The sequence below is a fragment of the Lampetra planeri genome, chromosome 16, assembly GCF_965212315.1.
Source record: "Lampetra planeri chromosome 16, kcLamPlan1.2.h2, whole genome shotgun sequence".
NCBI lineage: Eukaryota > Metazoa > Chordata > Hyperoartia > Petromyzontiformes > Petromyzontidae > Lampetra > Lampetra planeri.
This window is the reverse complement of record NC_136122.1, coordinates 11,660,565-11,794,529: the sequence shown is the minus strand read 5'-3', so window position 1 is coordinate 11,794,529 and position 133,965 is coordinate 11,660,565. Positions and strand designations below refer to the sequence as shown.

The 133,965-nt window shown below is 47.3% G+C and overlaps 4 protein-coding genes across 4 annotated transcripts; 1 reads left to right on the top strand and 3 right to left on the bottom strand.

The window, feature by feature from the left end:
* Nucleotides 1–13,673: 13,673 nt before the first annotated feature.
* On the bottom strand, nt 13,674–46,986 carry LOC144723057 (lysoplasmalogenase TMEM86B-like). Its single transcript, XM_078601599.1, has 3 exons — nt 46,763–46,986; nt 24,276–24,462; nt 13,674–15,079 (listed from the first exon to the last, which is right to left on the bottom strand). The coding sequence occupies exons 1-3, from the start codon at nt 46,778–46,780 to the stop codon at nt 14,607–14,609; spliced, it is 678 nt and encodes a 225-aa protein (XP_078457725.1). The 5' UTR covers nt 46,781–46,986; the 3' UTR covers nt 13,674–14,606.
* A 10,553-nt stretch (nt 46,987–57,539) lies between these two features.
* LOC144723056 (dispanin subfamily A member 2b-like) lies at nt 57,540–66,627 on the bottom strand. Its single transcript, XM_078601598.1, has 2 exons — nt 66,242–66,627; nt 57,540–58,830 (listed from the first exon to the last, which is right to left on the bottom strand). The coding sequence occupies exons 1-2, from the start codon at nt 66,470–66,472 to the stop codon at nt 58,642–58,644; spliced, it is 420 nt and encodes a 139-aa protein (XP_078457724.1). The 5' UTR covers nt 66,473–66,627; the 3' UTR covers nt 57,540–58,641.
* Nucleotides 66,628–91,812: 25,185 nt separating this feature from the next.
* On the bottom strand, nt 91,813–101,067 carry LOC144723055 (uncharacterized). Its single transcript, XM_078601597.1, has 2 exons — nt 100,554–101,067; nt 91,813–95,798 (listed from the first exon to the last, which is right to left on the bottom strand). The coding sequence occupies exons 1-2, from the start codon at nt 100,836–100,838 to the stop codon at nt 95,577–95,579; spliced, it is 507 nt and encodes a 168-aa protein (XP_078457723.1). The 5' UTR covers nt 100,839–101,067; the 3' UTR covers nt 91,813–95,576.
* Nucleotides 101,068–125,370: 24,303 nt separating this feature from the next.
* LOC144723054 (troponin I, slow skeletal muscle-like) lies at nt 125,371–133,167 on the top strand. The gene is made up of 6 exons (XM_078601596.1): nt 125,371–125,509; nt 126,365–126,496; nt 127,302–127,391; nt 128,386–128,562; nt 129,263–129,354; nt 131,647–133,167. Exons 1-6 carry the CDS (start codon nt 125,501–125,503, stop codon nt 131,648–131,650), a joined length of 504 nt encoding a protein of 167 aa, XP_078457722.1. The 5' UTR covers nt 125,371–125,500; the 3' UTR covers nt 131,651–133,167.
* Nucleotides 133,168–133,965: the final 798 nt, after the last annotated feature.

The window sequence follows — 133,965 nt, the reverse complement described above, 5'->3', positions numbered from 1 at the left end:
TTCCAGGATCTATTGTTATCTGAGACAACGTTCTGATGCTGTGGTGTTCATTGTGTGGGTGTTTCCGAATTATAACAAATGCTGTATCTGTGTTTTCTCACCAGTTTTACCTGTTACAATCAATAAATGACGATCGGAGTTGGACGGTCATCCTGGCTCCGAGGGTTTATTGAACACATGGTTATCTACTCGACTAGCGGTGCAACGCAGCGCACAGCGAGGCCGAGATAGTAAAAAGATTCACTTCTTAAAGCTCCCAAGAAGTCCTGCAGCCAGCTCTGCAGCCAGCTCTGCAGCCAGCTCTGCAGTCAACTCTGCAGCCAGCTCTGCAGCCAGCCCTGCAGCCAGCCCTGCAGTCAACTCTGCAGTCAACTCTGCAGCCAGCTCTGCAGCCAGCCCTGCAGCCAGCCCTGCAGTCAACTCTGCAGCCAGCTCTACAGCCAGCCCTGCAGCCAGCCCTGCAGCCAGCCCTGCAGCCAGCCCTGCAGCCAGCTCTGCAGCCAGCCCTGCAGCCAGCTCTGCAGCCAGCCCTGCAGCCAGCTCTGCAGCCAGCCCTGCAGTCAACTCTGCAGCCAGCTCTGCAGCCAGCCCTGCAGTCAGCCTGCAACAAGCAAGGAGCTCTGCAACGAGTCTACATTAAAATCGTGCTGCAAACATCGCAGCATGGAAAGCCACAGTTCAGTAGGGAGAGATGCTGAAGAAGGTGAACCAAGCAATCCAGGATCTCCCATCCTGCCTCAAGAGGACCAAGGGAGTTCAAGGCCCCAGAGGGAGGTCAGGTTGACGCAACGGGCCTTGGAAAGTTATGAGGCTGAGAAACAGGACCTGGATGCCAGGATACAACGGGCATGGGACCGGGTCGAAGCAGATTTATCTGAAGCTTCAAACGCCTCAGACACAGTGGTCTCAATTCAGCGGGCCATCCAGCGAGTGAAGGTGAGCAGCTCAAGCTACAAGCTCCTGGCAAATAAATACATATCCCTCCTGACGAAGATGAAAACGGATGAGGGCATTGAGGGAGTGCGCACGCAAGAGCACTTCCTCGATCTGCTCGATGATAATGTGCAGGCAGTGATACAAGATGCAATGGACCGTGTGGATGGCTTAAGAGAGACAGGATCTCAGCACTCCGTCTCATCCAGGTCCACCACAAGATCTAAAGCCTCAGCACACTCAAAGACATCATCTACTAGTATGGCAGCAGCTCAGGCACGCGCAGCAGCAGAAGCAGCAAACGCCCGTATTGCCTACATGGCTGAAGAGGAAGCCATGCTAATTGAAAAGGCTCGCATACAAGAAGAAGAGAGTACATTAGCAGCCACTGCCGCACGGAAGAAAGCAGAGCTTGAAGAGCAAGAGCGTATATTAGTGGCTACTGCCACACGGAAGAAAATTGAGCTGGATGCTAAGTTAAGCACCCTACAACTCTAAAGGGAAGCAGCTGCTGCAAGGGCCCAGGCAGAGGTGCTCGAAGCAGCAGCCAACATGGATAAGGAAGAGAATTGGAGTGAGTTTGGCACTCAGATACCTGTCAAGGACTGTGATCAACTCACCAGAAAAAATATTTTGGACTGGTCTGAACAATGCATCAATGCTCCTCCACCAAACCATACTGAACAAAGGGTGGACGTTCAGGCATTGCCATCTCCACTCCGAATGAACATGAATGCTGACTACGGGAATGGTGGAAATGCATATCCTGCCCTGAGAGTTAGTCGCCGACTCAGCGTCGCGCATATGGGGTCAGACGTGGATGCACCAAGTCAGACCCACATTCCAGACAGTCACATAAGGGGATCCAACCAACGTGATCGAAACCCTTTGGGCCCACAGTCCAACGCCATCGCAAATGACGGCATGCTAGGCAATACAGCCAATAATGCCGCCTCACAAGCGCCAGTATGGACACACCCTGGATCAGCAGGACTAGGAGACTTTGCTAGGTACCTGGCTCACCGCAAACTAATCAACACAGGACTCGTTAAGTTTGACCACTCTGAGAACTATCGAGCCTGGAGATCTACCTTCAGGAATGCAATCCGAAATGCAGACATCTCTGCAAGTGAAGAACTCGACCTGTTGGTGAAATGGTTAGGAAATGAATCTGCAGAGTACGCAAAGAGGATCCGGTCAGCAAACATTGACGACCCCGCCTCAAGCCTGCATGCGGTGTGGGAGAGGCTCGAGGAGTGCTATGGTAGCCCAGAAACCATTGAGAAGGCTCTCTTCAAGAAGTTGCAGAACTTTCCAAAAATCTCTGGTCGAGACAATAAAAGGTTACGAGAGCTTGGAGATCTTTTGATGGAGCTTGAATCAGCCCAGGCTGATCCCTACTTACCAGGTCTCATTTTCTTGAATACCTACCATGGCGTGAACCCCATCGTAGAAAAATTGCCATTTGACGTGCAGGAAAAATGGAGAACAGCGGGTTCAAGATGCAAGTCAGAGCATCAGGTTGCATTCCCCCCATTCTCTTTTTTCTCAAAGTTTATCCGCAACCTGGCTAAGACTAGAAATGACCCGAGTTTCATGTTTGGCACCACGGAGATTTCCTGTCCAGATCTCCCAAAAATGGAAAGGACAACGGCGAAACGAGGAACAGCGAGAGTGCCAATTTCCGTACACAAGACTGAGGTCTCTCCTGCGACATTCGCAAACTCCGTCCAGGCAACCACCACAAAGAAAAAGATAGAGGATCCAGAGAAGCAATGCCCATTGCATGATGAACCTCACTCCCTCCAGAAATGCCGTGAGTTCAGGAGGAAGCCATTGGAAGAGCGGAAGAACATGCTGAAAGAATTTGGAGTGTGCTTCAAATGCTGTGCTTCTAATAACCACCTTGCAAGGAATTGCAAGGCAGATATCAAGTGCGAGGAATGTGGCAGCGACAAACACGCAACTGCTCTGCACACATTTTACTCGAAACCCAGTAGCACTAAGGCTTCCGATCCCGAAGCAGAGCACGGCGGGGAGCAAGGCGAGACCGCCGCACTCACTTCGTCAATCACAACCAAATGCACAGAAGTCTGTGGAGAAGGCTTCAAAGGAAGATCTTGCTCAAAGATATGCCTCGTCCGAGTCTATCGCAAAGGACATCCTGAAAGGGCAGTAAGAATGTACGCCATAATGGACGACCAGAGCAACAGGTCTTTGGCAAGGTCAGAGTTCTTTGATCAGCTAAGTGTAGGTGGGAATTCCTTTCCATACACGCTCAGAACATGCTCAGGACTGATGGAGACAGCGGGAAGAAGAGCGAGCGGCCTCATGGTGGAAACCATAGATAGCACCATGAAGCTAGCCCTTCCTATGGTGACAGAGTGCAACGAGATATCGGACGACAGGAGTGAGATTCCCACGCCCGAAGTTGCACGTCACCACCCACACCTGAAACCCATAGCAGAGTTCATCCCGCCATTGGATCACGCGGCACAGATTTTACTTCTGCTCGGCAGGGACATGCTGAGAGTCCACAAGGTTCGTAACCAACGCAATGGACCTCACGACGCTCCCTATGCCCAGAGACTCGACCTAGGATGGGTCATCGTAGGTGACGTTTGTCTGAAGGGAATACACAAACCAGACCACATTAGCACATTCAGAACGAGTGTGCTCACGAATGGGCGCACGTCGCTCTTCAAACCATGCCCCAACCACTTCACACTGAAAGAGGAACTCGGCGAGAGAAGTCAAGCCTGTACCGTGCAGACTTACGAAGAAACCACCATGACTTCGCTTGTGCATCCACCGCCTTCGTTGGAGTTTGTTCCTCCACGTTTCTCCAAGCCAGTCCTGACTGACGGGAAGAAGACTAAGGTGAAGCCGCTGCTCGTCGCTCTGCTGGTGGTTGTGGCGGTGGTCGCTGTGACCGTGGCCTCTCCGTTCCTCGACTCGGAGCTATCGTCCGAGTGGGAATTCTGGAAGGAGTTCCACGGCAAGGCTCCACAACCGGACCATACCATCCCAAGGCTTGAGCTGTGTGGAGCGGTTCTTGCTACAGAGGTGGCGGAACTGATCTTAGACGAATTTGACGTCAAAATGGACGCGGTCAAGTTCTACACGGACAGTAAGGTCGTACTAGGCTACATAAACAACCAAACCAGAAGGTTCTACACCTACATCAGCAACCGGGTGGAGCACATCAGGAGATCGACGCAGCCGGAGCAATGGAATTACGTTCCAACTGACCAGAATCCAGCAGATCTCGCAACTAGGTCCGTCCCTGCATCTCTGCTGAATCAAACCATCTGGTTGACGGGTCCAGCGTTCCTGTTACGACGTGACGTTGGCCCATGTACTACCAAGGAGACCTTTGGACTCTTAGAGCCCGAGTCCGACAAGGAGATTCGTCCTCTAGTGACAACTTTCGTAACAAATGTGCGACCAAGAAGTCCACTGAGTCCACACCATTTTGAACATTTCTCGAAATGGACGACGCTCGTGCGAGCAATAGCACATTTAACGCATATCGCAGACTGCTTCCATCGCCTGATGAGAGGCACCACTGGTAGCTGCAATGGATGGCATTACTGCACAGTGCCACGCACTGAATACGAGCTTTCCAGAGCAAGGAAATCAATCTTCCGCTGTGTGCAACAGGCAGCTTATGCAAGTGAGATCAAGGCCATTAACAAGGGAGAAGACCTTCCTAGGGTCAGCACCCTCAGGAAGCTAAACCCCGGGATGGACAAAGACGACTTGCTCAGGATCGGTGGTCGGCTAGGGAATGCAAAATTAGATGAGAATGAACGAAACCCCCTCATAATCCCAAGCCAGAGCCACATCGCAATCTTACTCGTGCGCCACTACCACGAGAAGGTCAAGCACCAAGGTCGGCACTTCACAGAAGGAGCAATCCGATCTGCTGGGCTGTGGATCGTTGGAGCAAAGAGGTGCATCGCCAGCACAATCCACAAGTGTATCCGGTGTCGCAAGCTATGTGGAAAACAGGAAGAACAGAAAATGGCAGACCTCCCAGCCGATCGACTCAGTGTGGAACCTCCCTTCACCTCTGTAGGGATTGACGTGTTCGGACCGTGGACAGTCATCTCCCGCCGCACCAGAGGAGGGCTCGCGAACAGCAAACGTTGGGCAGTGCTGTTCACCTGTATGAGTACACGAGCAGGACACATCGAAGTCATCGAGTCCATGGACTCTTCGAGCTTTATAAATGCACTCCGGAGGTTCTTCGCCATCAGAGGGCCAGCCAAGCAACTCCGTTCTGATTGTGGAACCAATTTCATAGGAGCATGTAAAGAGCTTAAGATCAATACGGAGAATGTCGAAGATTATTCTGTCAGGAAATACCTTAGTGGCCAAGGCTGCACATGGATCTTCAATCCTCCCCACTCTTCGCACATGGGTGGAGCCTGGGAACGCATGATCGGGATTGCTCGACGCATTCTCGACTCCATGCTATGTGATGTCGGGTCCACACGGCTCTCTCACGAGGTCTTGACCACTCTCATGGCCGAGGTCTCAGCCATAATTAACTCAAGACCCCTGATCCCCGTCTCAACCGACCCGGAGTCACCATTCATCTTGACTCCTGCTACACTTCTTACCCAGAAGACAGATGTGCTCACAGCACCTACCGAGGAGGCCAGCACTGCAGACCTCTACAGGTGTCAATGGAGACAAGTGCAGAGCTTCACGAACACGTTCTGGCGTCGCTGGAAAAACGAGTACCTTACGACACTCCAAGTGCGCAACAAGTGGCAGTCTAATAGACCAGACATCCAAGAAGGCGACCTCGTCCTACTGAAGGACAACCAAGCCAAACGGAATGAGTGGCCAATGGGCCGCATCCTCAAGTCGATTCCAAGTGCCGATGGAAAAGTTCGCGAGGTCGAGGTTATGATTGCGAAGCAAGGTGTCGCAAGAACTTTCATCAGGCCCATAGTCGAGATAGTACTACTTCTCTCTCGCAAAGATATGGACAAATAAGTCGACCCGTTGAAGTTGTTATACACTTGTTTATGAGATAAGAAATAAATGGTGGTATCTCCTAGATACCAGACGGGGAGTGTCTTGCCTCACGGCAGATGGGGAGCGTACGTTCACAGTAAGTTCCTGTTTTTATATGCTAATGTTGGTCACGTGACCAGGAAGTGACGATGTTAGATTTCCACTGTACCACGCGGGCGTCGGCCATTACACAGATAAGTCAAGATGGCGGCACGCATCGCATCTCAGTGAGACCACAGCCGCACTTGTCCATTGTGGGAGCTTAAGAAGCATTATCTGTAAGTTGTTTATATTCCTATAATATTGGAAATGCTGTTGTAATGTTGGAATGACCGTTATAGCAATGTAAATGCCTTTATGGTGCCGTTAAGCTGTTGTAGTAAATACGTGGCCTAGTTAGTAACGAAGCCTGTGACTTTCCTTATTGTGGATGTTACTTGTGATTTAGTAGGTCGAGCCAGACTTGTGCCTATGTTGCGATCCTGAGAGTGATGACGAAGTATCTCATCCACAGTTTAGTGTTAAGTGTAATGCTGTACATTTGGGGTGCAGTGGGATGAATACACTATGTGCCTGTATGCAACGCACCAGCTTGTGCCTTTGTCTAGTTGTTCAGGGGTAATATGGGGGCCTGGTCCTTCCAGGATCTATTGTTATCTGAGACAACGTTCTGATGCTGTGGTGTTCATTGTGTGGGTGTTTCCGAATTATAACAGATGCTGTATCTGTGTTTTCTCACCAGTTTTACCTGTTACAATCAATAAATGACGATCGGAGTTGGACGGTCATCCTGGCTCCGAGGGTTTATTGAACACATGGTTATCTACTCGACTAGCGGTGCAACGCAGCGCACAGCGAGGCCGAGATAGATGATAAGCCACTTCGATGGCCTTACCATGCGTGGCCAAGTCGCCTCTGAAAAAGAGCTCACAACTCGGTGTCCTTTACCTGGTAAAATAAAAATAATCTAGTTTAGTTTATTCCTTGCCCGATTGCTCGTTCCAACCAACCACGCTACTTCACCGCTTACTGCTACATTCATTATCCGACCGCCTGTCGCCGGAATTGAACCGTGAATCGGCGGCTGATCTCCGGTCGCTCTCGAAATGTTCCCGCATTGTTGTTCGCAGTTTCTCAGGTGGGTCCGCTGGGACACAGTAACCAGAGTCGGAGTGAGCGGGGTTCATTGTTATCGGTAATCAGCGTCACCCGGTTCATCCGTGACCTGTTCGGAGTGGCGTCGGTTGGCATCGCCCGTGCACGTGTGAGTGAGCTGCCCAGCACAGCTCCGGGCGATTCGTCCAGATTTCGCCGGGCCCTTGGAGCGGCCGCTGCGTACACAACTGACGCTGCTGGGAGGGCGTTGTCGATATGAATGGATGATGGTGGCCACTTCACGAAGGACGAAGACAAAAACAAATCCTCCCCCCCCCGCGTAGCTTTAACAGACTTGTCGAGGCAAGCGCTATCAAGGCCCGCTGCTACTATGAATCCCCAAGCATGACACACGAGGGGTGTTGGTGGCTAGTGGGGAGCGGTGGTGCAGCGGTTAGCACGCTGCGCTACGAACCCAGCGACCTGGATTCCATTCTCGCTCACAGTCAACACTAGTGACGATTATCTGAACCGGTCCTGGGCCTCTCCTCTAGGTCGACGCAGCCTCAAATGACGCCTGGCTGCGACATGTAAACATGGCCACTAGGGAGACAAAGGTGGTCGGGCGTGGTGTTGGCCACACACCCATGTGCTGTGCCAGCCTTCAAAGGTGCTCGCTAACAGCACTTGTCCCCATAGTCTGTTAAGGCTATACGGGGGATCTTTGTTTTTGCCTTTGTGGGTGGCCAGCACCCCGCTGTTGTCCCCCCAGTGCTGATGTATTGCACACCGCATCACGTGTGCACTAATTTAAGGCAGAGTCGACCTATGGTGAAATATATTTATTGGTCGGGAGCAGGAATCGAACTTCAGGAAAGCCGCCGCCAAGTTCGCCACGCAGTGCGCTAACCACTGCTCCACCCACCGCTCACCCACTGCAACCACGTACGACAAACTCACACATATCCACAACGTTTCACTATTACAGTACTTTGAAAAAAGATTATCTACGATAATAGGGTTTTCCCCTTTTTTCTGGCAAAAAAACAGCTGTGTTAGGATGTTAAGACACCATACTGAAACCTTTTTACCAGAAATCATGTCTGCATTAACCACAATGCTTGTGGTCAGAATGCAAACAAAAAACACACTCTGATAAGTAATGCATTGCCCTTGAAACTGATTGGTCCACACCAGGGACAGCTTTCTTTTGACCCTCGTCTCAACGGTGTTAGACCAGAGGACACTAAAAGGGCAATGCATTAATTATCAGAGTATGTTTTTTGTTTGCATTCTGACCACAAGCATTGTGGTTAATGCAGACATTATACTTTATAAAAAAAGGTTTCAGTTTGGTGTCTTAACATCTTAACACAGCTGTATTTTGCTAGAAAAAATGGAAAAACCTATTATCATATTTTTGTACTGGCAAAGGAGGTCCCATGATGAAGATTATCTACGTCACATTGGGGAAATGCGTACACAAAATACAAATATCCCCCTGAAAGTCTTAACAGACTGTTGGGGCAAGTGCTGTTAGCGAGCACCTATGAAAGCCGACACGGCCACACGAGAGGATGGGGTAGCCAGCACCACGCCCGACCGCCTTTATCTTTCTCGTGGCGATGTTTTTACATACCGTACCAACTACTCATTTGAGGCTGAGTCGACCTATGGACGGCCTAGGGCCGGTTAAGATAATTAATCGTCACTCTGTGTTGGTGGCCGTGAGCGAGAATCAAACTCTGGTCGCCGGGGTTGCAGCGCAGAGCGCTATCGTGGAGGAATCCGATGAGCTATGAAGCTCTTTTCAACAGACGTCCAGCTTACAACTACCGCTCCCCACACTTGCGTACAACGACAGCCGCTATTCGCCACTAAGTGGCGGTGACGTCACCACGGCGCTTGTGCCAGGCGATGTGCACGTTGAGGCCACGTGAAGTGTCGAACGCCCGCTGGCAGGAGGTCACGGGGCAGACCCAGCAGGTGCCATGGATCCACCTCCTGAGATGACTGGCCGATGCACCACCTGTGCCCCCTACTGTGCCAACTTGCTGTGCTTTAGCCACCCGGCGCTCCGCTCGTTGTTGTGAGCGTCGCTCCTCTGCCCTCCGTTGTTGCTGGAGGGCGACTGCCTCTAACTGCCCAGTAGCGTCCTTCACGAGCCTCCCCACACTTGTGCGTGCACACTCACACCAACAACGCATTGCTCAGGGCGGCTGGTGCCCATGCTGTCCGTGGATACGATGAGTAGTAGGAGTAAGCAGCATTTGCCACACGAGGTGGTAACTGTTAACCACCCACCCACCCCTGGCCCACGGGATGGAGTCCCCGTATCCCCGGACACGCGTTGCTCGAGATGAAGAATTCGGGGCGCCCTTTCATAACAGCGCTGGAACGCGAGCGATGGAGCGAGCGATGGAGCGAGCGAGCGCCCGCACGGACGGGCGGGCGGGCATTCGAGCGCATTTAATGAGCGTGGCGTGAAAGTTTTGTATTAAAACTCATTTGCAGGGATTAACATTGCAGTTGGGATTTAGGTTTGCGAAGCGCTTACTGTGCGTATCTTTACGAGAGTCGAGCTTAGTTCAACTTGGGGGGGGCGGGGGGGGCTAGGGGTGTTTGTCGGGTTTTTAAAATTCTGTTTGCTCATCGTGATCCCGTCATAGGAACGTGGAATTTCCACCACGCTCGTTTTGAGCCAGAATGAACTTTGATTTTGTGTGTACAGATATAAAAAGTAACTATGTGTGGAGTGGAGAGGCAGGTGACTTGGTTAACGCACTGCGCTAATTAACTTGGAGACGTGATTTCGATTCCCGGCCACGACTATCATCAGTGGCGTAGCGAGTGATATCCGAACCGGTCCTGGGTCCCCTCCCCTTCATGAAGAAGAGATTTTTGTTTGTAATCGAAGTCGTCCTCGTGGAACGGCGCAGGACCAACAGCCTTACCACACAAACCTGATAGGCTTGCCACCCGTCCTGGTTTTCCCAGGAACATCCTCCTGTTGAGGTATGCCTCCTGTAAAACCCGTAAGTCCTCCCGGGACGTTAAAGGGCGCCACGGTGGCTAGGAGATGTTAACTATCTCGCTTGGGTATACAGGAGGTCATGGGTTCTCCCCATGGTTGCGTGTATTTTTCTCCGGGTCCTCCGGTTTTCACCCTCCACATTTATAAACATGTGTTTAGAATATGTGGCTGCTATAAATGTACACATAATAAGCCACTTCATTGAAATACATTTTGTGGCAAGGTCGCTTCTGAAATAGAACTATATAGCTGAGTGGGCCTTACCTGGTAAAATAAAAAATAGTTTAATTTTAATTTATTTCAAAGTCCTGCGATGTTTTATTTATCAGCTCTGTAAGAAACTGATAAATACACCACTCAGAAGATGTTTTTTTATTTAACATGCAGATTTCAACTCTTGTGACGTCAGATATTCTTCCTCTCATTGTGTTCCCGTTTTTGTACCTGAGGTGGCAATAGCCCTCGTGTCGCTACGGAAGCTATCTCTGTTGTGTATTGGCTCAAGCGTGCCTGGCTGCTGATGAGACACTGAATATCGAAGCCGGTACATAGTTTTGCTTGTGTGAAACCATTTGCTGCCGAAATTATGTATTCCCTTCTTAGAAGACCGTGTAGCTCGTCGAATGTAAAAAAAAACACTTGAATTATTGTTTTGCCATGAGGATAAACAGATATGTGACGGAGGCGTAATTGTCCGCCCATCGGGTATTTGTTCGTGTGTTGGGTTGTGTGTTTGTGCGAACACAGACCCCCTCGATGGATGAATGGATTCGTGATCCCTCTGCGAGGCCAACAACGCAACGTGACCCCTGGGCTGGAGCACACGGGGTGACACAACCCCCGGGCTTAGCGTGAAATCCCCGTGGCGCGCAGCTTCACATGGAGAGTTGGCAACGCACCCGTGGCCAAACGCACCCGTGGCCAAGCCCGATTAAATAAAACACAGAGGCAGACACAAAAGACAAAGATCCCCCGTGTAGCCTTAACAAGCTGTTGGGGCAAGTGCTGTCAGTGAGCACCTATGAAGGCCGGCACTGTGGCACACGAGGGGGTGGGTGGCCAACACTACGCCCAGCCGCCTTTGTCTCTCTAGTGGTGATGTGTACACATCGCACCGAGGGGAGGCCCAGGACCGGTTCAGATAATCGTCAATGGTGTTGGCCGTGAGCGGGAATCGAACTTGAGTGGCCGGTTTCGTAGCGCGGCGCGCTAACTCCCGCATGAATCGTGTACATACAAAGACAAATACCTTCCGTGTAGCTTACACAGGTTGTCGGGGCAAGTGTTATTAGCGAGCACCTATTAAGGCCGGCACAGCACTTGGGTAGTGGCCAGACCCATGCACGGCCACGTGTCTCCTCAGTTTCTGATGTTTTACCCACCGTATGTATACCAACACACGCAAGAACATACCATCACACACATCATATACTTTCCCCGAAAATGTATAGTCCAATGTTTGAGAGAGAAAACACACGTATCATATGTAAAATTGTTCCATACCAAACATGTTCAATCATATGAAGTAATAGAGCGATTCATTTCCTCACAACATGCTCACTTATTCAATTACGTGAGTTACAAATTACTTATTAATTTAAACATAGTGCAATTAATTGGGCTGAAGCACCGACCCACTCAGTTGGTAAGTTTACGCAATTACCTCCCTCGCAATGCCATTTTTTAATTCCATTACGCAATCTACTCTGCCGTCATTTCCACTTTGGCAACCGTTAAAGATGTATTGCTCTCATAATGGAACCTTCACTAAGCAGTGATCTATGGCCCATCGGAATTTTTCAGGAATTTGAAACATAATTTACCTCAGCATATTGGGCCATCTCTTAAATAAAAATTGCACGCATCACTTTGCCATCATTATTTTTCTTCCTCTGTAACTTGTGATTTAGTATCCAAAAATAGATTTACCTTCAGCAGTTTGTTTCGAAATCAACTTGAAATATATTTTCCAGAAAATCTAAAATTAAATGATAGAATTTGATAAAGAGATACACTGATTATTAAAAATTCTGGATATATTTTCTAGGAACGACCATTGCCTCTAATGGTGCCTATTATATATTATTTACTTTAAGGCCACAGTGCTATTGACGAATGTTTAGAGTTTCCCATGATTTGTATTTGTGTACCACTGCCAAGGCAATATCACCAATAAATTTGTTTTCAAATTCTGTTTGTTGGTGGGAACTTGTCACCAAAATGGCGGCAAGTGATCACAAAGATGGCCGACAGTGAGATCCAAGATGGCGGCAAGTGATCACCAAGATGGCCGATGGCTAGATCAAAGATGGCGGCAAGTGATCACCAGGATGACCGACAGTGAGATCCAAGATTGCGACAGATGATCACCAAGATTTCCGACGGTGAGATCCAAGATGGCGGCAAGTGATCACCAAGATGGCCGATGGTTAGATTAAAGATGGCGACAAGTGATCACCAAGATGGCTGACGGTGAGATCCAAGATGGCGGGCACTTTGTGAAAATAAATCTAATTCATGGGCAGCAACAGCAGGGGTCTATAGATTCACCTCCTGGTGATCCGATTCTTTGTTTCAATTAAGGAACTTAATTCAATAAAATATTATTTTTGTTTTGTTTTCCATGTAATTTGTATTGTCTATTTTTGTTAATCTCGTTTGTAGAATATTTTAAAACATTACGTAGAAAAGTAAAATTCACTTTGTAATCCATAATACAGGTTTTTTTGGGTTAGATCGCGTAAATATATAAATGTCGTTAAATCCGCCACCACCCGACACAGCCAATTATTAAAGTTTGTCACATAAAAAGAAACCTAGTCCAGCACACCGGTGTGCTAGAGTCAAGCCACAACATTTACAATCTGAGTACGACCTTTCGCCAGTAATTACAACTAGCGTCATCAGGCGACAGCCAGATTTGTGGAGAAGTCGACCAGTTTCGTTCCTTTAATAGCGGCGTAATAACCCAAAACACCTGTATTATTGATGATATTTGTCGCGAAAACCTACGTGTTAAACTTCACTTTGCACTATTAACGTGAGCATACCATTTGCATTTAATGTGCATGACATGTAAATCACACTTATAAATCGATACTCGATTAAAACCGATGCAATGTTCCACGAGAGGTAAACAGCACAGAGCTCGCTGTAGCCAACTTCATCGCTGGCTCCATTCCACTGCATGCGATTGTAAACTTCAAGAGTAAAAATAAAAGTGAAATGACAGAGGTGGCCCGGTGGTTAAGGGCTCAAAGATGCTGTGTTGGTACTGATGAGCTCTTGGGTTCGAATACGGATTCAGCCGCTAGTGATGGAACCGGGTTCTCAAGTGCCTTGATTTGATACTCAGCCTGATCACCAAAGGAATGCACGGAGTGCCATCATGTTGACATTTCTTATCTTGTATAGATTTAGAGAGCGCCTTCGTCCAAGGCGCTTTACAATCGTTATAAAATTGTAACTAAGATGACAGCGGTTAAAAAAGAGTGTAGGTTTGTTATTTCAAGTGGTGGTGTCGTTATGGTGACAGGACAGGTGGCAGTGGTTAAGATGGGGTTGGGGTAGTGATAGGTGTTGGGGTAATGATAATAGGGGTAGTGATAGGGTTACTGATAGGGGTAGGGGAAGTGACAGGGGTAGTGATCGTAGCTGGCGGGGTTGGTGCAAGGGAGAGTAGCAGGAACAGGATAGTCAATGCAGAAGAGATGGGGGTTGTTTTCAGCGAGGCATGGAAGCAAATGATTGAGGACGATTGCTCTGCGTGTTGCAGTGGGAGATGGTTCCTGTGAAGGGGAGCAAGAAGGGAGGAGAGACGTGACTCGGCGCAGGGTGGCAAGCAAGTTAGAGAGAGGGTCGGTCGATATTGGGAGCTTAGAGGACGGCATGGGACAGTATAGTTAAGAAATTAGAGAAGCAAAATAATATGGGGCAAGACACAGAGCTAGGGTTGTGTTTTTCGGCACGGGTTTTCATTTGAATCCGAGCGAGCCAGCTCTGCCGAGAGTGAGCTTGCGAGACGACAGCGGGGAGGGAGTGATGGGGGTGAGAACGAGCGGCATGGCTAACGAGCGTGCTCACGGTACAACCATTCCTCGCACCGGAGCTGATGTCAATCACGCTACGCCGCTGGGATGAACCTTACCTTCCTCCTACTGAGAACCCTTTCCCTACCCTCGCCTCCCACCTTTCCTTCATCCCTCTCAATTGGACTGACCATCGCTAGATTTTTAGTTTGTTTAAGGAGGTCACACTGTTGGGCTTGTCAACTTGTCCTGGTTTTTCGCAGGATCGCGCCTCCTGTAAGCGATCATTTTTTTCTGGGGAAATCTCTGAAATCTGCCCGGGACATTTTGGCAAATCAATACAAGTCCCGTTTTTTTGTCAGTTACGCGTGGGTTATCCTTTCTCATTCTCGTGGCACGTGACATTTTCTGTTGTTATTGCTGTTGCCGTATCCCAGAGGTGGCAACCCTATTGGGGGGGGGGGGGGGGGGTCCCACACGGACTCTTACGGCAGCTTCCATTGCTTGCCGGTCAACGACTCGCGCTTGACCGACAGCGCGATCAGCTGCTGCGCCGCGTAGTAAGTCGCGTGCGTGACCAAGGCCGCGTGGGGCACCGCGAAGCGAAACCGGTTCGTGGCCAGCGTCAGATCCGACGCCACGAAAAGCGCCGCGCCCAAAGCGCCGCTCAGCTCGCAGGCCCCCCAGCCGGGCCCCCCGAAAAGCCGAGCCAATGCCCGCCACGCCATGGTGAAGATGAGCAAGCTGTACGCCAAGATGGCCGGCGCGAGCACGGCGTCGTCGCTCACGCCCGGGTAGAGGAAGGCGAAGGCGGCGAGGGCGCAGGAGAGCAGCACGAGGCCCAGGACGAGGTGGTCGCCGCGCAGACCGAACGCTTTGATGTAGCAGCAGTGGGCCAGGCCGAACGCCACCACTCCGTGCAGGAAGTAGGTGTCCTTGTAGAAGAGGCACACGTCACCTGCGGGAGCGCAAGGCAAAGTGCGGCGAACGTGGACACAGCGATTAGATTTTCTCCCACGTGCTCGTCCGATTGTGACGTCGTAGAACCGAGAAAGGGCATCAAGAGCTGTGCAGCGCAACGGTCGAAACACGGCGGAGTGGATGCAACGGTTCATTTTCTTCACGATCATGATGATCATCATCAGCCATGGTCTATCCACTGCTGGACGGAGGCCTCCCCAAGCCGCCACCATCTCTCAAGGACTCGCGATACGACAATCCGCCTGGCACCTGCACACGAGCCGGATGTCATCGCTCCATCTCGGCGGTGCTTGCCGCCTCCTTCGCCTGCCACTCAACCACTGCCAACGGCCCCTTCCTGCGACGGGTCCAGCCCAAGCGCGCAAAACAGGCAAAACGTCTCTCTAATTCGCGTGTCTTCGCTTATCCCAAGTGTCCCTGCTCCTCTATCTCAGCGTAATTTAAATCTGGACCCCTCTCCATTTCTCCATGCACACTTTTCATATTTCCCATATGAACCCCCACGCATGAATTCGATGTTTCTTATCCGTTAGTCAGGGCCGGCAAATCCACTCCGCTGCGCCGACATCTGTCATGCAGAGATTGTGCCGACCTCGCCCTCTACCGGTGCGTGGCGCCTGCTGCAGCCAACACGCAGAATGCTGTTTCCTAGGTTGCAATTTACGCAGGAGGATTAAAATGCCACACTGGAGGTGAGCTCACGGGCTCGTTGTGGCCACGTATCGAGAGCCGAGCCAGTACCAGTAGTAGCAGCTAGAATGTCAGTCCGCGCGACCCGCCACGCTCCGTGTTTTCGAGCATACCAATGTACTCCCAATTCAAACTCTGTACAAATCAACTCGTCCCACGCTGCACGCGCCCGATGATTGTTCCGCGTGATACAGGCAGCGTTAATTGCTTATTTCCGTCACGTGGGACGTGATAAACAATCATCGGGTGATTCTAGATTTGAAGCTTTCGTGACTGCAAGGATTCATACTCTTAGGTTTTTTCGGTAAAGTCAAGTAGGTGAAAAATATAATTAAAATTAATAAAAGTAATAATAGAAATAAAATAAAATAATAAATCACGACGTTTCGGGCGCAACACAAGCGTCCGTCATCAGGTGGGACAACCACAGCAAGGAAACAAATGCTGAAGTGTTTCCTTGCTGTGGTTGTCCCACCTGATGACGGACACTTGTGTTGCGCCCGAAACGTCGTGATTTATTATTAAATTTAATTTCTATTGTTACTTTTATTAATTTGTATTTTATTTTTTACCCACGTGACTTTTCCGAAAAAACCTAAGAGTATAATCATCGGGTGCTAGCGGCGCGGAAGGTTTTAATTTGTATTTGAATTGGGAGTAAAATTGGTAAACGCAAAAAGAGGGAGGGTGGTGGTTCGCGCCGCCTGGCGCTTTGAACGCTTCGCCTAAGATCCGGGGTGCTAACAGCGTATCTGTCATGATTTTGAATGCATATTGGCCAGATCCGGAGCCGCATGCGGCTCTTCAATGCATGCTTCGTGTCGTTATTCGCATGCATTGCGGCTCTTCAAATATTGAATTTGTTTGACTCAATTCGAAAAAATGGCTCTTCGAGTTATTTTTGTTGCCGACACCTGGGCTGTTCGATATGAGCTCAGTGCAGGTCGCCCTTGCAAAATAAGTAAATGTGTCTCGATAGGTTTGTATCATCTGATTTCAATGATTTTTTTAAATTAACAATGCCAGAATTACCAAGCGACCGGACAGGACAAGTCTCATTTTGAATGGTGACTTGTGTCAGCAAAATCACAAAAGCAAAACAAAACTTAAAAAAAGATCAAGTATATTAATGCAGCAGGGGGGGGGGGGGGATCAACACAGAAGAGGGCCCTATAACGGTCTTGGGTTTTTTGTTGGGGGACCCACGATATTAAATAATGGGGGGCCCACGATACTAAATAATGGGGGGCACACAAGGCATTCTGCACGGGGCTTCCATCGTCAACCACGGGACACTGCCGGTGGCTCGGAGATGTGAACTACCTCGCCTGGTGCACAGGAGGCCCTGGGATCAACCCCGACGCCTCCTCCCCGTGGTCACGTGACATTTTCTCCGGATCCTCCAGGTTTTCCCTCCACATTGAGAATCAACATCTCACGGTTAGAGTCTTTGCCTCGCGATAAGCTACTTCGTTGAGCCATCATTTGTAACGAGGTCACTTTTGAAAATGACCTTAATAGCTCAGTGGGCCTTACCTGGTCAAATAGCAAATTAGTTTTTGTTTAAACAGACTCCATAAAACATGTTTTTGGGTGAGATCGCGTAAATATAAATGTGTCATTAAACCCGCCACCAGCCGGCGCAACCAATTAGTACGGTGTGTCACGTAAATAGAACATGCCAAATCCGAGTAATCAGATTGTAAATGTTGTGGATATGCTGTCCAACACAGCGGTGTGCTGGACTAGGAACGAATTGACAATGTTCTGTTTACGTGACAAACCTTACTAATTGGCGGGTTTAACGACGCATTTATATTTACGTGATCTAAGGGGCCGTCCATAAATGACGTCACGCGATTTTGTACGATTTTTAACCCCCCACCCCTCGTCATACGGCGTCACAAAAGTCAGATCCCCCCCTCAAATATGACGTCACAAAGCTCTGCCCACCCCCCCCCCCCCAAATAAAACATGCTTCGAATTGCTTTAAACTATTGTCATTGCAGTACGTATTTAATGTGGCGCTGCACTCTGATGTTGTCGGAGAAAACATTTATTAAAAAGTCTATTTAATTAAGTAGAACGTGTTGTCTATATTTATTTAAAGTTGCGCATTTTGATGTGACGTCACATTTCTCACCCCCCCCCCTCGTCACACATCGTCACAAATGTCTGACCCACCCCCCCCCCCTAGGTGCGTGACGTCATTTATGGACGGCCCCTAACCCAAAAAAAAACCTTTAAATAGCCTGGCTTGCCTATTTGAGGTTGAAGAGAGAGAGAGCAGACGGCCACTCTGTGGTGCCGCGGTCAGGCCAGAGGAGGGAGCTGTGGGCGCAGTTTGACGGCACCAGACTTAACAGTTTGTCTCTACATTTGTTTAATCGCCACGGTTGGGTGGTCCAGCGCACGAAAATAACACGATGTATAACTGCGTTCGGCCATTTGTCAATCCACTGCTCGGTGTTAGCCTCCCCACGCCGTGTGTGTCGTGAGGGTTGTTTGACCATACTTCCCCCATGCGAATATTTAGACACCACTGAGTCGACCTATGGGAGGCCTAGGACTGATATGAGCTCTGGCCGATATACTAACTGAGACATCTCGTGTCTCTCCACACGCACGCGTCTCTGTGTTGCCGTACGTGTATGTATGTATGTCAGCGCTTTAACAGCACTTGCCCCAAATAGCCTGTGTAGGCTTCGGGGGATATGTTTTTGTATCCGTGTGTAAGTGTGTGTGGTCTGGATAAGCAGATGTAGTCGGTGATGAAGATTTACAACCAACTCCTGCCACTGATTCTGTGTCGAGAAAATAATGTATGTGGCCCAAGTCCCCACGGATTCTGCGGACTTAAATGATTAGCATCCCATTGTCCTTAGTGAGCGACTGACGCTGTGGGTGGTCGCTGGGTCGGGGTCAGGGTTAGGGTTCAGGTTCCTCTTCGTTCCAAAAGAAAAATAACTCACATCATGTACGTATGTATGTTGAACTTCTTTCGCGCCGTACGTAGTCAACCGTGCTCATCGGAGGAAGGGCCGTACATATTGGCCGAGTGACCAATTTACAAGGTATATCCAGGGCTTAATTGCTCACTAACTTGTCGGCTGGAGGAGGTGACTAGTAGCCACAGCCAGAGCGAGGGGCATACTGGATGTGGTGTGTCGGGAGCAGAAATATTTTCTGGGTCACTTGCCAGGACAGACGAACCTAAAATTAAGCCCCTGGGTATGACCCGAAATTACTTAAAGACAACGGCCATTAACACCGAAGCAGCATCAATTCTTACTGGAACAAACATATCTTATGAGAAATGAGAAAATTAATAATAATTGGAAAGCAGTAAGAGCCAGTGTATGTATGTAGAACTTCTTTCGCATCGTACATAGCCAACCGTGCTAGTCGGAGGTGTGGGCGGAAGGCCAACAAACTAAACACAAAAAGCTAATTAAAGCAATGTTTTTTTTATAATACAGTAATCACATTCTGCTTAAATGGACGCCTTGTTTTGCCTCGCTCCCTGTGCGAATGCAGCAAATGGTGATCTGCAAAGAAGTCAGCCTAACTCAAGAGGCGTTTTTTTTGATCTGGGTAAAATGAATGTCGAAATCGAATCACCATCCATTACATCTCCCTTTCTGGTTTCATCTTAACCAACTCACCCCAAGTTAGCGGCAGTAATGTGAGAGGAGAAGGGAGTGGGGGAGGAGATAATAAAAAAATGGCAAAAAGCCCTCCGAGTGGATATTTGGAGGGGAGTGGAAATCTGTCGAGATTTCCATGCGCTCACAAATGGACGTGTGATACATCACATTTAAGCCTGCCCGAGTTGGTTTGGGGATATATTTCAAGACGATATTCGTTATCACCGCCCTTATTAACGCATTACATTCTACATTCGAGATGTCGGACTTTTCCGTCGTGCAATGGCCAGGACACGATGTACAGTACTTGTAATCCAGAGGTCGCAGATTCGAGTCGATTTCCCGGCACAGCAGATTCTACAATGCGGGGAAGTTTTATAAATCCACCCCTCTATTGCTGGCTGTAAACATGGTGAGATTTGTCACGCCCAAAGATCGCGCGGTGCTTGATAGTTTAAGCCGAATAAAACTCTACACATTCGTCAATAGCACTGACATTAAGAGAAAGCATATACAGTATAACCAGCGATGTTGAGGTCAACGAGCCTTCTTTCTAGCACATGAACATACGTCGAAGAGATATACTTAATAAGGGCCGGAGACTAGCTTAACACCATGGGGCCTGATGAGAATCCTATTTTTAAAAATAATTGATGACAAGTTTTTAATTGGCTATAATAGTAGTAGCTATTGCCTACCGTGTACAAGTTAAATTTAGATTACAATCTAATCTGGATTGTATTCTAACTTTAACTTTTATATTCTAACTTTGACTGTAAATGAGTTTTTAACAATTATTAAATATTGCTTGCAGAGTGCATTGTGGGAACGTTTGTTGTTGTGGGTGCAATCCTGGGCCCAATTAACCACCATTTTACTAAAATGAAATGAATGAAATTGCCTGCCATGCATTTCCGAGGCAGATATACAACGTCGAGTATAACTATGAAAGTAAAATAAATAAAATAATACTCCAACCTGGTTTAAGGTTTGTCTCAGACTGAATAATTAAGTTTTGTTTTCAGTGAAGGTGAGGCATTAATTCAGTCCTGCCTGAATGGTATTCAGGTTGAATAATTATAGACGGTGTTCTGTCCTTTTTCTGGCTTAATTTCCACCAGAGATCAAGGCAAGGGCATGCACCGACATGTCTCTAAAATTAGCTGACAGAAGATGTTCGGTATTTTTTAAAGCTGAAATCACGAGGCCCATTAGTTGGACTTGACAGCGGTTTGCTACCACCCTAAATGTCTACTTCTACTCCCCCCCCTGCAAAGAAAAAAACATTGAATTCACTTCCTTTCCCACAACCATCCCACCACCACCATCTTCCACACCCACTAACAACACCACCACCAGCATCCTGACCACCCGCTCCTCGACACCCACCACATACCACCGCCACTGCGACCACCAGAACTTTGCACACCCACCACACGTGGGGCTTTATTGTAGCAGCCAAGTAATATAAACTAAAACGCGTGTTCATTCTAAATGTGGCGAAAAATCCAACCGAAACACCACGGAGAAAAAGAGAGAAAACACGCGGATTCTAGATATACAGCGGGCATCGTCAGGGTCCGGGATCGAAACCCACGACCTCCTGCATAGCAGGCGAGGGAGATAACATCTCGCCAAATTAAATGGCGTCGATACACGTGTCAGGAAAGAGGGGGTACCCATGCGAGAAACTCACGTGTGCGGGGGGGTGGGGGCAGCGGGCAACACTCCATCCCACACAGATGGAACAGGTGGAGATTAGTCCACATTTTGCTGTACCACCTTCTCCTGGCACGCCAGGCTTCGGGACTTTGAAGCCCACTGGAAAGGGGTTTAACAACATTTGCTCCATGCAGTCTCAGAGGAGCTGTTGCAGTTTCTCAATTGTCTATTATTACTAAATATTTTGCTTGTTGCTGCTGCTTCTGATTATGATAGTTATGATATAAACATGAGTGCTCCTCCGGTCGCAATCATAACATGAGCTGGTTGTTTGCGTTTCTAACATCCCGGAGTGACTCATACAGTACACGAGAATAAGAGAGGGCCTCATCAAGAAGGCTGTTTAAAACGTGAGTATTCTGGTAAACATAAAAGGCAAGGATGCGAGATATGTCCAGTTTAAATGATTAAACATCCGAATTGAAGGATGACTAATTCAGTAGGCTTGATGGTGCACGCTTGTGATCCATCCACATAGGGACCTGGACACAGGGACACGGGGACACTAGACAGTATTATTGGCCTATCAAGACGAGCGCGACTGCCTCTCTCCTGGCTAAACGGTGGCAGCCCTCGGGTTGAACCTCCTTAGTATCTGAATAGGAGACTCCCCGGGAAAATTAAGAGAGTTTTAGGCTTGGACTGATTGATGCACGTGGGAATGCGGTGCAGAAATAGATTCTTGAATCAATCTGTTCAGACATTTGAAAGTGTTTTTGCCATCGCATGCGTGCCGGGTATGTATGGGAACTCTTCTTTGTCACGCACGAAGCCGGTCAGTCCCTTTCAAGATGCCCCCAAGATGAACTGGATGAGGCAGTGATGACACCGACTGATAAGCCAGCGCAACACGTGACAAAGACGGTAGAAAGCAGGCACAAGAGTGGAGAGAAGCAGAGTGTTTATCTATCCTGGAGGAATTCGATGAGCCCTGAAGCTATTTTTCACAGATGTCCCAGTAGGGGTGGGTCGGAAAGTGAGATCTGATAGCTGAGGCATCCGTGGCACCAGTGTTCAAGTTGTCAATTTCCAGCAGAGGGATGACTAAAAAGGTTTTTACTCACCCACACTGATCATCGTGGTGAAGTATGGTGAAGATTATCCCGATGGCCAACAAGTATGTGAGGTGAACTTCGTCCAATGATCGATTGACAAGTGACTGAAAATAACGATACAGTAACTGCTACAGGTGAAAGCGCAATGAATGTAATCACATCGGCGGCTGAATGCCTGACAAAGTTATTGTAATTCTATTCAGAATTGATATGGCCTGATTAGCAAGAGTACAAAAAAAGAAGAGCTGAACACATAACCGGTGATCTTGCCCGAATTTATTATATGAATTTAGAAGTCCAGTACTGTAATGATGATAATGCATTTCACCTTCAGAAAGCTCGCTAAGTCTCAAGACCCTTTGACAGGAGGGTTCTGCCACATTGGGATGTTTGGCCAATCCCAATTACGAGAATGTGTCTTCTTGTGGGAGAACCCCTCCCCCCCCGCCCCGCCAACGTATAACAGCGGGTAACACTTTAGCTCCGCACAGATAGATTCAAGAATCCACCCGGCCACCTCGCAGTCAGCCCCAACACTACAGCGCCTGCTATTCTACAGCAGTCCTACCATTCAAGTACTCAACTAAACTTTCTATTTTTTATTTTACCAGGTAAGGCCCACTGAGCTATATAAAACTATTTTTTACAAACGACATGCCCACCACAAAAGTGGCTAAGCACCGGGGGGCCCTGAAGAAAATACATGCAGCCACGGGGAGAAATACACCACAAACCCCAAATATACACGCTTTGGGGTTGGGATCGAACCCATGAACTCCTCTATACCGGGCGAGGGTAGTTAACATCTCGCCACCGCGGCGCCCTAAAGTATTGTACTAACCAGGCTCGACCCTGGTTTTATAATCACCCCCCCACCTACCCGTGGATTCCAAGTGAAAGAGCACTCCTCAGGAGGTAAAAATAACATAACAATTAAAATCTCCGGAATTTGTTCCCATCAAATCTGACCCTGAGTCGTATCCCCCTGACTGCTTCGGCTAAAAGACAGATGATGGTTTGTTCAATAAAGGGCAGTACTATTATTATTATGACATTGCCTGCATTCCTGATGTGTGGGCGCGACGCTTGGTATACAGGCGGTCATGGGTTCAATCCAGACCATGCCTGCTGTATATGTGGAGTTTGCATGTCTCTCTCCGCGTGGTCGCGTGGATTTTTCTCTGAGTCCTCTGGTTTTTCCCTCCACATTGAGAATCAACGTCATGCGTTTTTTGGCTGCGACGTTGAGCTATCATTTGTGGCCAGGTCGTTTCTGAAAAAGAGCTATGTAGCTCAGTGGGCCTTACCTGGTAAAGTAAAAATAGTTTAGTTTAGACTTAGCAGAACCACATCATTGCGTTAGCCCCCTGTTGTGTTATCATATACGTACATGTTTTAAAATGAATGACCATTCAATGTACTCCCCTTTGATGAGGATGGACTTATTGAATTGTCACCGTTGAATTTCAACGAGTATACGTTTTTTTCCCCCAAAAGTACGTGAGCAAGCACGGTGTTTTCGCAAGCCGATGGAATTCGTTTGTAAAACATAGGTCTGGGCAAATGGGTTCTATATAGAACGTGTGGGCAGATTTATAAGCGAGTAGGCAGGCTGGCATATAGGTGAATAAGTAGGCAGATATTTGGGTAGGCCAATGGGTATACACATATGTGTGTAGAAGAGTAGGCATGTAGAAAGGTTGACGGGCAGGTAGACATACAGGCAGTTTTATAGGTATCAGATAGATAGGTCAGTAGGTATATTAAAAGCTATGTATGTGGGTCAGTAGGTAGATGAATATGCAGGCTGGCAGACAGGTATGCAGATAGACAGGTGGGTATGACAGGCGGCTGGGTATTTCAAAGTTAAAAGCGAAAGTTACAAATTTATCACGCACGCAATTTCCTTAGATCACTTAGAGGCTCGGGAAACCCACAGACGAGCGGGAAGCGAGCCAGAACCGGCACCAACAATTGCTCAAGGTGGGTGGGGCAGGTGTGTGGGTAGGTCAGTAGGTAGATGGACGGGGGGGTGGGGGCGTGTGGGCGTCTCGCTGACCCACGACGGAGGCGGCGAGTCCGAGGGCGACGCAGCGTCCCCCCGCGGGGCCCCCGCGTTGCCGGGCGAAGGGGATGAGCGCCAGCACGGGGAGACACTTGAGCAGGCAGCGCCACGCCACCAGGGGATCGTCCGGGAAGCCCCAGCCGAAGCGGACGACCAGGGACACGACGCAGGCGATCAGCCACTGACGGAACACAAACACACAAACACACAAAGACAAAGATCCCCCGTGTAGCCTTAAAGGACCGTTGGGGCAAATGCCGTGAGCGAGCACCTATGAAGGCTGGCACGGCACACAAGGTGGGGGGGGGTCGCCAGCACCACGCCCGGTCGCGTTTGTCTCCCGAGTGGCGGTGTTAACACACCGCACCAGGTAGGAATTTGAGGCTGGGTCGACCTAGCGGAGGTCCAGGACCAGTTCAGATAATCGTCACTGGTGTTGCCCATGAGCGGGAATCGAACTCAGGTGGCTGGATTTGTAGCGCAGCGGGCTAACCGCTACACTACCGCTCCCCACACATACACGCACGCACGCGTGCACACACACACATATACACACACACGCGCGTGCACACACACACACATATACACACACACACCAAGCGGTGCGCGTGCACGTGAGGAAAAGCAGCGCTTCCACGAGATTTTCGAGCCGTTGCCCACGTGGTGTCAAGAATTGTTGAATGTTTGTATTTGTTGTTTGCCACTGTTCGCTCTGCGTTGCTTGGAAGATTGTTGGGGAACTCCTCGCGCGACTGACGGGAGCTCTTCATCAGTCACTGCACGTGCGTTGATAATATTTCACAACATACGTAGCCAACCGTGCTAATCGGAGGTGTGGGGGAAGGACAACAAACTAATCACTAAAAGCAGTTTTAAGAAATTAGTTTTCAATCTAGATTTAAACGTGCATAGCTCCAGTGGCTTCCTCATGTCGGAAGGAAGATCGTTCCAGACGGCCGCAGAAGCATGCATCCGAAAGCGCGCGATGCGATTACAATCTTCGTCCTTCACTTTATGAAGAAGCTCGACACGCAGTACCAACCGGAACACATGGGATGTTTCATTTCTTAGTCACGTCAAGTCAATTATCTTTTTCTGTAATTTTGGCACGGTTCTGCCACTAAAAGCACCATCACTTCAATACACAACATAACAGTAGAAAATTCTAAGCAATGAGAATATAATATTGTTTACAAACCATCTACAGTTTTTTTTAAATATCAAAACATAAAAGCGAGTTGTGGCTGTGAGTTAGTTGTTGTCAATACATTTGTGTATACTTATTTCTTTTAGTGACTTGCCTACCTTTCCTATAATTTGCACTCTGGACATCTGTGAAAAGAGCTTCATAGCTCATCGGATTTTTTAACATTGTGACTCATCGCGGTCAATCTCCCCCCTCCCTGGGCCCCCCACCCGCCATCTGCACCCCCACAACCATCAATAGTTCCTGAATAAGGCTGTTGTCGTCCCTATCTCTGAGGTCACCATGAAAATACATTTCAGTAAATGTGACCAACTGACCAGCAGCAGTGACCCCAGGGATGAACAACTGTGGACCGGTTTCATTCTCATTAGGACTCATCAGCACAGAATAATCACCAGTGCTCACTGCTGCAAAGTCTAAACTAAACTTTTTTTTTACCAGGGAAGGCCCACTGAGCTATATAGCTTTTTTTCAGAAGCGACCTGGCCATAAATGATAGCTCAACGAAGTGGTTTAGCACGTGGCCATTCATAGCAGCCACAGGCACTAAACGCGTGGAGGGAGGAACAGGAGGACCCGAAGAAAAATCCACGCGCTCACGGGGAGAGAGACATGCAAACTCAAAATATTCAGGCGCCAGGATTGGGATTGACCCCACAACCTGCATACCAGGCGAGGTAGTTAACATCTGGCCACCATGGCGCCTCTGGAAGACAAGCATCGGAGCATCACATCTACTGTGCAATGTTGTGATGCAGTTCAATGCAGAACAATAGTGCGCTGGTGAGGTCGGCCAAAAGAGACGTCGGTCAACGTGGGGGAAAGCTCAATGGAGGGACAAATAAATTGTACCCCACTTTGAGAAAGCATCGCTGTGACAACACACATGGAAAAATACAACAAAGGTGGAGTTGCCAAATTGTTAGATTTTGGAGGACAGAAGTGAACGCTACTAGTGAACGAGATACGAGTAATAGCCAGAGGTGTGGACTCGAGTCATGTGACTTGGACTCGAGTCAGACTCGAGTCATGAATTTGATGACTTGCGACTCGACTTGGACTTGCATAACAATGACTTTGTCCCACCTATGAGATGTGGACTCGAGTCATGTGACTTGGACTCGAGTCAGACTCGAGTCATGAATTTGATGACTTGCGACTCGACTTGGACTTGCATAACAATGACTTTGTCCCACCTCTGGTAATAGCCATACCCCTAAATCGCCAACCATGCACTAAAAATACTCTGGACTCTCACCACACTACCCAACCAAACACGAACCCGACCTTTAAACGTATCAGTCCAACAGACCCCGGTACTAAACTCTAACCCTAATCCTAACCACTGCCCAACACTAGCCCTACCCGTAATCATAACTAAGCCTAACAAAACTAGCCAACAGCACACCAGTACGTACTAGCCTCTGCCCTAACGACAGAGGCTAGTGAATTTCCCTACCTTCTGACTCTCTGTAGGCCTTATCCGTGTGGCATGTCACCCAGCCCAACTTTCATTGTTTGCTTATCCTCGGCTTGGGTTTTTTTTTTACCAGGGCCTACAATTTGAAGTGATGTTTTGTGGAGCTCTTATTGAGAGAAAAAAGCCACGTGGGAAAAGAGGGAAAACACGAGAGTTGGAAAGTTGTGTTGAAACAGTCGGGACTTGACCAACTGTTTGCTATTGCCACTGGGTCAACAAAGCAGGGTTTTTTTTATCACCATGTGTTACCCAAGGTCAATTTAACATCCCCTTTGCGGACGAAATACGTCCTTCTCATATGTCTCTGTAAGTAACAAATATATTGCTAGTGGGTGGGTGTTTTTTTTACACGTTTTTTATTTCCTTCCCAGCAGCAGTGGTTCGATAACAAACACACTCTGGACCGATTTCCAAATTCAGTGCCTCATGAGAATCGTCAGGCCGGGTTGTTATAAAGCACTGCTGGTGAATGTGAACTAGCGTGTCATAGGGCAAGGTCCCTCAATCTCTCTCTTATTAATGGGTCGTTACTAAACTAAATGGGAAACTTTCAAATACGTAACGCAATATAATCCGCAGTAGCGTTGCAGAGCATGATGACGGTATTATGTTGCGTGCAGTATACAATTGAAAGTCCACACGAGGCGGTCTTTGGCTTAAGGGATTGATTGAAAATGCCAAAGATCACCCGTGTAGCCTTAACAGACTTGAGGGGCAAGTGCTGTTTAGCGAATACCTATGAAAGCCGACACGGCACACGAAGGGGTGGGTGGCCAGCACCTCCCCAATGGCGATGTTTACACTGCACCAGGTACTCATTTGAGGCTGAGTCGACCCAGGAGGCCACTGACGTGAACCTGGGCCGGGAATCTAACTCGGGTCGCTTGGTCAGCAGCGCAGTGCGGTAACCACTGCATCAATCATCTCACGGCACACACCCACACACCCCTGGCGATCCACACAGACTATCGGGCAACTGCATGCGACATGCACATTTCACCCATAATGCAGGTTTTCTGGGTTTGATCGCGTAAATATAAATGTGTCGTTAAACCCGCCACCACCCGACACAGCAAATTCGTAAGGTTTCTCACGTAAACAGAACGTGCCAATTCGTTACTAGTACAGCACACTGGTGTGTTGGAGAGCAAATCCACAACATTTACAATCTGGGTACGACGTTTTGCCAATTATTACAATCTGGCTGTGGCCTGATGATGCTGATTGTAATTACTGGCAAAACGTCGTACCCAGATTGTAAATGTTGTGTCACGTCCGACGTTTCACTCGACGTGACACGGGGTGGGTTGGGGAGGTTCACACGGGAATTTGATATTTTCGCGAGAACTCCAGGAGCTGTTTGGGAAGCTTCTTTAATTCTCGAACTCGGCTCCTGGAGAAGTCACCAGCACGTGGAGCGAAACGGTCAGGCCTCATTAGAGAGCATGGCTCGGTTAAACCCGAACACACATCGCTAGTGCTCGCTCTACAGGCACAGAGGAGAAAACTGTGGCACATTAGGAATTGATCACTCTTTTAATTATATCCTTGTGCAGCAAGGGAGTAAAGTGTGGTTCTGTGAAGGTCCTGATGTGCTGTGCAGTGCATCAATGCATGTGTGTACAGCAGCATGTGATGACTGAGTTGGGCCTGAAGGTGGCTGGCAGGGTTAATGAATAACCGCACGTGTAAACCAGCCACGTGGTTAATGGCGTCTCGGAAGAATTGCTGCGTGTAACACGCGCTGTTGCATTTTACAGAGTGACGGTGCGGTTCTTCACAAGATTGATATTAACTACAATAAATAAATGTGCTTGCCCTCGATTTGGAGCACCTGCCCACGTCCTTCATTTCGAGTGTGCAACAAAACACTACACTGTGGTACAGGGCAATATTATAAACACACCTAAACCATTTTTTTTATTTTACCAGGTAAGGCCCACTGAGCTATGTAGCTCTTTTGTCAGAAGCAACGTGGCCATCACAAATAATAGCCCAACGAAGCGGCTTGTCACGTGGAAATGGATAGCAGCCAAATACTCTAAACGCACGTTGACTCTAAATGTGGAGAGAGAGAGAGAGATCACGCAAACTACAAATATAAAGCAGGCATCAGGGTCGGGATCGAACTCACGACCTCATGTATACTAGGCAAGGTAGTTAACATCTCGCCACCGTGACCCCTCCATTAATTAATGCAGCGTTGTATAAACTGTGGCACTCATACAGTACAAGCAATGGGAGGAAAGAATGTAAGAGAGAGAGAGCGCTTTTTGCTGACGGTTGATGGAGGGACGCATTCCACCCCTGATTACGAACACGTGTCTCCGAGACATCCGGAGGGGTCACGACTTTCACAAACACAACACCCACCAGCATTTGGTTGAAGCGAGCCTTACTTTACCGATGAGACACACTTAAATGTTGCAACTGGTCCAGAGTATGTTTTGCTTGCGTTGAACCAATAATGCTGGCCGAAAAACTTCTACTCCCCAGAAGGCCGTGATGGCCGATGGGATGTGAAAATAAAAAATGCTCTTCTTTTTTTGCGTGGAGAGGAGGGATATTGTTTGCGTATTTTTTGTTTCTCACAAACCAGTGGCTCGCTGAACCTCTGGCGATAATGTGTACATGTACAGCGCTTGTATTCATCCACTACTGGATGAGGGCCTCCCCATGCCGTGCGGATAGTGGGGGGTTATTCGACTGTACAGCAACTCCACCACGCTCCGAGTGTATGGGTCGGAGAGCTGGAATTGTAAGCAATTCAAAGAGCTGTTGTCATTTGAGCAACCTTGTGTGAGACGGATGTTAAGAGGTTTTTTTTGTTGTTGTGGCAAGACAGGATATAGGCAATGCGTGAGACCGAAAGGGGACGTGGCATATGACGAGTGTTGTAGATACCGTCAGTCTAGAAAGGTTGCGGTGAGAATTGCACAAGCGTAGGATAGATTAAGACCGGTTTCCTGAGGACAGCCATTGGACTGGTCTGCACAAGCCTCCCAAGCAAGGGGAAGACGTCAGCCAAGTTAGTGCGATGCTCGTCGAGTGTTAAGGCAGATCTTGGACGTCCCATGTCGACTGTGCTCGCAGCGGCTGCAGCTGTGGGTTCTGGCAGAAAGTCGAAAGCGTCAAAGACTTTGGCCATAACACGCAACTTGATAAACACATCTTCTTGGTTCTTTCGGTAAAGTCACGTAGAAGGGAAGTAATAAAATAATAAAAATAAAACATAATAAAATGAAATAATTCTCACGACGTTTCGGCTACAACGCAAGCAGCCGTCTTCAGGTGAAGAATGAGACACTACCAAGCTAGGAGCTTATATATAAACTGGGTTGGAGGTGGAAGAGCGCCTTAACAAAAATAATGTGCATATGAAGAGGAATTTAGCATATTCATGGAAAAATGCGTAGGAGGTGGGCGGGGGGGAGTTTCAAAGTCATATTATGCCCATGCATTATGCAGGATCAACAGCACCAAGGGGGGGTGTTAATCAGAATTGCCTTCACAAGTGCTGCTGTATGGGTAAGCCAGCTGGACTTTAACAAAGCAACGAGGAAATAACCCCATGGGTTTTTGATGTAGTTGTATGCAGAAAATGGTATTAAGATCATATAAGGATAGGGCAGGCAATTTGCAAGTTGATAACATAATGCGGGAGAAAAGCGTTGAAAATTTTATGGCAAACGAGGTTATAATGGGAAGGTGCAGAGTGGACGAGGGCAGGTTATGATGGGTCAACCTAAAGCCAGATACGGGGGGAGATGAGATTGAAAAAGCAGACCTTAACGGCCAGATGTCAACTTTGCAACAAATGTAAGCTCAAGCAGAAGGAAGGCATGGTGATGTGTTGTGCCATTAACGTCTTGACAGCGTGTGCATGTGTAAAATATAAAAGAAGTTCACTTATTTGTAACCCTTCATCTTAACTTGTTCATAGCCATTCTGTGGCAATTATTTTATCCTCAAGATACCAAGTTTCAGGGAGGCTCGATCGAGACACAAGGTGAGTTGGCACCATCTCCCGCCCCCCGCCCCCCCAAGGCGAAACATAGCATATAAAAATGAATGTTTAAAAAAACTTTATTTTTATGATAGAATATAGTATTGTCATCAGTATGACATAAGTATACCAAGTTTGCAGTCGATACCATATTGGGAAGTGCAAATTGAGTTACAAGATTTGAGGATACTACAACAACAACAACAGACAGAGTTAAATAAAAGCGTGTAATAAAAAAAATCATCATGCCCTGAGCCTGCCCTGCCGGTAAATGATGAGCACATTCGGAGATTGTGAGTGCGTCCCTTGGGTTGTGTTAGAAGCCAAATGTGGGTGACTTAGTTGGCTTTTCATGGTTTGAGGATTGCGAAGCATTTGACACCACCACCGCATGTGTCCACACAAGTGTTTGCTGTTTCGGAAAATTCAGACGTGAAAATACAAAGACAAAGATCCCTCCCGTGTAGCCTTAGGCTGTAGGAGCAAAGTGCCGTTAGCGAGCACCTATGAAGGCCGGCACGGCACACGAGGGGGTAGGTGGCCAGCACTATGCCCGGCTGCCTTTGTCTCCCCAGTAGCGATGTCGCCACACCGCACCAGGTACTGATTTGAGGCTGAATCGACCTAGGGGGGAGGCGCAGGACCAGTTCAGATAATCTCCACTGGTGTTGACCGTGAGCGGGAATCGAACTCGGGTGACCGGGTTCGTAGCGCAGTGCTCTAACCAGCATCGCTACCAACCCCCACCGCCACGGCTTCTGGCAAACTACACACACACACGCACAGCAACACACACATATGCATACCACACATTCCCGACACAGAAGTGCATTTCGTAAATAAGTTGTGCGCAATATGTTGTTGAAAAATTGCGCCCACACACGCGAGCATAGATTAACTGATGCAATTGTGGAGATTACATTAACCTCACGACTCGTTGCATTACACGGGGGCACACGCAACGCAGATTTGCAGGCCATCTGAAAAATGTCACACCCACGCACGAAAACACTTTGCAAATACATTTCAGTTGATATCCCTCGGGTCTATCCGGAACAATTCCTTCTGTTTCACCTCCTGTGCTGCTGCTACTTTGGAAATAATACAAGAGCGCACAGAGAATCGTTTTATACGACGAAACGCCAATTATAATGCACGATAAGAAATGCTGCCACGGTGTAATGGTTTCCACGCTGGACTTTCAACCAAGAGATTGTGCCGGGTTTTATTCGATATCCTGGCGTGGCAGGTAAACAATGGGAATGTATTTTTACGATGACCCCCTCCCCCCCAAATCCCTCTGCCCCCGCCGTTAACAGCATCTGCCCACTCAGCAGTATAGATGGGAACACCACCGTTAGTTGCTCGGCAGGTCACGTGTGGTAGGGTAAAGTGTGGGTACGTCAACGTCCTACAACACGTCTGGCTAGCATGGAAGAGTAGGCCAAGCACCTTCTAAAGGGGGCTGTCTGTGCCTCCCTCTAGTGCAGTGCCTTCTGTCAGCATGGCATGAAGCCAGATGGTGATGAGACTGTAAAGGGAACGCGTCGACAATGTACCAAGTAGAAGGCCACAGCCTATATTGTAGTGGTTGGTGGTGATAATACTTGAATGTCAGGTGTCAGCTCTGACAATGCTAGAGCAAGGCCCACGGGGTCACTGGCGGTCCCCTAGTGGCCCTTAGTACGGCCCCTGATGTCCGAACCCCGACAATACACAGAGAGTGAAAACAACCCCATCGTGCTGTCAAACCCAATGGTTTGAAATGTGTGGCGGCCATCACACTGGTGATGGCATATAGGCCAAAGTGGCCACCCTCTTAAAATTAGTGAAGAACACTGCCAGATTTAGCAACACACAAATATGTACATTGCATGTACAAGAGCTCTCACTCAGCCTGATGCAGACCACACTATCAAAACAACTGCACGTGTGGCCATTTTGTCGTTTTGGCTCACCAAACCAAAAAACCACGATAATTGTGAACAAGCAACAGGCAGCAGTGCAATAAATACAAAACTGTAAACCAGTTTATACCCTAAATTTCGATCTAAAGCTTTCGTGACTGCAGGGATTCATCTTCTTGGTTCTTTCGGTAAAGTCACGTAGAAGGGAAGTAATAGAATAATAAAAATAAAACATAATAAAATAATTCTCACGACGTTTCGGCCACAACGCAAGCAGCCGTCTTCAGGTGGAGAACAGGTCTGTCAAGTAGACAGAGTCTGAATGGCACGTTCCAGGCTTGGAGCGACTATTTATGCTGGGATGGAGGGGCATAAATAGTCGCTCCAAGCCTGGAGCGTGCCATTCAGACTCTGTCTACTTGACAGACCTGTTCTCCACCTGAAGACGGCTGCTTGCGTTGTGGCCGAAACGTCGTGAGAATTATTTTATTATGTTTTATTTTTATTATTTTATTATTTCCCTTCTACGTGACTTTACCGAAAGAACCAAGAAGACAGTTTATACCATTATTAGGGCTTATCAGTTCAGTAATCAATGTTTTCTGTTGCTGCATGCCTATGGGATCCTCATAATGCATGGAAAGGAATGTAACCTTTGACCCTATATGGATCCATTTTGCATTTTCATAATGGCAACAAAAGCCATCCCAACAGAAAAAAATGTCGTGCGTTATTAATTCTATTTGTTTTTCAGCCCGCACTAATTACATATTTTATTTGCGATTAGATGTTTTTTCTCATCACTTTTACGGAATTCAATCGTTTGCGGAATCAAGCAGAACGCTTATAGTGTTGTGGTATTAACCACATTTAAGGAAGTCGGACGTTTAAATTATTAAAATAAAAATGCAGTACATTTGGTATTCGCGCTTATCGTATGCAGTGCAAGATGGCGATAAGAAATTCCAGCCACGTTGCTCAGCGGGCATAGTGAGCGGCGATGGGAAAGTTGCGAGTTCAAATCCTCGGTCGGTTGTTTGGTTAACTCGTCCCATCATCATCCTTCTGGGGGTAGGGGGGGGGGGTCGCTAAAATGAGCAGCACTTTGTGGGGAAGTCAACAGTGTTTGTCTTGTGGATAGACTCGTCCCCACAATATGAATGCGGAATTCCTGCCACTGACTCGGGGCTGTAAATTGGAAGTGAGCATTGCCTCGATGCCACGAGGCCACACTACATTTTAACGTCGCCCTCATTACACACAAAGTGCTTGCCACAAATCAACCACGAGAGCTCGCTGGTGATCTCGTCAAGGAACTTAAACCAGCAGTACGCGAACTTTGGTCATCCGCGCAGGGGCTTTTGGCTGGCCATTGTACAAAGACGGTTCACTGCATTGCGTGCTTCTGGATGCGCTTCTGCGGCCGTCTGAAACGCTTTAACCTTCTGATATTCGGAAGCAGCTGGAGTTATGCACTTTTAAAAAAATATATATATATTCTCATTATTTATAATTTTCTACTGTTATGTTGTGTATTGAAGTGATGGCGCTTTTAGTGGCAGAATCGTGCCAACATTGAAGGAAAATATAATTGACGTGACTAAGAAAGGAAACATCCTATGTTTTCCGGTTGGTACTGCGTGTCGAGCTTCTTCATAAAGTGAAGGACGAAGTTCTAGATTTGAAGCTTTCGTGACTGCAAGGATTCATATTCTTGGGTTTTTTTCGGTAAAGTCACGTAGGTAAAAAATAAAAAAATTGTTTTTATAAAAGTAAAATAAAAATCACGACGTTTCGGAGGCAACACAAGCTTCCGTCTTCAGGTAAAACCAGGTGGATCCTGAAGACGGAACGGAAGCCTGTGTTGCCTCCGAAACGTCGTAAAAAATTTAAACTAAAATTAATAAAAGTAAAATAAAAATCACGACGTTTCGGAGGCAACACAAGCTTCCGTCTTCAGGTTCCACCTGGTTCCACCTAGTTTAAATTTTTTACCTACGTGACTTTACCGAAAAAAACCAAAAATATGAATGACGAAGATTGTTATCGCATCGCGCACTTTCGGATGCGTGCTTCTGCCGTCGTCTGGAACGATCTTCCTTCCGATACAAAACAAAGGAAGCCACTGGAGTTATGCACGTTTAAACCTAAGTTGAAAACGACTTTATTTAGAACTGCTTTTTGTGATTAGTTATTGTTTTATCCTTCCCCAGCACCTCCGTTGAGCGTGGTTGGTCACGTATGGTGCGAAAAAAGTTCAAAATACATACACGATCATTTGAGCAGGAAATCACTTAGACTATTTTCGGAAAAGATTTTCGAATCGGACTATGCTGGCCAGAGGCGTGACTCGTAGAGTAATGGTCAACTCGTCCGGTGGCCGCAATCATCGGCATTGACCACAGTGATGAATTGACCTCAGCCATTCTCTGCTGCTTGTTCCCGTCTCTCAATCAAAGGCCATTTAGAAACTCATCACAAGGAGCTGCTGTGGCTCGCGATGGCAGAGAAGAAGTCCTTTGCAGATTCAAAACAAAGACAGCCTTCACCTCACGCTCCCCCGATCGGGTACAGCACTGAGGATCGCATCTCAGTTCAAACTCACAGCCCACGCACGCCATTTATGGACGGCCCCTGATTCATACCAAATGCACTCTAATTTGCGTGCGTGTGGAGCGGTGGCGCAGTGGTTAGCGCGCGCAACGCGATGCACCCATCTACGTTGAACTTCTTTCGCACACCGCACGTAGCCGACCGTGCTAATCGCGAGTTTAAGAACCTTGGGCACGGCTAACATCGGTGGACAGAAAATATCCGAACCAGACCCAGTTCCCTTCCCCGCCAGCCGGACTTGTCCAACCCGGACTGACCAACGCGCATGAGGGTCGCACACATCCCGTCGAACAAAGGAAACGTTCGTCCAGCGGTAGATTTGACACATGCGCATTAATTTGCACAAATTACACCGGCATGTGCTTTTGCCAGCATGGGTGTCACTCAAAGCACGCATCGCTCTCCGTGCGTTTTTTGTTGTTGTTATTTTCAACTCTGAACGTTTCAGCGCTTTTTTATTTCGCTGTTCCATTCATGTGCGCCGAGTGCCCGGTGCCTCTGATACACATACCTCGTTGCGGGGCCACGTAATATAAATGGGGGGTTGTGGGGGGGGTTCGGTGGGCAAAGATTTCCAACAGCGCTCCACCCTGCTCTCGTTTCGGCTCGCTATTTCATGGATTCTACTGTGTTTGATTTCGATCGATTTGTGGATCCTGCGCATGACGCCGCGAGATGCCGAGCGAGAGCACGCATGCTCGTCGACGCCCCCATGCAAACACACGTGCTGCTTGTATGCGGTACTCTGTTTGCTACTTACATGAAATCCCATCGCTGGACGCGCACTCTGAGGTCAACGTACATACCTAATGCACTCGTCAACATCATCGTTAGCCGTGAGCTATCCACTGCTGGATGAAAGCCTCTCAAAGGCGCATCCATTTTTTCTCGGTCTCGCGATGCAGCAATCTTGCCCCAACCACGTGATCTAATTTAATCGTTCCGTCTCCGCGCAGGGCCACTCGCACAAGCGTCGGCTCCTTCGGCTGCCCGCTCTGCTGTCAGTCCCGACGACCGAGAATCACCCCTTACCGCGACGTGCCCTGTCCAAGCCCACTTACTATTCTTGAATATGGCCAATATGAATATGGCCAATACTACAACAACGACCGCCGCTCGTCACTCAGTGGCGGTGACGGCACCACGACGCTCGTGCCAGGCTAGGTGCACTTCGAGGCCGTGTGAAGGGTCGAGGGCTCGCTAGCAGGAGACCACGGAACAGAGCCGGGTGTTACGGGTTGACTGAGATGACTGCCAGATGCACCAGCTGGGCTCCCCACTATGCCAACTTGTTGCGTTTTAGCCACCCACGCTCAAGGCGTTGTTGTGAGCGTCACTCCTCCGTTGTTGCTGGAGAGTGACTACCTCCAACTGGCCAGTAGCGTCCTTCACGAGCCTCCTCCACAAAGAGGCCAATATTGACACCGCTGTTACCAATCATCAACTATAATCAGCTCCACGCCCTTCTGTACCATATCAGTCCATCTCTTCTCGAGCCCGTACCGCGTCTGTAAAGCATCCTGTGTCCGGCCAAAAAGCCGCTGCTTGGGCATACAGTGGCTGGGCATGCGGGCTACCAGAGGTGTGGACTCGAGTCATGTGACTTGGACTCGAGTCAGACTCGAGTCATGAATTTGATGACTTGCGACTCGACTTGGACTTGCATAACAATGACTTTGTCCCACCTATGAGATGTGGACTCGAGTCATGTGACTTGGACTCGAGTCAGACTCGAGTCATGAATTTGATGACTTGCGACTCGACTTGGACTTGCATAACAATGACTTTGTCCCACCTCTGCGGGCTACATAACCTAGCCAAGCTACCTACCTACACATACACAAACCTTACCAGCCTTGTTACTAACACTTCCTTATACATCACAGAGTTGCTGACCAGTGGTGCAGTGGCGAGTGCACTGCGCTATGAATTCAGTGACCTGAGTTGAATTCTCGGTCACGGCTAACATAAGTGGTGAGTGATAACTGAACGAGTCCTGGACGGGCTCCCTTCACCAAAACGGTGAAACCACGGGTTTGAACCCGGACCAGATTCAACTCTGATCGTCACATCTGTCGGAGTCACGAGATTTTAACTGTCGCGCCTAGTATACAGGAGGCCATGGGTTCAATCCTGACCCTGACGCCTGCTGTATATTTGCAGTTTGCATGTTCTCTCCGTGATCGTGTGGATTTTTATCTGGGTCCTCCGGGTTTTTTCCTCCACATTTAAAAACACGCATTTAGATTATTTGACCGCGATAAATCCTCACATGATGAGCCACTTCGTTGAGCTATCATTTGTGGCCAGGTCGCTTCCGAAAAAGAGTTACATTGCTCAGTGGGCCTTACCTGGTAAAATAAAAACAATTGTTCATTGATTAAATAGAGTATTAGTTACTAACGCTGCAAACTTGGTGAGATGCCAACAGCTGTTGTGTTTTTTTGCTTTCTTCTAAAGACAGACTGACAGCGGTCATAGGAATGTAGAATTTACGACATTGGCTCAGGATTGTGGAATTTCCCCCAACGGAGAGGAGTGGCCACGCCAACGTTTTTTCTGAGCAAGTGGAAGCTGTGTGCGGTCCTCGGCAGGAAATATAAGCAAGAAGAAGGCACAGTGGAGGCACAGGGATGGGTGGGGGTCAACATTGGAATGCACTCGCACGTGTATAGGACCTTGAGCCACGGGGGTCGGTGGGTACCACTTAGGGTGGAAAATACCACCAGCGTCCACCATTGGGCAGAGTCCATCATGAACAGCGCGCGACGCTCGCACTGCGTATCCGCTTGAACACTGTGCCATCGGTCCAACCGAACAAAAACATCAATCGCCAGAAATATTTATTTATAGATGTATGCACTTAGAAAATGAACCCGGCCTGGGCCTCCCATTCACGGTTACGCGCCCTTCCAGCGCCGCAAATCACGGTCACGTAACGCCCATGGCGGGGGAGGCGGACTGGGGGGCTTCATTCGCCCAGCAGTGGATTGACAATGCGGTTTGTGTGCGTACAAACGCACATGCGTGGGCTGTAATGCAGCACTGCAGAGGCAGGGTGGATCTCACACACAATGGGGCGATCCGGTTTCCTCTCATGTTGAAACGATCATGAATTGACTGATAACGACTTAATACAGAGCGGACTTCAAATACCGTGAAGCGCATTTCCAAGGTGACATTATCATTGCGATTGTTCACGTTGTATGCGTGCTCTTAAGCAATGTATCGTATATGTCTTGGCATGACACAATCCGTCTCTAAATAGCGCGCCCACAAACCTTCCGCTCCGGGAAATCCAACCCCGTTTCCTTCCAAAGGAAATGTAGTTATTATTGATATTATTATTCCATGCATGTGCAGAACATTAAGAAGGCTGATGCAATTGATTTGACACAGCGCACTCCGCGAAATAGATTCACTCACAGTGAGTGCTCCATTAGGCATGCGGCCTGGGGCCCCACTGATCGATACATAGCGGGAGGGGGTGGGTGAGTCGTTTAAGAAGCAGGGGTTTGGGTTTGGGCAGTTGTTCGCTTTGTCTCTCACATTACGCTTCGTGGGTGCATATAAATAATTAATTGTTTATCTTAATTGTAAACTACTGAAAATTCATAAAAGGTGTCCAGTTTGGGGGGGGGGGGGGTGCTTGCCCCCCCGTGCCTCCCCTCGACTCCCAGACTGCGCCCATGACATTGGCTCTTGCTGGCTGGTACTTGAGATGCGAATGTGGAGATGCGTCCCCAGTACGCTTCCTGAGAACGACGGCAAAAGCATTGTTGAGGCGAACGCCCCTTTCCGTTTGCCCTGGCCCCACCGTATCTTGGGAACAGTCGATTGGCACCGCGCGTTGCGAGGCAAAGCCGCGGTGTCGCTGTCCATCGTAAAAAAAAACGCTCGCTCAAATACTCAGAATATGTATTTGATACTGGAGGAATCCCATGAGATGTAAGCGCTTTTTTTCCAGACGTTAAGTAGGAGCGGGTCACCGCGTTGCTACAACAAACGATGCAAAAATACGATATGAGTGCAACGTATGGGAAAGGTAAACAAATCACTTCAACACGTTTCTACAAGTAAAACTAAAAAAATTCTACCTACGTGACTTTACCGAAAGACCCAAAGAGTATGGATTCCGGCAGTCACGAAAGCTTCAAATCAAGATTGAAGTAAAACTAAACTGATTTATTTGATCTTATCAGGTAAAGCCCACTGAGCTATTAGCTTCTTTTCCAGAATCGATTTGGCCACAAAATGATAGCTCAACGAAGTGGCTTATCAGCCTGCCAATAGCCGCACGTGCCCTGTACATCTCAGTGTACTGGACTAATGACTCGCGCTTCCTGACGTTCTCATGACGATGCGAGCTCTCCAGATGTCTTCACGCCGCGAGCTGTTCGGCACCATTTCCGACGTTTCTCTCCACGTGTTCGGAGCTACCGTCGGGAATTCAATTGCTCCCCAAAAGAAGTTCCCAAAGATGCTCACACAGCACGTGGAGCAAAAACGTCGGACCTAATTGCAGACCACCACGCTGTGTAGCTCCAGGTAACAACTGCACAGACCTATGTAGTGAACTTCATCATTCCATTGGAACCTCATTTGCCAGTAAAAAATATGATAATTGGTTGTATGCACTGTCCTTGAAGTTGATTGGTCCACCCAAGACAGCTTTCCTTAGAGCCTAGTCTCACATGGGTTGAACCAGATGACGCCAAAAGGCGCACAACTCAAAGACAATGCACCATCAGAGTATGAGAGCTCGGGGTAAGCATTTACACCATTGGAATCTCATTTTCCAGTAAAAAATAGGATAATTTTTTTTTACCCTTCTATCTGGCAACAAAACTGACACCTTTTTTTACAAGGAGTCATGTTTGCATAGACCACAATACCTGCAGTCATAATGCAAACAAAAAACATAACTCTGATAATGTATGCACTGTCCTTGAAGTTGATTGGTCCACACCCGAGACAGCTTTCCTTAGAGCCTAGTCTCACATGGTGTTGGACCAGATGACGCCAAAATGTGTACAACTCAAGGAAAACTTCATCATTGCCATCAGCAATGGTTCATCAACTGCTGGATGAAGGTCTCCCCCAAGCTGTCGCCATCCCTCGTGGCTTTGTGACGCAACAGCTCCGTCGCGCTCCCGCACGTGCGCGGATCTCATCGCTGTTGGCTCGCCGTCGAACAAAGGCGGCGGTCACCGCGTCGCGTGGCGCATTCAGGCGCTCTCCTGGGGCCGTCTGGAACGCTCTTCCTTCCGATATTAGGAAGCCACTGAAGCTATGCACTTTTAAATCATCTCGATTGCAAACGCATTGCTTAAGAACTGCGTTTTGTGTTCAGTTTGTTGTCCTTCCCCCGTACCTCCGATAAGCATGGTTGGCTACGTACGGTGCGAAAGAAGTTCAACATACATACATTTGATGTCACCAAGCGGTGTGTGTTATTTAATTCACGTGTGCCTTTCAGTCTCTCGGTGTGACTCCCAGTACGTACCTAACGATACACGGATGCACAATGAACACTGCCTCGAAGTTGGCCCGCATCAACTCAAGAGATGCGTGCGGTGCATTGTGAAGCATCCTGCTCAAGCCCGCTCGCATTCATTGGAACGTTTGCGACCGTCCCGAGGAAGGCATGAGTCATTTCGAGGAAGTGCCAACTTGTTGACATAAAATACGAAACAACGATTGCCGGTCGTTGTGTAGAATATAAGTAACAATAAACAATACACACCCCGTTCCATATCTGTCTGCCCACAAAGACAAATTGAATTATTTTACACAACGGCCTTCTAGCAGGGCATCATTTCAGCAGCATTGGTTCGATACGAGCAAACTGTGGGCTGGTTTCAACACCCACCGATGTCTCATTGGTCGAATCAGCACTTGCTTAAACCGATGCTGGCGAACTGTCAGACGTGCTATGAAGAAGGACAATTGCCAAAAAACATCACCGATTTTATCTTTATATATCCATTCAAAGGCGGTGTTATTGACGAATGGGTTGGGTTTATTTGCGTAAATTGTGTAGCAACGCCCATGCAGTACAGCTTAACCAAAACAATTTGGCAGATGTTGCGGGCAGGCAGCCGCTCTGTTCGCCATGGGTCCTAATTCGACGCAACAGCAGAAAATGGAATCTTCTGCAACGGAGTAGCAGGGGGCGGGGGGGCTCTTTTCACCCTCTCCTCGTATTTGTAATGAAGGCAGAGAGGAAGAGAGGCTGGAGGTGGAAGCGTGGTGGGTGGGGGGTGGGTGGGGGGATAAACACGCGAAGCAAATCGTGGATCAGGAAATGGGGGAGGGGAGGGTACTGCCACGTACTTTGTTTGGGGAGTTGCACTCTGCCTTCTCTCTTTCGCGTGACATTTAAAGTGCAGTTTAAACAACGCGTGGGCTTTCCGCGACCAATATTGTTCGTGATAAAAAAAAATACTAAAATCCTGGCAAATCGCCTGATGAAGGCTCGTTGTTGTCGTCGTCACCGGCGAAGCGTCACACTACTGTAAATGTTGCGGGTATACTCTCCAACACACGGGTGTGCGCAAGTCGAAACTAAATGTCACGTTTTGTTTACGTGGCAAACCTCACCAATTGGCTGTGTCGGATGGTGATGGGTTAACGGTTTATCTAACCCCCCCCCCCCCCCAAAAAAAAAACCTTTATGATTTCAAAGTGCAATTGGCACAACTGCTGCATGTCGAGTCTGGTGATCGAGAATCGTGTGTATATAATGGACAGTGCTCGATTATGAGATGAACAGATATGCATTCATTTCGCCACGTTCACCAAAGCACCGCTCAATCATTTCCCTTCACAGCGGCGGCGTTGTACGCGGACCGTGACGTTGAGCGGCTCATTTATCTTCCTCACGAAGAAGCATCTCCCAGCTCGTGATGCGAAACGTCGGACATCGTGCCGAACAAACGCGCGGTACAACAACAAAAAAAGAAAACACACCAGAGAGAGAGCTAGGGGGGAGGAAGGGAATGATGATGATGATGATTGCTGCTAGGGAATGGGCAGATCGCAACGACCTCTGACCTTCCAACACAAAGACATTCCTGTCCAGAGTGAGCAACGATGTGCAGCACGTGCACACAAAGATCCCCCTTGTAGCCTCAACAGACTGTAGGGGCAAGTGCTGTTAGCGAGCACCTATGGAAGCCGGGACGGTACACGAGGGGGTGGGTGGCCCCAGCACCACGCCCGACCGCCTTTGTCTCCCCAGTGGCGAAGTTTGCACACCGCACCAGGTACTCATTTGAGGCTGAGTCGACCTAGGGGAGAGGCCCAGGACCAGTTCAGACAATCGTCACTGGTGTTGGCCGTGAGCGGGAATCGAGCCCTGGTCGCCGGGTTCATAGCGCAGCGCGCTGACCGCCACACTACACACACCACACACACTACACCACACACACTACACACGCCACACACACACACTACACACACCACACACACCAACAACAACAACACAACAACCGCCATTCGCCACTAAGTGGCGGTGACGTCACCACGACACACACTACACACACCACACACACTCGCACACACTAACAGCTGGGTTCACATTCCGGCGAAACTGGCCAAGCAGTCGCCCTGGCGTTTGGCACTCAGGCTTGTGGGGATGGGTGAGCGAAACGATGCATCCAGTGCACACGCAGAGGCCTCGTTGTCAACGCGTTGCTGGATGAGGGCCTCCCCGCGGCGTGTGCGATGTGGGAGGCTTTGCGGTTTGTTGTTTGGATCGTTGGTTGCTGATCTCTCTGGATCCCGGCGGGGTATGCATCACAACTATCAGAGCAAAAATAACTTACGAGATGAAAGAGAAGAAAACATCCGGCAACGTATGTACGGATGTATGCGCGTAGCCAACCGTGCTGATGGGAGGTGCGAAACGAGACGAGAGATGAAATGGCCAGTCCTATTGACTACCCACCGCACTGTGACCCACATCTGCCACTTGGTCAAACAGTCCCCTACACACACCGTCTCAAAACATTTTTTTTCCACTGCACAGATGAGCCGCGACCATGCTGAGCCGGCCTGGCACAGCTCAGGAAACACCAAATTGCTTATTTCTTTTTCCACTGTAGAACCTGGGCCGTGACGCTGACGTCACACGCACGTATGCACATTGCACTTCTCTCGCGTGTAGATGGCACGGCGACTCTGTGTCCTCACTCTACTAAACGGCGTTACACGCATTGCACGTTTCATTAGACCTTCCCCTGGCCCTGTTCGCCGCAGTGGCGAGACGTTAACTGCCTCGCCTGGTGTGTCGCAGGTTCGATCCCGACCTTGATGCCACATCGCCAGAATGTGAATCTGTGGACGGTTGCAAAGTCGAACATGACCGGTTGTCATATGTGCACGCATTTGCGGCAAAGGGGGTTTTTGCCACCTGGTTTGCTTCTTTTATACCATGCTTTTATTTCCTTAAATCGACAGGGAAGTTTGTGGTTGGAGCACTTCTCTATGGAACTGTGGGTTTGTATGAAGTGCTGTTGCACGAGTTTCGCAGTCTTACTTCTTTCGTATGACTGTTCATGTAGATGCAGAGCATCAACTAGAATTTCACACCGAGGTTGGTCAAGCCAGTTAACCTTGTCGTCAGGAGCAGCGGAGTTGTATCGCTGTGATGTCCCCTTCGTACTTGTGGATTGGGGCATTGCGTCGTTGGACGTTGTACGGTCTGTTTTGGATAACCACAGTTGCACACTGCTTGAGAGTTTTTATTTTAACATTTATGCATCAGGTATCCGCATCTGCTGCCATGTTTTTGTGCAGCGGATGCGATTTAGGGTGGACCGCGAAGCGTCGTGACAGTAGATTCGAGGCAGCATAACAGCGTCAAACAACGGGAAAATGATCTGAACACTGGGTCAACATGGCCACATTTAGCCTTGTAGTCAAATTCCAACGCGGGGAGAGATACGTGGCACCGATAAGCAGAACACTGGCTGCCAAGCCACACAGCTAGAATGTAGCCCACGTCGGTGCAATTTAACGAGTAGGTTTTGTCATCAGTGAGGTTTTTTTTCTCTTCCACGATGGGCTGCGTGTTGAGCTTTTATTCTTTCTGGGCTTTCGCTACTGCGGGCTCATCGTCAATTTCCACTTGTGAAGGTGCCCACAGCAGCGTGCGGCAGCCCAACTCCGAAAAACCCACACGTGGACTGGCCCAATATCGTTTCGCTTGCTGACTTGCGACCAACAGATTCGTTTATTGATTTAATATACAGTAATGGGGAACGTTGTCCCGTGGCAAACAACAATGTCCATCATAAAAATGTATAGGATTAAAAAAAGAGCTATCACATCTGAAGCTTATTATAAATTGCATTGGGTTTTTTTTGTTAAACGAGCACTGCCCGCGGAATTTGCGTGGGATACACGGCCGGGGGTGGAGGGTGGATGGGACGGACCTCCCTTGCAGACCCACAGCTTAGGTGAAGCATGCGGGGTGGCAGCATTTAGGCTACTTGGTAAATACTATATATATACCCAACGTAACCGGTTCCTTTACTTAAGCACCTCACAATTTTCAAGCTGTCATGAAGAAAGTACAACACCCGGTTAAATGAACAACCTTAACTTTAAGCCTGGACACTACCTTTGTGCAAAGGGCAGAGATAGCGTCAAGCAAACACGGTTGTTTACTGTGCATGCGTGTGGCACGCTCTTTGTCGCGACGCTTAATTATTTATATACCCTTTGGTTCTTTCGGTAAAGTCACGTAGGTAAAAATAAATAATAAATACATGCATTCCCACCTGATGACGGACGCTTGTTTTGCGCCAGAAACGTCGTGATTTATTTTCTTTTATTTGATACCTACGTGTCTTTACCGAAAGAACCAAAGAGTATGGATTCCTGCAGTCACGAAAGCTTCAAATGAAGATATTTTCCCTTCGATTTAATTTTTGACAAAATCTGATTTGTTGATGCTTAGTTTCCAAGTATTAGTTTCCAAGTATTAGTTTCCAAGGGCTTTCCATCCCGTCCTCGTTACTCGACCAACTCACGACTCGAGTTTACACGTCACGTGGCTTACACTCAGGTCACGATTGCCAGAGGCAATGTATAGTGTGATTGCTTTCCGCATAACCTATTTACTATACTCAGGGTATATACTAAACTAAAACTATTGTTTCCAGGTAAGGCACACTGAGCTATCTAGCTCTTTATCAGAAGCGACATGGCCACAAATGATAGCTTAACGAAGTGGCTTATCACGTGAAAATGTCTAGCAGTAGTCAAATACCCGAAACGCCTGTCCATTCTAAATGTGGACGGGAAAAACCTGGAGGACCTGAAGAAAAATCCACGCGACCACGGGGAAAGAGACATGCAAACTCCAAATATGCAACAGACGTCAAAGTCGGGATCTAACCCACAACCTCCTCCATACCAGGCGAGGTATTTGACATTTCGCCACCGTGGACTGAATAACCACCCTCCCTCCCTCCTCGCCCAGACTCACACGCCTATCGGGATACAATTGCAGCGATTTACTATCCTAGTTACGTAAAAACATATATTCGGTTCTCATTTGAACTTTGTGGAGAGGTCACGCATTGTAGATCCATCAAATCCAGCCTATAGGGAACGAACCATTGATTATCACACGTACCAGTCGATGTATATGCATAGTCGTGAAACTTAACGGATTTAAATTGAAGCGTATTTTTACCCAAACCCTTACTATGTACAAACTTACAACTACACCGTGAACGTGTAAGAATATGCCACTTTATTATTGATCCTGCAGGGTTCAAATATAAAATCGCAGCGCGGGTTAACAGCACCGGCCAGTGGGAAGTCAAGAGTATACCTAGCCCCGTCATGGTAACGTGGATCGTGAACCAGTTATTGTTGCTGTGTACTTTGAGGTCACGTGAACTCGTAGGCAAGAACGAACACTCAATCCAAGCGCACTGACGGAGAACACCAACCTACTTGCTCTCCTGCCTTGCACGGAGAACTCCCCGTTTCTCGCACGCGTCAAAAACACACACACCCAGAACTCCTCTGTGAGCCGACGGTTCATCATCATCATTAGCCATGGTTAATAATCCACTGCTGGATGAAGGCCCCTCCAAGCCGCTGGCATCTCCGCGATTCAACGGTCCACCACGCGCCTACACACGGACTGAATTGTAATCGCTCCATCTCCGCGGGTGAACGCTTCGCGTGTGAAACACACATACAGCTATGAGACCCGCGTTTACTACACAGTACACGTATACTCACCTGCCACCCGTCCATCATCACTTGAACTGGCGTGAAGAAGAGCAGGAGGGAGAGAAGATTTGAGACTAGTTGAGCATAGAGGAATGGCAACCTCCTCTTGCCTGTTTATCCTGATGCCTGGGGTACAACTAAAAAAACACCTTGCTTGTACCATGGACTCAAGTCCGATAGTTCGGGAACAGAGTACACCCCATGCTGGCGTTTTGAAAAGCAATATAAAGCTCTGGCCTTAGTAGGTGATGGGTCATCAGTGCAGTCGAATTGCCCTTACAAGGAAAGGGGGGAGGCTTCTGTGCTTTGACGAAAACGATTAAAAACCTCGAGAAAGCCGTCATGAAAGGAGAGACAGAAAAGCCACCGTCGTTAAGCAGCTACGATTGCATGCAATTGTACTGTCCCTTGTAGAATCTAATTACATAGTGCACAGCCTAACATGTGTATGCGGTATATTTCCGTAATATCATTTATTTTTTTAAAGGGAAAACGTTGCTGATGGCTATCAGAGAAATTGAAACCGGTTCGCTGTTTGCCTATTTGTAAAACAATAATGGTGGGCAACATTTATCTGGAAAGTCCAAAGGCAGACTGACTAAATATTACATGAACCATATTCTTAGGTTTTTTCGGTAAAGTCACGTAGGTAAAGAATTAAAATTAATAAAAGTAAAATAAAATAAGTAAATGATACAGCAAGCGTGCTGTGACGGTTCCACCTGAAAACGGAAGCTTGTGTTGCCTCCGAAACGTCGTGATTTTTTTTTTTACTTTTATTAATTTAAATTTAATTTTTTTACCTACGTGACTTTACCGAAAAAACCTAGGAATATGAATCCTTGCAGTCACGAAAGCTTCAAATCTAGAATTACATGAACCATATTTTATGTGTGTGCAACCATGGAACACCGTTGGCCCCACGTTCCATGCTGGGGACAGGCGTATGCTGTCAACGCAAGAGCAGTTAGCGAGCACCTATTAAGGCCTGCTCGACGCACGAGTGGGTACCAGGTGGCCAACACACTCCACTACCCCTTGATGCGATATTTTACACCATGCACCAGATACTTTAAGGCTGAGTCGACCTAGGGGGGAGCGAGGCTCCCATCACGTCCGACATCATCTGGAGGAAACCCATGCAGATCAAAATCCCCGAGTTACGTGAATCGGAGCTCAGGGGTATTTCTTGGTGTGAGGTATTAGTGTTCACCCAACGTGCAGGACAACGCTAAGACATGTCAGAGGTATCGGCAGATGTCTGTCAGATGTCACACACACACACCGCAGATGTCACACACACCATAGACGCCACACACACACACCTCAAATGTCACTCACACCGAAGATGTCACACACACACCGTAGACGTCACACACACACACACCGTAGAAATCGCTTAAGGTACGGCAGCCACGAAGGTGTCGTGTTTCATGTCACCCACCAAAGGAAACAATTCTAGCGACGATCGCGTTTCCCAAAAAAGTGCAATTGAATATTCAGAACGGATGATATGTCAGATCTTACGATGATATCGTGGCATTGTCACATCTTACGGTGAAATGATAGCGTCGTCACATATTACGATGGTATCCTAGCGTTGTTATACTCGCAAGCGGCCTTTTGCACTAGCAAAACCGTCGAGGCTCGTGAGACACGCGGACTGCTCAACGTTGTTGGTTCAATTTGTGAGTGGCCCTCTCAGCCTATGTCACTGGGCGCCTTGTAAGGCTCAGGATTTATCGTGCGCCCCGTGCCTGAGCGTGTATTTTGGGACTACTATTTGCAGTGTCGCACATATACGTCCTATAGAGGAAAACAAACTTACATACCTCGGCGGGGGAGTTTAAAAATACGCACAGGGTTTTTTGGACTCTTTGCAACCTCACTCTATATTTACCTCTAAAACAAACGCACATATATTTGTCCACACCACTGTGGCCTGAACGTTTGAAATATTTAACGGGCGGCGTTTCAGACAATTGGCCTTTGCTTCATAGTGTACAATGGCCGAAATTAACAAACACTCACCAACCCCAAGCCAATGTGCAGCATAACGGTTATTCAAAAAGCGATCAAGGTCTCCGATTGGCGGCGAGAGGCCTCCACAGGGATTGGTCGTGCGGCAGGCTTGTGAGGTGATTGGAGGAGAAAAAAACGTTTTTTTAAAGAGAATTGGGCGGGAAAACTCCATTGGCTACGGTTGGGATCCGTTAGAGCAGGGATGGGGAACCTTTTTTCTGCCAAGGGCCATTTGGATATTTATAACATCATTCGCGGGCCATAAAAAATTATCAACTTAAAAATTTTGCCTGTTATATTTGGTCAAACATTTAATTAACTCACCCCTAATGTGATGGCTGGAACTGCTTTTCTTTGGCGAGGCGTGTGATGTTAGCTGGTATTGATAATGTTGCTACTCGCAACTGCTTTTCCAGGTTTGCTCTTAGATTTATTGAATTTCGAGTCCCGCCTGCGGTTGCCTTGGCAGGGCCACACCAAATGATTTCGCGGGCCTTATACGGGCCGCGGGCCGGACGTTCCCCACCCCTGCGTTAGAGGGAGAAGGACGGGGATTGTCTAAGGGGGGGAAAGAGTGAGGGAGCATTCGAGAAAGGGGGGGGGGTAAAATGATATAAAAGGGCAGAGTACAAGAGAAGGGGATGTTAAAGGGAAGGAACAAGCTTCAAGACCGAGCACGAAGCCCGGACCTAGTATTGTTACTGACCATAATATAGGTTTTTTTGTTGACTTAGACCGCGTAAATATATAAATTTGTTGTTAAAACCCGCCAGCACCCGATATAGCTAATTAGTAAGGTTCGTCACGTAAACAGAACATGGCCAATTCATTACTAGTGTAGTGTAATAGCACCGGCTGGTGACCAACAGCGGCAACTGCGGTGTACAAACAGTACACACGGCAGTGAGCATATACACGGGTGTGTTGGCAGGGCGGAAGAACTGGGGAAGGGTCATAGAGGGGCCCATCTGGAAGCCCCTGGAACCTGCCAGTGGGTCCGAGAAGGGAGGCGTGGCCAGGGCAGAGCCAGGCCACGCTGCTAGGATAAAAGGGGCCGAGAGCGGGGAGCTCGAGGCTGCCGTTGTGGGAATTGGATCGTCTCGTCATAGATGTCGTCTCGTCGCCATCGTCGTTGCAGTCTTCGCTCGACGTCGCGCTGCTAGATGGCCTGTCAACTGTCTTGGTCAGCGCCGCCGATGCTAGACGGCGAGTGTTGTGCCAAAGGCTAGCGAGTACGGAGTGTGTGCAGGCGAGATCGTGTGTGTTAATAAAAGAAGGTGCCTCTAAAACATCGTCTCCGAAGTCAGTGCACTACACTAGTACAGCACACCGGTCGTGTGTTGGAGAGCAAAGCCATAACATTTACAATCTGAGTACGACGTTTCGCCAGTAATTACAACTCGCTTCATTATGCGACTGCCAGTTTTGTGGCTGTCGTCTTGCGAAACGTCGTACTCAGATTGTAAATGTTGTGGCTTTGCTCTCCAAAACACCGGTGTGCTGTACTAGTAACGAATTTGCATGTTATGTTTACGTGACAAACCTTACCGATTGTCTGTGTCGGTGGTGGCCGGTTTAGCGACACATTTATATATTTATGCGATCTAACCCAAAAAACTTGTATTATGGATGATATTGGTCGCGAAAGCTCCTAGTAGTTCGTCGTTCATGTCGTTTCAATAGCACTCTGTAGATATACTCTTAGCATTGCTTGTCATCTATTTATTTTTTATTTTAACCACAACAACTCAAATTAGTATTTGGAGTTACGTATCGTATAAGATTGTGTTGGACCAGGCAGCACCCACGCCTTTTGGGAGAGGGTTCCTGTCTTTTAAACCAGGGGTCCCCAACCCCCGGGCCGAAGATCGGTACCGGTCCGTGGCCTGTTAGGAACCGGGCCGCACAGCACGAGGTGAGTGGTGAGTCCGCGTGTGGCCCGCCCATTATTGTATTTACCACTTCCGTCCGCGTTTCTTTCCCGCACTGCGCACTTGTCACAGTTGTGGTAAGCCCACAAGCTGCTAACCCCTAGCCAAAATCAGTCAAAAACAAACGTCGCTGGAGAGCTTCTTTGAAAATGGGGAAAAACCCAATGATGAACTCCCCCCCCCCCCGCCAGTCCGTGAAAAAATTGTCTTCCACGAAACCGGTCCCTGGTGCCAAAAATGCTGGGGAGTGCTATTCTAAACGTCCGGCAGTTCAGCAGCATTGCTTGAAGCAGGCATGACTCCGCTGATGAGACGCTATGTATCGAAACCGGTGCACACGTTGCAACCCGGTCAATGCTGCTGAAAGTATCACCCCCGGAGAGGGCCGTGGGGACAATGGCTTTGCGTTAAGAATGCGGGAGAGAAGACACCTGGAGGAGAGGGATTGTCTCCTTCATGGACTGCCGCACCTCTGACTTTTGTGAGCGACTCGCTACACGAATTCTGTGCTCGTTATAAATCGGACGTACTTATTATTGAATTAAATTCTTTAGAGCAGGGGTGGGAAACCTTTTTCTGCCAAGGGCCATTTGGATATTTATATAACATCATTCGCGGGCCATACAAAATTATCAACTTAAAAATTAGCCTGTTATATTTGGTCAAACATTTAATTAACTCACCCCTAATACGATGGCTGGAACTGCGTCTCTTTGGTGAGGCGTGTGATGTTAGCTGGTATTGATGATGTTGCTACTCGCAACTGCTTTTCCAGGTTTGCTCCGAGATTTATTTAATTTCGAGTCCCGCCTGCGGTTGCCTTGGCAGGGCCAGACCCAATGATTTCGCGGGCCTTATACGGCCCGCGGGCCGGACGTTCCCCATCCCTGCTTTACAGTCTCCACAATGACGCTCATGATTATTTGGAGTCACCCTATAGGGAGGGACTTGGCATATATGCTGAAAATAATACTTCATAATCACATCTGCCTAGCTTTCTGTAACAAAAAAAATCAGATACGCCGACAATGGATGGACAAAAGCTGCACATGTGCAGAACATTACAAAGCGGCTGAACTTCTCATTGGGGGGGAGGTGGGGGGAGGGGCCGCACCATCTTCCTCTGCGGGCCTCTCAATGAGGTTTGAGAATCCATTCGCGTGCAGAGCTGCGACTGTTATCCCCTCGTGAAGGTGAGAGGTTCGCGCCCTCGCGGATTTCCTCACGCACACTTTGTTTCGTGTGACCGTGGAATTAGCCAAACACTCCGCATGTGGCGGGTCCCTCCTGAACAAAAGCAAAAAAAACCGAGCTTGCGATTAATGTTGGGGCTTTCCTGAATGTATAGAGGGCCCTTAAGTAGTAGTATTTATGAACTGTACATTGCAACAGCACTCACAAGTTCGCTTGGCGGCAGAGTGTATGCAGTGGCATTCCTCGGTTATCAGAATGTCCTAAATACATTTGACGTGACGCTCTTCACTGACACTTAACCGTCTAAGTTTGGCAATATCAGTGGCATAAAAACACACACACAGCTATTAAGATGACATCATGGTCAAGCTCCTTGTTTGCTATGGAACAGTGAACTCGAGATGTGCGAAGTTGAACTTAGCTTTCCTAGGATTCGAGTTAAAGTCGGTCAACGCACCTCCATATTGCTCTCCTATCGCTACTACCACAGTTATTCCCTCACGCCCCCCCCCTTGGGCCCCCCACTCCTCTTATCCGCACTCTGGCGTGGGGGGGGGGGGCTAATCCACTGCTGGATGAACGGTATGCCCACATCTTTCGTGTCTTGGGGTTACATTTCTATCGTTTCACGCCGCTGGTCAGTACAGGTGCGGGACCGTGAAAGTAGAGTACAATAAAGGATTGTTCTGCACTGCCCTCTGCTACACACACACAATGTAGCCCCACTGCCTATAGCACCTGTTCTGAATAGTCTTCACCCATCCCAGCACCATTCTGGCTCAACTCTGCTTAGGATTGCGGGCCACTTGGTCCTTCGGCTCTTACGCAATAAACACGAAAACAACAGAAACGGTTATTCCATTTGTGTCGAGTTAAAAATTTCGTTCATGGAAAAAAAGATTGAATATATGTAAGTTATTTAATCATTTATCGCAATCTCTCCAGAAAAGAGCAATGTTTTTTTCTATTACTAAAGATTATCTGGTTATTATTTTCCAAAAAAAATTAGGACAAGTATTAACTGATTAAAAAAAATAAAAGAATGAAAATTATCTTAACCCATTACAGTTTAATCCAAAGCTACCAAAGTATAAAAAAAAATCCATTTTTTTGTTAATCGCTCAAATAATAAACACCCCAAGAAAAAAAAATCTGAATCCCTGGTGTATAGATTTGCGCAAGACGGTTCACCAGTGGCGCAAGCTGCAAGGTGTGCAGCGGGGAAGGAAATGGGTCCAGTGGGCCCCATTGCATTCCTCGCCCCAGGCCCCATGCCAACTTGGTTCCGCAAGTACTACCCTGCCCACATCGCCATCCTGTTTCCCACTTCGGTCTGCGGCAGTGCACCAAAATGCTTTGTTGTGCTGTACTATGCTTTCACAGCCACGCTCCCTGCCATCACCGACCCACGCTGATGAGCGTGGGGACGTATGGTCAAACCCCCAGTGTTGCAAAAGCACTCATCCAGCAGTGGATTAAAAAAAAGAGCTCGCCCGTGTACGTAACGACGAAGATCTCCATGCTAATCTTAATTTTAGAACTTTCGTGACTGCAGGAATTATTATTTGTTTCTTTCGGTTAAGTCACGTCTAAAGATAAAATAATAAATTAAATTAAATAATAGAATACGACGTTTCGATTGCAACACAAGCAATCATCATCAGGAATAATGAAATAGCGACATAAAATCTAACCAGAAAACTATAGACAGACATATTAGCAGACAGATATCACCAAGATACATAGCGAGAGCAACACAGGTAACAGAGAGGGGTGATCGTCTCTGTGTGGTGGCCTTAAATAGACAGAGGGGGGGGCGGAGGCAGAGAGAGGGAGGAGGGTTAGAGAAAAAATTAGCATATCAATGAGTGGTCAACAGACGTGGTGCTGCGAATGCGATGGCACGGCAAGCAAGCCTGAAAATCAGGAGAAGGACACACTAAAATTAAATAACCTAGTAAAATATCGAAATGTAATGTAATACAACACAGAGGGTCGGTCAACACACAATTAACGCATAGCCTGGTTGATTACGTATTTCAAAGATTGCTAAGTTAGAATTTAAGTGTGAACAATCTAAAGAGAGGACACAGGCAGAGAAAACAAGTCGCCAGAGAGAGAGAAAAAAAGATAAGCTTAAAACTTCCCCGTAGAAGTGGTTCAATCTTAATTTAATTGTGTGTTGACCGACCCTCTGTGTTAATTGTGCGTTAATTGTGTGTTGACCGACCCTCTGTGTTGTATTACATTACATTTCGATATTTTACTAGGTTATTTAATTTTAGTGTGTCCTTCTCCTGATTTTCAGGCTTGCTTTGCCGTGCCATCGCATTCGCAGCACCACGTCTGTTGACCACTCATTGATATGCTAATTTTTTCTCTAACCCTCCTCCCTCTCTCTGCCTCCGCCCCCCCCTCTGTCTATTTAAGGCCACCACACAGAGACGATCACCCCTCTCTGTTACCTGTGTTGCTCTCGCTATGTATCTTGGTGATATCTGTCTGCTAATATGTCTGTCTATAGTTTTCTGGTTAGATTTTATGTCGCTATTTCATTATACCTGATGATGATTGCTTGTGTTGCAATCGAAACGTCGTATTCTATTATTTAATTTAATTTATTATTTTATCTTTAGACGTGACTTAACCGAAAGAAACAAATAATAATAATGATCTCCATGCTGTGCTCGAACCGTTTCAACTTGGTTAAATAACAAGGCCTGAAGGCTTTCATTTAATGGGAGCCGTTTTGTGGCTCGCATTTACCCTTATAATGAGTCTTCCCAGCCAGTGGTGTATGGGCCCTGGGGAAAGTAATACAATGAAGCACCCTATCCAATTCACCCCCTCTGTTTTTCGTGTCCCAGTGCAGCCCCACCCCTCTCTGACAGTGTGGGGCGTCTGTGCAGTTGCATCGCCTGCACACTCAAAAGCTACGCCCACCGCTCTCAGGCACCGCTGCAGCACAGGGCGGCTTCAAATGTTCAATTCTTCTGCCGTGATGCTTAAACTCACACCGTGTTTACAACTCATCGTTAGGACGGGTCAGAGTGGGTGGGGGGGTGCTCAGTAACTGAAATGCATCTGGTAGAAGTTATGGGGCCACAACCGTTTCCTGTGCAAACACTATTAATGCCCTCCCAGCTCACACAATGATTTCCAAATGTAAAGAATTTCAAACCTCCCAGACCCCCTTCGCAGATGCACTGAATATGTGAAGCTCACACAAAGAATGCATAAGAAAAGAAAACGGCTCAAACTAAAAAAAACACAGAGGCAAATGCATTCCAAGCTATGTATCTATTGGTATCAATGTTATTACAAATCCATATGTAGGGTACAACATTCACACATATATGTCGAAATATATTCCGCGTCAACAGGCCACGTTTTACACTGCTCACGTAGTAGCGATTGGCAAGGCGTGGCCAAAGCGTGGATTGTGAGTCACACATGTAGCTCGCGAGCGGATCCTGCAGCGCGTGGCTCGGCAGAGGCACAAAGCAAATTTTAGTGGCGGTCAATAAAAATTGAATTTCAGCAGAAGAAAAACAACAGCCCTGCAGACGCGGGAGCGGTCTGGAGCACTTGCCCACCCCCCCCCCAGAATGTAGAAACGCCACGATTGTCTGGCACGACCGACCGGTCGCGTGACAACCGCGTGTTATGCGGCTCTCGACCACGAGAAAAACGTTGGCATGCGTCTCGTAGGATCGGGCAGAGTTTGGCCCATACCTCGTGCAGGCGATGCATTCCCGAGAAAAAAAATAAAGGCTGCAGGCATCGTTGGTTGTTGTTTATATATGTGGCAGGCTCATTTGGAGAACAGAGGACCGCGGGCGGTGAAAGGCGCGCGATAATTCCTTTTGCCGCGTCTTTGAAGTTTAACGACGTCGAGACCTACAGAAGTGACCGCGGAGGATGCTTGGAATATCTTGTAAAGGGTGGGGTAGGCGACTTAGAAAGCTGAGACTACGTGGCGAGACGTGATCCCCGATTGTTATCGGGCGGAGTCTGCGCTGGGTGGAACGCGTGGCCAGCGCGGAGGCGCTGCAGGTTACCGAGATGGGCGTTGGGTGGAGTGGCACGCGCAGAAGTCCTCAATCAAGACGGGAAACCTGACGCCAGCGATGATGAGACTGTAAAAGTGGTCCTTGATGGACGTATCGACGGTGTCACAGGGGATGACCTCAAAAAGCGGATGGTGCTGGTGATCGGATTGCATAAGGGAAGACGTTGGAAGCTGCCGACGTTGTAACTAATGGATCTGGCAGAAGGAATCAACGGCGAGGTATGGGAGGCATCACAAGGCATTGTGGGTTATGGTCACCTGTAAGTGCTGCCTTTTACGCGTCAAGCAGCGTGCAAGCCTGCCAGAATGAGTGGATGGATATGTGAGGGTCACAAAAATAATGAACAATTCCCTTTTATTTGGTGCTGGGGGTAACTTAAGTCTTAGGTAACCCCCTTAAGAGATACTTGTGAGAACCGAGGACGTTGACCAAGAGACCATCAACTTTTATCAGACTGGACAATATGTTCACGCGTTAAAGTCTCACAGCACCGGCAAGTGAAAAGTCCAGCAAAATTAAAACCCACCCCCTCCTCCCCCCCGTACTTAATTATAAATTCCCTTTATGTTTAAAAATCCTTCAAACAATTGAGGCTTGTACATTATGTTTTGCTTTTGACACACTTGCCCAGTGCTAAGTTCACGAACTCCTTTCATCCGCGGTCATCTTATCCGCAGCAAGCCTGCCCGTGTCTGCACACATTTCCCCCCCCCCCCACCAATACTTGTGGCAATCTTCTTCCTAATGATCCGCGATAAGCCGCTTCTCCTCCGCACACTCGCGCAGCCAGGGATTGAGGATCGTAATGGTCAATTGTAGGCGACAAATACGCACGGCGAAATACTTCACGACCGGTCGCGGAGCAGAACCGATACTCGCGGGTCTGTCTCTACTGTAGCGCAGCTGCTCACAACGGATTGCAGGGACGTCCACAGATGAGCGATTCAGTTGCATGCTACTGGATCGCTGAGTCTAGATTTGAAGCTTTCGTGACTGCAAGGAATCATCTTCTTAGGTTTTTTCGGTAAAGTCACGTAGAAAGCTGTATCAATCACTTGATACAGCTAATCTGGCTGTGACGGTCCCACCTGATGACGGAGACTTGTGTTGCCTCCGAAACGTCGTGATTTTTGTTTTTATTTTATTTTACTTTCTACGTGACTTTACCGAAAAAACCTAAGAAGATGGATCGCTGAGGTTTGGCTCCAGGCTCGAGGAGATGTATCGAAATATTGTAAACAGTCCTGTATGTTAATAGCTACTAAGGCTTTGGATAACAAAATGCTTCACCCTCCCTCTCTCAGCATTATATGTGCGACCTGCTGAATAACAATGCATACAATAAGCAAGAAGATAACGTTTAGCGAATGTTATAATTTCATTCGACACTTAAACATAAAGACTCGAGGTCATCTGGACAAAACCATAATTATATTTGCTGTAAAATTGTTTTTACGATCTTGCAGTATGCAATTAGTACGTGAAAATATAAGCCCATTGTGCCAACTGCATATGTAATCAAAGTGAGTTAAACACAAATATACACGATTAAAAAGAGAGACGAAACCAAATACATGATTTTTTATAAAAACAGAATGGCTGTATACCGCATATACTTCCCGTCGATAAGAGTCGGTGCAGGTGTGGTTCTAATAACAATGCCGCCTGTACGCTTGCTTTGGTTTGCGAAAGGCACAGGTCACATCGGTCTTAGAAACAGTGTGGCCTAAGCAGTTTACCATGCAAACACCGAGCCTAAAAAGCTTTAGACACACAATTGGATAACAAAAAGCATTCCAAAGCCCTATTTTACCCCAAGAGAATATGAAGCTCACACACTACCACACTACATTTGTGTTTTTTTGCAGGTAGCGCTGTATAGCTTTCCCATGTGTTACCTGGTTGTGTTGTGGTGTTTCATTTCGTGAGAGGCTCCCAGCACACAGCGCGAAACGTAGGACGTCACGGCAAACGGCGGGCAGTACAACCCGAAAGCACATTGTCGAAAAGCTATACGTACGCACACTAACACATACAACTACACCGCCAACCCAGCGAACCCCCCCCACCCACCTGCAATCTTCCCACCGGCTCTTATCACAAGATACAAATCTACAATGCATGTAACGAAAAGTGGTGTCATGTGTGTCCCTGCGTCTCCGTACACGTGTTGCGTGTGTCTGTGTGTGCGTAGAGGATCATGGAAAAGCTCGCTGTGAACACCAATGGTTAGATTAACATTCTGATGGCATGCCCGAAAAGCCATCGTGTTTACAGTACGACCCATTTTTGATGATAGACACCAACGGGATGTTTTTTTCCCATGAAAAAAATATTCACCAATATGAAATCAGGGCCCCTACAGTAACAAAAGAACTACAAGTGAATAGGCCAAACGTGGATAATGGTGGGCATGCGAGGACACGGTGGGTTTATCGATCTATCGCGCCAAGTCCCATACCAACCGTTCAACGCCACAGGTTGGAAACACATCATTATGGGAGCAATGCTTATCCACAAGCTTACTGTTAATTTAAAACAAACGACTAAACCAGCCCTTAGCACTTGACCTAACCATGAACCTAACTCCATGTCTGGCGTTTAACCCGAGTGCCTTAAATTATTTTTGGTGTTGACAGCGTGCCTCTCCTGTGTGTATGTCCCGCTCTCAGCCGTTAATGGAGTCCTGATCTCTGTGAACCTGCTGCGAAAGGTGGATGAACATCCTCGCATAGATGCCTATTATTGTGATGGTCAAAATGATCCCTAGGATGAGGCAGATGATGTTGAAGATCTTGGCCTTTCTTCCGTATTCGGTGGCTCCCTGCAGGTCGTTCAGATATTTCCGGTCCCGTGACTGCAGGCCGGAGAAGACACGCACACAATTGGAAAAATGCATTAAATATCAAGGAACATTCATAAGACTACTAAGCAAGCTTTCATGGAGGTGGCAGTGTAGCTCTTAATTCATTAAACTCCCAGCATGTGTCGGAAAAACGCAGCAGAGCTGCTGAACAGGGCATTTAGAAAGAACTTTGTGAGTGCAATTGCGAGGAAGCACTACAAATCATTTGGCTATATTTTCATTTAGACAAAAATGTTTTTATTCCCATCCAATTGTGGGTGAAAACTGGCCAAAAATACACATACCTGTCAACCCCTTATCAGTGCCTCCCTTATGACAGACCAATTTAGACCTTATTGATCACCCCGTGCCCTTATAAACCTCAACGTTCATCCTACAAAATCCCATCACAAGGGAGAAGCACAAATAGACAAAAAGTGCCTGTATTGAAGCGGCCGTATGCCATATGGACCTGAAAATTATATTTCCCTGTACAAGAATACAGGTAAACCGTATGGGTTGACAGGTATGAATACAGCACCGTTGCCATTTACTCTATTGTTAGTAATACAGGGCGATACGTTTATTGATATCCCATCGATTTCTAATTACCCACTTAGAGGCCGCACCTAGGGGGGGGGGGGGGGTCAGACATTTGTGACGATGTGTGACGAGGGGGGAGGGGGTTGAGAAATGTAACGTCACATCCAAATGCGCAACTTTAAATAAATGTAGACAACACGTTCTACTTAATAAAATAGACTTTAAAAAAATGTTTTCTCCTACAACATCAGAGTGCAGCGCCACATTAAATACGCACTTCAATAACAATAGTTTAAAGCTATTTGAAGCATGTTTTATATTTTTTTTGGGGGGGGGGCAGAGCTTTGTGACGTCATATTTGAGGGGGGGTCTGACTTTGTGTGGCGCCATGTAACGAGGGGGGGGGGGTCAAAAATCGTCCAAAATTGCATGACGTCATTTATGGACGGCCCCTTACCTGAATATTGTGAAAGTGATGGCTCCATATCTTACAGAAGACTTAACACATTCAATAGGTGTATTGAGATTGGCAGGAGATGTATAGACGATTTAAAAAAGTTAGCTATAAATAATGTTCCCCCATTATTTTCATGCGGCAGTGGTAACAGGGATCCATGTCCCTGGAGCCATCGGTAAGTCGTCGCTCAAAATTATAACAAAAGAGACAGACGTTTACCAAAACATGAAACGGGACCCCAAGATGTTTGTAATGTGCAATTTGAAAAACATGCATCTCATTGCGCAAACCCCCAGAATGCTTTGCAGATTTACCTTGTTCTCCGGATTATGACACACTTTCCATCTTGTGTTTTTCATTTTTAAAATGTGGTCGTCCATCTTACTCTCTGGAGCTTCTTACAATCTGGAGAATGTGGTAGGCTTCTGTGGCATGGACCAGTGAGTAACGTTCTAGTCACGTCAAACATTAACCACTAATGGTGGCAAGGGAAAGGTCAACAACTGCTAAGCCCCGCATTTGGCTTATGAAAATAGTTGTATATGGGACTTTCTCGACAGCGTTTATTCATGTGCCCTGGAAATTGAGGTCTGGATGCTAGGAAGTGAAGTGAAGCTGCACTCTCACGTCACTCATCTCACTCTTCTGCCTTCAATATCTGGAACTCCCAACAGCCATCTGTGCTGTGGACTCCGTGCCCTCAAGCTTGATTAAGGGCAGACTGATTGCTCAGTGGGCAATTTCTGGCCATCATCTTGATATGCGGTCGTATGGAAATTAAATTAATATTGTGTGTCGTATGCCCAGAGGATGCGAGAAGCTCTCACATGTTCATTCTCAACGGAGGATTTCTACGCAATTCTGACTGTCGCCTGATGAGGCTGGTTGTATATTACCGGCGAAACATTGTACATTTTTTGCGTTTACTTTACAACACACCGGCAGTGTGCTGAACTAGTAGCTAATTGACAATGTTCTGTTTACGTGACAAATTTGACTAATTGGCTGTGTCGTGTGGTGGCAGGTTTAACGACACATTTATATTTACACAGATATAACCCAAAAAAACCTATATTGGTCACGAACGCCTACGTGTCAAACGGGTACACTTCTCCTACGCGCACGACAAAATCAATGCCATTAGGAAACCCGGTTTGCAATCAAGGTACAGTGATTGATTTTGATTTTGAAATGGGTTCAAATTAAATTTCCCTTTACGGGAGTGTGAGGGAGTGGAAGCAATGATGCTGGAGAGGGAGTTTAAGTTGGTGGCCATCGCAAGGCTGTGTAGAGAATGCGCACGTAAACAGCGATGTTATTTTAGGGATGTTATTTTCACATGCAGAGCATGCTAGGATTCTCTATTCTAGGGTCAAAATCTACACCGACAGCCAGGGGACATCTTTCTCCTTTCCTTCCTTAGGGAGGCTTCCCTACAGTGTCTTGAAATGTAGTTGCATTTATATACTATATATAAAAAAAGCCTTCAGCCAGCAACGGATTTATCATGGCTACTGATAAATTTAATTTGTATTGTTGTTCTGCTGTTGAATAAAATAATCTTGTGCATAACCGTCAGCATTGTCTCTCCACTGCTGGATGAAACCCTCCCCATACCATCACCATTCCTCATGGTCCAGTACTGCGACCATCTCGCCCCTTTGTGTTCATGGCGGTCATCCTTTTGGATGTTTTTGCATGTATAGCGTAACAATTCTAAACATAATTCTTATAATTATAAAGATGAAGCCGACGCATCGTTCGTTTTAAGATTTGTCCAAGGCTGGGGAAAACAAAAGCCTATGCCTGCACGATTAATAGTGGAACATTAAGCATGATGTTCATGAAAATGAATCTGCCATACATTTGTCATTCTACTCTGCTGCCCCCACAATCTGGAACTCTTCCCCCTAAGCCATCCGTGATGTCGACCCCCTGCTCCGGTTGAACAAAAACACCTGTATGAATTCTTAGAAATTATATGACAGTCCAGTGGTGTCGTGGTAAAACAGTGCAATGTGTAAACGGCAGAGCACATTCTCCACATATTAAAATGGGATTCAGTCCACTTACCTGTTTTTTTTGCGAATACATTTCTGAAACGGTGTTTGTTCACGTATTTTTCATTTATTTATTGCAGGCAAACATAATGTGGTGGGGTTTTTTTGTAATGGATTGTGGGTGAAATGACCGATTCCCGCAACGATTCCATAACCTGTCGTGATTCAGGGTCACAGTCTGATTCAACAATCTTTTATTTATTTTATTTAAAGCTTTCGTGGCTGCAGGGATTCATATTCTTGTTTTTTTCGGTAAAGTCTCGTAGAAGGGAAATAATAAAAAATGTAAAACAATATAATTCTCACGACGTTTCGACTGCAACACAAGCAATCATCATCAGGTGTGAAATCCACAGCAAGAAAATTTGAATTTGTTTTTTACATTGCGATGAATGGTATAGTGAGGAATCCAACTCGGGTTTGCTGCGTTTATGGATCAGTGCACTAACCACTGTACCACCGCTCCTCCTCATCCACATGCGATGAATGCAGGCAACGTGTTTGGCCAGTCAACAAAGACAGGCTCTGTTTTCGCGAGCTCCATACCACATGTCTTGGGCTTGCCAAGTGAGCAGACTTAAGTTGCCTGGGCATCGCGTGCAATTCAAAGATACTCTTGCTGATGAGACTTGTAAAATATAAATTGGCCCAGTATGCCTGCTTAAATATATGCTGTCGTTAATCATCGGTGCATGCGGTCACATCAGCTGATCAAATAAAATGCGGAGACAAAAATATGGTAAGGTGTGTAAGTAAGCTTATTTGGTTGCATACATTAGTCCATGACGTTATTGTGCAAGAATAAAATGTCAAATATGTAAATTTGAACAAACCGATGATAAAAAGATGGGTTTTTTCTGGCCATTTATGAATAATATTATTGTTGGAATTAGGCCATTTAAATCGGCCCCCCCCATAGTGCACGTGGGTAATCCACACACTATAAGTTTCCAGAGGCAGACTTTGCAACAGTGAGCATTGGTGACTATATAATACTGTGCCCAAGAGTCCAAATGATGATGAAACTGACCCATAGTTGTCTATCACTGTTGCTCTCAATCAGTCGGTCACATTACTCAAGTATATTTAGACTGGGATCAAATATGAGCACAATGCAATGCGCTGAACGAGTTTGCACAATGCCCGAGGCCGTTCTGATGTTTGCCTATTCTTTACCTTGTGTTTTTTCCAGCCTGCACTATTATTTGGTTAGGAAGTGTACCCAATTATTTACATATTTGACCAGAGGGCACAAGGTAACGTGCTCGGTCAACAGTTAAGATGTTATTTGTTCATGTTTTTGTTGCGGTTGCACCCGAGTCAAGAGCCACATGGCTCACAGGGCTATACCTAATAAATTAAACTGAAAAAAACTGAAACAGTTGTGACTCCAAAGGCCATTGATACTTAAATAAATAAATAATAAAAACAAACAATGCAGTCTAATTTGTGAAGACTGCGTTGGCAGTGGTGCAACAAGCACAAATACAATCACTTCCATCCTCTGATAAAATATAAAATTGGTGACGTTTCATGACCCTTCTTCATAGCACATTATATATTTGTTTTTAAAGGCAGTGTTATTGACAAATGTTGTTCCATTTTATAGCCTGCAAAGCCGTAGGGATTTACGTCTGTGGAAGACGACACTGAAAGCAATATCAGACAATGTGCATTTTGATGGCTTTTTTTAATTCACACACATTTGGCCAAACATCTCCCTCCCGTTGGTTTAACGCAGTGAATTGGCTTAAACATAATTGGGGTCGCTTTCCCACTGGAATCTTTCACCCCTATTTACTCAGAAAGATCTATTTCCTTTCATCGAGATTTTGAGGTCTCGGTTGTCTTTTTTATCTCAAGTGCGGTCAGATTTTGAGTGAAAAGCTAATCTTGAAAGTGGAGTTTTGTGAGCCATATCGCAGCTTCGGGTGTGGTTTTGGTGCGAAACTCCAGGCTTCCTGTGGGGTATTCGCTTCGTAAGTAGTTTGTGATATGAAAAAATTATAGGCTTTACCCTTTCTGGCAAATAATACCTATTATTACTTTTTCATACTTTGATCCTGGCAAATAGGTCCCAGTTTATGATGAATTATATATTGTTTGGTCAACTGGTGTCTCTCAACTGTTTTCAATAGGTGTTCGTGCATTTAGGCTTAGCGTTCACGACACATTTAAAATGATAAAACATCTAAAACGAAAAGCAAATTTTAAATCCAAGTCGGCAAAATTTAGCCCACTTATAGAAATATTTCTCCCGTATTTACAAATTTCGCCTATTTGCATTTGCGAGGAAAATGTATCCTGTTGCCAGTTGCATAGAACACCTCAAGTGATAAGAATCGTCCCCCACCCCCTTAAAAATTACACCGAATTAATAAACACGAGCCCAGAGGAATCGACCCGAAACGTGTTTTATGCAACTGACCCCCGGTTTAACAAATGGGGGCTACACCGCTACACGGTCTCAGTGAGGTGTAACCGCTCGTCTTGTACAACTATGAACTCCCCACAAAACACGTTTTATTTGCATTTTGTTTTAAAAACCCATCGAGTATTCGTGTAAAACCGTTTTAAGATCGTAACCCCCCCCCCCTCGGCAAATGTTTAACCCGGTAAGGTAAAAAAAGGGATAGGGGTGGTGGTCAATGTTCTAAAATGTCCACAAGTTTCTCAAAATGGCGGCTCCAGCTTAGCAACCACGGGGAGAGGAGGGCGATGAAGACGAAGGGGGGGGGTGTTGGAAACCCCGAGCAATTACCCACAGCAGCAGCTCGCTAGGGGGGAAGGGGGTGATAACTCTTGGCCATTCCGAGGCAACATCTTGCAAACTCTTTTGAGTCACTCTCTCACTCTCTTGCACACAGATCACACCCCACCACCCCACCCGTGTATTCCGTAACAAACTGTTGGGGGGCATTGCTGTTTGCGAGCAGCTACTCACTCACACACGCACACGGACCCAGACACACACACATACAGAGACAAAGATCCTGAACAGACTGTTGGGACCAGTGCTGTTAGCGCGCACCTACTCACTCACATACAGACACACACACTGACCCGCACTCCACACACACACATACACAAAGACGAAGTTCCCCCACCCCCCTGTAGCCTTAACACACTTTTGGGGCAAGTGCTGTTAGCGGGCACCTATGAAGGCCGCTAAGGCACATGTGGGGCTTTGGCGGCCAGCAACCACGCCCGGCCGCCTTTGTCTCCCCGAGTGGCGATGATTACGCATCGCACCAGATACTCATTTGAGGCCGAGTCGACCTAGGGGAGGTCCCGTTCAGATATTTGTCAATGGTGATGGCCTTGAAGGGGAATCGAACTCGGGCCGCCGGGGTTCGTTGGGCAGTGCGCTAACCGCTGCGCCACCGCTCCCCACACACAATCCATCAATCCTCCTTGACACTCGCATGCAGCTAACTCACCCTTACTGACTTTGCAACTACTTTACTTACAGGTGGGGCAATTGGGGTTCAATTTCATGTCATTCTTTTCGAGTCAACGTGAATATTTCAAATGAGGTGGTCCAAAAATAGATACGCCTGGAGCGCTTCACACATATTTCTCTATAGTCTTGTTGGGGTGTACTTGTGTTTTGAACATTACAGTGTTTTAGAGTGAGATTACTCTCTCGAAGATGAGTGCAAATGTTATCATACGCAAGACGCGCGTCAAAGAAATTATGTAATGCGAGTGAATTGTTGGGAACATTGTCTGTTTAAAGTTTTAAGATATAAATAACTGGCGATTGCGGTTAAAAAGATTATTTAACATTCGTGTGGCTTAATATGATAGAGGAAGTCTGTTTTCATAGAACCTTGCAAAGTCAAGTGTTTGACCACAGCGATTTAACACCCACGGTCAGTGGAGGCCACACTGCATATTTCTGTCGGACAATGTAAGATGCCTTTGAAAAATATTATTAAAATCAAGGCCCTACACTCGAAAACATGCACACTCCTACAACGAGCTATCGGCAACCCGCACGGCTCTTTTAAGGAACGCTTTGTGGCGTTATTTATCAGGGAAACTCGCCTCCACCGTTCTCCTATTTCACATCGCATCGCGGCTCTTGAAACAGAGATTTGTTCGAAAAAAAAATGCCTCTTCTTTCTATTTTGGTTGCCTAACCGGCGGTTCCCAACCTCTCGGGGATTCCACGATTACCAAATCACGCAGGGTTTGGGAACCACTGCTCTGGACAAGCCCCATTTCGGAGAATCCCTCCACTTGGTGAGGGCAACACTTGAGACGCCCTCCCCCCGCTCACCTCGACTCCACGGTGACATGTAGCAATCATGCAACGTGTACCTGGGGGAAGGGGGGGACAACAACAAAAAACACCGACCTTGACGGAGAAGATGGTGGCCACCAGACCCATGCAGCACACGTTGAAGTAGATCAAGTTGAAGAGTGACCAGGCGAAGAAATCTCGGATGCCAGCAGCCGGCGAACGGTCTCCTTGGGGCACCAAGATCACCTGCGGCTGAGAGAGAGGTGGAGCCCCGTACCCGGGCTCGCCCCCCTTGCGATAGTCGGCGCGCGTGCCGTCGTCCATGAGTGGATACGAGTTGTCCATTGATCTGAAGAGAAGGTCGACTGAACGTGTGAGAGCCTCGGCGAAGTCTGTGTGTCTAGCAGCAGCAGGAGCAGTCGTCTCAAGCGGTCTCTCAATGCAGCACAGGGAGGCGTAGTGTGATGAATTTAAAGGAGGTCCTCTTGTAAGAATTGCGTAATGGTGGGGGTGGGGGATGAGGGGGCTTTAAATGCTCATGTTGCACCGCCCACTGCTCACGACCATCCTCCCACCCCGCGTTCACCACCAAACACATTCCCTCATCCCCTCCTCCCCCTGTAAAACCGATCCCTTCCACCATGCTGGGTAATCACCATCATTAGCAACGAAAGCTGCACGCCCTTCTTAAGCATCCTTCCCGCAGCCCCTGAAATCTTCCTTCGGAGTCAGCATGCAGAAAGCAAAGATCTCCCGCATAGCCTTGCACAGGCTGTTGCGGCAAGTGCTGTTAGCGAGCACCTATTAATGCTGGCACGGGACACGACAGTAGTGGAGGAATCCGATGAGCTGTAAAGGGGCCATCCATAAATGACGTCACGCGATTTTGGACGATTTTTAACCCCCCACCCCTCGTCACACGGCGTCACAAAAAGTCAGAACCCCCCTCAAATATGACGTCACAAAGCTCTGCCCCCCCCCCAAAAAAATAAAACATGCTTCAAATCGCTTTAAACTATTTTCATTCTAGTGCGTATTTAATGTGGCGCTGCACTCTGATGTGGTAGTAGAAAACAAACCCTAAGAAGAAGAAAACATGTATTAAAAAGTGTATTTAATTAAGTAGAACGTGTTGTCTGTATTTAATTAAAGTTGCGCATTTTTATGTGACGTCACATTTCTCACCCCCCCCCCCCTCGTCACACATCGTCACAAATGTCTGACCCCCCCCCCCCGCAGGTGCGTGACGTCATTTATGGACGGCCCCAAAGTTATTTTTCACAGAACGTTACAAAAACAAACAATACAAAAAATGTTGCTGGATGACCAGCAACCACGCTCGCAGCCTTTATCGGCCCAGTGACAATGTTTACACATCGCAAATCCTGAGTCAACCTACACGTAGCACCACATACCTCCCTTAGCCCACAACTTTTTCTGCCCAAACTCAAATAGCCCAGCCTCTTGTAGCCTTCAGAGTCTATTTACCATCACCACCCACACCCTACGCACCCCAACGAATCCCCTCTGACACTCCCAATCCACTAAACTATGCTTATGTAATGGGTTCCGGAGACACTTTCAGAGGCAACTTCTTTATTACAACACACCACTCCAACAGTACTAATACAGCCTAAGGACACAGCCTACTTCTAGGGTGCCTGACACTGTCTACGCTCTCGCTCTCGGGTCCTCCATTTATGATTACCCTAGGGCAGGCTACCTGACCCGACCCAGCCAAGGTGCGGGTCTCAACTCTGGCTTCCTCGGACCTCGCCCTTACAAGGCCGAAGGGCCGGGAGTCCCAGAGTCCCACCACTGGCCCGCACAATTGTGAATATACGAGGCTTGGTACAGCATCCTATATCTGCCTCACTGGGGACTGAGGTCTCGGCAGATGTGTGACAAGGTCAAATATGCAAACGGAAATAGGTTCAAAAACTGAATATTCAGATCCTAAGTACGTTTCCAGCTCATCAGGCAAAACGTTGGATGTCAATGTTGTTTCCAGCATTGTGTACATTCTATAACCCATGTGTTCCTCCACCTGCTTAGCAGTGTTAATAAAAGCATACACCTTCCCATACTTCGTGGCACACTTTTCAGCTTTAGTTTCATTTTAAATTTAAAGTGTCCATATTTGCAGTGCAAATGTCATGGCAAGTAGACAATAGTCGTGGGTCTCACTTTTAATTATAACCGACGACTTTTTGCTGTGATCGATTATTCGGATCCCTTTAAAAATGGCGGCTTCCTGCCTACCGAAGGCGGGAAACCCCTAGAAGCCACGTGCCATGTGTACGTATATATATTAAACTTCTTTCGTACCGTACGTAGCCAACCGTGCTAATTGGAGGTGCGGGGGAAGGACAACAAACTGAACACAAAAAGCAGTTCTAAAGAAATTTTGTTTTCAATCGAGATGATTTAAAAGTGAATAGCTCCAGTGGCTTCCTAATATCGGAAGGAAGAGCGTTCCAGACGGCCGCAGAAGCGCATCTGAAAGCGTACGATGCAGTGCACCTCTTTGTTCCATGGCTAGACAAAATCAACAAAAGTTTCCTTCCAATTATATTTGAGGTTATCCGAGGTTAATCAATTGCTTAAATAATGGGATTTCCCAGGAGTTTAGCTTAACAAGTTAGGTAGATATGTCGTTTTACTCCGTAAAGGTGTGTACATTCAAAGAGATGGTTTTCGTAAATGTATGTTGAACTTATTTCGCACCGTACGTAGCCAACCTTGCTTATCGGATATGTTGTGAAGGACAACAAACTAAACACAAAAAGGAGGCAATCATCATCATCAGCTATGATCAATACGCTGCTGGATGAAGGCCTCCGCACAAGCAGTCACCGTCCCTCATTGTCGTGTAACAATACACCCAGCACCTGCACATGCGACTATTTCATCGTCGTCTTGGAAGCTAATCGCCTACACCAGAGGCAGCATTCTTTATTGTCTTGTCTCACCACCAGTGTTAGGCCAGAGAACCTCAACATTTGAACAGCACAAAGACAATGCGCGTATCAGAGCACTTACACCTCGAGTCGAACAGTTCTATCAATGGGACCTTTTTACTTGTATCGAAAATTATTTTGAAAAAAAATAAGAATTGGTTTCACATTTTCTGGTAATAAAACCGGTATAAAGATGTTTTGCCACAATTGTGTGTGGTTCATGCCTTCCAAAAGGAAACGACAGCATTTGGTATCTGAATATCTTCACACCTGATTGATTTCCAGAAAGGGTAAAACCCAGTTTTCCCCCCGTAATTTTTCCATGAATACATTCGCCTAATCACGTCGCCGCAACACCTGCCACAGAAGCTGGCACGCTTATCTAGAGGATCCCGCACACGTCCCACGTACTATTCCTTCCCACGTACGCACGCGCCAAGATATATAAAAGCCCCCTACCGCTCACGCACTCGTCAAACGCTTGCTTCCCAAGAGCTGCAACGATGGACAACAAATTTGACGTGGTGCCCATGAGCGACGTAGACCCCAGGCATGCGGCGAGGTCCATGGGACAAGGATACACGGCTGTGACTTTAATGCCCACCACGCCGGCCGTCTCGCCACAGCCCCATGCTGCACATGCGGTCAAGGACCACATTTCCTGGTCTCTCTTCAACTTTCTCTACTGCAACGCTTTTTGCATCGGCTTTGCTGCTCTCAGATATTCCATCAAGGTGGGTAATTATATTAAAGTGTAAGTGTGTGCATGGTGTGATTTGGTGGTGGTTCGATTCCCGCTCACCACCAATAACAGTGGCGAATATTTGGAGCGGTCCGACAAAGACAATTAATAAGGTTTGTCACGGAAATAGAACATGCCAATTCGTTACTAGTAGAGCAAAGCCACAACATTTACAATCTGAGTGCGACGTTTTGCCAGACGACAGCCACAAATGTGGCTGTCACCTGATGAAGCTAGTTGTAATTACTGGCGAAATGTCGTACTCAGATTGTAAATGTTGTGGCTTGGCTCTCCAAAACAGCGGTGTGCTGTACCAGTAACAGATTGGCATGTTCTGTTTACGTGACAAACCTTACTAATTGGTTGTGTCGGGCGGTAGCGGGTTTAACGACACGTTTATATATGTACGCGATCTAACCCCCAAAAACACCTGTATTATGGATGATATTGGTCGCGCAAGCCTACATGTAAAACTAATCATAGGTGTCAGAGCGAGGCGCTTGCCACGCGGCTTAAGAAGAATTTGGGCTGTCCTTTTTACGTTTGACACAAAGTGTGACTACTTGTCGCCCTTCAGTCCCGAGACTGCAAGAACGTCAATGATCTACACGGGGCCAAGATGCACGGAGAGCGAGCCAAGAACTACAACATCATCGCTCTGACGATTTGCATCATTGGCACCATAGCCTATTTGGTGCTATATTTTCTGAAAATTATATACCTCGATGGTTCTCTTCAAACCAATGCTAATTTCAAAAACTAATGCTATTTCAAAGTACTAATTGCATTGAAATACATCTATTAATCTATTTTGGCTAATATTGGTTCGTAACAATACACGTGTAAGCGTGGACAAAAGAAAATCGTACATGTTTGCTTGTAATAGGTTGCAGTTACTAGAGGCACTACTGTTCATCAGAATGTAAATACAGGACATGTCATGGCCAATGGGGCTAGCAAAGTTTATTCACGATTCTATGATTTTGTCCGTTTCATTTGTATAGTTTAATTTCGCTCCATTGGGCCCAATAAATCATTTTTACATGAGGATAAAAAAATTCGATTGTCACGGAGCAAGATGTGATTGATGTATTGTGCATGTAAACAGCCGATTGCGATCGTTTAATTTATGTATTTTGAACCGACTCTAGGTGCAACAATTCCCGTTAGCCGTCCGCCACTATATTGGGCGCTTTTTACAAACGAAGATTGTAGCAGCGTCTATCGGCTGGGGGTGGAACACATGAACCTGTTACCGTACCTTGCAACATATACGGAAAAAAATCGATTCTAACTGTCGTATGCTTCGTTTGTTTCATTTAAGACTGGATATAAATTGATCAATTGATGCAACGTTACACCCCTGCTTATTAAATATCATCCTGCGGCTTCTTCCCTACCTGCACATCCAAACCCTAGCACACCCGCTTCTCCATCCGAAGTGTTTCACCTACACGCAGCTTAAATAAAATAAAGGGATTGCCCTTCTTGACATCACCCAGTTGACATCGACTCTTATCTGTGTTATGCAAACATTTGGAAAGGCCAAAGCGAAGCGGTTGTCACGTTTAGAAATCGTAAATGATGCCCCTTTTTAGAATTGCCTGATCCAAAACCCAACCTCCGGCACCTTCGAATGGAAAGGAAGGAGCATTAAATATCTGAGACCCACCATCCAGACCGACTTTACACAACTTTATTCAGTAAATTTCCACACATTACCGTAATAAACCGAATCAAACGATTGAATTATATATTTGGGCCAGCAGAGTGAACCGGTGAAGGCGATCATCCTCCCTAGATTCCTGGTTATCTTTTAGCATTTTGACTCAGGAAATTCCATCACGTTGCTTCGAAATATTGATTTCCAACATATCCTCTTTCATATGGGGAAATGACTCTCCAAACATTTAAGATCAAATTGTCATCATGTCCAAAGCCATGAATGCCACTAAGAATATGCCTTATACCATTTCCATTACCTTAGATAGCAGCGAGTTGCACCCTCTTGGATTTACATCGATATGCTGTGTTAGAAGGCATTATATCAGGGGGTCAGAAACCAAAATAACAAGCAATTTTTTTGAAAATCTGTAAAAAAAAATCATTAAAATTGCAAGAGCTGCAAAGCGTGTGGATAACATCTCGAAGCAGTCCTTAAAGAGCCGCATGTTACCGATCCCTGTACTAGACCGACACACTTGTTACACCGACTCAGAAGGATTGACCTTGAAGAAATGGTACGCTTTGGAAGCCTCCACTTGGACTCTCTAGAGGACCTTCTAGATGCACTCTCAAAAAAGACTTCTCACCAACAACGAAATCTTTGTTCCCCCTCAATGTCTTATAAGCTCACGATCAGGCAAAGGCTGACAATGGACACTTCTATCTCTCTCAGATGCGTACACCCCCCGACGAATAGAGAAGGTTATGGTGGAGGAGGGGGGGGGGGCTTATTGACTACGTTGGAGGCCTCGTTCACAATGCACAGTTTGTGGCTGCTACTCCTGTCCCCCGACCCGTTGTTATTTTTAACGTTCCCGTGATGGTTGTTGTCTTATTTGCTCAATCGAGTTCGCTTCACCTCGCACTCATCTCCTTTACAACCCGTTCATTACCTCCCCCTTGTGTTTGGTGCAATATGCCTGTTTATATTGTTCATTTGTGTACTTTACACTTTTTTTGCTTCTACATTTGTTCAGATGTTTCTTGTTCCTTTATACGTATCACTTTGATGTTATTCTTGTTCTGAGCTGATGCACCACGGATCTCCCTTGAAAACTAGCTTGGTAACTGGCCACACTGGATTTTGCACGTAAAAAAGATGCATGTAATTTAATTGATGCAAACACGCACAAAGCGAGATAAATGCCACTCTTTAGACTTTCAAGATTTTTGGTCATGCCAAAAAGGTCCAAACATGGCATGAGGACATAACACCAACTTCTTAAGGATTCATTAGACACATCCTGCTCCCTTTGGTCCATATGGGCCTTTTAGGCATCCGCCCTCCATCAATATATGTATGTTGAACTTCTTTTGCCACCGTATGTAGCCAACCAAAAAGCAGTTCTAAACAGATGGGTTAAATGTCACTTTGACCATGACTGTATGGCTTTAAGTACAACACACATGCGTGACCTTTGGTCAACATTTTGTTCGATTCAAAGGTGGTGACCCGAGCTGCTGTTGGGTTCAAAAGAAAGCAAAACAAATCTGACCAATTCAGGAGAAAAAAATGGCCGCCATATTGTTTTTTTTTTCATCCACCGTTCAAAGCGGCCTTGGATTTGTGCTGTTCTGGGTTAGGGGCTTTCCATGCAACAGCATCATTCCAGGTTGCGGTTGGAACAGCTGGGCTGCAGCCAGTCCCGGTGGTCCGGAGATTGCAGATGGGTTGTCCAAGTACAGTCCAGAATATACCGAAGGACAAGATGGCATCGATGGCGACATACCCTTGTCTCGCTTGCAAGAAGAACGTTGGCAGACATTGTTTGTAAGGCATTCCAAGAATTCGTCACAGTCCAAGTATCCAGGTGAAAATGTACAGATGCGATATTGTATCTCAAATCTACAATTTTAGTGGGAAATGTAACTCAAATTGTACATTTATTGTGCGATTTTTATTTTTTACAATTGAGATGTTTAAAAACATTGTTTTTTGTTTGAAAAGAAACGCTTTTAAAACTATATACTGGTTATATCCACTAAGGCTACCACAGACCAATTGAGGCCCTAGTGGAGACTTCACGAGTAATAAAGAAAAAAGAGCTTACTTGCAGCACTACGTATAGGAGTTTAGTTTCAATAGGCAATGAAAATGTGTCCCTTTTGCTCCATAAATATGTATGTATATGTAAGACTGTGTATCGGAATGATTGATTCTATAGGATGGTTTTCATCAATGAAACAGTGTGAAGCATTTCCATCAAAATGTGCTTATTGAGCCGAGCATCATTAGCCGTGATCAATGCACAGCTAGATAGATGAAGGCCTCCAAAAATCGTCACCATCCCCTTGTAGTCCTGCAATGCAATAATCTGCTAAGCAATTGTCCACCTGCTTATGGTTATCATTGTAGATTTCCGGGGTGGACTTCCTTTGAATCGATTGCATGCACAAAAAAGGATAACTCACATAAGCTTATGTGGCACATTGGGAATGGACCACTCTTTTAATGATTTCCTCGTGCAGCAATTGAGTAAAGTGTGGTTTTGTGAAGGTCCCATATGTGCTGTGCGGTCCATCAATGCACGTGTTCGCCAGCATGCGATACTGAGTCGGACCTGTAGGTGGCTGGCAGGGTTATTGAGTAACCTGACCTGTACACCAGTCATGTGGTTAATGGCGACTCGGTTGAGAATTGCTGTGTGTGACACACGTGCCGTTGCATTTTACAGATTATTACAAAAAATGTTGCCCTCGATTTGGAGCACCTGACCACATCCTCCAAATCGAGTATGCAACACTTAGGGACCGTCCATAAATGACGTCACGCGATTTTGGACGATTTTTTACCCCCCACCCCTTCGTCCCACGGCGTCACAAAAAGTCAGACCCCCCTCAAATATGTCGTCACAAAGCTCTGCCCCCCCAAATGAAACATGCTTCAAATCGCTTTAAACTATTGTCATTGTAGTGCGTATTTAATGTGGCGCTGCACTCTGATGTTGTTGGAGAAAACATTTATTAAAAAGTATATTTAATTAAGTAGAACGTGTTGTCTATATTGATTTAAAGTTGCGCATTTTGATGTGACGTCATATTTCTCAACCCCCCCCCCCCCTCGTCACACATCGTCACAAATGTCTGACTCCCCCCCCCCCCAGGTGCGTGACTTTATTTATGGACGGCCCCTTAGATGCTTATCTACAGTGCCTTGAGTGCAAATCGCCTTTTGTATTTGCACGCACGCATGCACCTATATAAAAGCCCTATCGGGTCACTCATCAAACGCTTGCCTCCCAAGAGCTGCACGATGGACAACAGAACTGAGGTGGTGCCCATGAGCGGCGTAGACCCCAGGTATGCGGCGGGGTCCATGGGACAAGAATACACGGCTCTGAATTTTATGCCCACGCCGGTCGTCTCACCACAGCCCCCGGCTGCACAGGGGGTCAAGGACCACCTCATCTGGTCTATCTTCAATTTGTTTCACTTCAACATCTGTTGCCTGGGCTTTGTTGCCCTCATCTATTCCATCAAGGTACGTATATATATATCAAGATGTTAAACGCGCGTGTTGGCATTGCAGTGCAGTGTGAATCTGAAAATGTATATTTGAATTGGTCTTGGTATCCAATCCCTTCCCTGCCAAGCTTGGCAAAGCATGGTCAAACATCGGATCATTGGAGGGGCACGTGCAACTGACCCCCCCCCCCCCACTGGCTCCGCCAGTGCACATGACCAGCGGTCCTCAACCAACATAACAAGAATATGCGTTTGTTTTAATTCGGTAAAAGAGAATGCAATGCTTCAAGAGCTACAATACGAGTGAACACGAGACGGTGGGGGTCTCCTTAGTAAATAAAGCCACGAAGCAGTCCTTGAAGAGCCGCATGCGGCTCCGAATCCGGGTTTGCAGACTCCTGCCCATGGTAAATCGGACTTCCATGGTTAACTGGACTTCCATGGTAAATCGAACTTTAATGGTAAACTGGACTTCCATGGTGAATCGAACTTTAATGGTAAACTGGACTTCCACGGCAAACTCGACTCCCATGGTAAACTGGACTTCCATGGTAAACTGGACTTCCATGGTCAGAGGGTCGGCAACCAAAATAACAAGAATAGCCATTTTTTTCGAATTCGGTAAAAAAAATACCTCAATATTTATAGGACCGCAATGCAGTCTGCATGCGGCTCTGGAGCCACAGGTTGCCAACCCCTCCACAGGACCGACAAGGCGTGGGGTGGGGGGGGGACAGCTTCGTCTGGCAGTGAGAATTGGCAAAGGGGCCGAACATTAAAATTTTATTATTTTCCCACATTCATTGTGTGTTGAGGTGTAATGGTTTGGGCACAAAACTTGTCATCCAGCAGGCGTTCTTTTGATCTTCTGGTACGGCAGTAGAAAAATATAACGGTTATGAAACTCGCAGTATCGGTGGCGAGATGTCAACTACCTCATCTGGTACACAGGAAGTCGTGGGTTCGATCCTGACCCTGACGACGCCTGTATATTTGGAGGTTGCGTATTCTCCCCATGGTCGCGTGGCATTTCCTCCGGATCCTTCGGGTTTTCCCTCCATATTTTAGAATCGACATGCAGCAAGAAGATTTGGCTGCTATAAATTTGCACCTGATAAGCCACTTCGTTGAGCTATCATTTGTGATCGCGGGATCGCTTCTGAAAAATAACTACATAGCTCAGTCGGGGACCTTACTTGGTAACATGAAAAAAATTGTAATTTTTTTAAGTATCAATGGGTGCACCACAGTAAAGCAGCAAGTCGAGTGTGGCGACTAATTTGGGTGCGCTCACATATTCCAAGACATATAGCCAGCGTAGAATCAACCAATGCTAGTTGAGCGGCTCTCCCTCTAGCGCTCTCACTCTCATTGCAGTCCCTTTCGCCCAGCCGCAGCGTTGAGCAAGCAACTGCAGGGCTACACATTTGCCTTTGCGGGTACCTTTTGACGCAAATGTCACTGCTGTTGTATTTCAGGCGCGAGATCGCAAGAACGTGAACGATCTACAAGGGGCCAAGGACCACGGAGAGATGGCCAAATTATTCAACATGATTGCCACGGGGTTGATCATCTTACTAATCATCATCTCAATCATTTTTATGTCCATTCTAATACACAATTCGACATCTTATTACAGTTCATACAGATATGGCTAAAATGACCAATTGCATAAAATTACATCAGTAAATCTATTTGGGCTAATATTGATTCCTAAAATTACATGCGTGAGAATAGATCAAATAAATTGACATATCTGTGGGACCATTTTGCTAGTATGAAAATAATTTTTAAAAATAATAACAGATTTTACCCTTTCTGTCAAACAAAACAGGTGTTAAGATGTTCAAACACCAATTAGATACCGTTTTCAAGGCATCAAGTCTACATTAACCACACACACTGTTTGGTGTTTAATTGCCAGAAAGGGTAAAAACATATTCTTATTTTGTTCATCAGAATGTCACGAAAGTTCTAAAATTAAGATTGAACCACTTCTACGGGGAAGTTTTAAGCTTATCTTTTTTCTCTCTCTCTGGCGACTTGTTTTCTCTGCCTGTGTCCTCTTTAGAATGTTCACACTTAAATTCTAACTTAGCAATCTTTGAAATACGTAATCAACCAGGCTATGCGTTAATTGTGTGTTGACCGACCCTCTGTGTTGTATTACATTACATTTCGATATTTTACTAGGTTATTTAATTTTAGTGTGTCTTTCTCCTGATTTTCAGGCTTGCTTGCCGTGTCATCGTACTTGCAGCACCACGTTTTGTTGACCACTCATTGATATGCTAATTTTTTCTCTAACCCCCCTCCCTCTCTCTGCCTCCGCCCCCCCCTCTGTCTATTTAAGGCCACCCCACAGAGACGATCACCCCTCTCTGTTACCTGTGTTGCTCTCGCTATGTATGTATCTTGGTGATATCTGTCTGCTAATATGTCTGTCTATAGTTTTCTGGTTAGATATTATGTCGCTATTTCATTATACCTGATGATGATTGCTTGTGTTGCAATCGAAACGTCGTATTCTATCATTTAATTTAATTTATTATTTTATCTTTAGACGTGACTTAACCGAAAGAACCAAATAATAAGAATGTCACGTGTTCGCTTGTAATGGGTTGCAACCACGAGAGGTGCTACTGACAATGGTAATGGAATCGTTCCGCCATGTTGAATGACAGTGCACGTTATGGAAGGTAGTAATTCTGTTCACGGATCGATTGTTTTTCTGTCTCGTTCAGTGCAATTTTTGCTTGCTCCATTGGCCCAAATGAATCATGTTTACCTGATCGTTAAACGGTTTTTGTTGTTGTGGTTGTCGCGGGCAAAGATGTGATATGTCCTGAGCGTACAAGCCGACTAATTGTTTCACCAATTGCCTCCACTAGCACCCTCCACCTTTATTATGGCTTTGTGTTTTTTTGTTTTTACAAAATGTAACAGCCTCTCGTGGTTGTGCCAATTGAACCCATTTCGTTACTCTACTTGCAACATATAAGAACATTATTCAGACGCACGTTTCGATGCCTGTAATGTTTAGTTTAAGACTGGCTATACATTGATTAATCGACGCAATATTATGCCTTTGCTATTAAATATCACCCTGTGGCTTCTTCCCCAACCGCACCTCCACCCTCACACACACTCGCTTCTCCATGCAAAGTGTTTCATCAAAACACAGCTTAATAAAATAAAGGTTTTGCCCTGCTTGAAATCAACCAATTGGTCCCGACTCTTCTCTGTGTTGTGCAAACTTTTAGAACCCAGTCACCTAACTCATTCAAATATTCAAATCGAAAAATATGGGAATTAAATACCTGAGATGCAACTTTAAACAACTTTATTCAATACATGTCCCCAGCTGTAATGGGACAAGATAAAACTAATGTTGGAACTCACTATCAATATCTTTGGCCAGCAGAGTACACTTGGTCGAGATGAAAATCCTACCTAGATCCCTTGTATCTCTTCCATGTCGTAACTCTGGAAATTCTGCTTCTGAAAAAGAGCCAAAAAGCTCAGTGGGCCTTACCTGGTAAAATAAAACAAGTTTAAGTATCAATGGGTGCACCATAGTCCAGCAGCTAGTCGAGTGTGGTGGGGACTAATTTGGGTAACCCCAAATATACCAAGACATGGCCAGTGTAGATCGTAGCTGGGAACTGCTATACTTGTGTATTTATGGTCATTTGGAAGTCGTGCACCCTCATAATTTCCTCCTCTGGACACGCGTTTAGTGAAAATATCAATAAGATAGAAAATACAAGGGGTTTGGTTCTCCGAATTCATGCAAAATAACAATTAATGATAGCAACATTTTAAATAAATTAAATCGTCAAGTGAAGGGTCAATGACCAGGGTTTTCAATAAGATGTAGTCGGAATAGTTTGGTCATTTAAATCGCAAAATATTTCTACAAGAGGGACCTGCACTGGGATATTTGGTCAATTCCATTTGACCAGGTGTTCTGCTTCATATGGGAGTAAACCGGAGTTTATATACCAGTGCAGCAACACATTATTTGTGCAATAGACGAGTTGACTTCTCATGGAACACAACTACTGCATTGTCAAATACTGCAGATTATATCGCCATCATTTTCAAAATGTGTTTCACCACACACCCTGGGCATGACGCAAAATGGTTTTCCAGAAATCGAGTATGTGGTCCGCAATAATTTTTTTAAATGTGGCCTGAAATTGCGTGCTAAAGCTATATATTTTGGTGTTTCCTTATAATACGTATATACATTTTTACTTCATAAAAATACTTTCTTCACAAGTCAACTCAAAGTGATGTACTGTATATAAAAATAAAAAAAAGCAATTGAAGATGATATAGATTTTGTAAAGCCAGTTTTTGAACAATTGAGTTTTAAGATGACACTTTAAATCATCCAGAAAATCGGAGTCCCTAACTTTCAATGGGAAGGGCTCTTCATAACCTAGGGGCACAGCAGCAGAAGGCCCTGTCACCTACAGTTCGCAATCTGGTCGTGGGGACAGGCAAAAGACCAACATCAGTGGACGGAAGATTTGGATCAAGTGTATATTCAGATACTAGGCTAATTAACTCGCGAGAAAGCAAGCATTTCGAGGCATTGAAGGTAAGTACTTTAGCAATGCAGAACAATACTCAGGCAATGTTAAGGATTCCAGAACAGGGGTTAATATGACCACCAGAACGAGATCCAGTGAAACCCTGGCAGCTGAGCTACAAGTGGAGTTCACTCAACGTAAGTCTGTGATAAATACTCTAATCATTGTACATTTACAATCTCTATCGCTTAAACGCTCGTGCCGTTAGAAAATGATGTAATTTTGTCAGCTCAACTACTATAATTAGGAATATGTTTTACAAATCTAATGGGTAAATTGTTTGTATCTTTTTACTTTCATGATTATATCGTGATCATTATTGCTTTTTTTATTTTCCTTTTTTAAGTCGACCTGTAATGATAATTCCGTGATGATATTGAGACAAAAAGACAGACTATACACAGCGCAACACGGAGGAGGCTTTCGCGACCAATATTATTCATACTATTTACGCAATCTAACCAAAAAAACCTATATTATAGACGAAACATCACAATCATCTTTAATATTGCAACTTACAATATATACAGTAGCATTGCTCTATAATCTTGGATTGTGGTTACCTTTTAGCAGTGCGGCAGTTATTTTGAAAACCGTGGCCGCAGCGCATGTGTTGTTGTGCGTGGTTAATGGAAAAAGTTTGGTGCCAACCACAATGATTACGGTTCTCAAACATGTGCATAAACAGCGCAGTTATACAAATCGATTAAAAAAGTTAAACGTTACCATCTGCTGATGGTTTCATCAGTCTCATTTCTTGTAAATCGAGCAAAGATAATAATTGCAATTCCCGATTTTTAGGTTACTATGAAAATTCGGCTCATCAACATTATTTCGGATTCATTCGAAAGTATGTCACCTAAAATAACCTCACAAATAACGACGTTTCGGGCACAATACAAGCGTCCATCATCAGGTGGGAAAGCTTGTGTTGCGCCCGAAACATCGTAATTTATTTCATTTTATACCTACGTGACTTTACCGAAAGAACCAGAGAGTACGGATTCCTGCAGTCACGAAAGCTTCAAATCAATTACAACCATCCTCACGAGGCTACGCGTTAAACTGAAAAGCTGCTCGTTGGAATGTCGGCAGTGTGAGGGGGGTCATCCACTCTCATGCGGCCTTTGTCGTGAGAAGGTAATAAATAAAACGTTGTTTAGGACCCCCCCCCCTCCCTCCCCCCCGGTCACACATACCCATGGGAACCTTAACGCGGGAGTGAAATATAACAGAAGCAAGACGAAGGCTGCTGGTTGTGAAGACACGCAGGGACAGCTCGCCAAAGGCGACGATGTCGCGAGAAGGTTGTCGGTGTGTGTGCATGTGAGGGGGGTTTGAAGGCAAGCACAAGAGGGTTGGTCACACCAGGACAAAATGAGGCGAGATGGGCTGGGATAAAGGCACGCCCAAAAAAAATTCCCAAAAACGGCGTTCCGGAGTGATTCCTGCAGGACCGAAGCATTGCATGCCATGATGAGCAAAATCTCCTCGTGGTACAGCACTCAAATACACAGATCCCGCTTGCCTTTCGCTCCATTATTAGCAAGCAAAGCTGTCCCTCTGTTCACCGTCTTAACCTCTACTCTAAAACCTGGCTAGCTTACACTATCCCACAGGATAGACCCACGTTTGCTCCGTTCTTTAGCTGCTTTGTTGATGGAGTGACATCGGGGATGTCACTGGGTGGTGCCGGCCCGAGAGGGCCATGGCACGCAAAGCACCGTCATCGCGTACACCCCGTGGCGGGTGTAGTACCAGCCCAAGCGGGGCTTGGCGTGCGATGGGATAGCGCGGGCACGACGCACAGCGTGCAGTGCGGGCTCCCACCAGGGGGAGCGGGAGAGTGGCAGCCCAGGGGCAGGGTTGCCCCGGGCCATGGCACTCTGGTTGACCCCGTAGACACGTGATCCGGAGAGTCCACAGATAGGGCCCCAGGTGGGGGGGGGGGGCTAGGGGGCGATCACGTGTCCGGGGAGACTTCTCGAGAGGGCAGAGCAGCCCCGACCGAGGGGGATATAAGGCGGGTCTCTAAGAGGGACGGGGTCGCTGCATTCTACAAGCTGGAAGCTCTACAGGCATCAACACGTGGCCGGGACCCGAATGAGGGCCAGACCCTCCGTAGCTGTAACTCCTCCGTATAGGGTAGTTAGCTGGGTGGCCACCACCCTATGCTGTATCTGGTGAAGGGGCAAGCTACCCCTTTGTGTTACGTATTTATGTTACAAATAAATGTGTTGCCTCTAAAGAACAACGTCTACGACTCAGTTGGACTACATTTATACCGGATTTAAACTGCTGTGACGTAAGATGAGCCATACAATTCCTGTGGAAGATGCCCAAAGTTAAATTCCAAAATAGGAGATGCTCATTCATTTAATCCACAAATGAGCATTTTCTATTTCCAGTCCTGAGCCAGCGGTGGTAATTGCACATTCATATGGTGGGGAAGAGTCTTTAATTTTGACAACCAGTTGACATGGCTACAAAGTGATACTCGTTGACTCTCTGAGGAATGATACTCTGAGTCAACCTCCAACCAGGATTTGAACTCTCAACCAGGTAACACTTGTGCCTCGTTGCGATTAAAAAAAGTCCTAGGTTCAATTCCCCACTAAGGCACCTTTCGGTGTGTGTGGCGTTTGTAGGTGCTCCCTCGTGTGCTGTATTTTGATTAAATCGGATTCTCTGGCTTCCTCCCGAGGTTAAGAACAACACGCGATGTACATATATACTGAAAAGTTACCTGCAAATCACTTATCTGGATTTAATGCACAGCAGCAGCCGCATCACCCCCCCCCCGCCCCCAATTGCTAAAATTTGGCAGGACCCTCCTGAAAAATAATCTTGAGACTCACCGAGGCATTTCTGGGTAAACAAGCGGAATAATAAATAAGAAGAAGAGCTTGATTTGAAGCTTTCTTGACTGCAGGAATCCATACTCTTTGGTTCTTTCGGTAAAGTCACGTAGGTATAAAATAATATAAATCATGACGTTTCAACAGTCTGCCTCAGCAGCAGACCATGCTTTCCCACCTGATGATGGACGCTTGTGTTGCGCCCGAAACGTCGTGATTTCTTTTATTTTATACCTACGTGACTTTACCGAAAGAACCAATTAGTATGTAATAAGAAGAGCCTTCCGGATTGCGAGCAAGTTAGCTCTGCCGCCGAGCGAAGAAATCGCGTTGGCGTTCATCCACAATGCGGTGACTCTCCACGCGACACATCTGGCATGCAGTGGAGGCGTCGGGTTTTCAAGACCACCTTGTCGCGCGCGGCATCACGAACTACGAGGCTGAATGATAAAAAAGAAAGCCGTCTTACAAAACCCAGCCGGGCTTTCGTCGGTAAGTAAGGGACATTGTTTACGTGAACATGGTTCCTGAGTGGAGATGACATCGTTCCTGCGTGCGATGCGATTTTGCGAGTCACTTTATCGCTGATGGCTTCTTCAAACAAGTCGGCGCTCTTCCTAAAGACCGACGCTGCATCTCCGGCGCATTTTCGGCTGTTCCCAAAACTGGGCCTCACGAATCCTGGCTCGTATTACATGCCTTCCCCAAAATTCCTCTCCCAACCCCCCCCCCCCCAAAAAACCCCCTCTCCCACCACAACCCTCTCTCCCACCACCACTTACCCAACAACCCTCTCTCCCACCATCATCACAACCCTCTCTCCCACCACGACCACCACAACAACAACCCTCTCTCACCACCGCCATCACAACCCTCTCTTCCACCACCACCACCCTCTCTCCCATCACCCCCACAACCCTCTCTCCCACCACCACAACTCTCTATTCCACCACCACAACAACAACTCTCTCACACCACCACCATCACAACCCCCTATTCCACCACCACAACCCTCTATCCCACCACCGCCATCACAAGTCTCTCTTCCACCACCACCACCACCACAACTCCCTCTTTCACCACCACCACCACCACAACTCCCTCTCTCACCACCACCACAACCCTTTCTCCCACCACCACAACCCCGTCTTCCACCACCACCACAACCCTCTCTCCCACCACCGCCATCACAAGTCTCTCTTCCACCACCACCACCACAACTCCCTCTTTCACCACTACCACCACAACCCTCTCTCCCACCACCACCACAACTCCCTCTTTCACCACCACCACAACAACAACTCTCTCCCACCACCACCATCTCAACTCTCTCTTCCACCACCACTACCACCACACAACCCTCTCGCCGACCACCATCCTCTCTCCCACCGCAACCCTCTCCCTCCATCACCATAACCACAACTCTTGCCATTGTTTAACTTCCCTGCAAAACATTTCAACCAGGTCGACGCACGATCTGCACGCACACACATACCTCCCCCTCCAACCACACTGCATGGAGCAAACAATCTCGATCCTGCACGAGTTAATCTCATCGCTGTATCTCCACTTCGACTCGTGAATTTGCCCTATTTGGCTGCCACTCTGTCGTGCTGAGAGCCACATTGGAACCAGTGGTGAGATGTTAACTACCTCACCTGATATGAAGGAGGGCGTGGGATTAATCCCTCACCCTTCTATATTTTGAGTTTGCATGTTCTCCCCGTGGTCGCGTGCATTTTTCTCCGGGTCCTTCGATTTTTTTCCTCCCCCGCCCACATTTAGAAACGTGCGTTTGGAGTATTTTGGCTGCAATATATTTCCACATGATGATGAGCATTCGTTGATTTATCAGCACGTACTATTTGTTTTTTTTTCGGTAAAGTGACGTCGGTTAATAAAGAAAACAAATAAATTAAATCACAATTTAATTGTTTTATTTTTAAATAAATAAATTTAATCACAATTTTATTTATTTGTTTTCTTTTTTAAACTACGTGATTTTACCGAAAAAACCAGAGTATGAATCCTTGCAGTCAGGAAAGCTTCACATCTATAATTATCAGCACGTGTGTCCGGGTCGCTTCTGAAAAAGAGCCATACTGTATCGCTTAATATGCCTTGCCTGGTAAAAGAAAAACAGTTGATAGTTTAACATATTTTTTATAGTTTGAACGAAAAACGCTCCAGGCACCTGCAGCGAAACGTCGAACATCGTACCGAACAACACACGCCCACACGGTACAACCCGCAAACGCAGCGGAGAGCTGTACAGCAGAAATCGCGAAAACAACGCTGACACGCGGTACAATTTTTCGCTGATGCATTCATGAGGCTTTTATTTTTAAATACTCCACGCAAACAACACTAGAACGTGCTGTGGATTGACTCAACGACTGTACAGTAACAGTGTAGAAACGAGAGTACACCGTGACCAACAGTTCCTTCTTCAAGGGATACCAAAGTAAAAAAAAGTCCCAGTGCGGTACATTCAACAAAGTACAATACACCGTACAGATAACAGAACGAAAACACGTGGAAAAGTTCAAACGTAAAACTTAATGACATCACTTAAAAAAGTATTTTTTTTAAACACGCCATGTTATCGTTATAACACCCCGTGTTATCATTTTCCACCAGAATGAGTATTGGCAAAAATGAACTCCATCCCACGAGATTAGCAACAGTTTTTTTTGTGCGAATTAAAAACGCAGCCTGGCAAAAATGACCCAACGTGAAGGCGCACTGCGTGCGAGCAGCGGCTGTTGATTCACGGCATCAACAATGCGGTGGAGAGTGAGAGACTGCTAAAAAAACATTAGCCAACGAAAACATCACGTGATTTCTGGAAATACTGTAGATTAAACAAAAATTGTAACGAACATATATATTTGTCTCCGCACGGAAAACACACCGGGCAAATTGGGAAACATTTCTTGTTATCCTTAATCTTGTGTGTAAATACGTAAACAACAAATAGCAAAATAAATTCGTCCGGTACTTTTATTAAATTGCTGGCTTTTTTGTTGGTCTGCGATGTGTTGCCCGATTTCTTTTGCAAACGACGCCGCCACCTCGCACGACCCTTCGGAAGCAACGCTCCAACGCAGCACCGACACACGAACGTTTTACTGGTAGGAACCTCCTGGTTACACCAGCCCACATGGGGATTATTGTGTCCGTCCGTCGTGCATCAAAAAATGGGAGGGGTGGGGCTGGGTGGAGAGGGGAGGGTGGGGAGGGGCTGGGTGGGGAAGGTGGGGCTGGGTGGGGGGTGGGAGGGGTGGGGCTGGGTGGAGAGGGGCTGGTCACCCCGTGGTGCCCTTATAAAACTCAACGCTTAACCTACTCACGCCGGCTTGTGCCCGCCCTCACAGTCGGCCATATTTGCGGAATACACCACGCCGCCGTTGACCCTGGCCATTGACCGAGCAACCCAACGTTCCTACCAGCTCCCTCCGCAGGAATGTGTTTTATTTTGTGTTCAGTTGGCTACGCGCTGTGCGAAAGAAGTTCAACATCCAAACATAAACCCGAAGTTCAACATACATACACAGGCACGAAGTTCAACATACATACATAGACACGAAGTTCAACATACATACATAGACACGAAGTTCAACATACATACATAGACATGAACTGAACTCAACTCCATCTGCACAGTTTCCGCCCTCTTAGACACGTTGCCGTTGCTTTGGCTGCAGACATCAACTGTGTTTTTTTTTACCAAACAACTTGAGAAGCATTCGACACTAACCATTTTCTTCTTATGAGATAACCCATCGTGGTTTAATTGCCACACTTGGCAATCCATGTCTGATAATAATATTATGAATAGCTTTGCAATTAACAGAACATTCCCTTAATCATCATAAACTCATTTAAACTGAAACTATTTAAACGAAACATTCCATTTGGCTGCAGACATTATCACATCCTCCTCCTCCTGCTCATCGTCCACTACTGGTTGAAGGCCTCCCCATGCCACCGCCTCTGCCACCCGTCGTGAACAATCCACCCGCCATCGTTGCTCCATCTCCGCGGCGGTGGTGACAACCAGAGGTGTGGACTCGAGTCATGTGACTTGGACTCGAGTCAGACTCGAGTCATGAATTTGATGACTTGCGACTCGACTTGGACTTGCATAACAATGACTTTGTCCCACCTATGAGATGTGGACTCGAGTCATGTGACTTGGACTCGAGTCAGACTCGAGTCATGAATTTGATGACTTGCGACTCGACTTGGACTTGCATAACAATGACTTTGTCCCACCTCTGGTGACAACCCTCTCCGATGCTCACGATCCGTTGCCACGTCAGAGGTCGCAAACGGGTTTTGATTCCTTACCCGTACCCGTACCCGGCCGCACCAGGGTCGCAAACGGGTACCCGTACCCTACCCGATACCCGGCTACCCGTACCCGGCTACCCGTATTGGGTAGGGTACGGGTACCCGATTGCGACCTCTGGGATGAAGCCATGTTGCAGGCGCGGGTGGGTTGATTCTAGACACGACGTTGGGAAATGAGTGACAAACGGTTACTCACCAGTGACTCACGGTCTACCCGTACCCGTACCCGGCCGCACCAGGGTCGCAAACGGGTACCCGTACCCGGCCGGGTACGGGTAGCCGGGTATCGGGTAGGGTACGGGTATCGGGTACCCGATTGCGACCTCTGTGCCACATATACGAGGGACTCTAAACATATTCGAAACACAAAACATTGGCCTCGTTCCAGAGCCTCTATAAAACACGCTCGAGGGGGAGGATGGGTGTGTGCTGTAAAAAAACGTGATAATGAATCGTGTTACATAGCGTAATCTACGTATTTTCTGAATCTACCATAACATTACAAGCCACAGTACGATTGTGGCCATTCGACCCAAACTATGGGCCAGATACTGGAGGAAGCAATTGTGGTCTGCGAAGAGCACAACTAAAAGAACTCTTTCCTGAAGCCCTCTCGGCGTGGCCAACAAACATCGGGGACATTGGCCTTTCGCTCCTGAACATATTGCCGCCTATATGTCACTAACTCTTCTTGGAAATCCACACGACAGTAATTACAATTCTAGCCCGCATCTGCTCCCCGCACAAAACGAATGGCCACACAATAAACCGAACAGCAAATACAATGAGTTCTGTTTCCACACTCCAATAAAATATGTTTATCCATGCAAGCGTTGCTTGCATTAAGTAAGCGATCATCTGGAGCGGTTTAAAACCATCAGAGAGTCCATACCGTTTGGTGACTTTACCGAAAAAACAAAGAGTATGGACCCTTGCAGTCACGAAAACTTCAAATCTAGAATAATCAGAGAATCACTTCATAAACGTCTGGCTCGTAAAATGCCGCTGCTAAGCGCACTCTCTTAAAATGATGTGGCCCGCGGTTCAACGCAAAAAAAGACACAAGGTATAAATGAACGTAGTAATTCACTTAATCTCTGTTACGCTCAACAAAAATCCATACTCTTTGGTCAAGAGAGCATGTGTGGCTTATCACGTTTTTTTATTTTTCCAGGAGCCGCCCTCTCAAAATGCAACACAATTGGTTCCTCTCCCGACTTCCCCCTCTTCCCCCACCCTGACCACGTCTGCACGTTCTCTTGTTCTGTGCCCAAGAGATCCCAGCGGCCCGCCCCTCTCAACCCACACAGCCCCCATCCCCCCCTGCATCCACCCAACGCGCAACAACCACAACAACCACCACCTCCTCCTCCCACCGTGGCCCACGTCGCTCCGAGCATCCGCCTCTCATTTTCGTTTCTCCATTCTTGAGTTGTGATGCAGCACAGTTCCTGCGTCAGCAGCGGTGCATAACCGCACGTGACGAAATTCACACAACGCCCCCGTCAATAACACTGCGTCCCCTAAAACGGAAAAACCCCGAGAAATACGTGTTTCATAGACGACGTTTCAGGCAACGACCCTTATCAATAATTCATATCTCTCTGCTCGGGAATCATTGATCTGTCTGCTTTTTGTAAAACAGCCATTGTCAGAATATATATAATACTCCGAATTACGTCTCCTCCATTTGACGTCGTTTCGCAAAGACGTTGTCACTTACATTCAAACCGGGACCCGATTGGCGTCGCCTCGACCCCACACTCACGTCGCCGACAGCATCGTCCTCTCTCGCAGTCACGAAAGCTTCAAATCGAAACTTTCTTCGTTTGTCGTGTATTTGGCCACTTGGGCCCTCACTGGCAAAGCCCACCCAGCCGGAAGTTCCTCTTCCCTAAGTCACTCTCGTTTCCACTCTCTCTCTCTCCGGTTGCCACCTTGTGGTAGAAAACTCAAAGCGTTTCTCGTCATCTGCAAATGACTGGACCTGCTGCTGGTGTAGACCACGACCTGTGGAGATGTGCGGCAGCTAAACACTCAGCCCCCCCCCCCCCCTATATTTCGCGAGATTAATTTTGTGAAATAGTCGTAACTGTCTGCAGCGCTGTGATCGGACAAGAAATGGAAACGTGAGATCAATCAAGTAAATGGGGGGGGGGGGGGGTGTTCGCAAATCATTGCGTTCGATACCCGTGGGATGAGAGCCAGAGCTGGAAGCAAGAAAGTAGTAGATGAATCGTCGCTCGTTCTGTTTGAAGTGTGAATATCATGGGTCGAGTGTGGGTGGGCGGGCGGGGGCTCATCTATCAATTGATGTTCAGTACAGTAATTATATACATTCTAGATTTGAAGTTTTCGTGACTGCAAGGATCCATACTCTTTGGTTCTTTCGGTAAAGTCACGTAGGTAAAAGATAAAATAAAAATGAGATAAAAATATAATTATTTTTTAAATAAATGAAAGTAAATTAAATCACGACGTTTCGATTGCAACACAAGCAATCATCACCAGGTAAGCCCTCCCCGTAGAGGCGATTCATTCTAAAATTTGAAGTTTTCGTGACTGCAAAGATCCATACTCTTTGGTTCTTTCGGTAAAGTCAAACACATTATAAACACCCACGACTCCTAATGCGAGGGACAAAGCGAACCCCTGCTCCCCAAATGTCGAAGTCAAACTCCGCCTCTGGCTCGTATTCATTCCTCTAGAACTGCTTCTCGTGCACCCTGAGATTTGCGCGGTTGGCCAGGTACGGTGCGAAGGAAGTTCAACTTACATACATTGACTGCGTCATGCCCGCCACATCCCCCAGTTTAACAAGGTCCCGTTATGGGGTTATCAGTCACCCCCTTTTTTACACGAGCACCGACAACTTTTTCTATTTGTTACCGAGCCGTTACTTTAAAACATATATATAAAGAAAGCGGACGCGTGCGTTGCCAATACATTTTTAAACGTGTTCCAGCTCTCGTTTATTTGGCCGTAACGACGAGTGGCAACGTTGTGCGCGTGTCATGTAAAGGCGACACGTGGACTCCATGCCGCCGTCTTCATCATCACCACCATCGCTCGGTCGCTTGCCCCTCCCTGGCTGGAGCGGAGCGGTCCCCACTGGACGCCCCAGGCGACCCCCATGACCCCTGAGCCAGGAGCGGAACGAGGCAGCCAGGGAATGCCGTGCCCCCCCCCCATTCACTCCCCCCTAGTGGCCAAAGCTACGAGTTTGGGGGGGGGGGGCCTTGACAACCGCCACGAGATGTTTTCAACAACAGTGTAACGGAACCCAAACAAACGCTTCTTTAAAACTAGATAAAAATGTGTTTTATTAAAATGCTTTCATTAACGTGGCACGCTTTCTTTAAAAAAAAACGTATTTCAATGACAGCAGTAACGTTTGGCTTCCATATCCGAGACGGTGAGCGCAACGCTGTGATCGGGCAGGAGGAGGCGCGATATATCAACATCCTCGAGGTGCGACCGTGAGAGACGATCGAATTATTGGGGTCCCCCGCCTGATCGATTCCCACACCCCCTGGAGCTGTCGTGGCGACGCCGCTGGGCTGAGCACGGCACGAGGCCGGGTGTTTGACGTCCACCCAGTGGTGTAGTAACGACATTACCAGTGGTGTAGTAACTCCATTATCAGTGGTGTATACACCACTGATAATGTCGTTACTACGTCGTTACTACACCACTGGTAATGTAGTCACTATAGTAACTACATTACCAGTGGTGTAGTAACGACATTACCAGTGTGTGTAGTAACGACATTATCAGCGGTGTAGTAACTACATTATCAGTGGCATAGTAACTACATTATCAGTGGCATAGTAACTACATTATCAGCTCAGGGGGTGCGGCAATGTCAGGTGGGACCCCAAAATTTGATTTTGCACGGTCCGTACCTTGACGCTATTACATGTCGCGGCTCCTTTGACCTAATCACATCGTCGTTGCGCTCACGGTCTCTAACAATTAACGCTGTAGGGGCGCTCCGTCTTCGCAAAATGCAGCCACCACAGCTCCGTAGTTCCTCTTTGCATTAAGTTGCTGCTCTAATTAAAATTAAACGTGGAACGTAAATGAGAGCATTTTTATCTTTCAAAAATTAAACCGCCTTTTAAATAAGTGTTTTGTTCTTTGACACTGTTGTTGAAAACAAATCTCATGGTGGTTATCAAGGGCCCCCCCCAACTCCTAGCATTGGCCACCAGGGCGGAGGGGGGGGCAATGCACCCCCTGCCTGCCCTACGCTCGTTACGCGACTGCGTTATGCCTCATCAGCGTGCTGGCGTCCACGCCAACCGTGGTCGGTCCCGAGGTCGGCTCCAATCCCGCTGTAGTAGCAGCTCCAGCGCCGCTGGCAATGGATCGTGGTGCGTAGGGCCACGATCATGGGCCATGTTCTGTCACGACGGGGTTGTCGCGCGCGCTGCGAGAGCTCCGCACGGATCCTTCACCTCTCGGCACGACTCCCAACGGCACAATGAGAACATTGTAAGAATACCATTGGAACCTCATTTGGCAGTAAAAAATATAATTGTTTTTTTACCCTTTTATCTGGCAACAAAACTGACACCTTTTTTATAAGGAGTCATGTTTGCATAGACCACAATACCTGCAGTCATAATGCAAACTAAAAACATAACTCTGTGAATGTATGCATTGTCCTTGAAGTTGATTGGTCCACACCCGAGACAGCTTTCCTTAGAGCCTAGTCTCACATGGTGTTGGACCAGATGACGCCAAAAAGCTGTCTCGGGTGTGGACCAATAAACTTCAAGGACAGTGCATACATTCACAGAGTTATGTTTTTAGTTTGCATTATGACTGCAGGTATTGTGGTCTATGCAAACATGACTCCTTGTAAAAAAGATGTCAGTTTTGTTGCCAGATAAAAGGGTAAAAAAACAATTATCATTGCAAAAATAGCCAAATACAAAAATTGAACGCACACAAATATAAAAACAGATCTCCATTGTGAGCATCAAAAATGTTCGCTTTAATGGTTTACAGCGATATAAAAGCGACTAAAACTTTAGAATGTTACAATCTTATCACTTTCCCAACAAACAACCGCGCAATTCTCGTCCCTTTCCTCCTACAAATTGCGTTCGATCAAAATAAACACACGAATAACAACAAGAACCGCGTCATTATATAGCGCCTCTCCCATCATCCACACGTCCGAGTGGGCAAATATTTGAACTCCACCACACGGCAATCAAATGAATCACAATCAGTGCACGGTCAGGTGGATTTGGCCACTGAGGGTGTCCTTTTTGAAGCCATGTGTGCAGACCTGAGATCAGGATTTCCGAAACTCCAGTCCTCGCGACCCACAACGCTACTCCGTCTCTCCGCATTTGCCCAAATTAACGCGGCATTTAACATGCGAATTAACTCGTTCCACGCCGCATGATTGTTAAACACGTCCCACGCGCTGTGGTTAAGCAATTCCCGCTGCGTCAAGGGCACACGGAGATCGCAAGCTTCATGTGAATTACTCTTAGGCTTTTTCGGTAAAGTCACGTAGGTAAAAAATTAAAATAAAAGTAATAATAGAAAAAAAAAATAGTATTTCTATTATTACTTTAATTTTCATTTAATAAAATAATTTAGTTTCTATTATTATTTTTCTTTTTTACCTACGTAACTTTACCGAAAAAGCCTAAGAGTATGAATCCTTGCAGTCACGAAAGCTTCAAATCTAGAATTCAAGTGACTTGGCTCTCTTGCCGCAGTGTTAATTCGCTTAGTGGGTCACGGGAGGCCTGGAGTGTGGGGTAACCCTGTCTTACAGTGTCATCCCCTTGGATTTATCCGGGTACTCCAGTTTACTCCATATCGCAATGCAGGACCATCCTGAATGCAACCTTCAATAAACTCAGGCTATCCTGACTGCACAGCTTAAATTTGTGTTTGTTATCGTTGGTGAATAACTCCTTGGCACGAAGTGGGAGTGTTGTGATCTGTACAATTTGTATCGCTTACAATGCACGCATTAGGTTGCTTAACATGTGTTGTTATTCACAGTAGCACACTATTTATTTTAAGCAGTAGTGAGGAAGCTGCGGTTTTTGGCCCTAAATAGATGGATGGCAAACAAAAACACCATACACAACAAACATTATAAAAGTATAAAGTTGCATTCCAACATACTCTTCTAACACAAAGGTCGCCTAACCTGATGACGATTTTTTAATAATAAGAAAAATATAACTAGAGCTCTCACACACGCACACGTTCCTACCACACAAAAATAAGGGCACTCTGAGTGCTGGAAGCAGAACAAAGTGCGTGAAAGGTTAAAGGCGCAGTCCTGCAATTGCTTGCATCAACGCCACGCTAGCCGAAGGGATTCCACTACAGGCAGCTGGCTCCACAGAGCCCGTCCACAAAGTGTTTTGGCCTACTTTTCGCAAGCTGGTAAGTGGGGAAGTGGGCGTCTTGGAAGAGGTGGAAATACCCACATTTTATCTTACCAGACACGACCTGCCTGCCGATGGTATTAATCGATGGCCAGTGGCGGTGGTGTGGGGGGGGTGGCAGTTGAAGAAACTTTCCTCATTGTTAGCAGCCAAATACTCCAAATGGATGATTCTAGACACGGAGAACAATCTACGCGACCATGGGAAGAAAACATGCAAACTTCATATTGACAGCCGTCAGGGTCTGGATCGAACCCACGACCTCCTGTGTACCAGGCGAGGTAGCTAACATCTCGCCACCCGTGGCTTTATGCGGCAGATGCGTTCGAAGAAAAGGGCGCACAAAGAAAAACTGCACGGAGACCGCGGCTGCCTGACGAGTAGCGCACACAGTACACACACTGCCATCTGTTGGCTCACTGGAATATTTTTCTTTTTGTGCGACTTTAACAAGGAACCTATCCAATGACACTTGCTTTTGCCTCCTTTTGAGGATTTCGCGGAAATGTGTACTAAAGAACAGTCACTACACTTGGGACACAAAATAAAAAAAATGCTTTACGCACACACACGTGGTCACAACACTAGAGTAAACAGTCTACGCTCGCACGGATGTTGACTATACGAGTGAAGCACGCCGACTGAGACTGAGCATGGGAGATGAATACCCACAATCTCGCAGCGAGAGAGAAGAACCATCGGCTCAGTTGTGATCACGTGACGTTCGGCAGACAAAGCGTATACATACTACTCGTATTGCAAGACCTCGCTCGTTCATCAAGTTAAAATGTATTCTAAAAAATGCTCGTCTTGCAAAACACTCGCAGACCAAGTTACTCGCAATCCAAGCTTTTACTGGACTCGTCTTAGTCCTCCAGGGCTCCCTCCAGTGGAGACCCTTCCACCAGCAACTGCACAAGCAAGACATTTTAGGACTGCCCCTTGAGCTTTTATCCATATTAATAAAAAAGACACCTATCTAAAGCAACACCAATGTGATTATACTAAAACGGCACGTGCGATTCTTTCGTCTACATCCACCTCGTAAAAATAAAAATCCCTTTTAAAAGTGAAATTAAGTCAGCGACGGAACAAGTGCTAATGTTGGTTATCGGGTGTTAAACGGGACGGAAGTTTCAACTGCAGTCCTTGAGGGTTCTCCTCGGCAGGTGTCAAACAAATCACGTTGATTGGATTAGTTCAGGCACTGCCGGTGATTGACGCGTACAATGGGTTCCCGTATAAACTGCTATGAAGTATCATGTATTGATTTGTTTGCTCTGAATGCATATTGTGTGTGTCTGTAGTGCACCGGTTAGCGTGCAGCGCTACGAACCCGGCGACCCAAGTTGGATTCCCGCTCACGGCCAACACCAGTGATGATTATCTGAAACGATCCTGGGCCTACCCCTTTGTCCACTCAGCCTGTTGTCTAAATATCAGCACTGGGGAGACAAAGGCGGCCGGCCGGGTGTGGTGTTGGCCACCCACCCCTGTTGTGTGCCATGCCGGCCTTCAACAGCACTTGCCCGATCATTCCGTTAAAGGCTATACGGGTGGTCTTTGTCACAACGATGTTGGCTTTCCTCTGCGATTATTTTGGCAAAAAAATAAAGCAAATCGCTGACACGATGTAAAGTGAATCGGCCGTTTCGTCAAGATGTGAATCTTAACGTGATCCTACAATTTTACAGTCTGGGTCTTTTTGAAGAAGTAAAGTAAAAAAAAAATCAGTGGGGGTGGTGCTGGTAGATATTTTTGTTGCAATTATTGTTTTCAAATCCCTTTCCCCGCAAACACAATTTAGTTAAAATTATATTTTCACGTAATTTTTTAAAAGTCCAATTCTTTGTAAAGTTGACTGCAATACCATTTTAAGGTTTAATACACCGTGCGGGTCTCAATTTGTTGGCGGAGGCACTTTTTACTAATTATTTGGGAGAACAATTTCCCCCAACCAACACTTGGCAGGGAATGAAACATTCTGACAAATTGTGCAAGCGCTTTCCGCCAATATCTAGTGGAAAATACTGGCCATGCAGCAATCCAATTCGGCCATATTACCACTAAAAAAACCCCACAAAATGAAGTACTTCCTGACAATATTCGTTCGAAAAAAAAAGTCAACTTGCAACTGATAAGGCAACTTTCCACCTTTTCCACAAAAAAAAACCCAACGCGAAGTATGCAAGCCACAAATTCGCGAATAAAACCTTTCGCGCTACCCCAACTGCCTTGTTCCCACACCCACGTGCCTGGCTTTCCCTCCTCCCCTCCTAGCCCATCCCTACACAACCCACGTGGCCAACAACTACCCATTCATGTTGTTGTCGTTGTTGAAGGTGGAGGGTTGATTCTCGTGGTCCAGCTTGTGCATGATGTCGACGTAGCTGTTGGCGAGCATAATCACGCCGTATATGAACAGCCCGCACACCACCAGGCCAAGCAGCAACGCGATGATGTTGAGGGTCAGCGAGATGTTGCCGTAGTGACGTGCACCCTCCGCGTCGTGAAGATGCTTGCGATCCCGGGCCTGCGCCACAACGCAACGGCAGACGGAGGGGTGGGGGAGCGGGGAAAACATCCACGGTCGCGTTTAACAAGTGAAACAAAAATGGGGGAACGTTCAAATAAAAATAATTAAGAACTTTGATTTAAAGCTTTCGTGACTGTAGGGATTCATCTTCTTGGTTCTTTCGGTAAAGTCACGTAGAATGAAAATAATAAAATAATAAAAATAAAACATAATAGAATAATTCTCACGACGTTTCGGCCACAACGCAAGCAGCCGTCCTCAGGTGAAGAACAGGTCTGTCGATAAGACAGAGTCTGAATGACAGACCTGTTCTTCACCTGAGGACGGCTGCTTGCGTTGTGGCCGAAACGTCGTGAGAATTATTTTATTATGTTTATGTTTATTATTTTATTATTACCATTCTACGTGACTTTACCGAAAGAACCAAGAAGAAGAAGTTAGTTTGTTGATCCCTCCCCGCACTTCCAATTAGCAAGGTTGGCTACTCACAGTGCAAAAGAAATTCAACATACCATATAAGGCTTGCAATGGTTTTGTATTATTACATTTTATCTTGGGTTGGGGTTGGTATCGACAATGGCAGGATTACTATCTGATCTCGGCCATGAACTGTTGTTTTAAGAGGAGACATTGAAAGTCACCCCCTCCCCGTGGCTACAACCGTGTTATGCCTAGTCCGGCACAAAGCGGTTTCTCTTATTGTGATATTCCGGTTTTTCTCGTCTCCACAGATTAAAAGTCATCGCTCCAATGCCTGCAAAAGGTGACCGTGTCTTCGGATGTGTGCAGCGTGTTGTTCAGCACGACGTCCCAGCGTTTCGTTGCACATGCTGGGGGAGCTTCTACAGGAACCGAAAACACAGTAGTAACAACCCGAAGAAAACGCAGTGGAAAGCTGCATGGACAAAACCATGAAAAACCTACACAGTTGTACTTGGGAAGGACGTAGATGGTGGGGGAATTCTCTATACCCCTTGCAACTTTCACCAACATCTTCATCAGCATCATAAATCATGGCCAATGCACTGCTGGATGAACTGCTTTTTTATTTTTTTACCAGTTAAGACTCACTGAGCTATAAAGCTCGTTTTAAGAAGTGACCTGGCTATTACAAATGATAGCTGAACGAAGTGGATTATCACGTGGAAATAATTTATAACAGCCAAATCCTGTAAACGCATGTTGATTCTAAATGTGGAGGGGAAAACCGGAGGACCCGGAGAAAAAACCACGCAACCATGGGAAGATAGATATGCAAGGATTGGGATGGAACACACGACCTCCTGTATACCAAGCAAGGTAGTTGACATCTGATGAAGGCCCTCCCAAGCCGCCGAAATTTCCGCCGTTCCAGCAATGTAAAAATCCACCTAGCTATTGCTCCGTCTCCTTGGCTGACGTAGTCTAGGACGCGTTTCATTACTTGGCTGCGACCTTGCCGCTCGACTGGTGGTCGTGATGGATGGAGGAGTGGCAGCCAAAGACTGCAACACGCCGAAAAATATGCCCACCGCGATTGGTCCGATGTTAAGTTCTGCCTGCATCCAGGAGCTGGGTGAATTGTCGCATCGCTGGGCCGTGACAGATTGCGAAGGCTTGAGGAGGTCTTCATCCAGCACTGGATTGCTGATGACAGATTAACCGCTAAGGTAGGAGTATAAGCACTTTCTGCCAACTCTATACAGTGTGTACAGCCCATTCCCACAAGGCACTGCAATGTGTAACTTATGTGCCTTAGTGCCAGACACTGGCATTTAAAAGACTGTGTAATCATTGATGAACACACTTATTTTTCCTGTTCTTCACAGATCCTGTTTTTAGCAGAGGGAATAATTCATCAACGGCCATGGTCAGTCCACTGCTATATTAAGGGCTAGCAAAGCCATCGCCATCTCTCACGACCCTGGGATACAATTATCCACCGAGCACCTAAACATGAGCTAATTACATCCATCTACATCATCGCCGGATGTAATCTTGGATGCGTTCCATTCCTTGGCTGCCACTCAGTAATGATTAAAAAATAATGAGTACAGTATCCGATGGGTAAGCGGTGAAGTGTTTTACATGGGAAGTGAAGGTTTTATTTTCTCAGTGTTTACCTATAGTAATAGCCTCAAAGTTGCACGCAGATGAGAGTGTGAAAGGCGGTGCAACTGCACCACGGCCCATGGGCCGGAGGGGTCAAGGTGCCGACTATGAAAGTGGTCGAAATCGGACAGGAGGCCCTGTTTCAATCCGTGAAGCAGGGAACCATGCCAACCATGCTACGCTACTGAATAGCGTGCATTTTCCTTTCATGTGTACCAAATGTCTCCCAGTGCACAAACAAGCAAAGAGGGCATCACTCTCATCCATTGGGGACATTTAGCCAACAATGGAAATTCCACATTCCCTTGGCAAGGGCTGTCGAAAACTTATCTCAATGAATGAATAGGAAGATACGACGTCAAGTTGGCCCCAGACCAGAGCTTGAACTCATAACCTACACCATGTTAGTGAGTGAAACACTAGTCTAACCACGTTGCCACCTTTCTTCCTCCCGAATTTAGGAAGCCACTGGAGCCATGCACTTTTAAATCTAGATTGAAAACTAATTTATTTAGAACTGCTTGTTGTGTTTAGTTTGTTGTCCTTTCCCCGCACCACGCATTAGCAAAGTTCGAAATACGTTCAACATAAATACATACTTATTGGCCTACGCCAATATTGTCGAGGAGCAATAGCACGTGCATCGGTGTCAACTCTCTGGGATTCTTCAGAAATGTCAGTCCGATTAAACGATGCCATCTGGGTGCCATGTCACAGATAAGATCCATACACCCAACAACACTACTTTCTCGGAGTACACAGGAAACGTGCACAAACCCTGATCGTGTGCGTTGTTTATCATCGAGGAAGACAACAATACTGTATATCAACAAGTCTGGCTCTCCAAGTACAAAAATACAATTACGTTTTATGACATCGGCCTATCGGCCTTCCGCACTTCAGGTTGTCCAGTGGTGTTTGTTTTAGATTGGGATTATTGGTTGGGGTGTAGGAGTAGGGACGATACGTTACGGGTTTGTGGTTAGGGTTTATGGTTGTGGTTTTACCTTTGCCTGTTATTATCCACAGACGTCTTGGACAAGTGCAGCCCAAGTTTAACACGTAGGCTTTCGCGACCGATATTATCCATAAGATGTTTCTCTGGGTTAAATCGCGTAAATGTGTTGTTAAACCCGTCACCACCCGACACAGCCAATTAGTAAGGTTTGTCACGTAAACAAAACGTGCTAATTCGTTACGAGCATAGCACACCGGTGTGTTGGAGAGTAAACCCACAACATTCACAATTCGAGTGCGACGTTTCGCCAGCAATTACAACCAGCATCATCAGGCGACAGCCAGATTTGTGCAGTCCACTGTCAAGCCACTGCTCGACTCAAACAATGCCTACGTGTGAGTCGTGGTGGTCATCTGACCTTAGTTCACCACACTGGTCAATGCCAGTTAAGGCGGAGTTGCATATAAGTGGGGGGGGGGGGGCATTGAAATGCAGTACAACAGGATTTTGCTGCAATGGGCTCTGCAATCCACAACATAGAACTGCAGTATCCTATGAGTACCAGTTTTTAATGCATGGTGGTCGCTCATCCAAGCACTGTCCAGGCTCAGAGCAGCTTAGCTTCTTCCCGTTGCTTTGATCATATTCATTGACGCCAAGGTTAACGCTGCAACGTGCCTTATAATGCTGCTGTATGGGTCGTCTTGTTCACTTAGGAGACCACTGATGGATCCCGAAATGTGCATTTATTTTTTCGGGCGAAAACAAAACCTACTTATAGGCAGTGCGAGCAAGGTCAGTTCACTCAGTACACGTTCGGTGCGGTGTTTAATAGCTGTAATATACGGCAGTGTATTCTTATCGTAGTACTCCACCATCCTCGATCCGAGGGTTGGACGCACCTTGGGCAATCACCCTTCGCCACCGACTTCTGCTTTCCTCCTTCGCGAGTCTCGGCCATGCTTCCATGTTATCCGTCCACGTGTAGTGGAACACACATTTTTAATAAGCGGAAACCATCTTCAAGGAGGGGGTACATTTTACTGTTTTGTTTTGGGTATGTTGTGGAGGAAGGTGGGGGGTGGGGGCAGTGACATGTTTCTCTAAACATTAAGGAGGGAGGTTGCATCTGCTGTGCAAGTTGGGGAGAAATGTTACGGACAGACAATTGGCGTGGCACCACACAGAGATCGGCGCCTGCGTTGAAGGCCAACTTACACGCGGACCGTACCATGCGTTGAACTTCTTTCGCAACAAAGACCCAAGACTCCTGGAGAGAAGTGGTGGTGATGATGAGACGGTGAGGAGGAGGCCAACGTCGCCTGTGTGAGCGCGGAGACGACCTTAGGAGGTCAGATGGTGGCGGTGCTTACGACTACGACGACGATGATGGAGTCCTTAATAACCGTGTCAACACAACACGGTTCATACCCCGTGTTCTTGTGCAGGGAAATTGAGTTCTGCAGGTCCATTCGTTTTTTTTGTTGTTGCACGCATTGAACAGCCGTTTCAATACGGGGCAAAAAAAACAACCTATTGTGTTTGTCTATTTGTTTGTGTTTCTCCCTTGTGCCGGGACTTTGTAGGGCGAACGTTGAGATTTAAAGGGGCACGGGGTGACAGGTGTGAGGACTAGCATAGGTAAGGAAGCGACGGTGGAGGTACGGGTGGGTGGGGCGGGTGGGGTGGGTAGGGGATCTCACCTTGATGGAGAAAACAGCCGCCAGGAATCCAAGGCAGCACACGTTGACGTGCATCATGCTGCACAGCGACCACGCCAAATAGTCGCGGACTTCCGACACGATGCCCGACTCCCAGGGGCCGGCGTTCATCATGACGGGAGGCGACCCAGACGATGGGGGTGGACCCCCACGATCGTATCCCGGCCCCACCACGACCACCCCGGCGCACACGTCTTGCATCGGGACCCCCATGGGACCCGGTCGGTAGCCACCGGCCTCGTCCAAGCGTTGGTACTGAGGGTTCATGATGGTTTGTTGGTCTCTCTTCAACGTGGTGTGCTGCTGCTGCTGCTGTGTATGCTGTTGCGTGAACGTCTGTGTTGTGTACGAGTACACGTGCGTATGTTAAGTGTGTACTCGCCGCCTGTTGTTGCGTATCGTGTGCTGTGTGTGTGTTGTGTCTTTATTGACTCGCGACACAACAGGATAATGACGACCGCTCAAATGTGGCAGCAGGCAACGTGAGATAGGGCGGGGGGGGGCAGGGCAAGGGCAGTGGGAGGGGCAGGAGACGCCGGATCGATTCTCAGGGCCGACGCTCGATTTAGCGCGCGGGAGAACTGGAATCGATTCCCGAGTGACATTTCGTGAATGGAATGAATGGGGGACTTGCTTTGAAGCTTTCGTGACTTACAGGAATTACTCTTTGGTGCTTTCGGTGAAGGCACGTAGAAAGAAAATGAATTAAATACTAGAGTACGACGTTTCGATTGCAACACAAGCAACCGTCATCAGGTAGAACTAATGGGAACGTGAATGAAACTGTAAACTTTTACACCATTGGAACCTCATTTGCCAGTAAAAAATATGATAATTGCTTTTTTACCCTTCTATCTGGCAACAAAACTGACACCTTTTTTTTACAAGGAGTCATGTTTGCATAGACCACAATACCTGCAGTCATAATGCAAACAAAAAACACAACTCTGATAATGTGCACTGTCCTTGAAGTTGATTGGTCCACACCCGAGACAGCTTTCCTTAGAGCCTAGTCTCACATGGGTTGTACCAGATGACAAAAGGCGTCATCTGGTCCAACCCATGTGAGACTATGCAAACATGACTCCTTGTAAAAAAAAGGTGTCAGTTTTGTTGCCAGATAGAAGGGTAAAAAAACAATTATCGAAACTGTAAACTGTTGATTATTTTATCAGATAAGGCCCACTGGGCTGTACAGCTTGTTTTTTTCCCAAAAGCGACACTGGCTATCACAAATGATAGTTCAACGACGAGTGCACATCTGTCTACAAACCCTCATCAGTGCCGACCTTATCACAGACCAATTCAGACCATATTAATTACCACGTGCCCTTATAAATCTCAAAGTTCATCCTACACACTACACTACTATACACTACACTATACACTACGCTATGCACTACTATACACTACACTACTACATATCTGTCAATCCTTTATCAGTGCCTACTTCATCACAGACCAATTGAGACCTTATTGGTCACCCCGAGGCCCTTATGAATCTCAAAGTTCATCCTACGCACTACACTACTATATGTGGCACATTAGGAATGGACCACTCTTTTATTAAGTCCTGTGCAGTACATCAATGCACGTGTGTACACCAGCATGTGATGACTGAGTTGGGCCTGTGGGTGGTAGGCAGAGTTATTGATTCACCGGACGTGTACACCAGCCACGTGGTTAATGGCGACTAAGTGAAGATTGCTGTGTGTGACACCACGTGCAGTTGCATTCTACAGGCAAAGGACCCAAAGGTTGTTTTGGACCGTTATAGAAATGTTCTAGACTTGTTCTAGACTTCAAGCTTCGCTTTGAATTGCTAGTTTGTGATATATTCAATTGGACGGGTTTTAGCACTGTGCATTGTAAGGATGGTGTACTGTGTGTGCTGTTTTATTCAGACGCTGTCACCTTGACAGACCTGGTTTTCACCTGAGGACGGCTGCTTGCGTTGTGGCCAAAACGTCGTGAGAATTGTTTCATTATGTTTTATTATTTTTATTATTTTATTACTTGCCTTCTACGTGACTTTACCGAAAGAACCAAGAAGAAGAAGATGGTGTACTGTAGTTAATACTTGTAATTCTTAATTCTCTAACCCTAATACTGTTTATTCTATAACCATGCCCATGCACCCAGAGTATGACTACTTGCAATGCTATTGAGAATAGAACACATGGAAAGTAGTAAGTTGTACAATGGTGACAAATACAGTACGTATGCTGTACACATACAGTACAGATAATGGGTGTAAGATACCAATATAAGTGGATGGTATAGATAGACATACAGCTTAAGATTAAAGTAATATTCGAATAGCCGAAGTGCAAATGTTATTGTCAAAGACACAGATGGTTTATCAGTAGTAGAACCCACCAGCCTCCTGTATACCCGGAGAGGTAGGTAACATCTCGCCACCGATCGATGCTCTGTAACTTTTTTTGTAAGAGGGCGTTTTTTTAACCCGAGCCATTATCATCATCAGCACCAGTAGGCATGGTCAATCCACTGCTGGATGACTGCCTCTACCAAGCCTCTGCCATCTTTCAGGGGCTTATTGGCTGCCATGTAACAATCCACCGACTCCCACCTGCACGACCAGCTGATTTAGTGGATCCATGTCTTCTCCTTCCTGATCCTCCTCGGTATCACGGATGCGTTCCATTCCTTGGCAGTTCACTTCATTGCTGTCATCCCGTCTAGCGAAGTTGTCCGTCATGCCCCCACCCCACTCATTCTCTCAAAAACTGATTGAATTTGTCCCAAAAAAACCCGCGTGTGTTCTCTAATCCACGTGTTCTCTTTTGATTGTGTGGTTGACAATGTAAAACAATAGTTCCCCGATGGGTACAGCTCCTTCATGAGTGGAAAGTTAAAAGGCAAACGACAGTCGTGCGATTGTGGCCATGCAGATAGTGAATCACTGACGATTGTGTTCAACGTCGGGGATGGCACAACTACAGCGGGGTCAAGATGTCTTGTGACCCCTATTTAATTATCGAAAACTTAATATTTTTAAAGTAAGGTTTATTTTTAAAAAAATGAACATATCACGGGGCGGCGGGGTGGGGGGGATGTATTGGTGAATTAATTGGGGTGGGGGGGCACAATACATTTGGACCACCATGTACAATACAGTACGCGTACGTGAACACTGCTGAAGCCCCTCTCGGCGTGGCGAACAGGAACCTCGCGACGTTGGCGTTTACCTCCCGCATGTATTGCTGCCACGATACACAGCAGAAGAGCACACTCCCCCCCCCCCCCCCGAGCGAGAGAAACACTCAAATCACTGCACCGTCAATGTGCGCCGTACGGAACGCTGCCAGCGAAGGATGTGGGTTCACCGTACTTGTTTGTCGGGTCACAATGCAGCATGTGCGTGTTGTATTTATTTGAAACCACCGATGCTTGAGGTGTTCGAAGGGGGGGGGGGGGTAACACGCTCCCCGGCGCTTGCAATTTTTGCAGAAGTTCACGGTTCGAATCCGTGCGGTAACCCGGTGACCCGAGATCGATTGCCATGTTAACATCAGTGGCGAGTGATGTCTGGACTCGTGGCGTTCACCAACGTGCACTGACCGGCGTTGGTGGTCAAGTTGGGGGCCCAAACAACCCCAACGGCCGAAATATTGGGAGGCCTTCATCCATCAATGTAAATAATTCGTATTAAAACACGACTTCCCGGTAAACATGCCAAGCGTTGGTATGCGGTCGGAAACGTTGGATTGCTGGGGGTTGCTTGCTCTCCTACACGATACAGGCTTCCATGCCAAATAGGAGATCACGATGATCAACATTGCGTTTTCGATTTCAGGGCAAAATGTGGCTCATTGAATATAAGTGATGAAGTCTTCCCTTGTTGCGGCTTGGGCGTGACAGGAAGTTAACTCGCTAAAATGGAAACATTTCCTTTACTCAAAACGTATTCAGAATCGACGTCTCTGCGATGCTCCTCCACGTGAGACGGGGATCGATTTAGAGCGACACGGAGCCGCGGGCGAGCCCACTGCTGCACAAACAAGATTCCCCCCCCCCGTGCCGCCTTCCGAGAAATTAGGGGCTGGCCGATGTCACATCGGGGCAATGACAGCGATCCTGGGAAAGTGCTGTGGTGGTAGTGGGTGGGGGTCTTACGCGTAGACTCTCATTTAAATAACTTGGGAAGCGCGCGTAGTGGCCAGAAGGGATGATGGTTTTAGGAATTATTAAAGTGATTCTGTCCAAGGAGGAGGAGATCTCGTAAGAAGCGAGCTTTGCCCTGCTGGGGAAGTCACATGCATCAACATTGTATCTTCAATAAACCGCGAAACCCACACACACGGAAGGAGTATTATTATCGTGGCGGCCAAGGTATGAAAGAATGAAACGCGTCCCAAAGCCCATCCACCCAGGAGATGGAGCAATACATTGAGGTTGTTACATCACAGGGTCGTCGTAGGCTGTCTAGTGGCTTGGTTTCTGACGGGGGGGGGGGGGGGGATTTATCCAGCAGTGGATTGACCACGGCTACTTCTGATGGTTGATGATGATTGCACACAACACGTAGGAAGGGCGGGGGGGGGGACATCAAATCGTATCCACAGTGCGATTGCAATGTACTCTACATGAATATCATCGTGAATTTGATCATGGATATTACAGGAAACGATTCATCATCGCGCGCCACTGATGTGGCCACGCTCCAGTTGCAAGTGTACGGCACAGCAAGCAATGTGGACGTCGGCCGTAACTTCACGCACACACAACCAAAATGCCACATGTCGGTCAAGTCACCGGACGCAGCACCACGCAAATGCGTGTTCGAGATCGTGCATGCTGGAGGAATCCGATGAGCTATGAAGCGCTATTTTTTTCCACAGACGTGCAATATTTTTCTCCTGCCCCTTCTGGATTTCAGAACACCTCGACATCGCTTGCTTCCTGCCTTGCGTCAGATTTCGCTGCTGTTGCCAAATTGCTACCCGACCGGATGAGGACCGCTCACAGTCTAATCGTCACCACCACCATCTGGATTTGGGTCATCCTCTTGTCACAAAGTTGATATGTCATTCAAGGCCCACTCTTATTACAGTCGCATTACTATCACCACCACCACCACCATCGCTGTTTTTCTAAATAGAAAAAAATCTGAAATGATGCACGCAGCCATCGCATGTCGGCTGCTCTCACTCACTTGAGTGTAAGTGTGAATAAACTATTTTAAATATATTTTTTATATTGTCTGGTTCCACAGTTGACAGTCCTTTAATCACCGCGATCATCAGCACCGTCATCTGCTCTACTAACGCCTCTTTCACAGTCCCACCCTCCTCCTGCACACGTGACCTACCCATGGTACTAATTAAAGTAATCGTATTAATGAATGCCCATCGAAATGATAATATATTCAAAAATATATTTTTAAAGTGACAGTAACCCGTTATATAATTTCAATAATATAATCAATTAACAATATCTTTAACCTTACCCAAATATTGTAACAAACAAAAACCTTTTTTAAGCCGATACAATTATATAATTGTAACTTTTATAACTTTTGCCTTCCCACCCCCCAGGTGACTTTATAAACAGTTCAACTTTCAAAGTAACTAATAAAAATTATAACTGACACTATACACACCTAAATATAATTCAGGATAGTCTGTTTTCACCCACAATTGAATACATTCACCATATTTTAGCCCTGTAAATTACACTCAACCAGGAATCCAGGCAATCGGCAATATGAGCCTCTCCCTCCAATGAGTCAAACTCAAACCGGTTCACCTGCATGATTGGTCTGATGACGCCATGCCGTCTAATGCAGAACTCAGATCAGGAATTCCATTCACGCAATGAGAGCCCAGCTATGGCTAACGCCCGGTGATGCTGGATGCAGTGTTCAGCGAAACGCCATACCAACGTGTCAAAATGTACAACACTGTACCTTGGTTTTCGACGCAACCGGTTTGCTGAAAAACAATTACCAAATGTGCGCCACGCGACAACTTGATGAGTGTGGCTCTGTCGACTGGTGGAGGCCGCATAGCGCTAATTGACTCTATACTTACACGCTTTAACCCAACATAAATCAATTATGGGAACAAAAGTTGAATTCTGGTTGTTCAGAATCGTTTTCCAGAGGACATCTCCACCCCCTGGAAGATGGTTTTCCAAAGCAATACCGTATTATCCCGATTATAAACGATATGTTATTTCAAAACGGTCCCAAAGCTCTAGATGCATCTTACTTTCCGAAGCGTCTTATAATCCGCAAATACGGACGGTATGTAATAAAAAAAAACATCGTGTCAAATATTAAGATAGATGCGCAGAAAATATCTCCTTGATAGATGTATCTCTCTACACAAACATTAACTTATCCTTTTCAGTTTGATTTAAAACTTTCGTGACTGCGGGGATTCATATTCTTGGTTATTTCGGTAAAGTCACGTAGAAGGGAAACAATAAAATAATAAAATATAAAACAATACAATTATTTAATTGTTTCCCTTCTACGTGACTTTACCGAAAGAACCAAGAATATTATCCTTTTCAGTTTACGCAACACATCGGGCTCCTGTGAGTGAATAATTTCTGCAGCATTAAGTACACGCACAAGCAAAACTCTGGACTGCTTTCGAATTGCAGTACAGCATATCATCGGCAAAGTCATATTTGCTTGAACCAATTCCGATGAAGGGCTAGATGTCAAATCCAAAGGACGCAGCTCTTTCAAATATGGGTTCGATGCTCATTTGAAATGCGACTCCAACAATACAGGAGGAATAAATAGTGAGAGAGTCAGAGAGAACAAAAAAAATGTAACCCGTAAAAACAAAGTTTTTCACTCTAAATCCTTTATATGCGTGGCGGCTAGAGTCCTCTCGTCCTCTGGCTTGAGATGGCTGCCACCTATGGGTCAGATGATTGCCTGCCACCATTAAGCAATTGGTAATTAGATATAATTTTTTGTTTCCTAAAAAGTGTAAAGTTATGGAAAAAAATTTTCACGAAAATAAATTGTCACGCACAACGAGTCTGTGTGCAAAATGTCAGCTCGATTGGATCACGGGAAGTGGGTTAAAAAACGACCGAAAGATTTGCACGGTCGTAAGCGCGCAAGCAAGCAAGCAAGTGAACTTAATATAAAGGATTTAAAAAGACGTGTAACCGTTTCTATGGGGATCTCATTAAGTCAGCAGGGTTGGGTGTCTTCCAGCACTGGAGCTCCAGAGTGAACTTTGCTAATTTTCAGCTCTACAATGGGCTGTGCTGCGAAGTTTGAAGCCAGGTTAAAAGTAGCCGTAGCAGCAAGTGTGCAGAGAGGCAAGGGTTTGCTGGAGCAGGGGGGTAGGGTCTGGTTGATACCTCGTGGAGATACACAAATAAACATCAACATATTTGAGCCATAAAAGAATGTCTTACAATTCCCGGAAAGGATGAGACATACATCTACAACAAAACCCAGCGATTTTAATCTGTACTGTTTCCAGGAATACTGGTAGGTTTCCCTGGACGGGTACCGTATGCTCTGGATTAGAAGATAGATTTTATTTTCTGGTACTTTAAAACAAAAGCTGACATGCGTATCATAATCCAGTAGGTGTGTGTGTGTGAGAGCAGGTTCATTTAACTTTACTATCATCGGGCACACGTTTGTGGTGTGCCTTACTTTCAGGAAAGTCTTATAAACTGGAGACTACCCCAAAACGAAGATGACATCCTGGGAAAAGCATGACGGGGGTATCAGCTCTGGAGCCCAACTGGAGCCAGAGATGAGCTACTGGAGTCAGCCTGGAGCCGGAGCTGAGCTACTGCATTTCAGCCAGCAAAGCTGGATCACTGCCAACCCGCAGCCACAGAGCACACTGGGGCTGATTCATGAATGCCTATGACACACAAAGTGCGCATTGTCTTACGCAAGACTATCTTCCATTCACTCTTTTTTTAAATTCCAAATTATCGTAAAAATTGCGTTTTATATATGTGGTACTAAAGCGCCTCTATATGTATTGCGCCACATATACTGTGTCGTGTATATGAATCCACGACTAGATGTAGGGTCCTCCTCCATACCTTGCAGGTCGTGCGGGTTCTTTCACTTCACCGCTGCGCTAAGCTGGTCAGTGCGGGTTGCGGACGATTGGGAGCATCGACCCAGGAGCATAGAAACTACAGTACAACAATGGATGTTGCTGCTTTTTCCTCTGCGTCTAGCAACCTCAATAATAATAATATGCATTCACTACAATTGGTATCCCTTGTCAAGCCATTTACGGATGAAGCCCCCTCCACGCCGTATCGATGATGGAGGTTGTTTGTCGATGCTTAAACGACGATGGGTCAGTGTGTGAAGGGGGAGTGGAGGGACAGGGCGGTGTGGATTCAGTACCGGTTTAGATATTACTCACCACCAACTTTATCCCTGGCTAGGGATCAAACTCAGGTGGCCGGATTTGTAGCGCGGTGCGGCTGAATTTATGTATACTTACTGTACCTACTTTTGCGCGTCTATTTTTAGTGACTTGCTTACCTTTCGTATACTTCTGGATCATCGGTTTGTGCAGGGGCGGTTTCTTCATTAGGGCGATTGGGCGACGCACCACCAATGTCATTCAACCACAGAGTCACGCTAGCCGTCACTGTGCCTCTGGATATAGTCCAATCAGCGTCATGTCACGTTCTGTGGAGTACCGCCTCTTTTTGGGCGATTTCACTCCGGCTGAGAATCGCCCCGAGTGGCCCCATAGACTTACATTCAAATATGTTTTTTTTCGACTGGGGGGCGCTGCAATGCATTCTCTATGGCTTCCGGGAGGGCTCGCCATAACGTGCTTACGTCATCATACGTAAGCACGTTTCATCCAACAATATAATTTATCGCCACCTAGTGGAATCTTTAATAAAAGAAACTTGAGTAGTTTGTATTAATAGTGAGTATAGAAACAAACAAGATGTATTATAAGAGTCACTTTATTTTTCATTAATATTAAAGAAGTGAAGTTGCCTTTACATGCTTAAGCTGTTAATTTATCCATGGCATGGGTGGACCTTATCCTTATCAATCATCCATACATTTGCCCCCCCTGAGAGATTTTGCAGGAGCCGCCACTGGGTTTGTGTATTGTTTGTTTTAACTTGTTTACCTGCCCCTAATGGGAATCTGTTAAAGAAGAGCTTCATAGCTCATCGGATTCATTCTCCAGTCGAAGTAAAGATTCTGTTTTTGATATTTCTCAATCAAGTCTTCACTTATATCCTTTTCACTCCAAATGGACAACACACAACGCCGATACGAGCCAGCAGATGGCAGGCGCGCGTTTACAGTTTGCGATGTATCTGTTGGACTATACAGGACTATATCGTGCGGGGATGTAGCCAACGTGAATTGCAACCGATGTGGATGTCCTGGGATTCGCTTTCCATTGACACTCACAGGCCTTCTTTCAATCAACAACAATAATGAGATAACATTCATAACAATCTTCTTGGTTCTTTCGGTAAAGTCACGTAGAAGGGAAATAATAAAATAATAAAAATAAAACATTATAAAATAATTCTCACGACGTTTCGGCCACAACGCAAGCAGCCGTCCTCAGGTGAAGAACAGGTCTGTCGGAAAGACAGCGTCTGAATGGGCACCACCAGGCTTGTCAGCGTATATTTAAGCTGGTTTGGAGGGGGGAAGGGGCGCCTTGACAAAGGAATTTGCATATCAAGAGGAATTTAGCATATTTATGGGAAATGCAGATATGGGATTAGTCACTACTTGTGTACTTCTACGTGACTTTACCGAAATAACCAAGAAGATGAATCCCTGCAGTCACGAAAGCTTTAAATCGAAATTCACAACAATCTAACATACCACCACCGATGTGACGCATCAGCGCTAATCACGTACAGAATCTGCTGAAACCCACACGCGCATTTACTGGAACGTTTGCGATCGTGCCACGTGTTGCGCCGCGAGCCTTCGTGACCACGAACGCATGAGTCACGTCCAAGGTGAGCCCACTTGTTGATACGAAAGATACACCAACTATTGTCGGTCCTTGGGGATTAATAGAAGTAAGACGATATACAAGACGCCCCCGTTCCATATCCGTCTGGCCGCATAGAAAAAAAAAACAAGTATTGTGTTACACAGCCCATCGGCCTTCTTCGAGTGCATGATCCAGCAGCATTGGTTCAATGCAAGCCAACTCTGGACCGGTTAACACGTTCAGTGTCTCATCAGCAGTCAAGCTTCGCTTCATTCATTGCTGGCGAACCGCCGATGTTACAGGGAAAGAACTTGGATCACTGACGACCACTTGCGGGGCGGTGGGTGCACGGTCGGTAACGAGGTTTATACATCATCAGCTGTGCACGGTTCCAGAGCCGGAGCTAAGCTAGTGCGGGGCCTGTAGCATATGTTATAAAGGGGCCATAAATAAAAAAAAAGGCATAAATATTCAAACACAAATGTCTAACTTGCATAGTAAAGTAATTGTATTTTTTAATTTGCTATACAGCCAGAAAATACGACAAATCCCTAACCTTAAACACCCAGTCGTTCATAAAAGTGGAAGGCAGTATAGTACTATAGTAATAGAGCAAGTGCAGAATCACGGAACCGGAATTGATAGCTTGAAAGCATTTAGCGCGGGGCCCTTAAAAGTGCGGGGCCCGTAGCTACTTATGTAGCTACTTTTGCTACTGAGACAATCCGGCACTGCACGTTTCCTCTAATAGGCGACACTGAGGGAGATGACCGAGGGGGCTAGTTGGGTGTGGGTGGGCTGGAGGTGAGAGCAGAACATGGCGATGGTGGTGGTGGTAGTGGAGGTCACGGTGGTCTTGCCATTCCACGCGGGTTTCGCTGTCACCGCGGGTCCCAAAATGTTAAGCCGTTACACAAACACGGACTCTGATTTACGAGGCAGGCTGACCGTGCCCGTCGGCGTTTGTTTTTCTTGCTCCTCCCAACTCCACGAGCTCCGATAACAAGACCTGCGCACACGTCGTGGTCACGGTGATGGTCAAAGCGGCGGCGAGAAAGACCATGTTCCATTCACTGCAGGATGAATGGCAGCCTAAGGTGCCCGATATCTTTGGATCGCCTTCTACGAGGTACTCCCAGGGCAAGGCTCATTTCCTGGGCTGATTGGGCTTTTTGCCAGTGCAGATTCCAAGCTTTGGAACGCTTTGTCTCTGATAATTATAAGACAAGCAGAATCGTTAGATATGTTTAAGTCCGTTCTTGAAACGTCACCTCCTGAAATTGGCATTTGCCCCCTAGTTCTGGCCGTTCTGTTTATGTCCTGCTTTCCATAAGCGGTACATCGGCAACCTACGGCATGCAATCCGCCGTACAAATGTCAATGATTGTCTCCCCCGCTTCTCTGCGATGCAACAATCCACCCTCGCACCCGCACAGGAGCTCATCGCTCCACCTCGGCCCTCTTGGGCGGCGTTTCCCCTCCTTTGGCTGCCACTCCGTCGTTAGTGCCGTCCACCATCGGGGCGGCAGCCCCAGGCCCCGCGCTTTGGGGGGCCGCGCGCTTCGACATCACGGCGTCCGATGTAATGCTTCCAGTTTAGTTTGAAGGCGTCGGCGGGGGCGGGGGGGGCAACACGGTGGGATTTGCCCCGGGTCTCGCGTCCCTCTATAGACGGCCCTGCTTTGAGTTATGACTTATCCTGCCCGAGCCCACTTTACTCTTATTAACGGTCAATGTGACGATGTCTCTGTGTGTGTTTGTGTATCCAACTTGCCCGTGTTCACCAATTCGCGTGTTGCTCTCTGCACGCCACTCTCTCTGGCGATGCCGGCCGTATAAGAGGCTCTCGCGAGGGTGTTTTAATTTGTTTTAAAGCGTCGCGAAGGATGGCCAATGTCAAATGACGCACGCCACACGCACGTGTGTGTGTGTGTTGCTTTATAGACAAGCGAAACATTCCTGCTACTTCACGTCAAGCATGGTGACCCCCCCCCGCCCGTGTCACCCAGGGGTGGAGGGGAACTTTCCAGAACCTATGGCAAGTGGCTCTGGCAGCACGCTCAGCGCATGTATAGCCTCTCTGCCCCCAACTATACAGCATCTATATATACACACACACACGTGTGAACCCGTAATTTACAACGCACCCCGCGGTGAATGTGTGGCGTCATCTGCCCCTTACGTCTCATGGGAGGCGATCACCTCAATTGCCCTGTTGGGCCACCTAACCAAAGCATTGCCATCACCATCATCATAGTTACAATCATCTTCATGGGGGATAGCAATTATATCGTCATTATCATTGTTATTATTACAATCGTTGCAATAATTGACCTCATGATCATCGTTATGGACGTGATTATAATCTCATCATCAAGGTGTGATCATTATCAAGGAGTCATCATCATGGGTGTCATCATTGCCATCATCATGGGTGTTATGATTACAGTCACCATCATCACGGGTGTCATCATCATCATCATTGAGGATAGCATGCAATTTACCATCTTCATAGGTAACGTGGCCTAGCAGCGGCGCGTTCGCCGCTTGTTACGAGGGGATTCACGGTTCGAATCCAGCGTTCGCCCTGGTTATCACTGCGGTTGTAATAACCGTACAAATGCTACGCGGCGTCCTGCTTCACAGTGGATTGTTCACGATCCCCTGACGTCAAAGGGCCAGGAGGAGGCCGTTGTGTGCCGGTGAAATGGGCACAATCTGGCAAATAAAATCTGTACATTCTCAATTGGGATTGCAGACAGCAATCATCGCCCTCTACGGACAGACAACTGCCCGTTGGCAGGTTAGGCGATGAATCGCCTTGTGCTCACGGGGACAGCCGTAACTGGAGGTGCCCTTTAACAATGCTGAGATGAGATGCGATGCAAATCACTCCGAGATGCCCTGTTGAACAGGAGGGCGCGATTTCTAAAACAAATCTTTACTACCATTGTCATCACATGGGTGTTATACTCATCATTGATGTGCTATCATCATATGAGTCGATCAGTGCTTCTCTCGTAGCCGGGGGGGGGGGGGGATTGAGCGATATTTCTAAGTGGAGGTGAGTGTGAGCGAGCCAGTGGATGGCATCAGGAGTGGTCGCCTGGCGTGTGAGTGAAACGATCGGAGCGCGTTGTGGCGTTACAGAGTGGTCCATGGTTTGACTTCTGTGGTCATGACCCGTGGCCTTTCGTTAATTTTTCATCGGTGGTGGAGATTGTTGATGCTTTATCATCAAGGTGCGTCATCAACGTCACCGCATTGTTCAATACCAAATCGTACTTAAGTCACGTCTCAAAGCGCACAAACAGGTTCTGCACGTGCAAATGAATGTGACCATCAATCAAGTAGCCAGCTATGAACAGCACCTGAAGGATTTTTCATTTAATCGAGTTGAGAACTCCTAACCGTCAACGCCTCATCCAACCAGTAACTGTCCATAATAGAGGTTTTTGGGTTAGAAAAAGAGAAGAAGAATAGTTTACGCGTGAATTCCGTAATGATTGCCAACGTACGTTTTGTCTTTGAAAGCATTTCACCTTCAGCGTGGAAGCTGTCGGGGCGAACGCGTTTGCATGTTGGAAAATAGTCCACTTTGCTCTGGATCTTAGGTTGAGGGAACTCTTGGGCCATCAGGGCAAGTCTCTCATTAGTAACACGACTTCACACTAAAGTTTGGTTCGCCTCTGAGCATTTTTACAAGCGCTATAGTGTCCCCCCAGTTACAAACTGACCGAGCGAATGCATAAACTCTTACAACATAAGTTTACGTTTCACACACACACACATTATTGCACAAGACCAATACCGTCATCGTTAAACACGGAGCTCCAGAGGGAGGGACACGACCCAGAGGCCTGACTTTGACCGAGTAACACGCGTAAGTGCGCGCGCGCGTGCGCGTGGCAGTGGAAATGTGACAGCTGAGAGCCGAGACGAAGAGCGAAAGCGCAAAGAGAGGAACGAGCCATTCGGCACTCCGGAGTACACAAGCAGGGCTCTGTGTGGTCCTAATGAATTGTGCTGTGATCAGTCGAACACAATCTGCCCGTGCCGACTCGCGCGACGGGGAACGTGTTGTTTCACTGTCGAATTCTGTTGGTGCAATATTTTCGACGCGGTTGTTTTTGCACCTATTTCTATTTGCTTCGTTTTGTTTGCATTTACGGTGAGCACGGTCACTCTCGCAACCCTGGTCCCGAGATTGGTCACCTGGTTAAATAATTCTAGATTTGAATATGAATCTGGTTAAATAAAATAATCGGAGATTAGTGTCTGGAGGTGAACAAATGTCTGTACAAGAAACAACGGTGTGATTGTGGACGATGACGGTGATGATCGCGATGATGGAATTGTATTGCTCATGATACAATTCATGATGATTGAATTGTGTTGATGTTAACTTGGGTAGTGATGGTTTGATAAAGAGGTATTGTTGATATTAATGCAATGGTGGTTATAATATCCACATTATTCACCAACGATGATGTTCCTAAAACTCACTCATCTCTATGTCTACAAATCCTTTCCCTCTCCGGCCACTGAATGACATTGAACGCTAAACTCCTCCATTCACATCTACCGACGATCATGATGATGATGCATCACAATTAAATATTTTTACTCGCCAAAAATGTACTCCAAAGTCCGTATTCCCACGCTGCCATGAACATTGCTCCCTGCTCATAACCTTACGCCGGCCCTCGCCCATTGTATGCAAGTCCACAATACCATGGCGAGTACCAGTCTATTTTTTTTATTGTTGTAGCACAACCAGAGTAAAAATTTACGCACAATACAATTCATCACTGCTATACGTGCACAAAGACACAGATCCCCCTTATAGCCTTCACAGACTGTTGGGGCAAGTGCTGTTAGCGAGCACCTATGAAGGCCGGCACGGCACGCGAGGGGGTGGGTGGCCAACACCACGCCCGGCCGCCTTTGTCTCGCTCGTGGCGATGTTTACACATGGCGCCAGGTACTCATTTGAGGCTGAGTCGACCTAGAGGAGGCCCAGAACCGGTGCAAATAATCGCCTTCGGTGTTGGTAGCCGTGAGCGGGAATCGAACTCGGGGTCGCAGGGTTTGTAGCGCAGCGTTGCGCTCACCACCACACTGCCAGGGCTTATTTCTCGCTCGATATTTTCCGGAACGCTGCCAAAGGCTGGTTTGGAGTAGGGGTTGGGTTTATTTTTTGCTAAGCGTATGCACAACCATTACACCTATCCGTAATAACCCCATATTATTGTACCCCACATCCCTGTCATCCTGCGAACTGATTCATTCAGTGAAAACTAACAAGAACGACGTTCGGCAAGTTGGACGCTGCGCGACAAAAAGAATTCCCGGACTCTCTTGGCTGTAATGAAACGCACGGTTGGCTACGTACGGTACGAAAGAAGATCAACACACACACATGTACGCACACACACACACACATCCAGCTGTCAGTCATAGCTTTCCATTCTTGCGTTTGCCCCCTGTGCCCGGACAGCCTCGTGTTTACGTAGGGGTCCAGTTACGTGCGAATGGCCTTGGCCCACTCCCCCACCTCCTCCCCGACCACCACCCCACTCCATTACCGCGTGCCTCTCGCCTAATTGCGATAAGCTCAGCCGCCCAGAGACGGCCACTCACTTTTGTTCCAAGGGTCTATTTTTTGCTGGCACCCAAAATTCAACATAGCACACAACTCACTCTCCCGCCCGCCCGCCCGCCACCACCCGCCTCTTATCATCAGTGCCACCACCTCCTAACCTGTACCACCCCCTCGCTCCCCCCCCACTCCACGATACGGCAATAAAGAGAGAAGGGGACGCGGTGTGTCCGCTTAGTCGCCTGCGACCAGCGACAGTTCCTCGCCGCTTGCTTGCCATCAACCACAGGTAGCCAGAGCGGCGTCTGCTGTTGCGTGTTGCGCGCGTTAGAGCCCCGACCAGAGATCTCATCCTGTCGGTGCCACCTGATGTGGCATCACTTTGAAACTGTGCCACTTTCTCTTCGCGCGGTGGCCGATAACAAAGGGGGGTGAATGATGTGATAACCGTGTGAACTGAGTGGGTTATCAAGTGATACACTCATCCATACATGTATATGTATCGGTGCTACTAACGTTTTGCTTACGTTAGGTCGTACCAATGTCTGTTCTGGCCCATGGGGTGTGCGTGTCTGTATAGCCATGCTTGCCAACGCTAACCGATTTAAGTGGTGGTGCTGCTGATTTTCAAAACCGTTTTTTCCACCTACCGATTTGCAACACATTACACTTTTTTAGAAGCTTGTGTTTGGGGTAAATTTAGCTGTAAATGAGTCAGTCTATACTAATGGTCAACATTGTTTGTTCTAAGATATCTAACCTGATGTAATATTTGGAATTGGCACCTTAATATCTCTCGTGTTGTTATATTGAGTTGTTGTTAGAACGTTCGTACCCACCTCGACTGGACATCTATTAAAATATCTTTATAGCTCATCGGATTCCCCCAGTATAAATACATATTCTCATTCTGATTTGCAAATTTCGTTATTAAAAACCATTTTAAAAATGTGTTTCCAACCTATATAGGCTGTAATGTCTTTGATGTGGCAAAATTGTGAAATTTGTGTATTTTTTTGGATGTTTCTATGAAGATGGAGACTCAGCTATGAATTTGTATACCCAACGGTCGGGTCGTCACCCTTCTAGAACATGAGAATATCAGTCACTCGTGCTCAATCAGTGTCTACATTGCACGTCCGTGTGCGCAACTTCACTCGGCGTGACCATTTGCAAAGTGGCTCCGTGCACAGAAGTTTGTGTCGGTTAGAGTTGCATTGCTATCGTCATGACGTGTGCCGTTGTCATTATCCATTTAACATGTTTCGTTTGCAAAGCAAAAAAATTACCCCCGACCTCGACGCCAATCGAATGTCTAAAATGAACAGCTGGTACGGCGTGTTAACATCAGCATCTGGGGATACAAAGGCGGCCGGGCACGGTACTCGCTGCACCCCCCCCCTCTGGATCGTGGCGTCGCAGAATGGTTTAGGATGTCGGCGGCGACAAGGGGAGATCGTCATCTAGCAGTGGATAGACCACAGCTCATGCCGATCATTAGGATTTGCTTTGTCAGATAGCGAGGGACAAATGCCCCTTGCATTGATAGAGACGGGGGTTCACCTAGTTTTATACAGCGTGTCACAAGTTAAAATATTAATTAGCTAGTGACAAACTTTGATTTAAAGCTTTCGTGACTGCAGGGATTCATATTCTTGGTTCTTTCGGTAAAGTCACGCAGAAGGGAGATAATAAAATAATATAAATGTAAAACAATAAAAAATTCTCACGACGTTTCGACTGCAACACAAGATCAGCTAGTGACACTTGATTAGGAAACGTTGTTGTATGACGCTTCTAGCGACTTAAATGACCGCTATTGAGCAAGGTGATTGAGGCTGGTACATCACGCGGGAGGTTGGTCGTCTGGCCAGCACACCAAGCCCGACCGCTTTTGTCTCCCCAGTGTCAGCTGCTGCATCAGGTACTCCGATTTAAAGACATCCGCGGAGGTTCAGGACATCTGCGTTTGCAAACGAGATATGTTGGTACATGATGCGCGTACGAGACACTTGAATAGCGTCCCGAATGCAGCGAGCGGTGGTGGCGCATTAATTAGAACACTGCGCTCTGAGCCCGGAAACGTGAGTTGCCTTCCCGACCATGGCTAACGACAGTGGAGGGTGGCATCTGAAGCGTTCCTGTCGCACGCAATATAAGTTACTGCAAGTACACGGGATTCCCTCGCTTTGTGCGGTAGATGCGTTCGAAGAAAAGGGCGCACAAAAGCGAAACCGCACGAGATCGCTGCCTGCCGAGGAGCGCACACAGTACACACACACACAGTACACACACACAGTACACACACAGTCCACACACACAGTACACACACAGTACACACACACAGTACACATACACAGTACACACACATACGGTACATATAGCACACACAATGTTGTCCCACATCCAATTCAAACCGCAGAGTAGTGCGACTTTTGGGTAGAAATAGATTCATAATAGAGGTTTTTGGGGTTAGATCGCGAAATAGATTAGCTACATATACGCGAAATCGCACAAAACTAACCCGCAAAAAGCTGCCGGTGGCAGGAAGGATTGTGATACCGATGGCAGGAAGGAGTGTGATATCGATCACAGGAAGGATTGCGACACCGATGGCAGGAAGGATTGTGATACCGATCGCAGGAAGGATTGTCACACCACTTTTGCCAAACAGCAGATGGGCTCCGCCTTGCCAGAGCGCGGGGTCGGGTTTCACAGGGTCGTTTCGGATAAGGGTGGCGGAGGTGAGCAAACGCATAGCTCAGTAACGTCAGCAAGAGGCGACAGCTTCAACAGATTAACTGGCGCTCATCGGCTGTCAAAGATGAATTCAGACATCGACGAGGCGTTTGAGTGTTATAATTATCGTGGTGGTGGTGGTGGTGACGATGGCGATGCTGCGGTGGTGTAACGGTCGGCACGCTCGACTTGAAATCCAGAGGTTGGCGGCTCGATTTCATCTTCCGGCGCGGTAGCCAAAACGTCGGGCATGTTGCTTACCGACCCTGACGCCTGCTATATTATTTGGAGTTTGCGTGTTTCTCTCCCCGTGGTCGCGTGGGGTTTTTTTTCCAGGCACTCCGGTTTTTCCCTTCTCCATTTAGATTCAATATCACGCGTTTAGAGTATTTGGCTGCAATACGTTTACGCGTGATAAGCTACTACGGTGAGCTATCATTTGTGACAACAAGGTCGCTTTTGAAAAAGAGCTACATAGCTCAGTGGGCCTTATCTGGTAAAATGAATAATTATTTAGTTTGAACTTTTATTGTATCCCCTCCGACTGCCTCTGTGCACCCAGTGGGTTAACGAGTTTAATTCACAGCGTCTTGTGTAAATGTTGTTAATACTGTAACGATAATTGAAAGGGGGAAAACCCTGACGTTTCGGCCCACTGGCCTTGTTCAGGAAATTGTAATGAGGAAGGTTAACCGAAGATTAGTTACGAACATGGCCATGACAGTGACCACAATGTGTTATTTAAATGTACGATTTAATCTGCCATCAAATGATAAGAAAAAAAGGAAAACATTCATTTCTCACGCGCAGTCACTGAGAACGACACTGATAATTGTAATAGTTGATAATAATCATGTTGTTGATTTCATAAAAGCGACGTCCCTGACGAAATCTCAAATGCGCTGTACAGAAAAGTCCTCCAAAATATAAATACATTCATAAGGAAATGAAGACTGATAATAACAAGAATAACTACACTCCTAAATGCCAATAGACAATTGGAATAACTACGATATAATAACAACAACATATCACACGTCCGGGTAAAATCCACGAAGGCTACAGGAAGTGCCAATTCGTAAAAATAGGTTTACCAAGCTGGATGTAAAAACAACTTTTTATTTGACCAGGTAAGGCCCACTGAGCTATCGAGCTCTTTTTCAGAAGCCACAAATGATAGCTCAACGAACTGGATAATCACGTCGAAATTTATAGCAGCCAAATACTATAAACGCACGTCTATTCTAAATGTGGAGGGAAACACCAGAGGACCCGGAGAAAAATATACGCGACCACGGGGAGAGACACGCAAACTCCAAATATACAAACTTCAGGGGTCGGGATCGGACCCACGCCCTCCTCCACACCAGGCGAAGTGGCTAGCATCTCGCCACCGTGGCTCTGCTAACAGTCACAATGCCTGGCACAGGGCTGATACATAGCAGCGTGCCCACCGCAGTCTGGGGCGCAATAGCAGCAGGATTCACGATCACCCAGCGTTCGCCTCTTTGAGGTGAGGTCGGTGTGGACAGCAGCCTGGAAATCCAGGGAGCGTAAAAGGCGTGGAGGGAGTGCAGCGTGATGAGGATGAACAGCAATCCTCCAGAGTCGGCTGCGTAAGACAACGGTACGCCGGTCATGTTAATTGGGGCCAATTACGACCGACACAGAATACGTGGACAGGAATAGAGGGGCTGCGAATGGAATGTCGGTAAATTTGAATGATGCCAACGATCTTCGGAAAATTTGATGGCGGCGACTTTTGGGCGGGTGACGGAGACTTGCCCAAGGGTGATGGCGTAAGCGAATGGCGATGCGAGCGAGCTTCTCGCATTCGACGACCACGTGGGAGCGGTGGCGCAGTGTACATATGAGCTCGGCAACCAGAGTTAGATTCCCTGCCACGGTTAATTAGCAGTGGCGGCGAGCGACGCCTGAAGCCGTTGTGTGCTTCCACCACCCCGCAGCCCCCGGTCGCTTCTATCCCCACACCCCCACCCCCACTCCCCCACACCCCTACTCGCCCAAACACCCCCATTCCCCCTCACTCCCCCACTCCCCAACACCCCCACACCTCCATTCCCCCCCATTCCTCCACTCTCCACACCCCCACACCCCCACTACCCCCCCCCCACACCCCCAATCCCCCACACACCTACTCCCCCATACCCCCACTCCCCCACCCCCCACACCCCCACACCCCACTCCCCCACACCCCCACTCCCACCCACACCTCCACTCCCCCACTCCCCCCCACATTACCACTCCCCCAAACACCCACCCCCCCCACACCCCCACTCCCCCACTCCCCATTCCAGACGTCCACTCCGCCAGGGGAATGTGACATTGTGAAAGTGCTCAGCAGGACTCCCTCCCCAGGCGAGGCGGCCGTGGTTATTTTTTGCCCCCTCCCCTCCCACGACAATCGGCCTCGTGGCTCGGGCCCCATACATGGCGAGCAATTCTTTCTCGAAGGGGGGATGGGGGGAGGGGGATCCAAAGATTGCTGGGAGCTGGGTGCGTTGGTGGGGGGAGGTGATGGTTACAATCGTAGCGCGATTGTTTCGCGTTCCATTGGAACTCGGGCTGCTGCTGCTGATGACGATGACGATGGCGCTGTCGTGCGACGTTGCCGCATGATGGGTGACCGACATCCCGCACGCGTTGCCCGACTACACAGTTCGAATTTCAGGCAGACACACGGACACATGGCCCAGCGTAGTAAGAGATGAAGGAATCCTGGAAGGATAGATGGATTGACGGACAGGCAGGCAGGCACATAGAACCCCTGCTTGTAGACTTAAGATGTATCCATATAAATGATCGTTGGGGTGACAGAACGATGTCGGGACAGCCAGCCAGAGTTGAGTAGAGTCGCCCCGATTTCACCCAGAGCTCTATAGACCGCTAAACAACTCGTAGTTGGTGTGGGACGTGGTGTAACCATGATGTTGCCGCCTGACGCGGGCAGGTCCGTCGCAGAGGGGACCTGTAGATGTCGCGTTTCTCTACTAATTCGATGTCGATATTCTAATTTTTACGAGTGTTTGCTTAGCCGTGAAAGCGCTCTCCAAGTCTCAGGCATCTTATTCAGGATGATCGCGCCAGGTTTGCGCGGTTCAGGGCGATGACTGCTGCCGTGCGGAAACCCAATTGCCTCATTTAGATTTCCAATTAAAACGTTCCCACCGCCTATAAACATCTCCTCCCCCTCCCCGCCCCCATTGTAAGAACAACAGGCGTGGCAATGTCCTTCTGTTCGTTGGGCAAGCGCGTGAAGCGATGACAGACCCCAGGGAATTCGGGCTGACTGGCAGAATTCAGTGGTCACACGCGAGTCGACTTCAAATGTCGAACGTGGAGAAAGGCGAGGCTCGGGACGGGCAACTCGAGTTCAGAGAAAGCGGCTGTGCGCGCATGGCCCATGGACACTGCGTAAGAGAGGACGAGACGCGGGCAGGCAGTCGTCCGGACAGGACAGACACACGAAGTGCAATCGAGGAGCGAGACTCGCATTTCGAACTCGTGGGTCTCGGTGATTCTCCACCCCTCACCCATCGCCCCACCCCCCGCACCCTATCGAATGAATTGTAAACGGACACGATGTTGTCAAATTAAAGGTTCGAAAGTCCACGTGAAAACATTCGTGAATAAAAACGACACTCGGTTTCAAATAATAAATAATAGGTCATCGATGATGCCTGACAGTCGGGGCCGTCCATGCCGGCGGGGGGGGGGGTGCGGGGCCTGGGACAACTCCCCCCCACCTCGACGCCTTCAAACAAAACCGGAAGGTCACACCATGACGTCGAAGCGCGCGGTCCCCCCCCCCCCCAAAGCGCGGGGCCCGGGGCGGTCGCCCCGATTGGCCGTGCACCCTAGGGGACGGCTCTGTTGACCCGACACGTGCGTGTGTGTGTGTGCCCACACTTGTCTCACTTCCCACAGTCTCCCAAGTTCACGTCCGTTGTCAGACTCCACCAGCCAAGATGCCGTAAGTTTCCACCCGGTTCACAATGCACGTCGCGCTCGAAGGTTAAACAGTCCACCTCAGTCGTAACACAACCAAGCGGTCCCAGCAGTTGTCTTTGCCGCGATCGCATTTGTCCAAACATTGTTAATACAAAAATATAGACTAAACACTCTTAATACGGCATTTGCGCCGAACACGAAATGTTCTAAAAGATGCCTTAGTCTGGAAACTACGAGCCTTGGGCATTACTTCTGAACCTACACTCATCTCACGGCATACGAATGAATGCCCGCGGCTCTTTGGGCCATGTTAACACCGAACGAGAGGAATTGAAAGGGGCCTTATTCTGGCACTGTGTGCCTCGGGTCTTAGCAAGTGAACTCTTAAGAATCAACACTGCGGCGTACGAATCCTGCAGTTGTCCGGCTACGGGTTTAGAACCTCGTGCGGGTGGTGTAGACATTGAAACAGCCACAGACAAGCAGCGGCGGGCAGTTTGGTGGCGATCTTTCGCCAGAACCATGATAGGCGCAGGCGCTACTCGCGTAATCTCACTCACCAAAGCGCGCCCCTTTCAGCTCACAAACTCAAGTGGAGTCGTGTTCACTCACTCTCCCCGCGAATGCCCTTGCCCCGTGCGTGTCCTTGTACACTCTAGATTTGAAGTTTTCGTGACTGCAAGGATCCATACTATTTGTTTTTTTCGGTAAAGTCACGTAGGTTAAAACAAAATAAAAAAATAAAACAACTAAATTAAATCACGACGTTTCGGATGCTTGTGTTGCTTCCGAAACGTTGTGATTTAATTTATTTTTTTATTTTATTTTGTTTTCACCTACGTGACTTTACCGAAAAAACCAAAGAGTATGTGTCCTTGTACACTCTGAAATCTCGACACGATGCAGCACGTGGCGTGCGAGGTGCCACGGTGGTGAGACGTCAAATACCTCGCCTGGTATGCATCAGGTCGTGGGTTTGATACAGACCCTGACGCCTGCTGTATTATTTGGAGTTTGCGTGTCTCTCTCCATGTGGTCGCGTGAATGTTTTTTCCAGGTGCTCAGGTTTTCCCCTTCCCCATTTAGATTCCACATCATGCGTTTCGAGTGTTTGACTGCAATACGCTTCAGCGTGATAAGCCACTACTTCGGTTGAGCTATAGTTTGTGATAGCCAGGTCGCTTTTGAAAAAATGCTTCACATAGCTCAGTGGAGACCTTACCTGTTAAAACACAAGAATAGTTTATATTTGAAGGTCTTCAAGTCGATAATTGTGTTTTTACCCTTCTATCTGGCAACAAAACTGACACCTTTTTTACAAGGAGTCATGTTTGCATAGACCACAATACCTGCAGTCATAATGCAAAAAAAAACATAACTCTGATAATATATGCACTGTCCTTGAAGTTGATTGGTCCACACCCGAGACAGCTTTCCTTAGAGCCTAGTCTCACATGGGTTGGACCAGATGACGCCAAAAGGCGCACAACTCAAAGACAACGCACCATGAGGTTCCAATGGTGCTCTTCAAGTCGTTTGTGATCAACGCTAAGTTCTCTACCTTGTCTCGCCCCTTCCCTTCCTTACCGCCCCGGTGGCGTTTCCGCGGGCGACTCCAGTGAGGAGGTGAGCGAAGTCGTTCTCATCCCGCACCTGCCAGTCGAGTGAGCAGTGAGGTGGCAGAGGGCAGAGGTCGCAAACGGGTTTTGATTCCTTACCCGTACCTGGCCGCACCAGGGTCGCAAACGGGTACCCGGCTACCCGTACCCGGCCGGGTAGGGTACGGGTATCGGGTACCCGATTGCGACCTCTGGGATGAAGCCATGTTGCAGGCGCGGGTGGGTTGATTCTAGGAACTTGAATTGTGAGAAGAGACAAGACGTTGGGAAGTGAGTGACAAACGGTGACTCACCAGTGACTCACGGCCTTCCCGTACCCATACCCGGCCGCACCAGGGTCGCAAACGGGTACCCGTACCCGGCCGGGTAACCGGGTATCGGGTAGGGTACGGGTATCGGGTACCCGGTTGCGACCTCTGGCAGAGGGCCTCCTCAGACTGCTCACAGTGGCCACGTCAGGGGGGGCACTCTTTAGCTGGAGCCACTGAGAACCTGGGTTCGAATCCGGGTTCCACGACGCCGGTGATTAAACGGGGTTCTCACGCGTAGGTGAGACGGGGGCCTTAGCCGGTCACCAATAAAATCTGGGAACCCAGGAAGCAATTGGAAAACAGGGCGGACCGCGGTGACGAAAACGCGTCCAGAGTTTGCTGTGTAAACAAATGCTGGCTCGTCAATATTCGTCTCGAAAGGCAAAAGGCCTTTGATGTGGAGATATGGACTTGCGTCTATAAATTCACGTTTAAAAAAAAATGCACAGCGGTTAATTTGGGGTGGAGCGGTGGCACAGTGGACAGCACACTGCGCTTTAAATTCCGCGACTAACATCGGTGGCGAATGATACCTCACTCACCCACACTGACCAGTACGGTCAAGCATGGTCAGACAGCCCTCGTGACTGACACGACATGGGGAGGCCTTCATCTAACAGTGGATTGACAAATAATAATAATCATCATTATAAACACATGTTCTATTTTTCACTTTCAGAAAAGAGTCAGCAAGATCACGGCTTCTCGCAAGCTCATGCTTAAGGTGAGACGCGGGCAATGGCTCGTCTCGTGCTCGGGTTCAGGCTGATATGATGGCGTTACGATAATTCACGAAGGTGATGGCGATGATAAAGATGAACTCCTGGATGACAATGTAGATGAAAACAACATCATTGATAAATATGACGTTGATGAAGATGTAATCCTAGATGATGATGATGATGACTCCAACCAGATGATATCGACTCCCGAATAAGACTGACTCCTGAACGATGACAATGGGTGGTGGGGCGGCTATGGCTAAACAGGGCTTAGCCTCTGAAGGTCACCACGAGCAGAGCACGTCACAAAGAGAATATGCATTCTCTTTGTGACGTGTCAGCCTACCTACCCACGTGCTCCCCTAGTGGCACCCTCGTGCCCGATTGTTTCTGAACTTAAAACCAAAAACATTTATTGAACAAAAATCTTTCTTATATATTTAAAGGATTAATGTATGCCCTCCTCCACACCACCGCCGCCCTTCAAAATTATTTCAGCTCCCCCAAAGGCAATCAGACACGAGCCCTACCCCTACCCCTAACGAGCCAACCAGACCCTAGTACAGAACTGGCCGCACCTTTAACCACACTCAGAATCAGAATATGTTCTCATTTGTCCCGAGATCTGCATCCAAATCGATCACAACCCCGCATACTGGCCACGACTTGCCACGACTTGCTGTAACAAGAACTCTACCCCACCTCTGGTGTATCTCCCGAACCATATTCACGTTTATTCGTTATGTGTTCGTGGTGTGTTCCTGATGTGTTCCCAATGTGTTCATGATGAGGATTTGCAAAGTGTTCCCGACGTGTTCGTGACGCGTTCCCGACGTGTTGTCTTTGCGACGGTGCAGAGCTTGATGCTCGCCAAGGCCCAGGAGGACCTTGAGCGAGAGAAGCGAGACCGAGAGGACGACAAGAACAATGTGCTGACGGAGCGCGTGCCACCTCTACAGCTGTCGGGGTTCACTCTGCAGCAGCTGCAGGTGTGGTGAAGGTCATCGTCATCATCATCAACAGCAGAAGCAGCATTACCATCAACATCGTCATCATTGTAATCACCTTCGTGTGGTATCAGACGCAAAATCACCACATGAACTCCGGTCATCCTTGTAGCAACGGCCTTTGGTTGGCCATCGAACAAAGACGGTCGCTGCATCGCACGCGCTATTAGATGCGCTTCTGCGGCCGTCTGGAACGCTCTTCCTTCCGATATCAGGAAGCCACTGGAGCTAGGCACTTTTAAATAATCTCGATTGAAAACTAATTTCTGTAGAACTGCTTTTTGTGTTGTCCTTCCCCCGAACCTCCCATTAGCACGGTTGGCTACATACGGTTCAAAGTACGATACGAAATATGTTCATCATACGCACTACCCACCTCGTGTGCTGTTGTGGCCTTAACGGGCTGACAGCACTCGCCCCAACATGCTTAGAATAGTCAAAGACAAAGATCCCCGTATAGCCTTAACAGACTGTTGGGGCAAGTGCTGTTAGCGAGCACCTATGAAGGCCGGAACGGTACACGAGGGGGTGGATGGCCAGCACCACGCCCGACCGCCTTTGTCTCCCCAGCGGCGATGTTTACACACCGCAACAGGTACTCATTTGAGGCTGAGTCGACCTAGGGGAGGCCCAGGACCGGTTCAGATAATCGTCACCGGTGTTGGCCGTGAGCGGGAATCGAACCCGGGTAGCCAGGTTCGTAGCGCAGCGTGCTAACACACGAACACACACACGGGGTGGGGAGCATTGTCTCTGCGTGTCACCGTGTCTGTTTCTATGCCGGAAGGAACTCTGCCGGGAGCTGCACCAGAAGGTGGACGTGGTGGACGAGGAGCGATACGACATCGAGTACAAAGTGAAGAAATCCCAGGCGGAGGTGAGACCCGGCCACAGTGCAAATCAAATCTCCCACCCCCCACAAACTATCCCCGGGTCTCACCGGGTCTCGGAAGCCAAGCAGGATGGTTTTGTTGTTGTCAGCCTGGACGGTACGAAAGTGATTCGTCCTTTGCGGACGCGGGGCCGTTGAGTTGGTCCGCGAAAGTCCAACGTCGTGCTCTGGCTGCGATAAGATGTCCACATGACGACGGGGGTCACTTCGTTGAGCTGTCGTTTGTGGCCAGGCCGCTTCTGAAATTGCTCAGTGGGCCTTATTCGGTAAAATAAAAAAAGAAGTTAGTTAAATAGTTTGTGAATACTTCTGTTAGAGAAGTGTCTGCGAACGAAGTTTCTGACAACGACGCGATGCCACGGAACCCAACTACTTCGTTAACGGAGGTATTACTGTACTGTACTTATATGCGTCCATGTCGATGACTCTCCACCCCGCGACCCGTATGGCGTGGGCAAGCCGTCATCCAGCAGTAGATTGACAAAGGCCTGTACTGTAGTACTGTATATGAATCGAGTGTGCAGGCGGTGCAACTACACTGGGACCAGGTAAGGCCCACTGAGCTATTAGCTTCTTTTTCAGAAGCGACCTGGCTATTACAAATGACAGCTCAACGAAGTGGCTTAACACGTGGAAACTTAAAGCAGCCAAATGCTCTGAGCGCGCGTTGTTGATTCTAAATGTGGAGGGGAAACACCGGAGGGCCCAGAGAGAACTCCACGCGACCACGGGGAGAGAGACACACAAACTCCATAATATACAGCAGTGGCAAGCGTCATGGTCGGGTTCGAACCCACGACCTCCTGTATACCGGACGACGGAGTTAACATCTCTGAACCACTGAGTTCGAAGGGGGTTGCCCCTTTCATTCCTTGCATCAGGGGCCCATGCCAGTCAGGCTCCTCCATGGTTCGAAGGATTTGTGGCAATGGTTGTTATTGTCTCTCCACGAACCCAACCCCCCCCCCCCCCCCACCAGATCACCGACCTGAACCAGAAGATCTTCGACCTCAAGGGAAAGTTCAAGCGCCCCAACCTGAAGCGCGTCCGCATGTCGGCCGACGCCATGCTGCGGGCCCTGCTGGGCTCCAAGCACAAAGTGTCCATGGACCTCAGGGCCAACCTCAAGTCCGTCAAGAAGGAGGATACAGACAAGGTTGTGTGTCTGTGTGTGTCTGCGTGTATGTGTCTGTGTGTGTCTTCGTGGGGAGCGGTTGTGTCGCGGTTTAGCACGCTGCGCTACGAACCCAGTTTTCCGAGTTTGATTTCCGCTCACGGCGAACACCAATGACGATTATCTGAGCTGGTTCTGGGCCTCACCTAGGTCGACTCAGCCTCAAATGAGTACCGGGTGCAGTGTGTAAACATCGCCACTAGGAAGACAAAGGCGGCCGGGCGTGGTGTTGGCCACCCACCCCCTCCTGTGCCGTGCCGGCCTTCATAGGTGCTCGCTAACAGCACTTGCCCCTACAGTCTGTTAAGGCTACACGGGGGATCTTTGTCTTTGTATGCGGGGCGTTGGCCCAGCGGCCAGCGCGTGAGGCTAAGAAGCCGGCTACCCGAGTTTAATTCCCGCTCACGGCGAACATCAGTGGCGACAGATATTTCAACCGGTCCAAAGGTCCCCCCCCTCCCCACCTGGGCAACTCACAATTAAATAGAGCATCTGGTGCTGCGTGCAAACATCGGCGCTGAAGATAAAAGTTGGCCAGGGGCGTAGGCTGCTTGCCACGCCATCCCTTTGTGGCGCCAGCCTTGACAAGGAGTTCGCCAACAGCACTCGTCTCATAAAGGCCGTCGAAAACTAGAATTTTGGGGGGGGCGGGGGTCCTTTGTCTTTGCCTCGCGGTGCACAGGAGCGGCAAGAAGTTGGGGACTGGCGCAAAAACATCGAGGCTCTGTCCGGCATGGAGGGACGCAAGAAGATCTTCGACTCCCAGGGCGGACAGTGAGTACGGGTGCCAGTGAGGAGACGGCGCTCGAAATCCACGCAGAGAGAGATCAGACACCTCCTCGCTGCATTGGCCATCTCGTAACTCACGACGGATGGGAGTCTCGCACACAGTTTCAGTTTCATTTATTTGGTATAGCCCTGTGAGCCATACCGCAACAAAACAAAGACATGAACAAGAAAACATCTTAAAGTGACTACGCGCAAAAAAAAATCCAGGAAAAAACAGCAAAATCCTCCAGAAAAAGCACCGTACACCAACGCTGTGTGCAAAACTCCCAGTGGGATGCAAGTCAAACAACAACAACAACAACCACAATACAACTTAGATTAATACTCTTAGGTTTTTCGGTAAAGTCACGTAGGTAAAAAATAAATAATACGAAGTAATATAAGTAATAATATAAATTTTATTTTATTTCTATTATTATTTAGATTTTATTTATTTATTTGTTACCCACGTGACTTTACCGAAAAACCTAAGAGTATGAATCCCTGCAGTCACGAAAGCTTCAAATCTAACTTAGATTAAAGCCACCAGTCTAACTCCGTACTACAACAAACAAAGATGGCCAAACCAAAAAACTTTTCGAAATCACGTGTGTACGTTGAACTTCATTTGCACAGTACATAGCCAACCATGCTAATCGGAGGTGCGGTGGAAGGGCAACGAACTAAACACACGGACATCAGTTTAAAATAAATAAGTTTTCAATCTCGATGATGATTTCAAAGTGCATAGCTCCAGTGGCTTCCTATTACCAGAAGGAAGGGCATTCCAGACGGCCGCACCGATCTCTATGTGAGCCACCAACCCCACCTCCAAAATGCTGGATTACGTGGGCCCTATATGATGATGACTCAAGGTGTATCGTGGTGAATCGTGATTTATCCACTGCTCGATGAACGCTTCCCCAAGCTTTAAATCAAGATGTATCTATCTTTGTTATTTATATTCTCTGCAATCACGCTAATTGATTGTCAGAAACTTAATTGAGACGGGAGAAATCCGATGAGCTATGAAGCTCTTGTTCACAGATGTCCAGTTTGTTTAACACGTCGGCTGTCGCGACCAATATCATCCGTAATCCAGTTTCTTTCACAGATGCCCAGTAGGATAATGCTGCGCGAGGCATGCACACTCTTATTACCTTTATCGTTGATGCACGCATGATTCGATCGAGGTTATTAGAATATTGTAAGCCCAATAATACATACTCTTTGGTTCTTTCGGTAAAGTCACGTAGGTATAAAATAAAATAAATCACCACGTTTCGGGTGCTTGCGTTGCGCGTGAAACGTCGTGAAACGTCGTGATTTATTTTCTACCTACGTGACTTTACCGAAAGAATCAAAGAGTATGGATTCCTGCAGTCACGAAAGCGTGAAATCAAGACCCAATAATAAACTTTAATCGATTAATTGAATAATCCACTACGCGTGTGTTGTGCCACGGGCTGCCTGGATTTGTATCCATTCGACTCTCACCCCGTGTCGATGGCTCTACCGCCGCCTAGCGGGAAGGGGCTGCAGCTGCCCTTTGTCAACAAAGAGAGATAGCCAGACGGACCTTGTGTCTCACATCAAGACGAGCATCCCGTCTCTCCACCCAACTAAAAACAAAAGTATTTCTGACACAACCCACCGGTCCCACGGCCTTCTGGGGAGTGAATAATTCCACTTTTCTCAACCACAGCTCGCATAACTCAACGCATTATTGGTGAGACTGCTGCATTGGCACGAAAAGCACAAACAACAACAACAACAACCACCACAAAACAATCTTCAGTAATCACTGTTGCCTTAGAACGAAAGGTGACATTTCGGGCAATGGTCATTCAAAGTGATGTGAAAGGCCATTGCCCGAAACGTCGACTTAACGCCGCTAGTCCTGTGGGCAGGGCACGTGGTGTCAGTGGCCGTGGCCATGTAGGAGGCGGTGAGGGCTGACGGCTCTCCACGTGTCTCGGTTAAATGTAACTGTTAGCTGCGGTGCGCTACGAACCTAGCGACCCGATGTTCGATTCCTGCTCACGGTCAATATCAGTGACGATTATCTGAACCAGTCCTGGGCCTCCCCTAGGTCGACTCAGCCTCAAATGAGTACCTGGTGCGGTGCGTAAAAACATCACCACTAGGGAGACAAAGGCGGCCGGGCGTGGTGCTGGCCACCCATCCCCTCCTGTGTCGTTCCGGCCTTGATAGGTGCTTGCTAACAACACTTGCCCCAACAGTTTGTTAAGGCTATACGGGGGATCTTTGTCTTTTGCTTCTTTTTCTGTATTCTAGGTAAAGCAACAGAGGCATGGAGCTCAAGCGAAGTCAAACACGAAGTCATCCGACCCGCAACACCGCCCTTCCGTCGTCACTGGGCTTACAATTCAATTATTTTGGTTTGCGTGGCCCTTTACTCAAACGCATATAAACCCACTCGGAGGATCGATAAGATGCCATCGATAATTCTAAGTCCGTTAAAAAAAAGAACACATCCCAATGAAGACCATGGCAAATCTGTACACCATATGTGTGTGTGTGGTGTCCGTGACCTTAATACATCACAACATAATCGTGTGACCATTACACCACCAATAATGTACACGTCCCTCTTTTGTTTAAATGTATTTAAGTCACAGTCAACGAGAATAAGGGTATGTTTCCTATAAGAGATGTAACTTTTTCACACATAATTATAAGTCCAGTGTGTGTGTGTGCAAAATATTCGTTTTCATAGACAATTTTGATCTGTACTTGCACAGTGCAGAATCAAGCATCAATATAACCAACAGCATGCAAAGTCGATTCCACATCATACACTCCTTAAGTACCAATTTGCGGGGAAGTCAACAGAAAGTTATCCTTACAGATTAAATTCTGAACCCCCCCCCCCCACTCCTCCTCCTCCTCCTCCCACAACTGGCGCAAGTTTGTAAACAGGAGATGAACATAGCGAGTTAATTGTTGGTAAGATCATCGTGGAGGCATCATGGCAATGCTCAGCTACACCATCTGCCACCCGACAGGGCCAATCAACAACAAGTTGTCACGTGGGGCCAAGTATACGAATTGATTTGTTTTGTTTCATCAATGTATCTACGCACTTACGTTGAACTTCTTTCGCATCGCACGCAGCCAACGATGCGAATCGGAGCAGACCGGAGGATTGTTGAAAAGCAGAGAAAATATTGACAATTGTCAAAATATGCCATTCCCAATCGGCATACCAATATCAAATCGGCATACCAATATCAAATCGGAATACCAATCTCAATCGGCACGCCAATATAAAATCGGCATACCAACCTCAGTCGGCATACCAATATCAAATCGGAATACCAATCTCAATGTGCATACCCAATATTGCCCACGTGGCGACTTGATTTGTTGAGCGGAGGGTATAGCTGAACATTGGCACAATACACGACACGACGATTTAAACCGACAATGTACGAACTACGAATAATAATAATTTTGGTCGTTCACGGCCCACGCGCACAATTCGGAGATGAGCAAAGGCCCCGATTGCGCGTTTGACGAAGACGTCGCTTTGATTGACTCCGGTGCGAAGCGTGGTGTGGGACGACCAAGGGGGAGAGGTGAAACGGAGGGCAGCACGTGGGGCTGGCCATAACCAAGCTGCCTCGACAGGAGCCGCGAACGAATAGTGTATGTCGTAGTGGGGGGGGGGGATAGATACCTTAATTCATCCAGCAGTGGAGTGAGACTGGCAATGCATTTGTGTATGCTTGTGTTGTCCCGTGTGTTTGCAGACTGTAGGGTTTGGTGTTAATAAAGGCTGATGGCTGCTCCGTCGTGTAGACTGCGCGGGTGACTCTGCTTTGGGCGATCGTGCGTGTATCGAGGGATGTGAGGGGGGGGGTTGGTGGTGGGGGGTGGGTGGGGGTTTGGTGGGAGGGCAATGTTCGTGGGGGGCAGGCGGGGGGGGGGACGGGGGGCGGCAGCTGCCCCTGTGCGGCGCAACGTCGACTCAGCTCCGACCTGCACGTGGCTGTTTGCCTGCCACGGAAGGGACCATCCAAGGAAGTAATCTGCGAGCGATGTATGCAATTTTGAACATGGCACCGGCACACACAACAACGACAATAAGAATTTAGATGTATAAGACGCCCTTAAACAATGGATGTCAGAGCGCCACGCGTGTATAGGATGAGAATAAGTGGTGAGAGAGAGAGACTCAAGATATCAGACGGAGATGTCGAGAAAGGAGCCATTTCTCTTTGTCGAATTGTGCCAAGGGGTCTTAAACGGCGAGCACTCTCGCAGTATTAACCGGGGTGACCGCCAATCCCTGCCGCAGCAAGCGGAAAACACTTGAAGACGATGACGACAACAATGGGCTATAGTTTGACCATAGCTGAGATTTGAACTTCGTTTGAACGTAAGCAGCACAATGTAGTAATGTAGTTACTACGCCACTGACACACCCAGAGTTACGACGCCACTGACACACCCCGAGTTACTACGCCACTGACACACCCCGAGTTACGACGCCACTGGTGGGGGGGGGTAAGAATGAATCTCGTGTGGTGGTGCCATTCTGTTTCGTCCGGAAAGTCGGACAAATCGTAAGGACGAGATCTACGAAAGTTC

Bases quoted from the DNA above. Each gene is read 5' to 3' on its own strand.
- LOC144723057 (XM_078601599.1), bottom strand. The intron at 15,080-24,275 runs GTCAGCGAGACG...GCGCTCCCGCAG, and splicing joins ACTCGCCGCCTCCGTCGTGG to GTGACGTGTGCCTCTTCTAC.
- LOC144723056 (XM_078601598.1), bottom strand. From the start codon at position 66,472: ATGGACAACTCGTATCCACTCATGGACGACGGCACGCGCGCCGACTAT. The intron at 58,831-66,241 runs GTCGGTGTTTTT...TCCGGCCTGCAG, and splicing joins CCACCATCTTCTCCGTCAAG to TCACGGGACCGGAAATATCT.
- LOC144723055 (XM_078601597.1), bottom strand. From the start codon at position 100,838: ATGAACCCTCAGTACCAACGCTTGGACGAGGCCGGTGGCTACCGACCG. The intron at 95,799-100,553 runs GTGAGATCCCCT...GTTGTGGCGCAG, and splicing joins CGGCTGTTTTCTCCATCAAG to GCCCGGGATCGCAAGCATCT.
- LOC144723054 (XM_078601596.1), top strand. The intron at 126,497-127,301 runs GTGTGGTGAAGG...CTATGCCGGAAG, and splicing joins TCACTCTGCAGCAGCTGCAG to GAACTCTGCCGGGAGCTGCA. The intron at 127,392-128,385 runs GTGAGACCCGGC...CCCCCCCACCAG, and splicing joins TGAAGAAATCCCAGGCGGAG to ATCACCGACCTGAACCAGAA.